The sequence below is a fragment of the Drosophila mauritiana genome, chromosome 2R (assembly GCF_004382145.1).
Source record: "Drosophila mauritiana strain mau12 chromosome 2R, ASM438214v1, whole genome shotgun sequence".
NCBI lineage: Eukaryota > Metazoa > Arthropoda > Insecta > Diptera > Drosophilidae > Drosophila > Drosophila mauritiana.
Window position 1 is genome coordinate 23,238,866 of NC_046668.1, and position 137,747 is coordinate 23,376,612.

Sequence of the window (137,747 nt, forward strand, 5' to 3'; positions counted from 1 at the left end):
GAGGAATTTCCGTTTAAAAATAAAACATCAGTACGACTGATGGATTTTAAGAACGAATTAAGAAATTTCGATCAAATGTGTAATACAGCTTAGAATCTTCAGAGAAGTGAGTTTAAATACCTCCATTGCTATATTGACAACAAGAGTGCCAACAAGCACTTGCTCCAAAACTCGATTCTTGTACGGGGTATCCACTGTAATCTAAATAGCACATTTACAATGGCCAATGCCACCTTTCAACCATTCGACTCCGCTGATCCAAGCGGCCTTTGTACCCATCGCACGAGCCAGAACTGAAATTTAGCTCCGTTGGCACTTTCTTTATCGTTGCCAAGCCCCAAAAAGCGGGGCCCAGGGGGCTGACCAGAACGAGCACAGTAAAAGAGCAAGCTGAATATATTTTCTAAGTAAAATTTATTTATTGTGTATAAATAATTCTCTTTTAGCTCTCGCACAAGCGCTATTAACGTTAGTAATTTACAGTTTGCTCTGCAGTCCTCGTTGTCGAACCAGGGACACACAGTCGGATATCCAGGTCACCTTTGGTGGGGTTTGGGACGATCCTCCCTACTCCCGCTGTAACCACTGGGTGTCCCTGGTCGGCTGCGAAGAGGAAATCAAACGAAACATAACGGCACAACTAGTTGGCTTAAACAATTACAATAACAATTGTGGAATATATAACTTTGCGTACAGGCTAAAAGTGAAGTGGTCCCGTCTCCACAAGCATAGCTCCCACTTCACTTACGTTCGTATTCGTAATTTAGTTAGAAATTAGATTTCTTGTACTTGTTGAACATTGTTTGCTTTAGTGTTGTGTTGCAGTTCCCATAGCTATCTATCCAATATATAAATACGAAAATCAATTGCAAAGAAGAGGGATATTCGGGCCGGTGCCACCGCTGCGCCAGGATGGATAATTTTTTGACTTGGGCGCAGTGGAGCCCCAACGGGTACAGAAGGAATGATTGGGATGGATGCGACTCGCTTCTGTGATTTTTGACTTTGGTTACCCTTAAACCCATAAGAGAGATGCAACTCAGAGGTTACAATTTTTACAAAAGAACGTTTGTTAATTTGTCGCTTAGGCGCTGCTTTATCCACTACTATATCTACCAGTTATTTATCATCCTCAGTTTTACATTTATACAATCCTCGTGCACACATACGATTCTCATATGTCTTGCTTAGCACCTCCTCAAGATACATATACATAATCATATACATACATAGATATAGATATTTGATACAGTTATAGTTAAAGTTAAAAAAAGACCTCACACTTTATAATAATGAGTGTAAAGACCCGCCCGCGACTATGGTATGAAGTTAACCCCGACCAGCTCGAAAGGAAGTGATAGTGTAGGTGTAGGAGTTGGAGGAAATAGAGGGTCGAGAAGGCCTTGAGTTGGCGGTCCTAGACGGGCCCAATATCACTTTGGTATCTGGCGGTCAGGTAGTTGGCCGCCTCTGTCATTTGTTCTAGGCACTGGTACAGACCGTTAAGATGCCTCCGGCAGCGCTTGGCCAGCTCCGTGGCCTTGTCCCCCGAGCCCTGCTTCGATTTGGCGACGTCTACAATGTCGCTGCCGTCGCTGCTTTGGGCGTTGTCGCTCTTGTTGCCATCGGACTCTAGCCCCGAGTCGTTTTCCTGCGATATGTCCGAGTCAGAGTCACTCATGTTGCTCACCGAGTTGGTGGACATCATCGAGGCGGTAGAGGTACGGCGCACATGACCCTTGACACTTCCGGAAGCGGTTGTGCTTGGACTGCCGCTGTTGAACTCAGTCTTGCTCTCGCTGGGATTGCAGCTCGAAGTGGAACTGGCACTGGCGTTGAGCTGCTGTTGAGAGTGCTGCTGCTCATCGTCCTCCTGGTTGGCGGTCCAAAGTAGATCTTTTTTCAGCGAGTTCAGCATGTTGTACAGATTGAACAGCTCGGATGCGCTGAGAAAGTCTTGGACATTTTTCGAATGCGCCGCTCCCCGCTTGCCGTGGGCACTGGAGGTCTGTGTCAGCTGGTTGGCGGTCGAGTCCTTGCCGGTGGCTGGGATGATATCAGTGCTGTCGCCGATCTGGGGATAAATTATGTAAAGTAGGAGCCATAAGTTGTTGGTTCCGGATCCGGATGGCTGATCGAACGGGGGGCTGGGGTTCTTGGGTTATGCGGTACCAACCTGTCGATCCATGAGCCTGCATGGCACCAGTATGGTGTCGTCCATAATGTTGACAGTCTTTACAAACTTCTCCATCACATTGACAATGCTGTCTTTGGAGAACTGCTGCTCATCGTGACGGGCGATGCGGCGCAGACAGTTTCTGAAAAACAGAACAATCGAAAGATGAGCTTGGGCCAGAGCACAATAAACCAGTAGAGCGTGTGCAGGGCAACCAGTTTGGATTGGACAATAGTCTGCGTGATTAGTGACTATGCCACATCACGCCAGACTGGACCAAGCGCTGGTCGTTCTACAGCGTCGTTAAGTCTGCGGCGATCAGACTTCCGCCACTCGAATCTTTCTTTGATGCTTTCGGCTGGAGATGGGTGCGCCTCCTGCTGGCCAACGTGGCATATGATATATATGAATTGGTTTCTATGCTAATCAGCGATTCGCTGGCGTTGTCGCAAATTCAATTTGTATAAAATAGAAAACCAGTTGGTGCTTTATACCTGACAGTGCTCGTGTGGCTCTTAAAACAAAGCGCAGACGGACGGACAGAAAGATTTCTATTTTGGTTTCCGAAGCCAATTTAACGCGTCCACGTGCTGTTGGGGGCCAGATGGTGGCGGGGTGCGAGGGTAAAGCCCGACTTTGCTCACAAGCTTTAAAGTAATGGTTATACAATCCTAGCTGGTCGCATTAACTTTAATTTCACGAAAAGATCGCGTAACATCGCCAGGTCAAGCCCCATAAAATTGCTTGAGCTCCCTCCATTAACCCGCCGGGAATGGAAGTTAGTTGCTGATATCTGGAGCTGGAGCGGCCAAAGTCTAGAGGCGGCTTGGCTTATCGTCGCTAGACGGTTCCCAGACGGAGCTGAAGTTGCGTATCTCCCGCACCTCCCATTTAATGCGGCCAGATTGCTCGGGACGGAACGACATGAGGGCAGCCAGTTGGGGGCCGCGTGATCGCAGCTAGTTGACAGAGTGAGCGCCGAGCGCACTGATAAATTTAGTTTCAGTGACTGCGCCATTTAAAGACCTCTACCCTACAGTTCTGTCCCTGGCCAGCGCCCGCCCCGATGCCATGGCAATCCAACTTAGAAAATCTAGATATCGATGACTGAAGTGTAACGCGCGGCAGGCCGGGGTGGGGGTGGCCACGCGAGTACTGCGTGCTCCGAGCTCTGCTGACCGACATCGTCTCACTGTGGTCTAGGGCCAGAATAAGATCAGATCTATAAAGGGTTGGCGCGGGTGTCAAGGTTTTTTCCACTGGCACGGCCAGATGTCGTGGACGTCGACGGAGGATTCCCAGCCACTCAAGCGAGTGACTAATTAAGCTAATTGCAGCGGGTTCCAATCATGGAAATCCGCGTAGGAATGCGAAAACAATTACCATCTTATCAACGCTTTTCGCTTAGACACTCGACCATAATTGATTGCCATCTCGTGGAAACCTGAGTAATCGCCTCTATTTATTTTAAATTATAGTTATTTTCTCGCCCTGACCACGACCCCTGCTTTGCTTAGCCAGTTAAGCCGGCCACACGCTAGTTCAACTTATCACTGCATTTTGAAAGGGGCGCTATTGACCTTTCCTTTCCATCGACTCCTCTGAACAGATCCCGAGAGCCCAAAAACGCCGGCTTCGGCAACACGCCACATGCTACCAGCCAATCGGCTAGGCAATAGGCACACCTGCTGGGTGTGCTACTCCTTGCCCGGTGTGGAAATTTGGTTAAGCCCCACCAGCGTCACGCGACATGCGCGCCAAGAAGGGCGGGGTAAGCAGCTGGAGAGGAAAGGTACCGCATACAACGCCGAAATCAGGCGACTTTTTCGCTCAGCGGCAGCTGAGGGCGGTGAAGGAGTGCTGAAGGGGTGGTGGTTCGGTGGGTGGCTGATGCCGAGCTGGCTTTATGTGGCAAGCGAATCAAACGCTTCTCTTCGCGCTCTCTCTTCGGTCCGTTTCGCCGATTTCTCTTCGCTGCCGAGTGGCGTGATGTTGCCCAGAAACTGTACAGCGGCCAGAGTCGCCTCCATCAGCTGAGCAAGATGAATGAATCGCTGGCGATGCTCTGCCTTCCCCTCCCTTCCCACCTTCCCTCGTGCAACCATGTTTAGTGGTATTTCTCGTATTTGCAATGTTGAGCAATGGCATATACATAGGCATACGCATACGCAGTCTTTGAACCGAGTTGACCAATATTTGGTTTACTTTGGCTTTGGCTGCGCGTCGACCTCCAGCATAATCGATTTTTGATACGCCCGCAAATTAGATATTCTACCTACTCGGTGGCCGGGTTGGCCGGATTGGCTCGGCCATCGGGCATAGAGCATTGGCGACCGTAAGTTGGCGCTCAAGGCGACACCTGCCTCAAAAAGTGACACACTGCCAGCGCAACGAGGTGAATCAGAGAATTTCTGCGATTTAAGCGGCCCAAGGAGGCGGGCAGCACTATCCGCGATGAGTAATGGCTATGGCCGATAACTGGGCTGGCGGACTGGTGTCAGTGGGCCGGAGGTGCGCACAGATAAGGCATCTTATCGCTTATCCCAAAGCTGTGATTTGCCTCCGCTGGCTCACTCGAAACATTTAGGCAAACAAACGGCGAAAAAACACTAACATACTTCTGTATAGGTGTACAATATATAGCCGATTGTGTCATATTAGCGCTGGCTTGGTTTTTTTTGTATTTGTTGTTGTATTTTTCTTTCGTGTTTGAATGGCCGTCCGTCCCCCTGTCCATCGAAAAATCGTACGATAAATTTCTTGTATCTCGTTTTTCGTTCGGCGGTGGCGGTGCAAACGAAAGAGAAAACGCTCGCGGGGTGCGGTTTGGATTCAATTTGAGAGGCGAGTAAATGGACGGAAGAGAGCGATTCGGATGGGTTGGTGGAGAAGGCGGTGCGGGGCTTGGGTGATGGATCGGGAGCGGGAACAGGGGGGATCAATTTAGCATCACTTGGGCAAATTGAACTTAAACGCCTTAACTAGCGGACTCGGATTCCGACTTACCGACTTGTCTCCAGCTTGGTGAGGTCCGTGTATCCACTCATGATGACTTCTGTGTATTCCTGATGACTATGAACTGCTGCTGCAGGAAATATGTGGTTCGAGAAATTTTCTTTGGCCGCACCAACACTCGCGCACTTTCACTCGCGTTTGGAATCGGAGTATTCCTGACTGGGATTACGAAATCGGCACAGGTGACTGGGCTGGCTTCAGCTCGGTTGCAGTGCAGGTCTGGCCTGGATTGGTTTGGATTCGAAGTAGGAGTAGCTGCTGCCCCGGCGGAACTGCTGTGTCTAGTGCGCTGCCTCCAAGAAGTCGCGGCTGTTTTATGCCAAAAATTTACATGTACTCGATTAGACCCCGACTTTGGTTTGGCTTTGGCCGTCGATCTAGTCCGAACCAATTAAATATGGGAATTCTAAGCAGTCTGCACGCGCACCGAGTTCAATTTAATTTCAGTTTCTGTTTCAACACGAGCAGTCAGCGAGAAGAATTTTGAAAAAATTACAGAGAGGGGAGCATTGCCAGTTGCTTTTATAGTACGGGCCGAGTCAGGGCTGCAGAGGCTCCGATAGAACTATCGATTACTCAGCTCGGGGCAATCGATGTAAACATCAGCTGTCATGTTCAATGTGGCAGCACCGGCCAACGCCGTTAATTTATTAGCTAATTTGAAAATGCTTGAATTTAAAAATAAATTAGGATAAGCGGCAAAATATTCAACATTGTGTTGTGTTTTTTTTAGTTTTGCACCAAATTATCAATATAGATTGTTGTAACATAACTTGGCCAAAAAATAGAGAGTGCCATTTGATGTTCCTTTTATTACTACTAAAGTACATTCAACAATTGCTAGAGAGTACATATGTAAATTGCACTGAGATTAGAGAACCGCCCAAGGTGTATCGTCCATTATTGCGAATCAATGCTCTTCCCAGAACCACCTTTGCAACCACCCGGAAGCGCACGACTGTTAGGACCGCTCGTGTCGCAGGACACTGTCCACTGACTCCACAATCCCTTCGGACCACGCCACGTCCTTTACTGTATTCTCGCAGAGTGTCCCAAGTAGACACCGTTTCCGATGGACGTCTGTGCGCATGGCCGACTCGAGTCCAAAGTCCAGCGCGGTACCGTTAGTTCGAGCATTTCTTAGCATGCAAATTTAAGTGGTCTTCAGTCCCTTAATAACATTTCGTTTTCGCCTAGAGCTGCACTTTAGATTTAAATTTCGTTCCTTTTTGTGACCTAAGAAACGAAGAGGCGTTAAGGACAGTTGGAAGTAAATCTTCTAGAAGCTTACAAAATGCCTGAAGTACGAAAAGACTCAATTTATTCCGGCTGATCCCTGCGGCCCACAGCATTTTTGGAATCCTTCGCACGCACAGGTACATTTCCCGAACTTGCTTACGGGTCAATGCGTCGAGCATGTTCAGCTCGGGGTCCCAAAAAAAGGGAATAACTCCCCGCCCTAAGTGCTCCGCCAGGTCGTGGAACATCTGTTGGATTTAACTTAGAGTTAATTTGGCCATTCGTCGACATACTGAAGTCACTTCATGCTTACATCGGGTAAAATGAATGAGAGCGGATTCTGCCAGTAGGAGTTTGGTTCCTGTATAATTTTCCAAAGAAATAAAGTTTTAATGTAATAACTCTTGCAATTGCCCAAGTTGGTCTTCACATCGCGAAATTTTTTCATAAACCTAATTGCATTCCGGCAATTCTCGTGCACACCCTGCAGCATTAATTTCTCTACGGCGTAAAATGAGGAGCGAAAGGAGATGGTGCTGGTTTCAGTTAGGGTTTTCAGAGGCTTGGGAATCGCCTCCCAGTAAGAAGTGTTTAAGTACTCCAGTTGCTTCGTGGGCAAGACGTTCTGTTCGGCCGCCAAACGGATGGCAGGTACGAAGTCGACAGAGTACTCATAATCACCGTACACGTAGATGGTGTGGGCCGGCCCACAGGTTCTATATTTGAGATGGGACACGGCGCCGGGAACCAGCTCCACGCGATCTGATATCCGGTTGAGTGCTTGGCTAAACAAGCTCTGAAGCCAAGAACGAAGCCTGTCCACGACGAGAAAGTTTTGCGCATCCACGAGTCGACCCTGAATCAGTTCCCGAATTCTCTGGAAATCCTCGCGGGGATCATCCTTAAGGAGCTCTAACACGCGCGTCATATCGAGTAGTACGTTGCCCGGAATTTTCGGATCTCGCGTCACGGCGATGCTTTTGTAGTACGGAAATTCCAACTTAAATACCAAATCGAATTCGTTGGGCTTCGCGATCTTTAACCTATCCCCGACACTGCCTGCGGAATTTAAGCTACGCGGTTAGTAATGAATGAGAAACCCGGGCGCGTAGGGATCGCGATGGAAACGAATACGGATAAATGAGAAACGCGGCGCGGATGGATCGCGATGGAAACGAATACGAATGACTGAGAAACGCGGCGCGGAGGAATCGCGGTGGAAACGAATACGAAGCGCGGATACACGAATACGACCGGACTTTTTTTTATCTTTATATATCGGAAATGGGATGGAGTTACGTGAACTTGCCGCCTAAGGAGGCGAGAATCAGGAACTGCTGGCCAAACATACAAACCTTCCAAACTGTACGCAGCGATGAGGGTGTCCAGCTGTGCACTCTCCTTTCTCAGTATTCCAAAGATTTTTGATTTCAGTGCTTTGAAGTGCTTACCATATCTTTGGCCCTCGTCCTTCGGAATGTCAATATACTTCTTTTTGCATACATAGAGCTTTTTTTCCACAAATTTTTCAAGATTTCTATGCTCCTCCATTTTTTCTTCTTCAATATTATTTGATGAATGAATCACAAGATATCATGAAGATGCGGTTCGCCGCTAATCGAAAGCACTCGGAATCTTTTATACAATCGATTAAATACTAAAAAAATTGCATTTTTACTTTAGGTGTAAACGAACTAATTAAACTTGTATATTAAATACGGTTACCTATTTTAAGTTTCCGACTTGACACAGCATAAGATGCATTACCCAGTTCTTCGTTAGTAATTAAGCGCTCAGTAAAAATACCAAGCGCATAATTCACCGCTCAATTTCCATGAAAAAAAAACAATAATTTTATCATCACAAAAACACCGCTCTTTAAGCGCATTTTAATAGGCAAAACATATCGCGGTTCATCGCTATTTATTCACTATATATATTGAAAGAGGGGACATTTGGCATTTACATCGCTGTTTAGCGGTTTTTCATGAGCTATTTTACTTTTTTCATCAGTTATTTATTACTATACATTTATTTGACTTATTATTTATATTATACATAGGATTTAAATTCAAGAATACATATAGAATTCCAGAGCCTTGGACGTCTTGTTGTCCTACGTAGTTAGGGCCAGCATCTTTTCAGTTAAGTTTGGAATATGGGTAACCTTAAAGTAAAATATTAATTTACCTTAAAGTAAAATATATTAGGATAATACAATTAAACTTAAACGATCGCTTCTGTGAGTAATAATTGACGCTGCTTGTAAAATGAATACATACCCGTCATAATTAATGAATTCAATTCCAAAATACTTACCATTTTCTTAAAAACTAGCACTCAATTAAAATCGCTTATGCTTCTCACAAAAATCTAGTCGCAAGTGATCCTCGTTGTTTTTCAAAAGCCGATAAATTGTGGAACTGCATTGACCATTGTCGATCGAACCAATATATTAAAGTCTTTTAAGCATTTGAAGAACTATTAATGCGAAAATAGTTGCGGGATAGTATTGGGGATATTAAAACGAGGGATGTGGATATTTTGAATTTGATCACCGTCTGTCTTTAATCTGAATTCACAATGAAATGCAACAGGTCTTTTAAAATGAGCATTTAAGGGCATGAGAACTAACAAGTCACATTCAACCAAATTCCCTTACGATTCCATTAAGAAACGAAGCATGAGTTTCACGTTTGTACAAAATCATTTCGGCCAAACTAAAGGTGTTTTATTCAGACGATAAACAGTACTATCAATATGGAGTTCCTCGACTAGCGAGGTCGGACTGCTTAGTGACCCGCGGTGGCGGCCTTGGCAGCGATCTCGTCCTCCTTAGCATGCAGGGCGATGAGCTCCTGCTTCTTGGTGGCGATACGCTCCTCGCGGCGCTTGCGGGCCTCGCGCACCTTCTGTCGGCGAGCCTCGGCCTGATCAGCCAGCATCTTGCTGCGCTGCTTCTCAGCCTTCTTCTTGTGGATGTACTCCATGAGGACGCGCTTGTTCTTGAACACGTTACCCTTGCACTTCATGTACAGGTCGTGGTACAGGTGCCTGTCAATCTTCTTGCTGTCGCGGTACTTCTTCAACAGGCGGCGCAGAACTCGCTGGCGCTGCATCCACAGCAGCTTGGTAGGCATGCGGGCGTTCGCAGTACCCTTGCGCTTTCCGAATCCGCAGTGACGTCCCTTGCGGCGGGCCTCGGTGTTTTTGCGCACACGGTAACGGGAGTGGACCACGACGGGCTTCTTGATGATCAGACCATCCTTGATAAGCTTGCGAATGTTCTGACCTGGAATGGGATAACAACACAGTTAGCTGGGCTGTCTATTCGACCATTTAGTCCATTTCTACTCACGCGAGTTTGTGTTAGCGATCTCGTTGATTTCATTGGGGTCCAACCAGACCTTCTTCTTGCCGCATCGCAGCACGGAGGCTGCGAGCCTCTTCTGGAGCTTTAGAGAACTGCAAAGGAGGGTAACTTTGTTAGTCCATCATTTCGAAAGTAGCGTGCTGGGATGCGCCTATCAGCTTGTGTGTGTGTGCATGAGCGGCGCATGTTCGGTTATTTCACAACTGCCGGAAAACAGAATGGCACTTGTCCGACCGGCAGCCGCATCATACGGCACGCGTTCGCCCGCACACTTTGCAAACATTTAGACGCCGCGAGCGCAACTTTTCGCTCATATTTACGAACGCAAATCTACCTCATGCTGTCGACCTCGTCGTGGCTGGGAAAGAAAGAAAAATTTGACAGCCGGAAGTCAGCACCATTTTCTGAAGGTTGCTATCGATACATCGATAACGGTCTCGGGGGTCTGGCAACGCCTCGGGGATGTACTAGTTTGAGCGGAGTGGCAAGATTTATTTTAAAAAATTATTAAATAACAAATACTTTGTGCGGTTTCCAGCACTGTGCATATGCAAAATCCGGCCATATTTATATTGTTCGAATTCAGTTAGAGCCATTAAGTAACGAAGCTTGGTATATTTTATTTATCTATCTGCGGTCACACTAAATTGGCTAAGAAAAACAAAAACAACTTTTTATCCCAGTTGCAGCTGATCAGACTGCAATTTCTGCAATGCAGCACACGCTTATTCGCTGCTTGGGCATGGCCCGGATATCCCTGACTCGTTTGCAGCCCAGACCCACAGTGGCAGCCTCCAGGGGACAGGAAGCTGGCTCCATCACCACCTCCATCTCGAAGACAACACAACCGGTCAGTCGGTCTTTCGCCTCGCTGCCGCAGGAGCAAGACAAGAAGGATCAGAATGCCAGAGAAAGCCTCAACCGCCTGCCTCGCCTAATGGACTTTCCGGAGATCGTGTGGCCATCGGCGCTGAACTCGTTGAAGAATTGGATCACCATACAGTTCATAATTCGACCCTACTTCGACAGCGAGTTTCAACTCAAGGACTTCATATACGGCGCCAAGCAAGCGCTGCAGGTGCGTCAAGGTCCGGCTATCACGAAGTGTAATGATTGTTAATCCCTCATAGGTAGTATCCTCAAAACTAATGGGCGGCGACCTAGACTCCCTGGACAATCTTGTCTCTCCCGAGGCGATCGCAGAGCTTAGGCCGGTAATCCAGAAACTGTCAATGACGCAACGGAGGCAGCTGGAAATCAGGGAGAGCGACATATACCTCAGCTTTCCCTATCAGGTAGGTATTATGTTTGACGATGCAAACGACAAGCTGCAGAAGCGTTTCGTAGAGATCACCATGGTGTTTCACGTAATGCGTGGTCTATCCGAGATGCGGGAACGCGGCGAGGAAATACCCTGGAACATGGGGTAAGTTTGGACTGCCACTGCCCGAAAGCTAAGCTCCTCCTCATACCCATTTGTTGCAGGACCCTTCCCGAGTACCAGGACAAGGTTTTCATCTGCAACTACCGTTTTGTGAAAGAGTTCACCGCTGGGCACCAATCGGACTGGACCGTAAATGTGGCCAACCAGTTTAGGGCCATCGACCTTATTAACGAGACCAAATAACATCGGCCCATGGCTATCACCACCCGCACTGTTCGCCGACTCATAGCATATATTGGCGTAAGCCGCCGCCTTCGTTGGAATAAAAGTTTCGTTTTCCGCATTTAAGTATAAAAAACTAAAATCTTTACTGTGGATCTCTGGTTTAAATTAGGTTCATGTGAAATGAGTGCATTTGGCTGCAGATGCTGGACGAGCAAAGCGCTCAGTGTCCCTCGTGCTTTGCTCTGTAGATGCCTTGGGGATCGTACTTGTTCAGGAGCAGCTTCCATTCGCCGGCTTTGTTGGCACGAAGGTAGTTGATTACCTTCTGTGAGTTTTTGCGTTGGACTTCCGTGCACTTTGAGCAGTCGGAATGCAGGGCGTCGGGTAGAAGACGCTTCAGTTCACGGCCCTCTGCTGTGCATGGGCCCTTGTCCATCAGGCACTTGAGATAATTACCCAACACTCGGTTGTTGGTCAGAACTTCATCCACGTTGACACCGTCGTACTTGTTGGTGTAGGTTTTTTCAGGGGCGGCGGCCGCAAGACCGACAATAACACAGAACACTAGAGCTAGTGGGGCTTTCATCTTGGAGGATTATCTGGAAAGGCAGGTGAAAAATTCGAATTATTAAAGGTAAGCCACGAAACACACGTCCTAAAAGGAGGGATTTTTGGTTTCCGGGTAAGCGGATAATAAGAAGGCGTCAGTCAGTCTCGACTTTTCTGTGTTTTCGACGCATGTCGAAGAATCATCCAAAGCGGTTAGTGGTCTGCCCACTAGCTCATGCATTATTTATGGCCCTTGGCATATATATCGCATATGCATACTAATTGGCGGTCGTTTGGATTTAATATTTTTGAAAAGATTTCACAATTTCACCGACACCAAGTAGTCTTAGCAGCTTTCGACTTCTTTGCGTCCAATATGGGAATCCGTGCTAGCCCGTGGCCAGCTTTTTGGTTTTCGCAATCCTTGATCCATGAGGTGCAGCACCCTCATTTCCTCGGGAGCTCGGCCTAACCAGGGCGAACTAAACACGGCTTGAACAATGGCTTACTCACTTCTCTTCCGGTGGTTTTCGGTGGCCCGGGTGCAGTTGTGGTACGATCAAAGGCGCAACTCGAATTGCGAGCAGTTAGCCCGCTGGCCTCGCTTTTATACCAGGAGCTTTAGCGGCTCGTACACTGAGCGCAATGGTCAGCTCTCTGGCGTCCGGAGCTTTAGCAGGCAGGGAGCAGGCGGCGGGTTTGGCCAAGTCGCGGCACAGCGTAGACCCAAAGCAGGCAAACCGAACCGGATTTTCGATGACTGACTTAAGGTTTTTTCAGCCGAATTTCGGCAAGTGGTCCGAGGCTCGGGCCAGCGGTTCAAAGGGTGGAATGAAATGGGAGTTTTATCACAGATTTATCTCTCAGACCCTGGTCGTTTGTTTACCCGTTCACGTACGAAATTCATAGGAAAAGCATTGACGTACGTGAAAATTGAAATTTACATGTTGATTTTGCCAGTTGGTTTTAGTGGCTCCGAGACTCGCAGCTGCTGAATCGGCTCGGATCAGCTTGGAGTTGGGTTTCCAACTCTTTCCCGACATAACGAGCGCATTTGGTAGTGCTAGAGTTGTTGTCGCTGTGTTGTAATCACTTTTATGCATTTCCATTTCCCTTTTAATTATCTTTGGCGTCATGAATCGCACGCACCAGTCTAGACTGAACCAGATTTCGAAAGCTCATCGGTCGGGGCGAGAGTTATTGGGTTTTGCTTTGGCGCAGCCCCACCGATTCCAACTGGTCTGCCTTAGTAATCGGGATTTACCCCTGCCCAGGTGGACAATTCGGACAGCTTGCTGGGGGTTTTTAGGCGACAACCATTGGCGGTCGTCCGCACTTGGAACTGATCTCGCTAATGGAGCGCGGTGCAGCCCGAAATTACTAGTATGGTGGGGCAAACAATAATTGGCCATAAAGCCAAAATACACTTCATACCCTCGTATAATTATGAGCGTTTTACGACTCTGACGCAGGCGATTCTACTGATTGGCTGGCTCGGTGGATCAGCTCCGCTCCGTCTGGTCTTGGAGGTCAATAAATCACCAGCGCTGACTCTTCACCTGTGACATAACTCTCGTGCCAATTAAACAAACAACTTTCAGCTTGTCCGCGGCGATTAGCATTTAAATTGGGGCATCCTTAGCCCCGAGCACTGGGGGTTCGTATTGATTTATGCAAATCGCGAGCGCTCGATCGGAAAGGAAAAAACCTCCCGGACGCCGTGCGCGGAGGAGGGCTTAACGGGTCCAACAGGTCCAAGGTGCCGAGGGGCCAAGGGTGTCTTACCTTGAAGTCGGACAGGGCATCAGCACTGAAGCCAGGGAAGATCATGCGACATGTGCAAAAGTTCAGGTTCAGGAAGGAGAAGGAGAAGTAAGCAAGGCAAACAAAAGTAAACAAACCGCAAAATCCACAACAACGGCGGCTCAGAGGCTGAAGAAATACTAACAATAAAAAGTAAATGCACAGATTGTATAAAACGCAAAATAAATCTTCGGTACGTGCCCAAGTTTCCAGTGTCACGCCGCACGGCACAAGAGGCGGGGCGAATCAAACAGAGCCGCGACCTCAAACTGCCTGGTTGGCGACGAAGGCGGAGGCGGCAGAGGAGCGCTTGGACCTGGCCGTCTGACTGGCTGACAGATAAGGTGAAATGAGGCACATTCAATTTTCCACTTAATCGTATATTACGTAACGGCGGACTACTGATAGTTCATCAGTAGCGACACCTCTACCCTAAATCTAAATCTTGCATACATATATACACGGGTCCAGTCTAGAAAGTAGATCACTATTTGACTGCCACGTCGGGGGAAGCACTAGTGGCCTGGAACTTGGTCTCTAGAGCGGTGACCGTGCCCATATCGCCACATAACTTCCGGAAGAGGCCCACATATCCGAGGTCGCCGCAGGCCACTCGAATTGCCTTTAGGACACTCCACAAGGCCAGCACCAGAAAAAGAACCATGCAATACGGTTGTACGTGTTGCACAATGTTGACGTTGATCCACATCAGGGAGGTCACGAAACCGGGCAGCTGTCCCATTTCCTGAGTGGGAGAGAGAGAGAGTAATCATATGCACTCCTCTTGCAGCGGCAAAGTACTTACGAACTCATACCAAAAGCTGGGAATCATCATGTTGCTAAACCGACTTAGGCGTGAGCTAAACCTCCTGAGATCCGGAATAGGAATGTTGGACTGGAAGCGGTATTTCTCCGTAACCGGAATTCCAGTGACCGGCTCCAGCAAAATGTACGGCTCGTGATCCTTCGCGTTGGGTGTATATCCTTCGTAGTGCTGGCTCCAGTTGTAGCTGCTTCCGTAAAAGTGTGGCATCGAAAACGCAGAGGGGGCGTCATCTTTTGGGGGTAAGAATGTGTTCGATTTACCTAAGGAAACCTGTCGTTTTAAGGACGCAGAACCGTACTTATCACACACTGGGATACGTCGAACATTCCGTCGGGTAGCTTGACACCGTAGCTTGTGTCCAGGCAGCCGGGAGGCTTTTGATGTGACTGAAGCAGAGTGTAGCGGAAGGTATCAAGGCCGTTGTAGCGCTCCTGGCGCTGGTAGGTCAGCGGAAGGACCCGGCAGGACTCGATAGCCACTATGTTCAGCGGCGTATCCGGCTGGACAAAGGGCGGAAAGAGAGAGTTGTCCAGCGCTCCGGACACGTTAAAGGGGCAAGAGTTGGAGTCGTACTGACGGGTGTGCGGAAGTTGTTCCCGGATGATCACCTCGCCATTAAGGGTCTCGATGCGGAAAAAGTTTTCAATGCCGCGCTTAGGGCCGATGTTGACCGTGTAAACCTCTTCCTTCTCCTTGAGAGCCTGCGGGAAAAATCTTAGCGGGGAACCAACAAGGAAGTCTCCAGGATAGACAAGGGACTTACGTTGTATAGAACAGCGACGTTGGGTCTTATGTTCGAGATCCTGGAGAGCGTTTGCAGCAGGGGACGCGTGAACTCCCAAAGGAAGTAGTATACGCTATCTGTAACAAATATATCCTCCATCATGAGCGCTGCATCAAAACCAAAGGCTGCAAGTGGCGCCGTATGCTTGACCTTCGTCGCTGCGCCCAGGATAACGTTGTTTGTGGAGGTAATGGTCCAGTTAAGGACGTCGGGTGCCACGCTCTCCTCCGGGAGGAATTCCACTACGCGGTATCGGTGCTTGCGATACCTAACGTTTGTCTCGTTGCGATCTAAGATGTCGTTGAACCCCACGATTCTGTACACAATGGGGCCGATCTCCTTTACCTTAAGCCTGTTATCACGACCGCTGCGGAACTCCTCGGCGTTGGTCACGTTGAACACATAGTTTTTCAGTTTCCCGAATGGCGAGTTTATCCAACTGTCCATGGTGGGCATTTCCTGGCGGAAGCGTATATGTTCCCTAGCTACCAAGATGCGATAGTCCACACCACAAGACAACACGAAGAGGAATACATTGAGGCCCGCAAGGATCAGGCAGAGCAATATTTTCACCCACTGAACCGACTTCATTATTTACTAATAGTGGCTTTGACGGAATCCAGAGACGGGAGTAAATCGCGTCCGATCGAGGGAAAACACGCGATCCGTTTGAGTTGAATTCTAAATGCTTTCGGCAATGGCCGTGCAATCACTTATCACCAGCCACCGCCTTCCATTTGCTCCTCTTGTTTCATTTGAATCAAAATGGAATGAAAACAAATTTTATAAAATCAAATAGCAGAAAGGTTATCACCAAAGCAGCGAGTGCTGACTGGGAATAACAGTGATAACGACGGACCTCTGACCCGAGCATAGAAAATAGCCATAACGCAGATTGTCCATTGGATTGAGGGTAACTACTGAACAGCCTCCAGAGATGCCCCTCTTCCCGGGTGGACCTCACCGGGATAGCACTGACCTTGATCGGGAGCAGGTGTGGATGACCAACCATGGAACAGGCGACTCTGCCTGCCCTGCGGTTTTGGCAAAGGCGAGCTTATCAGGCACAGACAGATCACTCTGCTCTTATCAGTGCCGCGGGCAACCAAACGTGCAACGAAACAAATGACTCGCCATTAACGTCTGGCTTTGGCTGGTCTGTCTGATCCTCCCTGAGCTCGGAATCTCGTATTTATAGCTCATATAGCCATTAGTATGCTTCAGAATCCGGTCTGGTCCATCTACGAAGTGCGATGTGAAAATCGAAAGTGAAAATACTATAAAATAAATATAAAGGTCAAAGTGAAAAAACTATAAAATTAATATAAAGGTCAATGGTGCCCTAATTTTAGGTAGTAAACATTAATCATTTAATGTGACATGTTATAAACTATGAAAAAGATGTAGCATCCATGGCCATTCATTCATTCATGACCATTTCTTTAAGAAAGGAAATTACAGGAGATTTCATTATACTAGCATTTTAGTGGGGTTGATTTGGTTATATATATATATAAATATTTATATGTTTTCCTATTTAAATGTTGCAGTACAAGTTTGAAACCAATTTATATTATTGTAGTACTTTCCCTTGTTTGAAATTTCTTGGTATTGCATACTTTTGGGATTGTGCACGAAATTCATAACTAAGGCCACCTTAAATTGTAGTTTTTAACTATTAATAAAAATGTCCCTTTTTAAAATATATTGAATACTAATTTTGGAAATGTATTTCTTCTCATGTAAAAATATAAATGTATCCGATAAATTCTCGATCAGACTCCATCAAAAGATACGCACACAATGAGGTGAATTATAATATAACTGAGTTATATAACAGCCAATTAACCATTTATACGCAGTTACGTGCTTTTCAAAAATTGTCAAAGGCACAGCTTGTATATGGATTGCAGAAGATTACGGCCAATCTCTAATTAAAATAATATCGTTTATTGTACACATTAATGAATATAAATTGTACATTATATCGATAGTTATGTATTTATAGAATATAAATTTCATGTGCGGAACATGCCCAGCATTTGGTCTTATAAAGCACATTTGTATTCGAGGACGGAACTGCTTTATTTGAGAAACGTTTCGAGTTTTGTGACTTGATTGGACATTCAATTTCATTTCAAGGGCTTAAGAAAGCAAGAACGGGATCGATTGCTGTTTTGGTATAACAAATATTGTCTAAGTCGAAGCTTTGAGCCTTTAAGCGATCACGACTGTTTCGTTGGACTACACATCAAAATTTTTATAACGCTTACTTACACAGATAACCTACATACAATACAATAGATACAGATACACATACAAATACATACAAGTCTTCCCAGCTCCATTTCTTTTAAACTACATAGAGGCACATTCCTCCGCGGGGATGGGGGGTTTGGGATTAACATAGGGAGGTCGGATTGGGAATCGTTATAGGGATTGGGGATGGATGTGGAAGTGGGCAGGTCCCAGTTACTAGCTACGGCTTATACTACTACGAAGTCACCCGAAGATACTCGTACTGCGACCAGACAGCGACTAGAGCGCCTAGTATCTGGCGGGTTGGTTATCCTTGTTCTGCTTCTTGTTCATGTCCACCTGGGCGGTGGCCAGATAGTTGGACCCCTCCAGGTGCAGGGTGCTTTGCCGGTGCGAGTTGCGGATCAGGCAGAAGGTCGACAGCAGTAGTAGGATCACACCAAGCGTGCATAGACCAACGATTAGCGCCACGCGGATCTTAGGTGGCACTTGCTCCGCAAAGCGCATCAGGTCGGTGACCTCGTCGGGAAGGTTGTCGATGCCCTCCTCGAACCAAAGGATGGGAAAGATGATGTCCGGGAAGTTGGCTACCTGCTTGATGTCAAACACTTGGCTAACGGCCAAATTGATCTGGATACGGGCGCGCACTCTCAACGTAGTTCCCATTTTCTGCGAAAAAATGTCGTAAGTGTACGCCTGGGAGATAGATGATTTTATTGCGTCTTACAGGTTGAACGTCGAAGAAAAACTGATGCTTTTCCTTCACAGGTGGCGAAATACCTTCTACTTGCGTCCTCAGGCTTTCATCGGCCAGGTAGAAATGCGGGAAGCTTAGCATGATGGGAGAGTCTGCAGATAGCTTTACTTTTGAGTTTGATCGCTAATGGTATCCCATATTCATTCTCACCGTATTGACACAACGACACGTTGAAAAGTCCGTTGGGGGAGCATGATGGCTTGCCTGCGGGGCAGAAGCACATGTTGTCCGGGTGGCTGTCCACATCGGCGAAGACCCACTCTGGTGGTGTGAACCGGTATCCGGGCACCTCGTTGGAAGTCATTACTTCTTTCTCAAACACCAAGGGCAGGAGGCGGCAAAGATCTTTGTCGTAAACATGCAGGATGCGATCGTGGTCAATGTGCGGTGGGAAGATGGAGCCATCGGTTCCCGCCAAAGTGTTGCATGCGTCGGTGGTCCAATGGGGTAGATGGGTGCGACCATTGAAGTTGTCAATGATGCCGTATCTCCTAATGTCGTCGACACCTGTGTTCACAGTTACTCGGTCGGAGGAGGTGCCGTTCTTGCCGTACAGCAGGCCAAACTCCTCGTAGGGCAGCTTTTGCTCCTTGGGCACGACATCCTTCGCCAGCTTGAGCAGCGGATCCTCGTAGCCCCAAAGCAACTGACCCACGGACACCTGAACGAATGGCTTGATCTTCAGTATGTCCATGATACTGGCCATGGCTAGACGCAGGAATCTGAACCAAGAAATTCAGGGTTAATAATGGGGACACTTTTGAGTGGAGCTGTACTTACCGGGCCGCGTGCTTGCTCTGCGAGGTGGCGCTCAACATGGGAATGTTGGGTACAATAACCACGTCGTCTTCGGGCCCCACCGACAGATCTTCGCGGAACGAGTAGATCTTGCGAAGATTGTAGCTCAGCGTGCCATTGTCATTCTCTACGATGTTCACCTTCTCCCAGGTCTCGCTGCAGATGAGGTAATGGATTGAGCCAGATGGCTTTCATGCTACCAATTGTGATCTTTTACCTGTAAACGTAGGGTCCCACCTCATCGACAATGGCCTTGGAGCCGTTGCTGAGGAAGTCGTCCGCATTGGTTACGTTGTAGATGTACAGACTGATTCTGGGCTCCACTGGGGGCTTGGCCCACCATCCGAAGGTTTTGGCGCCGGGACGCAGGGCCACCATTCGGTCCACGACCGCATCGATCAGCACGGTGAATTCACAGGCCACCACAATGCCGCCAATTATCAGCGCCGCCGCGACGACAATCGTAATCCCTGGAAAACCAATGCGAATTGTTTAGCAATTGTTCACCGATTGCATAAATTACTGGATAAGTGGGTTGAGTCATTTGATATTAGGTGGGGAAACGTGAACTGCGTATTGCCTTTAATCGGAACTCATATTTGAGTTGGCACTCGACCGAAAACGCTCGATTGCAATGTTTGGGATGGAACATCAATATTTATAGATCGCCGATCGAGCTTTGCGAATGATTCACTGACCCTTTGACCTTTAACTCCCAGTTCTACAGTCTCCCATTATCTATAAATACGGCCAATTAGTATGGATCGAATAACTAGTCTTGTTAAAACTAACCGGATTTTGATATCCCTGCCAAGAGAACTTCGGAAATAAGAAAATTGCGGATAAGGGAATGCTCGGTAAAATAGGAAGTCATCATCTTATAACTATGTACTCTGTGATAGATAATAGCATTTTGCTCAGATACCAGTCTAACCAGTCGAGTAAACAGGAACTATAATTTCGGTTCAAAACAAGAACGTGGCACGTGGAGTTATGACACCTATGCGATAGCTTAATAAATAGCCAGCTCTGAGTACCTGTGAATCCACTCGCAATGCATTGTGGATAGGTTGTTTGATTGGCTTATTACGATAACAATCTGGAAGTCTATATGGTAATTTCTTGCATGGGAATGCTGCCGGCAATGGTGGGGGTGATTTGGAATTAACCTCCAGGTCTTATCTAAATGGAATACTTACACCATTTTCGCAGATAGGTGCTGGAGAGTTTGGTGCAAAACTTGTGTTTCGGCCCGTTCATGTTGACCAAGTCGGTTTTGGCGTTGGGTGTGGTGGAGAGCGAGGAGCGATCCGCCTGGCAGTTGTTAACTAAAATGCAAAATAAAATTATACATAAGGCATATCGCGTTGTTTTACAGAGACCTAGAGATACACGGACACACTAGCCGTAATACCGGTTAAATTGTAGTCTCAGCTCGTTAATCTATAATTGCCAGTGGCAGCCAGACAAACAGGAATTCAATACAGCATCTTGATCACTGCGTTCTGAATGACATTGGGCCTAGGCCATCGCATCGCGATCATGACTCTCAGATGGCGATCAATCTTTTCGTTTTGCCCAGTCTTTCCATGTGCAACCGCCGTATTTTAAAGAGAATCCGAGGCCCACAGACCCAAGACACGTTTTGGGGCGTGTTAGCCTTGTGCTGTTTTGACATCGCTTTGTCAATATGCGGGCTTTTGGCCGAAATCGTATTAACAGCAGCACAAAAGCCAACAAAACCAATCCGGCAGTCCAACCCAACGGCGCACTGACTCCAGAACCTTCGAGTCAGCGAACTTTGTTCCAGCAGTCGAGTGCGCCCTTCCTGACAGAGGCGGACCTTGCGCCATTAAGCGCTTTTTAATGGGCCAACAGGCTCGGTCTGCGCTGAGGTCAACCTGTGAGCTACCTTGACCGAGGCCAGGGCTGCGCAAGCGCGAAACACATGAGATACATGTATCTCTCGTTCGTAAACCGAGACATTTTTATTATTGACGATTCCAGCCACAGCGCTGTTCGCCATTATTCATATTTATAAGCGAAGCCGAAAAAACCATGCAAATGAAGCGACATGACGCCAAATGGATTTCGGCAAATAGCCCGCATGCCATTTGCAGGCGTTGCACGGCCGTAGACAATAGAAACACTTTAATTGCGATCTGATCGAGCGGTCCCTTGACGTTCGATTCAGATCCTCCAAAGTGCATACAAACGGCCGTTTACCGATGCTATATGGGATCCACGAAGTCCAGATGGAGTTATGTGGCTCGTACGCTCCACGAGTCGCCGATAATAGGGGTCTGATTTCTGATTCTTGGAGGCTGGCGAAAATGGCCAGTGATTTAACGATTTCTCCACTGTTTTAGCTAAAAGCGCTAAACTTTGCACTTTGAGTTCGCTCTAGCCTATCAACGCACACAGCCACGAAGTTTTATTATTTGCCGAGTTTACTGCGCTTTCCGAGCACCACAAGGTCGCACTTCTCCGCTTCTGGCTCTGCCCTCGCCCGCCGAACTCGAGCTGGGCTTAAATATTTGTGCTGTTGTTTTCGACTGGCTATTGGATCCACCATTGTTGGCATCGCCGCTAATGTTGCCGATGCCGATACCGATGCCCATTGAATACTAATTAACCAATAATTATTTCACCTCAAATGAATTTTCGGCGACACTGGTCGGTCAGGCCATTAATCAGTGATTTCAATTTCGGATTTGGCTACCCATGCCTTCAGCTGTTTGCCTCTTTGCCTGCTAATTGGGTTCTGCGTTCACGCCCCACTGGGCTGCTTTGTTCCGAAAGGTGACTGCAGCCGTGCAGCCTGCTCACTGCTCGGAATCAGTACCAGTCGGGCCCAAATGTTTACACAGACCGCGGACTCAGCGTTGCCAAGTGTTTACCCAGAACTTGAGCGACTCTTATCAGCGTCAAGCTCGCCGCGAAGTATGCAAATGCGTGAAACGGGAAACCCTAGACCCAACAACACCTTTCCATAACAATAGCGCCTCTCGGCATTCCGTCCAAATGCGATTTCTGATGTAATGGTTTGTTTTATTTTTGATTTCACTTGCTGTGGCTGTTCAATTAGCAGCTGCTGGCTTCCAGTTGCTGCGGCTAACGCAAATCGCCTGGCCAGAATCCAACTTCAATAGAAACTTACTTTCTAAACACACGTCTTGTATGAGCTGTGCCGAAAGCGATATAGCGGCGAAGCCATCCGCTCCTCGGCTTTGATCAGCTTGGTGGCGCAGAGATCGAGCTGAATCGTCTCATAATTTCACTGCGTTTCAGTGTTGCACAAATAAATACAAGCGGTAGTAGCTGTTTAGTGGAGGCAATTACCCTGACCCAAATTGTGAGACGCTACCCTTGCGGAGGGTATTACATTCAGAGTCGCACTCCTACAAGTCACTGTCAACCAAGATGTCTGTACTATTTCTTGCCTCTGAAGGGAAAAATATGGGTGTCTTTTGAAAGACACTTTTACAACCCACCCAACTAGATTTTCCACATGTTTTCAATCAAAGCTCCAAGCAATTCCCTAACACAGCTGTATAGAGTAGTTAAAACTTCGGACAGACCCCTCTTTCTATGATCCCGCTGATTATGGACGCTGTGGCACTGACCGTCCAAAAAAGTATGCCAGCGGATGACAATTCACTTGTCGTTTTGTCGTGCCGTGCTGCATTTGATAATACGCAACGAAATGGGTTTTACATTTAGGCCTTAAACCATGTTGGCGTCGTCGTCAATGGCGTGACAGACATGTGCGGACTGAAGTGGTTCATCTTGGACTTTCAGTGGGTCAGTTCCGCTGTGGGAGAGGCAGGGGACTTCGGAGTGCGAAGCGTGGCTTGCGATGGCTTTCTCAGTGAAATGTGCCAACAGCTGGCTAAGACAAAGCCACCCAATTGTCACCTCAATTAGATGACCAACTGGGCACAGCGGCAGGGCAAACCGACCTGATGACGGAGATGGCCCAAAGCTCTTTGCTGCTGCAACCTTCACATAATCGTCTTCGTTATGTGGTCAAAAGCTGGCTGGCCGTTCATTTATTTACAAGTATTTATCTTAGGGTTTCTGGCCTGCGCATGCTTAATTTCGGATCTCGCGTCTTGTAAATGTGTGTTTGGCGTTGCTTTTTATTTGATTTCGCTGTGAGTCGCTGCTTCGTGGCAGCCCGAGTGAAGTGCAGAGCGAAATTTCACTTTTTCCACACAAGTAATCATAAAACTATGCACGTACATCAAATGCGCTTTTGGCAGGGCCGCAGACAGCGTTTAGACGCGGAGGCAGCACAGAAACCGAAGCAGAAATAAAAACACAAACACTGAAAAATCATAGCCCCCAAGCATATTCAATGATTTTCCGCTTTTGTAGCGCTGCTAAGCGAACTCGCTGTCGAAGTGGTTTCATTTTGGCTGACTGGGCAAGGTCTTGCTTAACCAGCGCTCTGATTGGAGTCGAAGCTGATGACTGGGATGCGGCTCGCACTGCTGCCCCAACCAACACTCTCTTACTGCCACTGGTGCCTCGTATCTGGTGCGGCAGGTTTGATTCGGGCTGGACGGGCTGGACAGGCTGGAAACCACAGGCATTTCCAAACAGCCATGCCAACTCACTCACTCACACTGTTTTTGACGGTAACTCGGACTTGCGGCGGTCCGATGTGCAAGCCAAGATTCTTGGGCCCGGGCTATAACGTGGAAGGTAATCGTTGATCGGTGAGCAGGTAACGTTAAGCAACAACCGCCGGTAAAAATCGTTAACGACTCGAACGCTCGCAGTGCCGTCGAGTAACTGAAGTCGCCGTCTTCAAGTGGCCCCCCAACGTAAGATCGTAAGATGTTCAGGCGGCGAAAGCTCGGCTTCGCGTTGCGACAAAGCACAACTGGAAAACCTGATAAACAGGTAGGCGAAACCCCCAGCCCGGCAGGTGGGTAGCAAAGCAAAAGCGAGAGTGAGCAAGCGGGAGCTTTTGGGTTTTGCTAGTGCAACGCATGCGATCAAAGCTCGAGCGGATCGGCATCGGGCGAGGCGGTCCATGCGGTTGCCAATGTTTGGACCAGGCTGATAAAACGAGTTTGTTGCCTTGCCTTGCATTGAAGTCTTTCGTTTTGTTGCGTTGCGCGTTTCGTTTTATGCTGCTAACTCCAAAAATATCACTGATTGCCACACCAACACTCGTCCACTCGCGGATTATGATATCTGTCGTTAGTGCTCCTCTCGCGGTTGTGGTAGTTGTGGCAGGTGACTCACGGGGTGGTTACCAAACTCAGCACAATAACCACATCCACGAGCGACGACAGGTTGCAGTACGCAGAATGTATGCAAAGTTGACAGCTTCAGCTATCGCAAATTATTGTTATTGCCGATGGAGCTTTTTGCCTGCATTGCGAAAGGTTTCTTTGCTGCCTGCCCAGAATCAAGATCTCGCCAATGCGAAGTTTGGGATATGCGCGATTTAGCTGTGAAAAAACCTGGCTTCAGAAACTTGCTGTATTTAAATAATCAATCAACAAGGGGAAATCAATGAAGCTAATGCGATTCACTGAATTGCCCAGGTTTTCTTTTCAGAGACGGACTTCTTAGTAAACAGCTGGAGAAATTCCGTCTGGTGAATCGTTTCTGCTGCATTAAAAAATTGTAGAACAGTCCGTCCGTCATTAACTGGGATTTGCTAAATAAACAAGTGAGCTGTTTCCCCATACAAATTTTAAAATCTAATATTATAGGAATGCTGTGTCATTAATGCACGGAAAATACAACGGACACATAGAAAAATCTAAAGTTCACCCTGAAAATATAGTGTACTTTCAGTTGCATGGCGGTGGCGCATCTGGTTGCCTTATATGTGACACAACATGATCCAATATGAGCCTTAACTCTTGGGCAATCGTCATACACAAATATGAATATCATTCTACATTTCTTTGTAATACATACATAGAAGGTAGGCCAAGACAATATCGCCCCAATGCTTGTGACATTCCACGCCAAGTCCAACCACACATAATCACCTTAATGGAGACCCGTATCCGAGGCTTGACTCCGCGGTGACTTTGCATGCCAATAAGGCTAACCGGGTTGCATGCGACCTTTCTGTTTATGTAAACTGTCGTACAAAGTGGCGCATTTGTTGCTGTAAATGATGCAATAAATAATAACAAAAGCACCGCGAAAACAACAACGGTGTACGCATATGCTAATTCAGCTCCCGTGGCGTGTCATCAATTGCCTCCCCCACTCAGTCACAAAAGTCTTAAATCTATAATGATTCCATTTCTGACTTACTATGCAGAATGTCATCCAACTGCATGGCCAACGATCAGAGTTCCATCAAGAGTTCCGGAGTTCCAAAGGGTTTGGAGCACTTTCCCAACTGTTTGGCTTCAGTACAGAGTAGTGGTGTTCTGATATTCGATTGTGTTTGTGACCTGTTTGGCACTTTACTGCCTGGCAACCGGGTTGATAAGCCAGCTCCCTCGGGTGATAAGATTCCTGTAGGCGGTCGCAGGGAAGTGGGCACTAGCCGATAATAGCCGGCACGAGCAAACATCTGTCGAGGGCGGCTTAAGCGAGGCCCTAAAACAAGTTTAAGTAACTCATTTAGCCCCTTGAGCTGTCAGCCGGACTTGAACACCGCACAAAAAACTGCTCCGTCGAGAGTGCGCAGGTAAATATTTCAGGCAGGTCTGCGAAATTGAGGGGCCATTAGCTAGCACGGCAGATTGAGAGATTGAATACCCGTGCGCGTCAACCGATCCGAGGAAAACAAAAAGTTCAGAGGGGCTATCGCATTGTGCTGATCCGAAACCCGATGAAGTCGGCAATAGGCAGGCATTTCGGGAAAGGGACGTTTTGAATTGATAAAGCTAAGCTCATTTACACTTGGGGTTCAATAACACGGCTCCGGCGGGGGTATTTGCGATCTTCCGGCCTTTCTGCCAGCTCAATAATCCAAGAAGGGGCGTGATCAGCCAGTTTAAATACGTCCTCGTCTCAAAATTACGAACGAAAGCAAGGTATGAGAGCATATTCAGCATCTGTGTATTCTGTGTATCGTCGGAGTTCTCAGAGTGCATTTCCCCGCCGTTAATTACTTGGGTAATCCAAATGCAGGCCCATTGAAGGTGAAGGGGACCTAAAGTACTTAAGTGATAATTAAATTGTTTTGGCGACAGTGCACACCTAAAAATAGCCGATAATAATAATTTGTAAATATTTGCATCTGCATGCACTAATAAAAAATCAAAACGAAAACAAAACATTGAGTGGTTTATTTACACTTTTTAAAGGAAATCTATGAAGCCCCCCGATTCTGAGCCTCCTCCCTAACTGATCCAGTCTGATTCCATAATAATGATGCGCAGACGAAGCTGGAGCGGAACGAGCAGCTGGAGGGTTGCTACATCTTCTCTATTGCCCCGAGTGGATTCTTTGTTTTGACGATTTGCTTTGCACTTTGTCTCGCGGGTACGCACAAAGCTGCTACGTAGTAAACAAGGGATCCCGATTTCTTGATTTCTCGACAGCGCAGTCGGCGCCAGCTCCGTCCAGCGGTAATCTGCAATCATAGCTGACCGCATGCCCGGTTATCAGTGCGGCGGCAGCGGCGTCGACCTAGGCAGCGACGGCAACGGCGACGGCAAAGAATGAGGAAAGAGGAGCGACTGCTCTGCTGGCATTGCTCAGTTCAGTTGCCCAGCTCGAACTGATTCCGTCCGATTCCGACGTCGTAGTAATAACTTGTTTGGTCGGCAGTACGCACAGTCCAGTCCAGCGGAGAACCAGTCCCAGTTCCAGGCCCGCTCTCTAATCCCAGCGCAGATCGGATCGCCGCGAAACGGGCCAAATCTAATCGGTTCCTGTAAAATCCCAAATAAGAAGACTTTACTCGTTGAGTTTTTGTAAGAAACTGGTTTTATTTGGAAATATCTTCGGTTTAGATAGGTGACATGAGAATCGCATCTTAAAGTAAATGGCCTACGCAGAGGCCTAAGTAAATAGTCCCCGCCTTATCGAGGTCCCACGCTCGGGCACATCTGCCTATCTTGAGCGGCGAGGACCTTATCTGTGGTCTCCCACTAAGGGACTATTTTAGGAGGCGGGGAACGATCTCAAGTGACTGACTCATGTAGTGTGCACTTAAATTACATGTTTTTGAGCAATGCACCCATGTCGCCTTAGATAACAAAATCCTAAATATAATTTATCGCTCTCGATTCATTTACATAAGATATGAACGGAGCCCAAAATTGTAAGTCTTTAAATATATTCGTGTTCATGTGTGAACAGTTCCGTAAGGTTCTCGGCCAGATAGTGCGTGGGCCGGCCCGAGTATGTAGCTAATAGCTAATCGCAGCAAAGCAAAAATTTGCAAGTGGATCAACCGGTGGCAGTGGGCCAAACTCGTACTCCGTGCGCAGATAATCAAATTCCGCAAGGCAGTCCGTCTTTAATTGCTGCTTTTGACTGGAAGTGGCGGCGGAAGCTAGTCCGCGCTAGATTCGTGCACTAGCATCTGGGCAGGAAAACTGCAGTACGGTTGTAAAACCTGATATTGCTCCAGCTCTAACTCTAGCTCCAACTCTACGCTCCAGCTGCAGCTGGAATTAAAACAACAACAGACCAGCCAGTGCGATCGAGCCCACAAAAGAGACGGCGACAAAACAAAGAAGCGGGCGAACAAAGAACGCGCAGCAACAAAAGAACGAAGGAACACAGAGGCACAGGCACACCAGCACTGATACAGACAGCAGATACAAAACGAGTCTGTCGCACAGATACATCTCATAGGTGGGGTGCATCCAGCAGGAGCATCTATCGGTAGGGGAGCGAAACGAGACCCGAAAAAACCCAATAAACACGACTGTGTTCAGCCAGCGTTAACGCGACGAAATTGTTAATTAAGACGCCAAATGTTTGGCAGACTTCGAAAGTGCGGAGCACTGAACAGCGAGTAAACAACGAGAAAGAGAGTGGCAGAGAACGCCAGATAAGCGCGTGTGGGTGCAGTTCGTCTCCGAGAGAGTGGTTCCGATTCCAACGGAGCGCGCACGTTTGTGTTGCCCACCGAAAATCAGCTGGTGCCCAAAGCTCATTCCAAGTGCACGCTGATCGTGACCGCGCTCTCTGCAAGCGCTCTCCAGCTCAGTGCCACCCACTCACCCCCTTTCTATCGCCACGCATCACGTTATCAGCCAATGCCTCTTTTCTGCAACTGAATCGAAGAGGAGGAGCGCAGAGGGAAGTACGAACCATTTGCGATCTCGAGAGGTCGACAAGTAAGTTAGAGCAGAGTAAAACCATACCATCCTTAGATCAGACCCTAAGATATCATAGTAGAAGCAATCACGGCCCAGGACTCAAAATTGTTTCAAGATTTCGTTTGACCACCGATTTAAGATAGCCCTCGGTTGATCTCGAAGGTTCCAGAAAGCAGAGAAGAGTGCCTCGGACTTTTTTCAGATTGGTCCTATCTTATTTGAAAACAGCTAGTTCCACTATCAATTTAATCGTTTCGCCCGACCGTTCAACCAATTATTTCAATCCCGTTCACATTCGAGTTCAAGATCGAGCGCATTATTGGAAAATTTCAACGCCCGGGGAGCGCCTTATCGGATGCCGTTGACCCGATTTCAGAGTTGGCGAATCGAACTAAATCTCAACTCTATACATATAGTGCACATACTGATACGTGTTGTTTCCATTTAATAATGAATTAATGCCTAGTAAGTATGTGCCAAGCTTATGTACGCAGGAGCTGCTGATAAGACTAGAACACATACGGTTGAACTTTGAATTCAGCACGGGCAGATCCACAAGCTCCGGAGCAACCAAGGCTCTCGGAATCGAAACCCCGATTAGTTCGTGGAAACATCTGTAAGCGCATGGTTAAAAATCTGTCCGGTGCGTTAAAAATGGTTTAAAATTTGCACAACGAGCCAAGAAATTTATTTAGGGTCTTCAACGTATTAACTATTAGGTGTGAATTATAGCAACTTAAAAGGAGAGGTGCTCAGGAGTCGACAGTGTTCTTATGTGTTCAATGAACCCCGAGTTCCTAGGCTAATATATAGCCCAGCCTGATAAGCTTAGTTATGCCAAACGATTCCTGGGTTGAGCCACGTGTTCCGCATTTATAAAGATAACCCACTATATAAATTTAATATTAATGAACAAGATTTTGAATTCCAGCTAAGTTACATGTTGCTCGTGTTTACTTTCTGAAACGGGGACAACATCTGTATAGCATAACGACATTTACGACATTTACTACTCCCATTTCAGCGTGCAGCGACAGACTATCTGAAAACAATGTCACATACCAAAGATGCAGAGATGCCCATGCCAGCTCGGCAGGAATCTGATCGTACAGCGGCCCCATCCGTTCCTAAATCCCTCACTCTGAACTCCACACGGAGTGGGGTGGGCACGGGAAACTTCGGGGGATACGGCATGACGAACGGGGCCGAGAAACCTTCTGTGCTGCACATGATAATGGAAGCCTTGGGTCTGCGCAATCAGGCTCAAAACCGCGAGCCAACATCCAAGGATATTGGAACGCTGATAAGTGAGTAGAGCACTCCCGGCAAGCGCGACATGCTTGATTAATGCGGTTCACTTTTTTCAGTGCTAGGCGTAATGTTTTTGCTCTTTGTAATCAGCGTGACCGGATTCTTCGTAATGTGGTTCACCGAATATTACAACAACACCATTCTGGAGGTGAGTCTATCGTACATCCTGTGTATCGTGGTGTTCCTAATTTCAACTGATCTGCAGAACCTGATCCTGGCCGAGAACTCGGATACCGCTAATAGTTGGCTTAACCCCGATCCTAAGTACGACACTTTGCTAAAGGCTCACATTTTTCACTACCCCAACATCGATGACTACTTAGCAGGGCGGGCCGATAAAATAAAGGTCGTGGATGTGGGACCTCTCACCTACCAGGAACACACTGTTAAAGATGAAGTTTCCTTTAACAAAAATTTCACTGTTAGCTTCAGGGTAGGTCTCCAATCAATGTAATCAAACTACACGATTTAAAAATATGTTTTTCAGGACCGCAAGTCTTATAAGTTTCTCCCGGAAAAGTCGTCTATTGGGGAACACGAAGTGGTTAGGGTGCCCAATGTGCCCCTTATCTCTGCCGCCGGACCAGTTAAGCGCATGAAGGCTTTTGAACGCTTAGCTGTATCTACTTGGATCAAACAATTCAAGGAGCCTCTCTTTAAGGAGCTTACGGTTTCCGAATATCTCTGGGGTTATGAGGACAGCATTATCAAGTTGAAATCACTGGGCAGAGGCCGGCGACGATTTGGTCTTCTGATGAGCGTAAGTTGAGAAAGAAATTGGTTATTGGTTTGCTAATCAAAATATGTTATCCATTAGCGCAATGGGACTAGTGTGGATTCGGTCCAGCTTAACACAGGCGAGGACGACATCACCAAGTTCAGCATCATTACCCAGTTTAACGGCATGCCCCAGTTGGACTACTGGGAGGGCGATGAGTGCAATCGCATCGACGGCTCCGAGCCTTCTATGTTCTCACCGCATTTGCTGCAGGATCGCAGCACCGTTAATGTATTCCTCCAGGTGCTGTGCCGCAAGGTGCCGCTTCACTTCGAAAAAGAGGTTACCATCTACAACGACATTGATGTTCTGCGCTACCGGACGCCAATGGACGTATTCAGCCATCCCTCCAAAAATCCTGCGAACCAGTGCTATTGTCGCAACACTGAACTGTGCTTGCCCAGCGGAGTTATCAACGCCACCAAGTGCTACGGAGATGCGCCCATTTTTCCCTCGTTCCCACATTTCTTCACGGGCGATCCGGTGCTGTACCAAGACTTTGAGGGTATTGAACCAGACGCAGCAGTGCATCAAACCTATGCCGACATCCATCCTCGATTCGGTTTTCCAATTAGCGGCGCGTCCCGTGTCCAGATAAACATAATGCTGGACAAGACGCCGATATTGAGAAGTAAGCGCAAATACCAGATAACCTTCTTTTGGACAAATACTGTATGTACTGGTTTTTTTAGATCAGGGCGGTAGATTGAAGAACACTACCATCCTTCCTCTTATGTGGATCGAGATTACGTCGGGAGACTTTTCCGAGGAGGTGCTCCACACGCTGTACTTAAGCACCTTTGGTCTAAATGCCATTCAGCAAACTCTTAAATACGGCACCCTGCTCATATCGGTGACATCGTTCAGCCTGATCGTAGCCGGCGTCTATTACCTGAACAGCAGGCGGGAGGAGCAGCTCCAGGAGAGCAAGACGTCCGCTGAGCTGGAGGCACTGAACGGCGGTGAGAACATCATCGTTGTGCACCACATTGACATGCCCGTTCCACTGCCCGTTCAAGAGGGGGGCAACCATCAGGGAACGTAAAAGTGCCATTAGTTGTTTAGTTAAGGGCGGGTATGGGGAAAGTTCAAACTTAAATGAGATTTTCGAATTTGTCTGTATAATTATAGAATAGTTTGTAAACATAGAGTCGCCAGTTACCTTTAGTCTTTAGTCATCTGATGTATATATATGTAGAATCGTTCAATAAACTGTTCATTACCTATAACTCTTAATATTTATATGCTGTCCCTATAATAAATTCAATTGGCCACATTGCAACACTTATTTGCCCAAGGAAAGATGATGTTCATGTAGCAAATATTTTATTGTTAAGTTCTAAACAAAAACGAAATTCGTATATTAGTTGCGTGTTCAACATTTGATTTTCTGTTATGGTCTGTTGTTCTGTTTGAAAACCGTTTTAGTTGTTAAATGCATTAATTACATTGCATTGAGTAATTCTATGGGTTTTATATTAAGGTAGAAAAAATGTAGAAATCAGTTTTCTGTGGATTTAGTCTCTCTTTATTGGTGTTTGCGGGTTTCTGGATCTGAGAGTTAATACGTTTCTTGGTTGATGTGTGTGTTGTATTATTTTATTTGATTTCGTTGACTACTTAAACACGCAGCCATTCGAGGGATGCGAAAATTCTTGAGTGTTCATGTGTTTACAACATTGTTTAAGTTTTGTCGTTATAAAAATGTTGGTTTTTTTGTTTACGTTTTAATTTAAGTATGTATAATAGTTTATATAAAAAATAACAGAGAAATTATATAAAAGAAACATTAAATATAATCGTTTATTTTGCTCTTCATCATCATCACCTTCTTCCTGCGATTAAACTTTTTCTTCATCTAATAATTAACGCGTCAATTGCCAGAATCCTCTCCATCTAATGATTCATCCTGCACCGATGAGTCGTCGCCGCCACCGCCTCCTCCTGCACGCTTTGATGAAGGTGTACCCGTGAGCCGACTGGAGCTGAGACCAATGCCGCCGGTGCGTCTAGGAAGGGATAGACCATGACATATAATTAGTATTTTGGTTCAGGACGGTTTTTCTATGAGCGTGCAGTGCAGGGGCAACAGGTACACGAGTCCAAAAAGAGGTACGTTGGAGGGTTCACGACTAAGAACTTTTTTTAAGGAAGTTTGGAGAACTGCATAAATTTGCACGTTTGGTCTTTTCGTGAGTTCTGTTCCTAACATGCAAAGAGAACACATTGTTTTGGTTGCTGGGTTCGGTTGACATTCACTGGTTCTAAGGATCAGGGCGAACATCAGCACTTACAGCCTACGAGAAGGAAACGAAGCGAATCGAAACGAAACCTAATGCAGACCCTCACAATTCATAATGAGTGCGGCATCCTTTTTTGGCGAATATGCCTTGGCCTTTTCAGTCTCGGCCACTTGTATGGAGCTTGAACCAAAGATAAATTTCAAACAATAATCAAAATGCATCTCCAAGAGACACCTAAGGAACCCTCGTCATGATCATAGAAGAAATATGTTGGCACAGTCCAAGACTCACCGTAGTTTCGTTTTGAGTGAGTTAATCTCACGATTCATGGCTTCCTGCGATTCAATCATGTCCTCGCACTCACGCTGGTACTTCCGCTTCTGCGTCTTCTCCTTCTGCAATTCCTCTTCTGTCTCGTCCAAGTTGCGCTTGAGCAGTTTAATGCGGCTATTCAGCTATAAAAGCAAATACTCATCAGTAGGAATTCATATTATTGAGCCACTTTATTATTTACCTTATCCATTTGCTCCTTGTGCTGGTCGACATGTCTCCGTTCATCCTCGATGTTCATTGTAAGCTCCTTAATCTTCTTGTCCATCTTCCGATTGGCCTTTTGCTGCAACAGCCTCTCCTTGCCCTCATTCTCCAGCTGCTCTTCTAGGTTGGCGATCTTGGCCTCTAGCGTGGCGATTGTCGCCTTTACTTTAGTGCGCTGTGCTGTCTCGATTTCGGCAAGCTTAGCCTTCAGCTCCTTGTTTTGGCGTTCGAGCAGAGCGCGCCCGTTTTCGTTCTTCTGAGAGTTCGATTTTTCGTTCGCCAACTCAGTGGTCAGCTGCTCAATCTGCAGCTGCGCCTTGCGGCTGCGATCCAGCAGCACCTCGGAGTTGGACTGTTCCTCCTCCAACTCCTCCTCAAGAGTGGCAATGCGGGCTTCCAATCGGCGCTTTTCGTCGATCATTAAGGAGCCCTTGTTGGCATTGTTGGCAATTTCTTCGGCCAATTCGTCACGCTCCGTTTCAGCAGCACGTCGCGCCCTCTCTGAGCTGGCCAGATCTTCAGTCAGCTGTAATACTTCTGCCTCCAGGGCCTTGACCTTGCGCTCGGCCTCCTTGCTCAACGCCTGTAGCTCCTCCTTGGCGGCCTTTGCTTCCTCGGCGTCGCGCAGCGCGTCCTTGACTTGTGCTTGCAGCTTCTTCGCATGCTTCAACGCATCTTCCTTCACCTTGTTATGCATCTCCATGGTGGTTTCGATCTCTTTCAGGTCGCCCTCCAGTTTCTTTTTTGACGCCACAGCAGCCGTGCGCTGTTTACGTTCCTCGTCCAGTTCGGTCTCAAGATCCCGCAGTTGCTTGACAAGTCCGCGTCTTTTCTCCTCGGCACCCTCCTCCTTAGCTAGCAGGTCGCGTTCAAACTGGGAACGAAGGGCCTGCATGTTCACCTCTAGGCGCAATTTTGCGTCTTCGGTCAGCTGTAGGTCGTCCTCAAGTTCCTCGTTTTGTGCTTTCAGTTCAGCCAGCTGAGACTCCAGCGCCCGCTTCGCTTTCTCCAGTTCGTGGACGTTTTTATCGGCTGTACCCTGTGTGTTGGCCAAGTCATCGAGTTCATTTTGGAGGGTCTTTCGCTTGTTCTCAAGATCTTCAATTTTGTCAAAGGCTTCGTCTAGCTCGCGGGAAACCGAAAGCACCTTGGTCTCCTTCTCGCGGGCCTCTCGTTCTGCAGTATCACGCTCTTGGGCGATCTGTTCTGATATGGCTTTCTCCTCGGCAAGAATTTTGTCGAAGTTCTTTTGTTTTTTCTCCAATTCGAGCACCTGACCAAGGACATGCAAAATTTTGTATAAGAATTAGTTTATTTAAATCAGACAAAAACTCACCTTCGTACGTTGTGCTTCCAACTCAATGGTGGCATCTTCAAGCTCCGACTGTATCTTTTTTTTGCTTTTGTCGAGGCGGTCGTTTTGGGCAATAAGTTCCTTGACCTGCCGTTCTAATGCCTCGATATCCTTATTGAGCCGCTTCTTCCCCTCTTCCAGTTCCTTGGCCAGATCCGCATCTTCCTCGGCCTTCTTTTTAATTTCTTGCATTTGGGTGGTGACTTCTGCCAGTTTTCGTTCGTAATTACGTTTGGCTTCATCGTCCTCCTCAAGCTGTTCTTGTAGAGCCTCCTTCTCTGACTCGATCTGACGCAGCTTGGAGCTGAGACCCAACTTTTGTCGCGTTTCCTCTTCCAACAGCTGCTGGGCTTCAGTAAGCTGGGATTCCATGTTGCTTGCAGACTTTACGGCGGCCGAGGCCTTTAGTTCGGCTTCCTCCAGCTGGTTTGTTATGTTCTCGGCTTCCTGTTGCAGTTTTGTGCACTTCTCCTGAAGTTCCGAGCGGGCGCGTTCAATCTCAGCCAGTTTTACCTGTGCAAAACATAGGCATACATATAAGTTGTTTGTTATAGAAATATCATGTGCGATCAGCCACATATTTTTCGTGATTATTTACCTGCAATTCAGCAATCTGCGACTCTGCCTGCTTGCGTCGGCGGTCGTTTTCTTGCCGGGAGCTGTTGACGCTGCGAAGTTCAGTGGCCAAGTCGGCGTTCTCCGCCTCCAAGGTGCCCTTGGCTTTTTCAAGGACTGTTTTGGCTTTGCGCAGGTTCTCAAGCTGATCGTTGATGCTGTTGAGCTCCTGCGAGTGTTTGTGTCGCATGTCAGCCAAAACACCTTCGTGGTTAACAGTCTCCTCTTCGAGAGACTTTTTCAGGGTAGCCAACTCCTGCTCGCGTTTAGACCTCAACTCTTGCTGAGCTGTTTGTCAAAAAAAAAAAAAAAAGTTTAAATTAAATTTATCTTAATGATACGGATTTCTGAGAAAACATTTTTAAAATATTGATGCTTAGTCTTACCGGCTGTGGTGTCCAGCGAGTCCAACAACTCATTCTTGAGAGCCTCTAGTTCCTCGCTAAGGTCGCGTCTAACCTTCTCCGCCTTGGCACGGGCTGCCTTTTCGGCCTCTAGGTCCTCTTGGATCTCGGCCAGCTGCGACTCCAGCTCGCGCTGAGCCTTCTGTGCGGTGGCTTTCGTAGCCGATTCCTCGTCAATGCGCAACAGAGTCTGAGTAAGTTCTTCCTCGCGTTTGGCCAGTTGAGCCTGCATTTCATCTACTTGTACGCGCCGTTCGTTCAGCTGTTCCTTAAGATCAGCAACTTCGGTCTCTATCTTCCGCTTAGATCGATCAGACTCCTGTCGCTGCTGCTGATCCTTGTGCAAACGTTCCTCGAGCTCCGTGATTGTGGCTTCATGCTTGGCTTTCAGCTTGGCCAGGTGTTTAGCCTTTTCCTCCTCCTCAGCAAGTGTCTGGGACAGATCGTTAGCACGCTCCTCCAATAGCTTCTTTTCCTTCAGAAGCTTCTGGTTCTGGTCGTCAGTTAACGCAAGATCTTCTTCGTACTTTTTAATTTTAGCGTCGAGCTGCACTTTCTCCAATTGTAGTTTTTGGCGGGCGGCCTCTTCTTCTTCGAGTTGCTCTTCCAGATCTTGAATATTAAGCTCAAGTTTCTTTTTTTCGCCTCCAAGCGCGAGGACTCGTTCCTCTTCTTCTTCGATACGCGTCTCAAGCTCTTGCATCATATCCTCCAGTTCTTGTTTGCGTGCCATTAGTCGAGAGCGCGACTCCTCGGCCTCGGCGCAAAGTTCGATCTCGGCTTGAAGCTGCTCCGCTAGAGTGGTCTTCTCCACCAAAGCCTGCTGGTACTTGCGCTCGTACTCCTGCGTATTCTTTGCCAGTGTGTCAAGCTTCTCGCGTACCTGCTTCAGCTCATCCTCCTTCTGGACAAGCTTCTCTTCCTGCTTTGTAACTTCCAACAGGGGCTTGACCTTAGTATAGAGGCGCCACCACTGCCAGTTCCGGAGCTTAAGGTAGGCGGCACAATTCCGCTGGATGATTCGAATAGCGTTTAGTTGCTGCAAGCGCTTTTGGTAGTTGCGACGCGCAAGGAAGCCACGACAGAAGGCCTGGAAGTTAACGATAAGGTCGGATATCTTGAAATCACGCTCCTCCTCCAGGTGAGCGAGGACACCAGCGCGGAAGAAGATCTTCGACTGGCCCACTCGGTACAAGTTCGAGTCAAGCTCCAGCGCCTGAATCATCTTCTCGCAGGCCTTCTTGCCGTCCATGAATCCTTTGGGAATCACGTTGGGCGTAAGGAGTTCGTATCGTTGGCGGAACTCCTGGAAGGGAATGCGATTCGGGAAGCCCTGGCGGCAGATACGAATACCCTCGAGCACACCGTTGCAGCGCAACTGGTCAAGCACCAAGGGAGCATCGATCTTGCCGGCGCGCTTCTCGTGGTTCGGTATGATACAGCGCACAAAGTTCGGGTTCGTGTTGCGCAGAGTGTCCATCAACTTAGCCAGCTGCTCCTTGTACAGATGGGACACGGTGCGGAACATGCCCTTGCGGGTGCGGGCCCCGAACTGAGTATCAGTCAGGGCCTGCTGTGCCATGCCAACGATTTCAGCATCCTTCCAGATGTTCACCACGAACGGATCCTGGGAGCCCTGGAGGAGCGACACGATGTTCTCGTTTAATGGGTCCATGTTCTTCATCAGCCACTTGGCCGCCGAGTAGTCAACACGCCCGGCGTAATGCACTATTGCAAAGTCTGCGACTCCTCGAAAATCGGTCTTCATAAACTTGGGGTGCATAGAGTGGGCCGATACGAGTTTATCTACAAACGTCTTGTCAGTGGCTTTGGGGAACCAGCACTCCTCATCCAGGAGTGCCATGATGCCGCCGGGTTTATCGATCAGGTCGATGGTAGGCTGCAGGTCCAATCCAAAGTCGATGAACTTCCACTCAATACCCTCGCGCTGGTACTCTTCCTGCTCCAGGATAAACATGGTGTGGTTAAAGAGCTGCTGCAGTTTCTCGTTGGTGTAGTTTATACACAGCTGCTCAAAGGAGTTGAGTTCAAATATTTCAAAGCCCGCCATGTCGAGAATGCCAATAAAGGAAGCTCCTTGGCGCTTGGTGCGGTCCAGAGAACGGTTAATCCGGTTCACAAGCCACTTGAACATGCGCTCGTAACACGCCTTTGCAATGGCCTCCACGGCGAACTCCACCTGCTCCTTTGTTTGGGCCTTCGTAACAAAGTCACGACCCACTTTAATGCGTGGCGTCAGAAAAGCCCTGGTCATGTCTGTCACACTAAGTCCGAGCAGATGCGCAATCTTCTGGGCCACCGTGTTGTCTGGTAAAGTGGCCTGGTCGTTGTTGCGCTCCTGACGGAATTTCATGCTACCGAACAGTAGGACGGCGCTCACGATGCGAAATATCGAGTTGAAATCCTCTGATGTCATGCCCATGATGTTCATGGACTTAACCGTTGCCTGAAACTCGGCGTAGTCGTCCACGCCGGGTACAGGCAGGCTGCCATTGGAAAGGAATGCATACGACTTAACGTCATCCAGTATGAACTTCTCGCGCTGCTCCGGCGTGGCCCCCGCCAGCAACTGGTAGAATATATGGAATGTTCGTTCGTCCTTTGCTTGACGAATGGCACGCGACTTCTCCAGTAGATATGTTTCAATGTTGGCTCCCGAGATAAATCCCGAGGCATCGAAATTGATCCGTATGAATTTACCCTACAGTGGGCAAACGGAAATTGACATTCTGTTTTGTAAAACAAAGAAGCAAACAACTTACAAAACGCGAAGAGTTATCGTTTTTGACCGTCTTGGCGTTGCCAAAGGCCTCCAGAATGGGATTTGCCTGCAGCAGCTGTTGCTCCAGCTCGCCCTGTTTAGAGGATAGACAAGATTTTATTTATATTAGGTTTATACGTTTCACGATAGGGGGTTAGGGGTTAGCCACATATATTTACGAAAGCGGTCTTAACACAAGTACAGCAACATCACAAGCAACAGAAAGTATCTACAAAACTATTATTATTATTATCATGCAGGAAGGAGATAAAGCCAAGCATAACGAAGGACAATAAACACTGGACGATATCCTACAGCTTCTCACGATCAATGCCGGCGCCATGGCATTACCCGGTTTACCTCTTGACAGTTGGAATTAACTTCCACCATCTTCAATCCATTGACTACCTCGATCGTCTGATTCTGATTTTGGGCCATAATCTTGACCTTTATGTACTTGTTTGTGTTGACCGAGAAGTTCTGCAATTAGGTAGGAATGGGATTATGGGGTACGGGGTGGATATTCAAGGAATTCTTGATGGCCCTCATCGTTTACGCGCATTGACCTATCCAGCCTTAAAATCATGCTTAGACTTCGAAGTACATAGGTACAAATAAATCGAAAGCGTACGGCACGACAATTTACTACAAAATTATATTTAAAAGGATTTTTTGGACGTCAAGCATACTTTACCGCAAATGTCTCTTGATGACTACTCTAGAATTTCGTTGGCATATGTTGTACAATGGGGGAGCAGATCAAAGCAGAGCAGAGAGATGAGATTGAGTAGATGAGTGTTGACTTGGATGGGACAGCAACAAGGGAACCAAAACGAAGAGTTGGGAGAGTTCATTCGGAGAGGGTTAATTGTAATATTTCGGCCACATTTAAAGGATTAAGAAAGCAAAATAACCTTAAGAAACCAAGGATGTTGTTGGGATCAGAAATAGACAGTGGGTGGAAAGTAAGTTTAATTAAACAATGAATGGGGTTAAATAATTCGAGTTAATTTCGAAACACAAAGAGGGAAAACGTTTCAGGATTGTCAGTCCTCGAATACTTACAATGAGCACGGCGGGATGCGGCACCTGTCGGAGTTGGTGTCAATTGGTTGGAGGTGTTGAGGTTTGATTTGGTTGTTGGATATTTGGATTGATTGTGATATTTGGCAGCATTTTATACAAATTATATTTACAAATTTTTTAAACATATTGAGCAGAGTTGAGAGTGAAGACAACAACCAAAGTCCAATGTACAGGGTGAGTGTGCGTATATTTATAGGTGTGTTGTGTAGCATAGTGGAGTGTTTGTGTGTAGGACATGAAAATAAATAAGATCAATTATAAATAATAATTATATCAGAAGTAAATCAATTTAAATTTCGCCATCCTCAGCATCAAGCAAAAATATTTGATAAGAACTGAACTTCATGAAAAAAAAACGATATCATTTTTAAACAAATGCAAAGTTATATCAATGTTTGTTTTCGGGTTTTCTTATCGCTCCTCTTATCTTGACCTGATAAAGAGTGCCACTAAAACACACATTTTGTAATCAAACTAACGAAAATTACCTTTCGTTCAATTCAGTTCTACAGTAACTTGCTATACTATGATTCACTGCAGTCAATGCTATATGGTTTTATCGTCAGCGTCTATTTATGGAACTTAGAATCAGAGATAATACCACATAGACAATTTTTCCCCAAAATAAGTTATGAACTGCAGGGTATAAAGCGATATGCTGTGGAAGATCTCTGAATGGTTAAAATAAAAGGCTTGTAGATTTGTTTAATGTCTTAAGAAGCTTTTTAAGTATATTTGCAGCTTATCACGTTCACAGCAGAAAAGTAATCTCAACTTCGTCCGCAGCCTCAGCACCAGGCTCATATAAGGCAGTAAACAGATAAAACATAATTAAAAGTGTGTTTGGAGCTCAAGAACAGCTTGTTTGCTCTCGAAAGGATTGAGCAAGTCCGAAATACACTAAAAACGGCTTGTCCCCACAATTATGGATATGGCAACCCCAACAGTAGCAAATTGTACAGAGCAGCAATTGCTGCCCCAGAAATTTATCGAATGTCGCAATTTTTGCGATTTAATTTTAATTTTTATATCAATTGCCTTTCAATTTCACTTCTCACAATTTTTTTATGGTGTTTATTTTATTGCTGTAAACGACAAAATTTGTCAGCAACTATGGCTCTTGATTAATGAAGTGTGCTCCGGCTCCCGGGAACATATAAAAGCACATAAGCCAGCTGCCATGTCATCAGCCATCCACATATTAAAGCGTTACCCTCGGTCATCCACCATATGGGGTGCATCAGTTTAGCCCTCGGAATCTCTGAATTCAACTGAAGTTTATTCTAGTTCTTGAGGTCGTTATTGAGGAATATCTTGGTGATCGATTGGTGCTTTTACGACCTATATATGTATAAATAGCAATGTCAGCGGGTCTGATTACTCTTTAAAGCGTAGTACACTTAAAACTTGACTGATATTGCTAATTTTAAGCAGATATACTGAATATATACTGCAGACCCCACGAATAAGTTATAGATTCGAAAGGGGATTAAAGCCAATCTGCCGACAACAAACATATACATATGTGCTTATGTGAGCGTCGTGTATTTCCCGCTAACGTTGTTGGCCTCATTAATTACAATACCAAATAATAACAATTGTCTGGCTTGCGTGCAATTAATGTGAGTTTAATAAGCGCTTCCAGCCAAAAACCCATATGGGACTGTATTTCTCTGGCAGATATCACCACCCAATGGGGCATACAACTTTGCATTTGTTCGGATCTAGGGACTCATTTCTGTTTCTGCTCTTCTGTACTTACCGCACCCGAGCCCTTGGGCTTGGAAGCTGCCACATAGGCTAGAAATTGGATGACCTTCTTGGTGTTCTCCGTTTTGCCAGCACCCGATTCGCCAGTACACAAAATCGATTGGTCTTCGCGATCTGCAGAAAAAATGAAGGTGAAAGTGTGAGTAGGTAAGCAAGTGACACACTTCATATGCGGAATAATGCGGCTGACCAGCCAAAAATGTAATTAAAATGTTAAAAGCCCACCTCAGCTTGAATTTTCTGATGACCCAAATTTAAGCGAGCAAAAAAGAAGCCAAAGGCACAAAAAGTAAAACACAGAATGGTGGATGGGTGATAAATGAGACATACTACATAAAATGAAATCATCGCATCTAAATAACTATCAACCGATTTTCGCCAAGGCCTTAATGCTCAACTGATATTTTAATATTAAAAACAAAACAGTTGATTTCAGCCTGCATATCTGAAAGATACAAAAGACAACAGACACAGACACACAAAAGCAGTAAATTGCTTGTAGCTATTGGTATGGCGCCAATGATCCCATATAGAATACAGCGAACTAGATTCGCACTGCACCCCGGGATCACCACACCCCCCACCACAACTGACAGCCTCGTCATACGATCCAGCATTAAGCTAACCACAAATTCAGGCAGAGACGCGAGTCAGATATATGTATCTACGCTGAGACATGGAGCTCCAAACAACCAAACAGCTTCCATATCACGACCCCGTACCTATTTATTATTATGGGTAGAGCCAGTCACATATCTATACGTACACACAAGCTACATTCTATATCCGACCATACATGGGCCTAATTTTTGTATCTCCACACTTCATTTTATGGAAATTCTTTCATAGTTTTTGTGTCATTAATAAATTTAATGCTCAGAAGGCGAATTAAGAGTTTCTCAAATTATTACGCAGCAATTAAGGGGTATGCGAAATATGTGTCATTGATAGCCAATGCATTTTATGGCTCGAAGCTACGATCGATCATCATAAGTTTCATTCTACTTTTTCCACTTATTGAAGAGCTGCAAAAACATTTTATTTTGTATCACATAGCAGACTTCACTCCCAAAATAAACTTCTTTAAACAACTGAAAAAATACGGACAGGTAAAACATCTGCCCAGTATCGGACATTTCGCGATGGTTTAACTGCTATATATGTGCATGTAGGCATGCAGTTATACACTCGCAGTCAGGGCGTGTTCATTTTATCACGAATGCCATGAAAATTGGAACTTTGGAAGATTGGAAGTTTGAAGATTTGCGATTGTCTCGAGTCGGGGGAGCAGCTGGAGAATTACAGAAAGATAAATGTTTGTGACGTTTGTCCAGCTCCCCAATGCCCGGATAAGCTTGGAGCTGAATGCGGTGCGTGTTTCAGGGCAATGGAGTCGGAGGCGATGGGGTTGGGCTAAGTTTATTAAAGGCCAGTGAAATAAATCAAAGTAAATGCCACTCCCCAATGGCTTATACCGCGACTGGAATACCGCGAATATACAACCAAGAAAATGTGCATAAGCCGAAAATTAATAAGCGTGAAATATGGTGAGCCAGAGTGAGGTGTCGATTTGTTTAAACATTTTTACGACAACAACAAAAACATAGCTGATGATGGGGCAAACAAAGTTGCCTGCTGTCCAAGCGAAGCCGGGCTGAGTTTTAGATCCAAATATGGTAATGACACGTATACGCAATATTAGTTAACCAATCTCAAGCAGGGGAAACACAACACACACATGCAGGAACCTATAGATATGGCCGCAGTAAGATACGCCTGGCCTCGAGCTGGAGTCTCTGCTGCGCTGGAGCCAGCGCCGTGAGTCATCTCCCGGCGCGACGTTACGCTTGGAACGGACATGCAAACCATCGAAACTCAGTGAAGCCCGAACTAAAAAGCACAGAAGTGAAAAGGAAACCTGAAAAAATCACATTTGAAAATTCAATCCAAAAAAGGAAACCAGTTTGGGATTAGACAGTCATTCGGTGAAGAGCAGCACATTTGCAGATGATTCACAACATGTGTATGAATTCGAATGCTAATGCACCTCAATGGAGTTATATCTGCAAAGTGTGTCATGTATGGACCCCGCTTCAACGTTATTCCTGGAAATACCCTCTTCTTGTATACTTTTCCAATTCTTATCTAATCAGGTCTGAAAAACATTTTCGCTTGCTTATTCGGAGAATGGAATTTTGATAGCGACCAGAAATCGCGCACCAGAGAAAATAAGAAGGGCTGTTGATAATTCTGGCATTCCACATCCCATATGTGTGTGCAGCTGGATCGAAAAGGGAAAGTAAGTGCCGGATCGAGATACTTACCACCCAACATGTTTCTATAGGCACTATCCGTGATTGCAAATACATGCGGAGGCACTTCGTGTCGTTTTATGCCCTTGTACCGTTCCATTATCTTTTCGGTGTAGATCGGTAGTTTCTTGTACGGGTTGACCACAACGCAGAAAAGACCGGAATATGTCTGAAATAAAGAAATTGTTTAGTGTTTGTCCTAATTAACCCATCAATCGAGGGATTTATTGTTAGGCATTCTTAATGCTTGCTTATAATGAATGAAGGGCTTCTTTTAGGAGTATGATTGAAAACATGAGGTATTAAACAAAAATCGCGTCAGATAAAATCTTACGCCAATGTATTCCCATTCTTAAGGTTGATCATTTTCCAGCTATAAATGCTGTCCATTGGGCTGCAGTTAATCATAGTGATGCTTGGGCTAACGGCAGCTTTGGACACCGGCAACTGCTTTTTAGTGGCCTAGTTATTGTTACCCAAACGCTAACACGCTCGCATGTGTGTCCAAGTCAACGTGACATGTGCTTTAAAGTTGGCCAGCACCATAAGCAGCGAACGCATGTATCTGTATCTGCCGCTCCATCTGTATCCGAATCCGTTGGTGGTATCTATCGAGCGGCAGCCTACATAACTGCGACTGTGATTGGGACCGAGACTGCGGCGTGGGCACTAAGTATGCGGCTTTGCTATTTGTTGTACCATTTAAATACATATCCAGCCAAACATTAGATGCGAGTGCCGCGAGCTTCACGGCAGCGCGCAAGAGGGTATCAAAGGCGGCGGAGAAGTGTGGGCCAGCCCACACAGATCGAAATGGAAAGTACCGCTGGCAAAAATTGTAGTAGAGAAAATGCCCTCAACTCTTTGCACAGGTGAGGGTGAGGGTAATGAGGAGGGCGCCAGGAGGATGAATCACTTTTAGGCCCGCAATTAACAGTCAAAATCACGTCTTGCCAATCAGCCACCTTCCTCGTATGTGTGCGTGTGTTAGGCATCCAAAAATGGCATAAGAAATTGTTTTCTCAGTTTCTGCTGTTTCTGTTTTTGGCAACCGCTTAGAAGTGGCAGTGACTCGTGACGATGTTTGCTCCACTCGTCTTTGAATCACATCGGTTATGTTGGCTTGACTCACTGTCCTGGTGCATATTTCTACCGTCCACTTAAATCACTTAACCTGCCCTGATATAAAGCCTTATATGGTCACGAAAGATGAAATTTTGCAAGTTTAGCAAATGGCCGCAAGCCATTTAAATTACAGCGAGATTTGTTTGCATCTTGGAGTTTTGAAACAATTTAAAATTTGGCATACAAAAAATGTGAGATTGGAGAGAAACTTATATAAATTAAGCACTCAAGTTAGCCACCAAATATGTTAGTCGTTTAATGAGACAGCTTTTGGTAAGGGCCTTCAAGCCATGGTGCTCAAAGGACGTGTTGCAAGCAGAGCAAAGCAAACAGGGGCACGAGCCAACGAACGACAGACGGAGGTGTCGGTTTTGCCAATATCTGCGCACAAATTGCTTAGCTGATGCGGGAATCATATTTTATTTGCCACATGTCGTGCTTCATTTACATTCCTTATTTAAATCTGGCCAAGTGTCACTGCAACCCTACATTATTAAGTCATCCTGTCTAATTCTGCTGGTCAGTTCAATTAGTGCCCCTCACAGGTAGTCAGGACCGACTGGGAATTGAGACAGCAACAACAGCCAAGTTGCCAACGTCATCATCTCCTTGACGCTGCTGCGATGTCAAGTGCGATTCTTTCAGATGCCAACGCAGCCGCGCAAAAAGCACACGAAATACATTAGGTAATATTGAGACTGCTTTTGAGCAATTGCACCCAGTCACCCGGTGGACGTAAATCAATTAATTACAAAAACAACATGGGCAGAAGCAAATGTTTTGTGGAATACTTCAAACCCAATTTCATGTGCAATCGAGCGCATCAGAAGGAGATGTTTGACAAAATTACAAGACTAGACATTTTCCAATGGACTCTGTATATTCATAATTTTTGTATTCAACTTGTATTATATTGCTAGTAAAAAAATATTTAAAATTATCATTTCAATTTCAAAAAAGAATAATATGATTATGAACTATTTACGGTCACTAAATTGCATTTTCCGCCCATATCGAAATGTCTATACTTGTGTCGTTTTTGTTGCCGATTTTTCGATTTTCCGATTTTCTGAGGTGTTGCTGAAGTGTTGACAATTTGATTAGCATATGTGAGCAAAGCGCCATGGGTGTGCGTGGCCGTGCAAGATACATTCTTCTAGCCGACGCATATTAATTAGACTACAAGCTACCGTCAGCCGGCAGCTGCCAGACGAATTAATTTAAATGAAATTTAAAAATCGAATTAAATGTCAACAAATTATAATAATTATGCCGTTAAGTGCAGCCCCGCCTGCCGCTCCCTCGCCGCCTCAATACCCCACCGTTGTTCGTGCAACAAGTTAGCAACAATTGGCAAGAGAATTAAGTGGGACAGGCCGTGGTAAGAGCGACAAAGGGACGCAAGATGTGTGCGTGGCGTGGTTGTGTAAACAGTAAAGCGGCGCTCGAATTTAGCAACAAAAACGACAATGGCAAGTGCGCTGAAGCATGGCTGGCCCACAATGATATAAACAAATTTAAAGTAGTTCGCGCCCACATCAAAAACTGGCAGCAACAGCCATTAAATTAAAACGTGCAAGCGAGAGGGAGAAAGACTGCGATAAGTAGCAGGCGCAGTACATAAGGTATTTTAAAAGCGGCACATAATTTGTTATAACAATGAAAAAAGAAGTCGCAATGAACCTGCCTCAGGGCGGCGAATATTCGCCGAATCAACAGAGAATCAAGGCTAAGGGGGCGTGGCATAGACAAGCATCCAGAACTGAAGCCAAGTTCGGCAACATACCCTTGAAACATGTTGCTAGACTTTGCTTAGTGACGAAGGGTATCTTTGTATAACGATCGATAGCATAGGAAAATCTTAAATGAGCTGCATTTGTCATAGAGTTCAGGAAGTACGAGTCTACTTAAGTCAAGAAAAAAACTGATTTATATATTTAACGAGCAACTTACGGATGCTATTTATTTCCAATTAATTCAAAAATTGTTTAAGATGTTTTTATTAATCTACAAATCCAAAAAGACTTATAAACATTTACCAACTTTAGGAAACATAATTAACGCTTCAAATTTAACTTGTATGATAAGTTTTGTGAACAGATAAATCTTTATCAATTGAAGCCCGCCATTGCAGAAGTTAAATAAATGATATTTATAAGAGGAAAAATAAGAGGAACAGTCGCAAAGCAAAGCAGCTGGAATTTATGGAGTCGAATTTAAATGCGCCACTTGAAATTCGTTTCTCATCGAATCGAAAATGAACTTATTGCTGGCTTTCTACTCAGACCAAAGCGCTTTTGGCATGCCAATTAACAGCGGATATGCTTTGCGGGTGATCGGGTGAACAGAGGACGAAAGAGTGAGTTAATGTTTATAAATCATTCGGCCTGTGACGAATGCAGCAAAGGATTGAGTGATTGAGCTTTGGAGTCTTAAATATTTGCGATGCTTTTAAATAAATAGAAATGCGATGAGCCAAGACGCCTCTACAAAGTTATGCCTTTCAAAATTTTCAGTTTAGCGAAATCGATTGTGTGAAGGGGGGCGGTGTGTTTACTTAGTTTCATCATCATCGTCACATTGCCGGCAGCTGGCGCGGCGGAAACTTGGGGCAGCCAACACAAACATATAAGATAGGGAATATGTACTATAACTCGAGGTACTCACATAGATTAGGCCAGAGTAGTATCTGTCCTTGATGTTGTGCAAAACGGAGGCTTCGTTTAGGCACGTCAGCTCGGCCATGTCCTCGACTTTGTCGAACTTTGGCGGATTCATCTTCTGTATGTCGTCCCGCAGGATCATCACCCGCTTGCCGGTTTCGGCCAACTCCACTTCGACCTCGTCGCCATGCTCCCGCTTAATACTGGCGGCCACGAAGCCCTGTAAAAATAGTAAAAAAAAGAAAATAGAAAGAGTTATTCACGGTTGCCATCTCTGTTTCGTACGTTTCTCTTCTTCATCTCAGCGGGAAGGCGATAAACACAACAAGTGCAATGACGCCGCATGAGTCAAGCGCCAGAAAAAAACCACTCAGCCTCCGCTCTCTCGCTGCCAATTGAAATGCATAGGGAAGAACTGCACCCAATCAAGTGGCGCAGGCATACGGAACAAGAACCGACCCAGAACAACGGGAGGCAGATGCAACTGTCTGTCCGCTTGTCTGGTTCCTTCTCCCCGACCCGCGTACCTAGCAAGTTCAAGGCGCGGATTTTGGGGAAGCATCCCAGTTTTGATGTTGAACCGTTCGAAGCGCAGTACCCATAACTAAATCGGGCTACTAAATGGGCTTTACTTCCGATTCTTCTCCCAAACGTCTGCATCTAAGAATATGAAATTTAATCGAACACCAACAGAATAACATCTTCAATTAGAAGTCAAGTGAAACAACAACAAGGGGAAGCATGTTCACGCGACGCATTGGCATTAATCAAATCAGGGGCAACCCGTAACTCAGTCATTAAAGGGTGGAGTGGCGTGCCGCCGCTGCAAAACAGAAATGCATTAAGACCAACAACGGCCTGCCGATGCAGGGCAGAAGCATCTGTAATACATCCCAGCCCGGTTCGGGTCCATTAAGTTAAATACGCACACGCCCCAGCGATCAGTTTCGGAAAAACCAGAGTCGTGGTGGTTCTTGCCTTGCCTGTGTTATCTTTGCGCTTTTCCGGTACTGTTGATAAACAGCCATAAGAAAGTCGTTATTCTCGGGCATATATGGCGTATATGAAACCATTTAGAGCATGTAACGACTTCGTTTGAATACTCAGCTGGGTCCTACGGCAAATTATTCTCGCGGTGCGTTTACAGATTAGTCATTAGGTAAAGCATGTCTGCATGTATAGAGGCCTAAATTTTGAGTACTTTCGCTGTATCTAAATACATTTCCCAGGCGTCTGCCTGTTTTGTGGGCAGCCGCTGTCAGCCTGCAAAACATTTGCGCATAAAACGTTTGACAGTTTGGACAAACCATACACAGGGCTTGCGACAGTGGCGAAAGAAGCTAAAAGTTCGCCGAATCGGAAAATGACATAGCCGCTGCGACAGTTGGTGCGTGAATCACGATATTGGAATGCCCCACAAGAGCTGATTTGGAGTTATCGGTCCAGGGAAATTGGCCGAAGTTACCAAGCGAGGCAGCCGCGAGAGGCTGGGGCATATGAGGTCATCAGTCTCGGATTCTCGCTCAACGGCATCTCGGGCATTCCAGGCAATCGGTGAAGCGAAACCAAAGAAAATATATAAACAACACCTAGAAATAAAGCGAGCGCTAATGTTGCTGATGATCAGACAGGCGGGAATTAAAGTAAGAAAGTTGGAAAGGAGGGCATTCTAGAGCGGAGCCCCCGATTTGGGTTTGACCATTTTTGGGTGCCCAACCGCAACCTTGAACTTGCCAAGGTATCCGCCGAACAGCACGCATGAGAATATTGGTGATTTTGAGATATATCTGTGGCCATTATTTACTCTCTGGGAGCGTATGTTTTTCGCCAACTTCTTTTGTTTACACTATTCCGAAAATGTAAATATGAACAGAATAATGAATAGGTCCCCCCGGTCCCCACTTTTTTCCAGCACGATCCAAATGCGAACGATGGATGGGCCCATTACAAATTGTTACTCTTTTATTTTATTTCTTCGCTTAATCGATCAACGCATATGCATGTGTGGGGATGGATGTGGAGATGGAGAGGGTAAGAAGCGTATATTACACATACGTGATACGAGATACGAGGCGCAGGTTCGTTGACCGTAAACCGGACGGACGAGAGTCGAAAGCTGGCTACGTTTGTCATTGCCGTAACCGAAAAGAAAACACACACATCTCCGCCAGAACCCATCGCGGCAAGGCCCAGGGCGGGGGCGGGGAAGCGGAGTGGGAGTGGTCGCAAACAAAGTCCAAAGTGGTTTCGTTGGTTATAAATACGAGCAGCACACAGACAAGCTTGGAAGTATGAACCGCAGCATGTGTGGGTGAGCAGAGACCCCCTAATGATCGCCGTTCGTTACAATCGAATCGATTCTCTGGGCATGACGAAGGTTAAGCCGACTTCAATTTGGCTAACAATATAAAAAGTTTTCAGATTGGTCGCGGGAGTGAGGCATTCAGGAATGCCTGAACAAAGACAGCGGATAAGAAGAGCATTAGCGTCGAAGAAGAGAGAAAAAGAGAAGAAGTGTAAACACATTTTCCACCGTGTTTACGAATTCCAAATGATTAACTTTTAATTCCCTCGTTGGACAATAGAAAAGTAACAGCATTTAAATAGTTTCAAGATCGCAAATATACATTAACCTATTTTCATTACCCGAAACCTTCTATGTGCATATATCTAATCCCTACCAATAAACTGCTCTCTGTGCACTTGATACGATGAATCATCGCTGGTCAGCAAACAACATGAAACGAAATGTAGCCACGAACAAAAGGGCTCCTTGTGTATCCACCAGTAAATTACTGAATTTGGATATCACGTACGTGGACTGACGCCGCCATTATTCAGCGAATTCGCTTACATTTCGAAAAGCTGGAACAGTTGCTGGAAACGAAACGAGTGGAGTGTTGACACAATTGGCGAATACCCTTTTGGACGGGTCCGTTCCCGTTAAGACGTAGCTGTATCTGTGGACATTCCAGCGGAGCAACAGTTGCGCTATATGCAAATTTTTAACTATTCCCACCCGTCTCATGTGCCGTTCGTCAGTCGCTCCAGTCGCAAAGACTTTTTAGCCTTTAGACAGTCTGTGCCACCGTCCGACGGACCATTCATGACAATCGAGCGTTTCGTTATTTTCGTTTTATTTCTGGGTTTTATCTCTGCCGTTGTCTTTTTGTGAGATTCCATTGTAAAGTAAGTGCCTGTTTAAGTGATCGCGTAATTACACAAAAATGTGAAGTTGTTGGCTTTTGTTTTCGGTGCTGCTTTTATTATACGAAGTCACCAAAAGTGCTACCATTCTATGTACGGAATTATCTCTGGCAAATACAGCAATTACGGGCAGCCAGGGGAGAAAAGAGCGGTTGCTAATTTTATCTGTTTACGTTTTTTATGGTCTTGAAATTAAGTCGTTGGAATGCAGTTGAATGACACCTGAAAGAAAACGCTTCAAGCTAAAGAAGAGAATAACAAGCCACGCCGAAATTAGCAAAACAATCAGCTTGTTATCATATGGCTGGATCACTAGCAGTCGACCAAAGTTTTGAGATCGAATTTATAGGCCAAGAGTGGGCGCCCAAACTCTTTGGCACAATCTCGGCTCGTTTCTTTGCTGGCCTGGCTAAATGTGTGGTTGAGGGCCGAAAGCCCCACACAAGCAAGTCCACAATACAAATACCTAGCCACGTTGAAAACTTGTTTTGGCCCGCTCTTAGTGGGGCCATTCCTGCTTCCACTCTCCCTCGGAGGTGAGTCACTGAGTCGAAGAGCGTCTGCATGCAAATTGGTAGCAAATGGTCGCGGATTCGGCCAAGTAAGCCGTTAAATCTGGCACACTACTGCGGTGAGATTAATTCAGCATCAGCGCAGGAGAAATGAGTGATTCAGCATCGACGCCGACGGATGTTTACCCAAGTTTATCACCGCGGTGCGAATGTAATGAAAATTCAAAGAAGTTGGCCCTGTTCAAAATTAAAAATAAACGGATCGGCGAAGCGTGATTCATGACCAATCGATGAGTGAGCCGGATGGCTCGAAAAGGTGTTGGCTGATAAGGAGCCCAAAGCCGGGGACAAACACTGCGAAAATTGATTACAGCACGTACAGCTGGGGCTAAAATATTATTACGATGTGTCGAACAGAGTATGTTCTATTATAACCATTCACCGCGAAGTTTTACTTAGATATTAGATTTTCTTCGTTACATTTGACAATTTTTTACGCAAAAGAATATGAAAATTAAACGAAAATTAAGTACAAAATTTGGTAACTTAAAAAAAAAAAAAAACATAAGTGACTAACTTCGCGAAATAAACAGTGTTCTGATGTATCGAGTGTATTTTTATCTCAACTGTGGCAGTTCCTGTTGCATTTAGGCTATCTATAGGGTTTACCCAGGTAGTTCAGTGAATCGGGCGTGGCTTCCGCACTGAGTCAGCCGGGGTAGGAATCCCATGGCAGAGGTTGGTTCCAGCGCAGGAACAGGCTCTACAGGTAGGCAATACAGTTAAGTAGACTCACCTGGTTCTCGTGTGGCACCCACACCAGACGCTTCTGTGTCCACTCGGCCTGCGTGGCCGGATCGTTGAACTGGTTGCGCTCCACCGAGAGGTACTTGAGCTCCGGATCGTTGCGATCTACTTCCTCCGACATTTTGGCGGCGATCTGGCGGTCTCTAAATAATTCCTTGTCTGTCGGTAATCAGCGGCTTTCGGATAATGGATTTTGGATACTGGATATTCGCTTTTCGGATGCAACGCACTTTTCTGTCGGACAAAACAAATCGATGAGAACAATGAGTATGTTTCCTCGCTCCTCAGATACATTATTTCGCATTTATCTCGCGTTTGCGTTCTTTATCTCGGAAGTGCGGCACAAAACGGAGGCGGCGAGAACAGCGTGCGGCGAGAGTTTTAAAAGGGAGAGCGCGAAGGCGAAAGAAAGACGGAGGCAGACGGAGAGGAAAAAATATGGCCACACATTTTCATTTTCTTAAGCCAACGTCGCCGCTGAACGTAGAAGGAGGGGTGGTAAAGTAATTTAGCGGAAAAATAGCGTTACATAGCAATTAACCAGTTTGCATCTCCGAAAACTGCAGCTAAACACTATTAGAGCCCCTCCTTTTCACCAAATGCTCCTCCGATTTCGGATGTTTCAGTTTTCGGAGCAGGTACAAGCGGCTCTTTTCTTCCTCTTCGTCTTCTCTCGCTTTGCTTCCCACTTGGTTCGTTCTGCAACACCGACACACTGCACGGCTCACACACACACACAGAGATCGCACTGGGAGCCAAGGTTTCGCAAATTCGCATATTTCGCACACAAGTTTCGGTTTTTATGCTCCCATTTCCCCGCGTCAGCACAGCGTTTGTGCAAATGCAGCCAAATTCGGCCCTGCAGTTTCAGCGGGCGGCGTCCCGACGCCGGCGAAGAGGTCGCTGCATCCGCTGGATGCCTGTGCACATTTCCGATTTTTTTTGGAACCGTTTTCAATGCAAGCCAGGCGCTTTTCATTTGTTTGGCGACAGCTGCACCCACACACACTCACAAAGACTTCGACCGCAGTTCCTGAGCACGTCTTTTCGCTTTCCCCCTTTTTTTTTCACTGTTTTCGCCGCTTGCCGTTTTGCCGACCGAGTACTTTTCGAGTCCGATGGTAATCGATGCCTTCCGATTCCGTTCGGACATATCGATGCATCGATATGTTTTAGTACACAAGGCGGCCACGGCAGCGCTTTGAGCTCATCGAATTGTGAAGTTACTGATTAAGGTTTTACAGATGGATCGCATCTAGTTTTTGCTTTAAAGCATCATCCTCGAACATTTTTCAGGTCGCCCATTCCATCCCTCTATTATAGATTATCTTTTTAGCAAAGTATCGCAACAGCTTCCCCTGGTTCATGACCGCACTTATGATCGAAATCATCCCGGCTTCAAACCAAGCGGTATCGATTGGAATCGAGTACATCCAGAATAGAAATCAGATTAAATTATTTTGCCGGTTTCACTAAAAGTATTAAAAGTCTCAGTCATTCGCATGTTCGGATATAGCAAAGGAATCAACTCACTTTTCAGATTATAATATTGGTCAAATTGTTGCAACCTAAGTCTGGCGTATGTCGATCATACTTTTGACATATACGTAGATGTAGACATTTGCTAGCGTTGCCATCTGATTTCATTCTTCATTTAGTTGGACGCATCATCAAAATACCATAGCGCCTTTTTGTTTTTGGTGTTTTGCCGGGCCTCTCGTGCTGTCCTCTCTTCGAATCAGTTCTTGGTAAAACCAAACTTCAATAAACCGTTGTGCTGATGCGCGGACGTGCGGATACTTTCAGTTAATTTTGAATTTTTCGAGGAACGGTGAAGGTCCGCGCTTGAAGTCCCATTCAGTAAGTCCAATTCCGAGTATCACAGCCAGATGTGAGTGCTTGGCGCCAGTCGCAATTTAATTGAGATTAATAAAATATCTGGCGGGCTCCTTACGAACTGTTAATACTGGGGAAACGGACTTCAGTGAATCCAACTACGAGCAAGAACAAAGTTCCTTAAATGAAGTGCGACTTCTGGCAGCGTTCTTGAGATGCGCGCAGCATCCTTGGCAATGACGTCATTCGCCTGCTGACCAGTTTCTCTGTGCTCGTGTGTGTGTGGCGAGAGTGCGTATGCGTGTGTATGTGTCGAAATTAGAGCGCAATAGCGAATTCGATTTGCATTCGCCGAAGAATTAACTGCAAACGAACAGAATCGATTGTTGTTGTCGCGAGTGCTTTGTTAAGGATAAGACAAAGTCGCGACTAGTTCCGCCAAACTCTCACGTATTGTCTATGGTTTCTCGTTTCCAGGATCCTAAGTGAGAGCCTCCGAATAGGATTCATTGAATGGCAAACTAACGTGCAGCCAGGAATTATCGATTCAGGTAAGCCAGCCATCGTTTCTCCTTGAAGCAACTGGGTCAGACAGCGATGATAATTGCACGTGTAGTTCCTGGTTTTCCATTGAAATGTCGTGGTAAGATGAGCCACCCCATCTTCCCGAAACCTTCCAGCTTTATGCTGATAATGAATTTTTAATGTGCGCTGAGACTTCTAGTGGAAAAGAAGAACAAACCCACATAAATTAAACTTGCAAAATCTTCAAAGGACAGAGAAACGCTCCGGTGCTTCTATTCCGCTTTTTTGGGAAGCTGTAAATTATGAAAGACCAGACGAACGGTAGACAACAAGGTTTGCCCGTTCCCAAGGGATCCCGGGACAACATAATCAAAGGCTTTACTGCTGGGGCTGGAATAGGATGGGGCCCGTCCGGAAACCCTGCCGCAGACAGCTTTCCTGGCCCGGAGTCCCGTGACAGGGCACGTTCGACCTAATAAGCATACGTCGTTGAGTAAATGGGGGCCGTGGAACTTCGCATTTACGACTCCGCAGAGCTGTAAGTGCTTCCGGGCTCCCCCCGAGGGCAAGAATCGATTTTCGATGTTAATCGAGTTGAAAACCCCGCAAACTCTGCTGTGCTTGTGTCCTGTTCGAAAGGGAGTTTCACAATGCCCAGACATATAGGCCCTTAAAGTCAGTTCCAATTTCGCCTGGCCAGGATAGAAAAGAAGATCTCTGATAAGCTCCCCAGCGAACATACATATATTCTCTCTTTGTTTTTTGTTAGATTTGCTCATTCGCGTGGTCCACTCGCAAAGCTCTTGACTCCTCAGTCCACCATCAAAACTTGTTTTATTTTCACGTTTTGATGCTTCTGCTTGGGTTCCATTTGTTTGGAGATCGCTCTTCGCTCTCTCGTCATCTACTTATTTTCGCAAATTTACATAATATTGGAACGATTTTTGATGGCACTCGATTGTTGCCGTTCTTTCAGGGTGCTAATGGTCTGTGATATCATCAGCCAAACAACACATGTGTGCTAATATATTTACTTCTTGCTTTAATCACACCTCGTTACTGCGGTCTTAGTGACAGAGATGTAATGCACATGTGCAACTCATTCATGAACACTTTCAACAGCTGAGTATATTTACGTTGCCTGGTAACATGATTGGATATTAAAAACTCTGAGAACGTCCCCTGCGTATCTGACATTTCATAGCTCCAAGTGGGCCCCATTGAAGCTTGGCGGCATTGAAATGGCGCCAAGTTGTCGTTCGCTCGTTTGACGCCTCCTCTCCGACCTCCTGCTCCTGGGAAGGAAACTTATTTGACGCCACACGCACACAGCTGAGCTGGAGGGCAAAGGACACCGGCACGAAAACAAATAAATGCTCGAGGAGTAGTCAAAGGGCGAAGGACGCGGGGCGATAGCAATTGTCTGCGAAGGCAGCGAAGGGGATAACGAAACCTTGGCTTGATATGAGGATTCAGGATATGAACAAAAGTTGGCAGTTAATTCGTTTCGAAGCCGTTGGCCGCATTGAGGTCTCTCTCAGATCCTGGTGAAGGTCGCAGGATTCGTGGGAGGCACGATGAGTCATCAGTTCTTTAGTTAATGGCCCAAAATGGAGAGCAACAGCTCGGGGGAACGTCGTAAATTTCCCATTGCTAGCAGTTGTTGATTATGAAATTTTATTCTCTGCCCAATTAACTTGCGTCGAGCACGCGATGGCCCATATAGCCTCCCAAGCTCGCATAGATATATGCATAAAGACTGATGTTGCTCAGTTGGGTTTCGGATTGCGGTAGGTTGACTACGATTCGCTTTGTTTGTTTGACGGAATGGTGCATGTAGGCCTGGTTCCGGGACCTCCAAGCACTCCCAAAAATGAAAATCGATTTTGTTTGATGGACGCCAGGCATGAGAGAGGTCGTGCACTCCGTCGACAGAAGGCAATTTTAGTGGGGCTGATGAGTTTCTGTGTTGGTGGGGGTTTTCTTGATAGTTAATAGTTTTTATGATAGTTAAGCATATTGGAATATATATAATTTTTACTTCTTCAGAAAAAATTGGAACATTTTTAATTTGCTTTGTACATTTGTAGATTGTATTTTACCAAGCGAGGCTGACAATACATTAAACTTAATTGAAATATTGCACACAAATCCCTGGCTCCGTGGTGGCGCGTGATGTCATCATATCGAAGATGTATGTGGGAACCTTGAATCGAATTCTCCTCTCATCTATCGGCTGCCGCGATTATGACTCAGTTTTTCAATGCTATGTAAAGTGATTGAATCGGCTCCGTTTATTTTATGCTCCATTTATGCTCCGCGATCTTGAAATGTGCTTGTTTATTGGGTTAAATTGATGGATATTGGATTATGATTGAATTTCGTCGAAGGTAGCCTATTATTGCTAATAATATCCGAATCGTTTGGCATTGCATCTGCAGCATCCTCTATTCTAGTCTAGTGTTGGGTTCACTCAGCACGATGATTTGCTGTCTGGGTGAATCACATGAATGCCATTCGGGGTTTGAGGGAACCAGACAAACTAGAGCGGGTCGCAGTCTCCAGGACTTGACTTCAGAGCCGCTATGGGAGAATTTCGTGAATGAATCACGTTCTGTGGGATTTCGCTTTCTGGCTCAAGCTTTTCTTACAGCCTGTCGAGTGCACGGGAACAAGATGAGCGTGAGCGCGGCGCTGTGAAGGAGATTCCGGACTCAGTCCAAGAATGGGCACGAGGACGACGATGACGCGCAAAGACACTCACGAAAATGGAAAAACGCAAAAGGCGATAGACGCCTGTGAGCAACTAACAGCAGCTGCTTCTTCTTGTGGCATTGTCCTCTGCCGCCGAACCCATCCATGCCGGTGCCACCCAGGGGTGGTTTGGCTCAGTACTGCTCGGCGTCTGGCCCTGCTTACAGCATTACACGTTCCCGGAGCCGTGAGCCGTGAGCCGTGAGCCCCTGCTCTTGTTGCCACTCGCAAATCGTGGCTTCTATTTTTCGGGCAGTACATCCTGCAGACTGGCAGCCGGGGGGTTGGAAGTGGCATTCGCTTACTTTGTTATTTTATTATTTTGCTATTGCTGTCTTTATTCCGCTTTTGTTGTTGTGCCGTTGTCCCTTGTTGTTCTGTTTGGTTCTCGTGAGTCAAACTTTGAGCGAGAAAGACCCTCGGCTTGAGCAGATTTCTTGGCCACAGTGGTGGTCTGAAATATTGAGTAATTTCCTTACCAACTCCCTATTCGGCTGCTCCATGGGAATTCCATCTGCATTTCCGCCAATGGGCTATATAGCAAGATTTTCCGGTTGGAAAACAAGTGCCAATATTGGCGTTGGAGAACTATACACTTTTCGGTTTGCTTCAACTCCCCGCTGTACTGCAAGTACTATTTATTGCGGCATTCGTAAACCGCACGTGCTCCGTTCCAGATCCTGGAAGTGGTCCTAAATCGGCCGTCGAGCTGCGCCCACCCACTGTCAATTATTTCACTTTTCTGTAAACAAATAAAGCAAACAAAGCGAGGTACATAAAGTAAAAATTAATTTCCACACACAAATGGTTATTTGGCCTGGTATTTCTGAACAGTGAACCGAGCCATTTTCCACGCATCTCCTGCGTGCATCCTGCGGCGTTGATAATGTGGAAACCACCCCGTTAAGGCCTCATGGCAGTGCGTGCCCTTCGCCAGGACCCTTTGGCTCTCCTCTGTTGTGATAAATTTCAAAATTGCCCACATTGTCGTTGGACTTATTGGCCGCGTTTCGAGGGCGGCTTGGTTCCTGACCCGCTCCTTGGTTTCCTGCCCACATACTTGTCACCCCTTAGACTCGCATTGGACCGGGGAAAAGTCACATGACTTGCATTCTGGCCGTTAACATACTCGACACTCTCACACCTTCTAGACCCAAGTCCTCCTCTAAAGTGGATTGCGTGCCTTTGAAACCGTTTGTTTGTCGTTACTCTGAAGGGCTAACGGGTTGGCTTAAAGCGCAAATAATTTAGCCTTCGAGTAATCTAACTCTTTTGAATGGTTTTGGTACACGGCAAGATTTTGCCCTATTCCTCAAGTTTCCAATCAACCTTTGAGGAAGCTTTGTTAGAAGTGAAGTCCTTGTGCCCACCTCTCTATGGCCCATTCAGCTTGTCTTCCGCCGTCGCTATTACTTCCAGCATCGGCGACGAAAACCGCTTTGCGTTGGTGTGCTGTAAAAAGACGTATTTCGGATGCGGAACTTTTCACTTTCCTTGGGGGTGAAACTCGCCAGGAAGGCACACAGTAAAAAGCAGCCGAGAACTTGGAAGTTAACGCTAAATTTAAGATACACAAAAGCGCGCAACCGACCCCATAGCTCCCGAAGTACTGCGGGCACAGCTGTTTGCAGTCAAATTCATAAGTGCGCGACGGAGGTGAGATTTAGATATCCCGTTCTCCTTCTTTCCGTGAGCCTCCCGGCAATCCAGGCTGAATTGCATTTTCGATCAGTGACTGCAGACAGACGGAGCCTCGAACAAGGTGAACCACACGATTCGAATCCAGGTGCGGCAGCTGCTGACACAAGGTCAACGTAAAGCTTCTCCAGAATGCACGCCCTACGAATCCCACACAAGCAAGGAAGCATTGCAAAAAGCCTTTACTGGGTATTAGCGATAAGTGCTTGACAACGAATGCCAGAGTGACGGGACAACAAGGACGAAAATGTCCACGTTACAATGGAAAATCAATAGGCAGGGTCCAATGCCTGGCACTACGCAGTTTGAGTGGAGTGTCCCTGGCTGAATACCCCGCTGGTTTGTGTTGGCGCCGTGTCATGTCATCAAATGTCTCATGTTCGGGCTCCTGTTTTGCCACTTGACATGGTGTACTGGCTGCCGACCGCGTTTTTGTTGCAAATTAAAGACAGGTTATATACATTCTGCAAAATTGCTACTGCAAAGGTCCGCTGCTCGGCACTCTTTCCTGGAATCCATATGAACTTTTCATGTGACTGGCCGCAGAAAACTAGCCAGCTTCAGAAGAGTCCTGCCAAGATTTTTCCGGAAAATTGTCCGAGTTGCCAGCCAGCTCTATTGTTGCGTATTTGATTCTGGCTAATGGACTGGGTCACTGAAATTGTGTGTTATTGATTTATGGAAGGCACTTTGTACTAGCTGATTGAACTCGTGGTTGGGTTGTGGTTGAAATCAGAATGGAGAATTTCAAGCTCCCACTATGGGCATCTCAAACACTCAAATCTACGAGGTCCCCGAAGCGTTCCTCTGCACAGCTCAGCCTGAATTGTCGCCACTCAGGGAAGGGGATTTGTATTATGTGTGGTGTGCCACATTTCTAAGCGTCTGCTGTTGACATTTGCATGGGTTGTTCAAAATTTCAGCACAACCTGGATATTCACAAACACAAATGTCAGCTCCAATTAAAATGCCGTTTGTTTGTTTGTCCACTCTGAACGTCGAGTGCACCGTAATATTGAACTTCCTCTGCCACTGCCGCCCCCTCCCCCCACCCCCTCCAACCATTCAATCAGTTCAAGCAAAAAGTATGGCGCCAACCAATCGAGATAAGAGTCTGCATCTGCGCGGGCGTATTTCGCATCTGTAATTACAAGCACAGCCTTATTCGAAAACATTCCTTCGAAGACCCTTATTGACTGGTCTCTGTGGTGGTTAAGATAGAACGTGACCAATGGGCGCGGGAACGGGCTGACCTCAAAAATTATGAACTTTTCACACCTTGAATGACCTGCCTGATGGCGCACAGTTGACGGCCAGCGGACTCGTGGCTTTCCACGCATACCTGCAAAAATACGGAATTTATTGGCCTGGCCATTAATTAGCTAATTTATTTTATGATCCTGGAGCTTGATGGTTATAGTCATTCATTAGTGTATGAAACGGGACGCGAACTGGCTGATGCAAAACAGCACGCGTTCCAATATCGATGAGCGAACGGGGAGGTATGGCCAGGTAAAATGTAGCCGAGTTCGCTTTAAGCTTAGGGCTTCTAATCCATGACCACATCCTCCTGACATTGCTCGAGCGCACAATTGCATTTTCCGCTCATAAGCCTCCATTTCCTTTGGCGGCCTCTTTGTTCTAGCTGATTTTCGAATTTGGCCTCCTCTGTGGATAGTTGCCCCACGTGCAGTGAAGATTACGCTTGTTGACTTTGAGCGGATAGCTGAACGCGGCAAACTGGTTTACTTGCACCACACATATAGCACACTGGCAGACGTTGCAATTAGCCTGGCTCAAGTCGTGGCTAACGGTACCCCATTTTCCCCCGTCTCGCCCGGCACTTGGAGTTCATAACTATCAGTTTGTTGTGCCCAAAAATTTAATCGCATCAGGCACATGAGATTTAGCGTCGATAGTGTCGGCTCCAGTTATAGATTACCATGTGCAAGCTTGGTTGGTTGGTTTACTCAATTTTACAATTACAATTTGTTAAAATATGTATAAATACGTTGTTCAATCCATCTAAGGATCTATAGGATTGGATATAGGATATAGTATTTAGAGCCTCAAGAGAAATGCTCATTGCCGGTGTGATGCCTGCCTAACATGAGCGGTCAATTAGGAAGGACGACGACAGGCTTAAAACGACTTCATTACCATCAATCTTAATTAAAAATCATTGGAGCTGCTTACATATTCGCTAAGGAAGATGCCCTACCGGCGGTTCAGAACCCCTCCGCGGTACCCGCGATGATTTGTGATCCCCCACCGGACGAGGCTGCGCCACAACTTAAGTGGCCAGAGTTATGAGACGGCTTCCCGGCAAACTGGAAACAAGTCGCAGATAGAGACATACCCATAAAGTAGCTGCGATTCCAGCACTTGCGTCTCTATCTGCAGTGGGATATCTGTAACTGCTCGCAGCGCGTTTTGTATTTGCATCTCGGTTCAACTGGGTTTCCCAGACTTTCTTGCTCGATTCTGTGGCGTTTTGTGTTGAGCAAATTGTGGGCAATCATTGTCAATTTACAGTGCTCATACAGAATGACTTGGTGCCTGTACTTGGCGGACGGTAGAAATTGGTCAGCAGTGCGCCCTCGGGAGCATAGACCCTGCTGCTTGCCCCAAAGCGTCGTCTGTGGCAGCCAGTCTCTACTGCACCCGCATGCCTGTCAGCCTCTCAACAACTCACCAGTGCACCTTGAACTACAAGCAGTGGCGACGTCTCCGTCGACGGTTACTACTGCCAGAACATGCAGAGAAAAAAAATATGCAAAAATGGGCACGATATTCTACAAAATACAAGCTTAGTCCGGACCAGCAGCACCTGTACTTTTAGAATATATGTAAATGTTTTGAATTTTTTTGGTTACCAAAAAAGTGACATTACGATTTTATGTTTTTCTTTCGGTGTAGGATGACGGCTTCAAGCTTACAACATAGACAAACGCTTTCCTCTTTCTGTGAGACACTTATCCGAGCTGTGAGATCAGCTTGGGTTTTCGTGGCTCCGGGGGTCGTTCGCTTTATTTACCTTGTCTGAGAATTGGCGAGCCCTGCCTCTCACTTCTTTCTCCTCACCACTTAGTTCCAGTTTTTTATTTATATTTGTTGGGCAAAATTTGTATTTTTAGTGCGTCTGCCTTTCGGGGTTTGTTTGTTCGTGCGCTTTCTGAGCTCCTCCGTCGCTAAAACATTTATTGCTTTCATTTATTGCTATTTGCATTTATTTTTCGTGCGAAAATAATTCGAATTCCCAAATACTTTTTTTTGCTGATCCTCTAGAAAGAAGAATCCAAAAGCTGTGGACATCTATCTAGTGACTTGGTTGAGTGTCACCATGTTTTGCATTGCATTTGATTATTTGAGTGCGGCTCTACGCCTCAATAAAGACAATGGGTTGAGTGTTTTCCATTTTTCTCGGCTCTGACCTACTGAAAGGCAATCAGAGTGCGTGGATTTTTCACTTTGTGGAGAAGGTTGTCATAGCGAACATGGGGAACACAGCTTATCGCGTTTAACGCCCCGTATCACCGTACAGTACACCCTCCGACAAACGACTTCGACCGCAAGAACACCAACGACCCACTTCACCCACGCAGCGCAGAAGCACAGCTTTCCAGTGGAGAGCAGTTACAGGTCATTAGGTGCTCGCTCGCATCCATGGAAAGTTGTCAAACGATGTCATCAGCAATAGATGCCAAACATGGAGCGTCGGCAATTTCATTTCATTTAATGTTTAATGTCAAGTGTCTGACACACATTTTTTGCTCCCGCTACCCTGGCGTTCGTATCTCGCAGATCATCGGCGACGATGGCTGGCAAACCTTAATTAGAAATGCAGTGACTTCACCCGGACTGAATTATATAATTTCCCGCTCTAAAATTCCGACGCTGCAGGAAGGAACTGGGAGAGGAATGATAATTGGAATTCGCTAATTAGAACAGGCGCGGCCGAAGGAGTCCACTGTAGTGACTCCTGAACAGGAGCATCACCTGCAGTCCACTTCCATTGCTTTCGTGTTTGTTCTAATCGTGCTCTACATTGTCGTGTTTTCATTGTTGAACAAAATAGTTTTGCAAATTGCTTTTACTTCGTCTGGGTCACAGCATTCCATTTGCATTCGCTTGCAGCTGTGGATGTTCGAGAGGATATTTTTTGTCTGTAGAGCAGATAATAGCAATGCATTTTGCAATGTGAGTAATTTTCTATAAACCGGTATGGGAGTGAGTTCCTACAATAATTGTAGGAGAAGTGCTGTGGACTTTTATTAAGCCAAAATGCTGCGCTTATGAGCCCAACTTTATGCACAACATGGATTAGTATGTATCTGCTGACCTCATCGACGGAAGCGCAGCAAACCAGAACAGAAAACAGAGACACACATTAGACTAACTGCGAACGCGAACTAAATTGCTAGAAATTGAAAGTGACACTGAGAATCGCACGAGCTTAAATTTGCTGCAAATGGAAACATTCTTCTATTATAACAAATGGCCGGGTATTTGGGGCAGAGCCCCCTTTCAATTTAGTCGAACAGAGCAGCGTACTAAAACGAAGGAGTACTGGTAATAAGCAAGGAAAGATGGGACAAATTTTCTAGAGTAAACAATAGCGATGGTCTGAAGGGTCAAAATGCAAATTGCCAGTTAATTACCGACTGAAACGGGGAAGCCTGTTGGGACGAAAGGATCAAATAACAAATGAGCGCTTGGGTCAAAGTGGGCTAGCGGCCACCCTTGAAAGTGACAAATATGGACACTTTCTTGCTGGGCACTAAAAAAACTTAAAAACGCGGCTCAAAAGACGAGGAACATTCGGTAGACTTTTTGTTAATAGCACTTGTGTCCATCAAATTGAAGGCATCATGTCATCACTGGGCGGATGAGCAATGTTCGACCATAATTGATGGGCTGTCGAAACTTACTGCGGAGAGCTCAATAAACACTTGAGAATGGTGCTTATAAGCCACGAAGGCCGACTTGGGATCGAGGGCCAAGTTCTAGCGCTGAGATATGTAATGAGTGCAGCACGCGACGCGGCATCTAGGCCGGCCTGGCATTCACTTATGCATTGCATCCAAGAGCAGTTGAGTTTCCCTGTCTTCTGGGATGCGCGTAACCCGAGCCTCTCCGCTTGTCACTGAGGTGCTAATGGAGCCCTGGCAATGAATCGCGACGTGCCGACGCGGCATGCTGCGTTTCTCTGCTCCACTGAGCCGACTCTCGGCCACGGTGTGGAAGTACAGTTAGATGGTGTGTTTGCCACAACCGCAGTTTTGACTTACCGTGTCTAATAAAAGAGGTTGGAACCGCGGAGCTCCCTACCTAGAGCTTCCCTCGACCACCAGGGACTGTTGCTGTTTTGGTATCAATCCTTGATGGAACATTAACATCGTTATCTGGTTGGTGTTCAGAAGACAAAAGCAACCAGAGAATTTCATTGGATCACAAAATTATCATTCGGTAGCTGTGTAGTAAAACTAGTTCTATTCAATCTTTCTGCGGCTAGATCTACATCACGTACATTATTTATTCTCTGTATAGCCCCATTTCCATAATTACATATCCGAATTGCAAAGTAAGCGGCTGTTATATAGCTCGTTAATAGATGAACCCAACAAAAGTTCCGGCAGCAACCAAGGTCTGAGCAAAAGCGGGCATGACGTTTGCCATCTAAAATTTAAAAGAGATAAATTAAAATAGATAAATCGCTCCGCAATTCATACGGACTAAATTCAATGCAAAAAACAATACTATAGTATGTCTGTGTATATACCGGTAGAATATACATTGCTTGAGGCAATTAGGTTCTTATGGCTCAATTTCATATCTTATGAATTAATGCTGACAGATGATATTCTGATAATAGCTTTCGACTTGAATCAAGCAATATGTATCTGCACATATTGCGCAAAGGCAAGATTAGATTTGTTAAAGAGCGCCGAATGTGGCCTTGGCGTTGTATCCAATTTTGTATATGTTGGACTTACTTCAGAACGTATTGTTCAAGAATAGGCATAGCTTAAGATTGATTCCCCTCTTCTTGCTTCGTAAAATCGGAGTCCAGTCGACAAACCAGTTCAAGCTTACTTTTTCGTTATTCTTACGTTTTTGGCGGTATAAATTTAGGATCAGCACGTGGCTCGCTGGCTTCAAGAACGCCACACAGTACCGGTTTTGGTTTGTTTTCGCCTGTACAGTGCTCCGATGATGATGACGTAGTGCTGGGGCGCTCGAAGCACATATGGCTCACTCTCCAACGGCCCATGACCAATTTCGAAAAGATCGCAATCTGCGAGAGGTCAATGGGATTCCTTTCGAGGGGAACAATGTTATAGAAACCCAACTACAGAATCAGAAGAACACCATCAACGTGGCGAAATGTGTTTTGTCGGAAGCCTGCAAGGGAAAATGGCGTATTACATTGATGAATTCAATTAGTGCGTCTTCAAGAGCTTTGAGTGCCTTCTGTCTAGTGCTTTTACTTATCGTGCATAATTAAAAAGCAATTATACCGAAGTATTGTCAGATGTTCGGCTACGGCCATTATTAAGGCTTTGAAGAATTGCGTGAAATGGTCTCTCACGTATCGTTGCGAAATGCTTCGGACAAGTATTTCAACTAAATATAAAGAAAACCTTCAATGATCCGAAATGTCTCAAATGGTTACTTTTATTTTTATTTTGTTTCCATTATATTTTGATGCACAACATTTTGTACGCGTAATTTCCTTGTGGGGCACTGAAATTATAATTAATGACAATTTTATTAAGCATTACAAATTAATTAATTAGCAGCTTGTTTGTTTGCTTAATAGGGCTTTAATTAAAGATTTTCAACTTTACTCTAACATTTCGAAATGTTTATTTAGTTAAATCCAGTTAATATGCGTATAAATTTGTATATATTTTTGTGGGAAAACGGGTTTACTTTGAAATGGAAATTTATGAGCTCAATATTTGCATTGAATACTAAATAATGTTGATAATTCGAAACGAAGCAAGCCCTCTGGCTTTTGATTTCGGGCTAAGTCGAGTTTTCCAACACTTCGAAGGTAATGACATCAGTGAGGCAATCAAGGCGGTCAGCGCACCACATTCAGTCTCCCTGAACGGTGGCTAGCCAGGTGGCAATTAGTAAACTGCCCCGGCGACTTTTAAAACTGTTAACGTAACTACTTGGGCTCCCCAATCAAACACGGCGATCGATTGATCCATTAAATTAATTGAGTGGAATCGCTTTGCAAACAATGATGAGATGGGGCACACCGGCTGCCCATTGTCACGTGCCCTCGTGCAGACTGCATTCAATTTAATGGGCTCAACAACAGCCGCCGGTAGCCGGTCAAACCTGAGCGGACTGCTCCAGACGCCCTAATTGATGCAACATGCAAATGGGCATGGGCCTGCCAGGCGGAAAGTGGTGGGATGGGGGTGTGAAAACTTTGGACCAGACTTGCGCCATACGAGAGCGCTGTCGCAGCTGGGCAAACACAGGAGGTGCATGACAGGGGATGGGGTCAGTGGAATGAATCTGTGATGTCGGAGCTTTAAAATTTATTTGTATGTAACAAAAAGTTTTGTGCTGCTCAGCTTGTGATATTAAATAAATACAGTAACGATTTTAAATCAGATCCTTGCATACCGCTATTGTAGTCGGCAACCAGTGAACCCGCTGTTCGTAAGAATCTACGGATTATGACCAGACTCCTAAAGCACGTGTTTTTTCGATTACCTCTTAGTACTTTTGAGCTGGACACTTTAATTAAGTTAACAACTGTTTTTGTAATGCTGCGCTTGCAGCTAGAAACAGCTGAATGGTAATTTTCCTCTGTTTTTCTCGTTGGTTTCTTTTTGGACATGAAAAAGACCGACCGGCAAAACCAGCCGTTGGGTCTGTTACCGCGTTTTGGTCGTGCTTCGCTGGTTAACTGCTTTGCTTCGCTGCGTTGAAACGGCTTGGAAGCCACGAGCAGCGGGACGGACGGCAATCGGTGTAGGCACGGTCTCTCGAAAGCGTGGGAGGTTAAAGGTACAGTGTCACCTGTTGCTAAGATAGCCAGCAAGTAACAATAACGAACAGGCAATTATATAAAGCCAGATAATATTTGCACTGATATCTGGCATGACCGTTCAGATTGCATATGAGTTTTTAAAATATTCAATCGTCATTAGAGGAAAGCCGCGAGAGCGGCACGCAAACTGAACCATCAATTAAGTCACCTGTAAAATTGAACAGCAGTTATTGAGAAATAGCTTCAGCTAGGATTGCGGATAAGCATTTCATGCAATCGTTAAGTACTTTCAAACCGGAGTAAGACAGTTATTCAATCGGCTTTCAATTGAAAAGTAAAAAGTGGGAGCATGGCTGTATAAGCTGTAAGTATTATAAGTAATCATTAAATCCATATGACGGAAATGCTTTTAATTGATTTTGAGCAATTACTACAACTGAAAACTAAATTCCTCTATACTTAGTGTTCGACAAGTCCATTTTTTATAACCTTTTTTTAATTTGCTCAAAGCAAATGCTCACTTATTCTATTAATAAAGGAACCCCCTTGAAAGCTGTGTATATTGCGTACTCATTTTTTCCAGCCGCAAACTACAAGTTCGGTATACTTTCAAATCTAAAACTCTGCTTTGCTTTTGGCCCACTTATTTATAGTTTTATTCCCATGCTAATTTGGAGGCAACATCACGTTCGGATGGTGCTGGGAATAGTTTGCTGGTCGTTACTGGCTTTAATGGTTTTCTAATTAATTTTTGTTTACAAATATTTCAAGGCGAAGCCAAGATCATTGAACCCTTGCTTTTTGGGCGCTCGCTAGCCAACCGAAGTGAGAAATCTAATGTTGAAACGCTCGGACGCCAGATCATTGTAATGTCAAAGTCATAATGCACAATGCCCAATTGAGTTGATTGAAGCGCGGGTCGGGCCCTCATATAGTAATGGGAATCAGAATGCGAAGGAGGACGGGAGTGGTTAGTGCGGCTGCGGCATGAACAGGGACCATAATTCAAAAAAACTAGCTGAATCAATTTGGTGCAACCCAATGTTTTGTTGCACGACACGAGCAACGGCTCCAACTTGTTGCAGCTTTCTTAACCAAGAGGGTCAGAGTCAAAGTTCAATAAAATCCAATTAAACTACCGCAGGCTGCCCCTTCCTCTTCGCTGCTGCAGAACCCGCAGACCTTTCACCGCGCCCTGTTGCTCGTAAATCTTAATAAGCTAACCTGCAGGGGATTCCGGGAACTCGCAAGCCGAAGAGAATGTTGCAAGCCATGTGATTTAATATAAGGCCACGTGAACTTTCACTGACTTGTGTGTTCCGGACTCTCGACTCCCCTCCATGGGCAGATCAGATTCCGCCACCCGATTTCCGCACTGTCAGAGCGCTCAATTGAATTAATGCTGGGTGTCGGCTAGCGAGGAGGCTTCGGCGTTGTGCAACTATGCTGGACATTAATAAATAATTTTCTGCGATGCCTTCGCCAATTTGACGGGTCGGTCTTCGCGTCTGCTATTTTTAGCATATTAATTGCATGCGCAAAAACGGGCTAGCAGTGCGGTCGGTGACCAGAGGTCAATATGCCTTGAAATGTGGATCTCCATAAGTTGCTGCCTCCGGTCGCACCCCGCGACGCTTTTATGACAGTTGCTTCCGCTGTTGGCCGAAGGAATGCCAGTGTTCCGCAAGTGCCTCAAGTGGCAAGTGGTGCGTCACAGCAGAATTGTTCCACAGCCCAAACTGGTTACTCACTGGGAGCTCGCATAGGTGCAGCCGGAAGGAACAGATGCTGAGCATCCTCCCATCGGGATGGTGCTGTGTTGTCAATGTAGGCTCTTGCGCTCACTCCTCACAAGTTGTCTGAGCAATGAAGCCGCGTTGTTGAACACAAAGCAGGGACCAAGCAATTTCTATCTGCGGCTGCTCATGTATTATTTAAATTTTGACCCAGCCCACTTTAACTCCCGGCACTCGAAAGTTACTTGGCCCCGGCGAGGGCAGTGTCATCCCCTCGTCGAGTTTCGCTTCAAAACATATCACAATAACACATCATTTGTCAAGGCAACAAATGATGTTGCATGTAACCTTATCATCTCATATCCGCTGCAGACGGTTACGTTACGGGTCAGTGTGGGTGAGCAGCTGAAAGCCGGACACCTAGAGGCAAATGCTCTGGGTTCGTTATAGGAGCCACTTCGGTTGAAAACAACAGCACATTACCACGGTGAACTAGACGAAGTCAAGCTGTATTCATGCTGCCGTAAATGTGTATTCCACTCGTACTAACAGGAGCAGTGTGTCCGTGTCCTGAACACAATGCTTGCTAATGAATAAACATGGCGACCAGTCACTTCCGCTGCAGCAAACCTCTCTTCCTTCGCTCCTCTTCGTCCATAAATTAAATTACAAAGTTACGTATACGCCGTGTGTCCGCACGAAAACGTATACGCCGTGTGTCCGCACGAAACTTGCGCAAGCAAGCGACAAATTTATTGGGAATCCTTTCCATAGGGACAACATGCAGACGTATAGCATGTTACTCCCCAAATTGACAGCTCAGTGCTGGGTTCGGTGACATTGATGCCGCTAATGGGAGAAGCAAAACGGCGGGGGAGTTGTTTATTGCAGATTCTCCTACTAGCCGCTTAAATTTTTAATGTTTTTTTTTCGGACCAAAAAGAGTAAAGATTTTCAGAAAGCCAGCCGATCATGTGAACTTCCGTAATGTCTGGCTGCCAAAACCTATTGTCAGTAATTAAAAAGCACGCAGCTTGAAGGTTTTGATAATGAAAATCGAGTTTACCTTCTGGAGATTGCCCAAAATAACAATATTTTTAATTATTTTTATGTGCTTTAATTTTTAGATCCCACCTCTTTTGGGCACAAACTGGATTGACAAAAGTCAGAGTCCAATCACTACGAAGTACAATCAGCACGATGACATCAAATAGTTGTTTAATCAGTCTAGGCTGCCTACTGGTCCTTATTCAAACTCTAGCTCCAGCAAAGTCTGCGGAGCACTCAGTGTTCACCCACAAAAACGCGTCATCGGTCTTGGGTCAATTGGTTACCTCGAGTACCCTAGTATGGGAAAGCTATGACCCCAAGGATGCTACACAGTTGCAGTTCGCCGTGGAGGGCGGAAAGTACGTTACTGAGGATGAGCATTACCCCATGTACGTATGTCGTGTACCAATCGATGGTATCCAAGTGTCCGGCCATACCGAGAAAATCCTTCAGAGACACGTATGCCTTGCGGCCCACTATAAGCACGGAAAGTACGACAACTTCGATGTCCTTATGAACAAGGGTCACCTGGGGAAGGTTGGCTGGCGCCATTGGCGTAAGTTTGATGCTGGTGTTCCCGTCGGTGCAATACGCATTGGGGATGACTCTTACATTGGTCGCCATCGGGCCCCAAGTCAACCGAACAAGGACGGTGTCGTCACCCATTGGGGAGCAGACTTCAATCTGGGCCACTTGGAGCCGGTGGGTCTGGGAAAAATTAGGGTCATTGAAGCCGAACGTGAGAAGTACTACGACGATGGCGAAGTTTTAGTCGAAACAGAGCCCTTCCGATACGAGCTCAGGGACATCAAACTTGATCGCCTGCGCACTGATATTCAAGAGAACATGACTGAACTAGGTAAGTCTAATCAAATATAATTTGTTAGCTTTTTAATAACGTTAACTGATTTCGTAGTTACCAGGAAGCTTGAAAATCTGGAAGATAAATATAGTACAGTAGAGACGATTCTAAGCTATACCTTCAACTATAATCAATATTGGGGATCCCACGAGGGTGTTGCTCGTGGTCTACCCACAAAAATATTCGAAAAAGATGAGGCTGTTCCGGCTGAAATTAACTGGGCCTTAAAACACACCGAAAAACGATCGGAAAACAAGGCAGTGCACACGAAACTTTGGCCTGGAACAGCAATTAATGTTACGCTACGTGGCAATTATGTGACCCTGGAGGCGCCGTACAGTGGCAAGCTCTTTGCTTTCTATTACGGAAGCGATGAAAGTGTTTCCCGAAAGATCAGCGCAGAGGCAAGTGGTTTGAGCTTTTTGTAAAGCCATGTTCTAATGAATTTCAATCTACAGGTGCGAAAGAGCTACTTGAAGGAGGTGAAGCTGGAGTTCAGTCCCGTCTACTGGATTGAGAACGGTACTCTGGTTCCCACAACGACCACCACAACGACCACATCCACATCGACCACGACACATGCCACCACAACCAGCACCAACGAGCCGACGCCCATAAATGAGCCCCCGCTGGTCCATATGAAGGACAATGGTGTGCAGCATTCAGGTCCCGATACGCTGGAGAAGACCTTGCATGACTCCCCGTCCAGCAACGAATTAAATTCGCACGAGGCTCCAGAGAACATGTCCTCCGACCCGGGAAAGGATGTGGCGCTGGCAGGGTTCGGAGTCAATGCAGCGGGGTCAACATTTATTGCTGGGTCGACTTTATTAACGCTACTTTTAACACTTTTTTTGAGTCTGTAGATGAAATTGAGCTCTGGACTCAGTATAGCGTTTAATTGTTGTTGTTGTACCTGTTGTACCCGTCTTTGAGAGCGTCAGAGAGATGTAATAAGCAGATAGACATTGTAGGCATATATAAACCCCAAGAACCGGGAAAAAATTTGGTGTGAAAACGAAAAGCAAAAGTCGATATTTTTTATACTTGTCCCAAGGCTTCTTCTTTAACACGCATGCAAGCGAAGAGAATTTAAATGATCATTAAAATAAACGTAATACATTCCTAAACAGAACCCCTTACAAGCGGAAATAAATCAAAAGTATAATTAAAAATAAATATATTCATATTTTTATGTAGAAATATTTTACAAGTTTTTTTATTTGCAATGATTTAAACGCTTCTCATTTTTGTAGTTAGTAAGCAGCATTAATAGCAAGTAGAAAAAATATTAAACTTGAATTGACATTTGTTTAGGGATGGTATTATAGATCGCGCTCTCTAAAATGATGTATGTATAGTATATGTACATGTATGTCAAATATGTAAACCTATGTATAACATAAGTACGAGTATGCTATTTTTTAAGTCAAACACTCCAAATATGTAAAATAGATACGTTTTATTTGAACACTTTCATTTAAAATATGATTTGCGTTTATTTAAGGCTAATCTCTATCATAATTGATATGATTTCAATTAGAACTTCATTAAAGAAACAATGAATATATATAAATAAAAGGCTTGTAAATGAAAATCGAAACAAAATTGGTTTTCTTAAACACTAAATTTAAATTTTATGTTTTTGCTTTTAAAATCTAGTATTTACAAAATCTACGCTGACCAAATGCTGTCACTTCAAAACAGTTAATGATAAGTTTGTTACATTTCTAACGACCAATTTATACATCTTTATATTCAAAGGAGTAGCTAAATCGGGTTTCGAGACAGTACTTTATTAATGTCTTTTAAGCTCATAAAATATTCAGCGCACAATACCTCTATCATCATCAATACATTCGAATTCGCTCTTGGAGTCACACCTGCGCCTACCTTTTCAGCGCAATGTCATTGAAATTATAGTTGACACCTGGAAAATAAGCGAGTGCGAGGAAAAAAAGCACATAAACATATAAATTAAATTAACTAAAATGGGGCAGTGGCCGTCGGTCTGGTTCCAATAGATTTCGCATATTGATATGCCAAGCTGTCTGCTGGGCTTTCGTTAACAATGCAATTTGTGCTGAACTGCTCTGATAGTGTTATATCTGCCCAGCTTCTTTCGCTCGTTCTGCGCTGTTGGAATCTAGTTCCCAAAATCAGGTTGATAGCAACCTGGCAAAAAAGTGGTTTCGCATTAGAAACCCATGTATTGTCAGGCAAGCGATATTTTTAAAGCGTGACCACATGATGGCTATGAAACGGGTTTTGATTTGGATGGCAGGGCAATTGAACTATATCATTATAGCTTAGAGGACGTCTGTTCAACTCAGTATTCTATCATTGTAAGAGTACCTATTTATTTGGGCTTTTGCAGTGTAGACAAAGTCATTGTGCGATTACCCAATGATTTACCAACTGAAATGTGGGGAGGTTCAGTCCGCTTGAACCCAGAACTAGGGATGCCGGCATGTTAACCAACTCATCCTCGACTGTTGCTCTGGTCTGTTGACCAAATTTGATATGCATGGATTGGTTGAAGCAAACGCCGCCAGTACCGCTGGCCCCAACCTCCTATGTTGCAGTGCGCTGTCAGGTTTCCCTGCCAGTTGTCTGTAGTGGCGTGCAATCTGCTACATCCGCCGCTTCATCTGCCATCCGCTATATATCCTTCTTTTAGGCGTGACGCGGGGAAACCCCCACAGCGATTTGCTTTACTGACGTAGGCATATGAATGTGACCGCCCCTGCATTTTGTGCATTGCTCTTGCTGCACTAAGGGATCTGGGTATAACCGCGGATCTGGCTGTGCGTGGTGGTTATGTTTTAGCATTTTACGCTTCATAATATGGTATTTGGAAATTGCATAAACTTAGCTTCTGCGTGTGGGGTGCAGCAATATATCTTTTGGCATTACTTTCCGGCTTTTTGGTTATTTTATATTTTCGGAATTTTTACAGACAGGTCACTGCAACCCAATTCTAATCGGGAGTTCTTTTGGACTTTATTGAATTCCAATTTAATTTGTTTTATACGATGAAAAGGCTTGAGGCTAAAAAACAAATGTAATCAATGAAAATAATACAAATTTCTATTTTAAATAATCAAAAAGTAAATGTGATTGATAATGTATTTCCAGCCCATTGCTATTCGATAATCAGATTAAATGTATACATACACAGTAATTGCGAACACAAAAGCTAGAAAAACATTTCAACAAAGCCTAAGTGTGTTTTAATTATTATCATTAACTTAAATTGTGATTTTAAATATTCCAATAAAGAATTTTTGAAGCATATGTTTGTTTTAAGGTTTTTTATTCAAGTGTTAAGTTCTGGGATGGACAGTGGCCCCGCTGAGAGCGCCGACATATGGCCCACAGCTCAGGTTCGAATTAAGAGAAACCCAAAACTCTTAGATTGGTCCCCAAGCGACCAGCGCACTGTGGAATGAACTTGCAAAGTTGAAAGAAAAATGATTAGAAAACGGTTACGAGTAATTCCATTTATACCAAAAGCCGAAAAATCGTAGCAAAGCATAAAAAGCTTTGTAGCAGCCACTGTGCTGCCGGTTGGCCTGAATACACAGAGCTTGCCGAGAAGCAACAGAGCTCTGTCCTGCAGCGCCATGACGTCATTACCTACATAAGCATCCCACGAAACAGGACACTGCACACGCAACAGAGAGACTATAGAAGAGCAACAGTTGACGGCGCTCCGGTTTCGCTCCCGCGAGAGAGCTTATCCGGGGTGCCGCTCGGGTATATAAAGTCGAGGGTCCTGGCCAAGAGAAAGCAGTCGAGCAGACGACTTTGCGGCTAACGTTAGTGGTACGGCAGCTGGCGAACAGCAAACTCGCGTCCGTGTTTCCGTTACGGTTTGAATCGGTTTGGAAGTGGGTGCTGCAAAGGGCAATTCAATTTGTGAGGCAGTGCGAGTGCGGTCGATCCTTTTGTCGCGTTGCAAGCGAACGAAACTCACTTAACAGTTGAGCCGCCCCCAGGACGACATCCACGATGCAGGCGGTGCTCCAATCTGCGCACAGCAGCAGGCGGCTAATGCTGTTGCTCTCCATGCTGCTCAATGCCGTAAGTCCTGGGGATTATATTTTCAATTTTAAAAACTGTAGCGCTATCAACATTTTTCGGTCTTTGGGTTTCGTGGTCCGTGCTGCTGCCTTCTACTAAATTTATCTTTATGTGTTGACGTGTGGGCCGTGAATTTTGCCGAAATTCGGTTGAGGATTGCGTGTTTTCTCGACGAACGGAAATTGAAAACGCGATATAATCCTTAGAAATCTTTCATATTTATGAAAGCTAATTAAAGAGCTGACATACTTCTTCTTCTTGCATTTCTAACTGAAAGTGTAAGATGATTACATCTTACCATTGCCGAACAAAGTCTCCGCTTTCCATAAATTATGCTGTCAGAATACGCAAACTTGTCTACAGCTTCTGAGCTCTAGTGGCAACAAAACGAACAAATTATTTCCATTTTTCAAGGACCCCGTTTACCACGCAGTAATTAATATTGGTACAGCCACGCCCCATTCAGGCAATACTTTTCCGCGGATTGTTTTACTTTTGCAAGAGATACCTCTGCGGTTGCAACATCATCCTTCTGGTCAGGACGAGCACAACACGTTTACATTCATATTCATATTGCATTCTCACTTTTCCTTTTGGTGCATTCAACCATCTCTTGTGGAATAGCTGGCATTCCTTTTGTCCCTCACTGACATATGTATGTGACATTTCTTCATTTTTCATTTCCGCGGAACTTGGCATTTCCCAGAGAGCTTTTCATGATAACTGGCTGCAGAAAAGCAACATTTAACTACCTAATCAAACTGTTTTTCAAGCTATAACAAATAAAGAACTTTCATGTCAAGCATCTCTCCTCTGCTGTCTTTTACCAAACACAAATAATATTAAATAAAATATTGTTGTTGGCAGTCTTGGCACAAAAAAAAACCACGTGTTATTAAAGGCTTTGACGGTCAGGAGCGGAACTCTTAATTTTAGATAAAGTTAACATTTTAGTTCCTCAGATACTTAAATGTCCTTGCCATCACAAACATATCCACTACGTCAGTAAAAAGAGCAACGTCAGAGGAAACTGCAACGTCAATGACAACTATTGTACAACATGGTTCAATGTAAACTTGCTTATGATTTCGAAGTTGCATCGCTGCATCACAGACAATGAATCAGCTATTTAATGCATATCGATGCAAACAGTTGACGTAAAATATATGACGCCAATATGAAATGACAGAAACGCGTGAGTGTGCCTTAATCTGGCATCAGACTAGATATGTGCGATTTATAATATGACTCGTCATTGTCATATGCGCACACAATTTAACAAACAAGAAAATCAATAAATATAAAAAATCATCTTTTCCATGGATATCTTATACGCACCGGAAAAGGCGAAGTTTTGGTACTGTGCACTTTTTTCAGATGATAGATACAATATTGACATGGGCTCTTTTGGAAGTTAGCAAGGATTGAATTTTGTCTGAAAAGTTTCTGATTCTGCCTTTTAAGTAGCTAAGCAAATATTCAAGGCTTATTTTCATTCAATTAAGCTCGCACAGAAATGTATCATGCTTAGATTAAACGTTCATTTCATAATATTTAAAAATCATGTCATGTTTCCACTATTTGTAATTCCATGCCAACGCACTCCAGCCTCTTTTAAAATATACCATACAACCTTTTTATGGCCGATATCCATGTTATATTTTTACTTAAGAGAAAGAGCAAAGTATAACTTTAAGTAACTTCTGTTTGGTGTTCTATACAACACTCGACGAAATTAGACTTTTTCGGTTTGGTTGTCTCCGGTTGACCACCAATTGGATTTATTGCGTATACGCCTCCTTTGTGTATTTATTTTCGTGGTCAGTAATTGCCACATGCCCTCGGAACCATGATATGTACACTAAAGCTCTTCCACAGAGCTTGCCTACAAAGTGATTTGGAAAAAGTTACATGTGTGTTTCATTGCAAGGACCATTATTGTTAATTGAGGCATTTCCACGCAGTGGACACAATGAAAGTGAATGGAAACCATATGTGGGGCCAATAAAATTTCTGTAGTGTGGATACGAAAAAGAGGCAGAGCTACTAGCAGTGAAAAGATAAAAATACAATTTGGGTTCAACATTAAATATCGTTTAAAATATGTTCCTATCATAAAAGACAGTATTTTCAACAAAATCATTTTCCTGCTCGGAACACCTAAAACAATTTTATCGTATAAAATGCGGAATGCAGTACCTTTTCCCTACTTACAAATTTCCCTTCACAAATTTCATCCGCGCGTGGCTCAGGACTCCTTGTTCCAGCGTTTCAGACACTCTGAATTCCAGGCAAGGTCACAGCACTTAAGTTTTAATATTGTGCACAGTATTTATTTAGGTAAGAGAAAGGGCAAAAAATTACGCCATTGAAATGTGGGAAAACCAGGGGAGCAAGACTGCGATAATAAAATTTGCTTGCGGCTGGGCTTAGGCGCCATAAGCGCCTCAACAGGCATCATGGAAAAAAAATTAAATCAGAGAATGTTGTCCAGCTGGAGGGAAAGAAAACATTGCCCGGACTGATGGCACGCACTCCTTGTTGTGCATAATCTCACGCCCAATTAGGCAAGCAATCTGAGTCAATCGATTGGCATCGTCCACTTTTATTTGATATGTCCTGTCGCCTTTCCACTTGATTTACTTTGCGATTGTTTTAATTAGGTTCGCTCTTAATACTCATTGATTTCTTCCGTCCAGTTGAACTTCGATACAAATGAAAGAATGAATTGTAAGAATCAGAAATAAGGTACGAATTTAATTCCAACGCACAATGGTAAGCGAATTGCTACTATCAGTTTAATCGCCTGCTTAAGCGGAGGACTGACAGGGAGGATTCAACTGGGCTGGATTCACATTTAATAGCTCATAAGCCACAAATATTTTACAGCTCTTTCTGTTAAAGTATGCAAAATAAGGAAACAGCCCCCCAAATTGTTACGCAACACAGGCTGCCATAACTGGATTCCTCGGCTATAACAGCCCACGCAGCGCAACCGCCCCCACAATAGTGTTTTTACTTGTTTGTTTAGGAAATGCTGGTGACAAAAGCTTTTTCATGCGAACGCATTCTTTAAGTCACTTTGCACAGTTTGGTGTTGCATAGTTTTTAATTAATATTTCAAAAAATCGTAAAACATGAATAAGTGGTTTCCATTCGGTTTTATGGTCTTTTGCTTGCTTTTTCCAACGCACCACCTTAAAGAAATTAATTGATTTTTACTAAAATATATAGCGGTTTTGAAAATTTTCTGCATACTAATGTTTTACAGATTAATGAATTTTATATTTCTAAGGTCAAGAACTATGAATAATATTTGCTAGCAAGTAAGGCTATCAAGAGTAAAATCCAAACGAATCCAGTTGACTTAACAAACACCTTTAGGTTATTATTTCAAGTGCTAATAAGACAGAAAGGAGGGTAGGTGGCACATACTTGGGTCCTGCCTCTTTTAGAGGCTGTCAATTCCTGCATGAGATTAACGGACAGAGGCGCCGCCAGCCAGCACGTCCTGCAACGCATCCTGTGCGTGCCTTCTTCCGCCTCACATTCTCCAGCAGGCACATTATTAAGTGCGGAAACCCTGTGTATTGGCCCACCCTCGCCAGCCCGTCGGGACGGAAGACATCCACACACACACGCTCGCATACTCATCCCTCCCAGATAACGACCAGCCAGCTTAGAATTATTCTTTCAGTTGAGCAACCATTTGGCGAACAAACTGCTCCGGCCTGTCCTCGCCTGGCTTTGTGTACGTTTAGAAAAATATTATGAACTCAGCTCAGCCGCTCCAGTTTGTTGGCTGGCTACACAGACATGTATGAGCGTTCTGCTGTTTTACGCATTTAACCTGAAAGGCCGATAAGTCAATGCTTTGGGCCTACGGGTGTCCCTCGCGCTAAGACTTACCTTGGACCATTCGGGTTTTGGATTTCATCACTCTGGGTAGCCGTTCTTTTAGTAATGAACTCTTGTAAGTAGGCAACAATAAATGAAATACGTCACCCACGTGGTCCAAAAGGCCATGTAGTGTTTAGCTTTTCGAAAACGTATGAGCTCAAAATCCCCAAGAAATAAAACAGTGTCCTTCTGTTGGGAAGTCCAAGTGTCAACGCATTTTAAGGCCGATTAAGCTTACTTAATTGCGGCAATGAAGGGAGGGCAATACCCCATTCTTTGACAATCGATAAGCGTAAGAGAAAACTGAATGCAAAACCAATTCGAAATTGAAATTAAGACTATCCTGCTCTTTTCCAGGCTATTCAGCCACAATCCGTTATTGTGAGTGCTACTGATGATGTCGCCAATGTGTCGCCTTGCGAAATGGAGTCCCTTATAAATCAACTGATGAGCCCCAGCCCCGAGTACCAGCTTCACGTAAGTCACCTGCTGCTTCCCGTATTTATTCTTGATGTAAAGGATTTATTTGAGCCGTCGGAGGTAACATCTGCCCAGGCTTTGAATATAAATTGCTTTCCGCTATTCCATTCCGCAAATTCCCATTTACTCAGGCCTCCGCATTGCGCAATCAACTGAAAAACTTACTTCGGGAAAGACAGCTGGCCGTGGGCGAAGAACAGCCTTTGGGCGAGTACCCCGATTATCTGGAGGAGGACAAGCGTTCGGTGGCCGCTCTGGCTGCCCAAGGCCTCCTTAACGCTCCGAAGAGAAGCTTGGCCACTCTGGCTAAAAACGGGCAACTGCCCACGGCGGAGCCTGGCGAGGATTACGCCGACGCAGACTCCGGAGAGCCGAGTGAACAGAAGCGCTACATCGGTTCCCTGGCCAGGGCCGGCGGATTGATGACCTATGGAAAGCGCAACGTGGGCACCCTGGCCCGCGACTTCCAGCTGCCCATTCCCAACGGCAAGCGAAACATCGCAACTATGGCCCGTCTGCAGAGTGCTCCCTCTACCCACCGAGATCCAAAGCGCAATGTGGCCGCCGTCGCACGCTACAACTCGCAGCACGGTCAAATCCAGCGCGCTGGGGCCGAGAAACGTAACCTGGGAGCCCTGAAGTCCTCGCCGGTCCACGGAGTGCAGCAGAAGCGCGAGGATGAAGAGATGCTGTTGCCCGCGGCCGCCCCCGACTACGCCGATCCCATGCAGAGCTACTGGTGGTACCCCAGCTATGCCGGGTACGCCGACCTCGACTGGAACGATTATCGCCGGGCAGAGAAGCGATTCCTAGGTGAGTACTTGACCGGTTCCTGGGAGCGCACGAAATCTTGCAGGTAATCCCTCCGGAACAGGATTCTTTTTGCATACCTAACATTTACCAGCACCTGCACATTAGCTAGCATCCATGCGGCACCACCTTCTAGCACATTTTTGTACATAAGTTTGTATTATCATTCCAAAAAGACACATCCAAGGATCCCGAATTGTTCGGCATCGAGCATGGCAACGATGCCGCTGCTGCAGAGCCCGCAGACGAGGCGGAAATGGAGTCGGATGCGGAGGCCGGGAGCGAGCAGTCGCCATCGCCGCAGAAGCGTCACATAGGCGCCGTTTATCGCTCCGGATTCCTGCCCAGTTACCGCTACCTGCGCAGCCCTGGGGGCAGTGGTGGTTTTGGCGGGGCCGGGGGGCGTTTTAGTCGCTCGGGACGTGACGCCAGGCAATTTGTATGAGTAAATGGCGATGGTTCGATGTGTGCTGCTTAATTATGTTTTGTTTGTTTTCCTTGTTTCTTTTTTTTGTGGAAATTGTGATTACTTTTCGGTTCGAGTTTTAATAATTGGCTTCGGAGATTATTCTCCGTTCTTAGCTGTGCCTGCTCCTTTAAAGCGGCATGTTAGACGTCGTTGATGCTAAACTTACTGTTGTGATTTGTTGAATGCTTTGTGTTATTCCAGCGAGAAACCTCTCTGAGACATTCTTGTTTCACTTCCCACTTTTTATCCAGCCCACCAAATGTCTCTACAACAATAAAGCGTATTTCCGTTGGCATCCTAATGTAATATTTTCCATTCAAGCGGTGTTCGGAAATTGGATTTCCGAATACATTTCCCAATTTGTTTTGCACAGGATTTTACAAGCGGTCAATTTCCGGCACTTTGTTTGCTTTCTGATGGCTTCTCAAACAAGCGTATAGGTTATATTGCAAAAATTTAAGTAGTCTTAGGAAATTAAATAGGAGGTCATGTACTAAAAAGAAGATTAGAACATGTGCGCTAGCTTAGAGCGTGTAAACTCACGTCGAGTTCGTATTTGCGTTTCAGTCGAAAAGTATGCAACATACGAAGGGTTAGGATTTTACGCACTCACGAATGTTTTAAACATTTATGTAGAGAAATAGTAAAAAACCAAAATCTTCAAATCATCCTGGAAATCAGCTGTTCTAAACACTTTTATAAAAATTAATTTATAATAAATTATTATGTTTTGTTTGACTTAGTGGTGTTCTAACAATAGGTTTGCATTGGCATGTTTAAGCTCATTGGCATGATGGTTTTTTGTATCTTTGGTTTGTTTTGCTAAGTTCATTTTTCTACAACTTATTCTGTAGCGTAGCTGCGGCGGGAGTTTAATAAATGGACTGCATCGTGGACCTAGTAAATTGAGTGCAAGACTGTTTTTATTCTTCATTATCGTAGAACTCTTTTACAAAGCCTGCATTCAGAGAAGTAGTAATTCGAGCGGTTTCCTTGCCCTATACAGGCCGGGTACTTCCCCCAACACGAGCGACTGCGTCAACCCACCGCAGCCGTTTGTAAGCAGTGTTTCATACCTAACCAACCGATGATCAATTGGAGTGGTGCTGGCGTACGCGGTCGTCTGTCCAAGTACTATGTGGATCCCGAGTCCTCATTAGCGCGCTTGCCCAGCCTGTCCAGTAACTCGCTGCCATCAGGACGCCCTCCGCGCACGCTCCTGCGCTCAGGGGCTCCAGTCTATCCGCCCTTCCACACCTGGGGCACTCCGCCGCGTATCACAGCACTGCATCGACGGGAATTTCGACGCAACTCGGAAAATTATGAATACTAAATATCGACAATATACTCTTTATGCAAATAACGCGATACAGATTTCCTTAGTACAGAAGTCGGAAAATATACCTATACAGTGTAAATCCCCGAAATGTAATGTCACACACTACACCTGCGAACCTTGCGACTACTAAGTCTAGCGGGTAAACCGTAGAGCTGTAGGATCTGTATGGCTATTGCTATAACTATCAAATATATTTATGAAACTGAAGTAACTGATATCAGTGCAAAGCATAAACACGATATATATCAAAGCAAATCATATCCTCTGTATAATTTAAATTCTTAAAAGAAGTTTTGAAATAGTGCTAGTGTTGTACCTTGCAAGAACTAGAACTTCATAAAATAACTTTATCCTACATTGCTGACTAACTGATAACAGTTTAGATTGTTTTCCCTGGCGTCTTTTATGTGTAAATGACAATAACTGTTTCCACTAGGTAAAAGCTAAGAATTGCCATCAACGATCACTGATATATGAAAGCGTTAACAAACTGCGTCAAAGACAATAAAACTTGATGAAAACTAAAGAAATTCTCGATTTATAAATATAAATATAAATATATTATACTTTAATGTATTCCAGACAATAAAAAAAATATTGACAATAAAATATTGCGGGGTATTAAGTACTTCTTTATGAGTCATTTGGATTGATTTTAACTTTTTCAAATCATTGGAATAAAGCAAGATATCTAAGTCTCTGTGTGTAATAAAAAGTCTGATGTTGTCAATAATTAACTTAAACTATTATGAAAACCAAAGTATCTTAAAAATGAAAAGTTAATCAATTAATCAACCAAGTATTTACTTCGATTATATACAAAACCTATCAAAGCTCGTACTTGCGGTGAAGCTCTCAGAACAAAATAGAGCTGACAATTTGTGGCCACCAACTGGCGATTAAAGTTTCTGTATACAAATTACATATATCATATTAAATTAATGGAAATATATACACAAAAATTACCTGTTTGTTCCCATAATACAACATACACCTGTGTTTTAATAACATTTATTAGTTTTAACCCTTAACAGGCAGCGGGTTTCCCCTATTAAGTAAAATTTCAGCAAGATCCTTCCGTTCATACGCATTAACGTCGGGATTTTTTAAATTGAACTGCAACGTTTTCTTGATCCAAAGTAAGTACTGTTAAACGGTGACATTAAAAATTAAATATACATTTTTAGGATCTCTATTTTGGGAATTGATATAATATATTATTTTACTAATTACTAAAATTTACATCGCCCTTACAACGCCTAAAAGTACCATTTAATTGGTCGAATTTTCGGATACCCCGATGTACTAGGCTGAACAACATCTCAAAACTTAAGTAAATAAATTAAAATTGTTAATTTAGTATCATGTTCGTAATGCTTGCATGGAAACGTTCCCAGCCTTAATGCGCCCCTAAAAGCCATGTAATGCCCATGCAGTAAGCGAAGTAATCCTAAATTATAGCCAAGCCGATGTTTCCCATACTCACGTTTGGGGGTATAAATAGTTGCCTAAGATTTACATGTGCCTCTGCTGATAATTGAAATGCATAAAACTAACGCGAAAATGTAATGATTCTCAGTCGTACAGCGGACGTCGGCGATTCATTAGATCATGACCAGTACTTGGCCTGACCCTGTGCCGGCAGGGGGTGGCTGTAGGCAGAGGCCGGGTTCCCGTGAGCCGCTGCAGCGGCATAGTCATTGAGCTGGTGCTGGGCTACGTGGGCATTGTAGTTGGCGGCGGCGTGGTAGGCGGCCTGGGACCAGTTTGAGGGAGCCTCCAGCTTCGAGTAGTTGTCGCTGAGGTGTAGTGAGGGCGAGATCTTTGAGACGCTGTCGGCGGTGAGCTTGGAGAAGTCGTCAATGGTCAGCTTGGAATAGTCTGCCAAAAAAGAATAAAGGGAATAGGGGATTGATTAGTTGAGTCAGGGCTCATGGGTTCCCAAAAGAAATCTTCATGTATCTGTTGAATGTGTTATATGTTTTTAAGTCAACCCACCTTGATGGTAATAGTTTTGACTACCAAAGTGCCCCGGCTGAGCAAAGCCTCCGGGAAATCCGTGTTGAGCCGCACTTTGGACCAAATCGTAGCCACCCATCTGTGTGTGATGGTGTGCCGCTGCAGCAGCCGTTGCTGCGCTGTGGTGGGAGCTTGGTGCGTGTGCGGCGTGGTGAACACCGTCGTTCATCCCAGATCCAGTGGCAGTGGTTCCCGGCGCTGGACTGTAGCCCGCCATCGAGCCAACTCCCAAGGGGCCGTAGCCAAGTGGTGCTGTCGCCCCACTGAGCCCAACACCCACGCCCACATTGGAGCTTCCACTGTTCATGGGCGAAAGCCCGGAGCTCGAGCCGCCAGAATGCTTGCGAAGGCGTGCCCTGCGGTTCGAGAACCATACCTGGATACGGGCCTCGGTGAGGGCCGTGGTCTGGGCCAACTCTTCTCGGGTGTAGACGTCCGGGTATTGGGTGCGGGAAAAGGCTCGCTCGAGTGCCTCTAGTTGCTCGGCGGTGAAGGTGGTGCGGGAGCGACGCTGCTTGCGTTTCAGCGGAATCCCAGGCTCCGATTCCGTGTCACTTATATCTGAGTCTCGCCCTGAAAAGATGTGAAAAGGAATTCGGATATTTATTAAAACTAAAACTACTAAAATTATGAACGCCTCGTAGGAAGCCATACAATTCTCCACGCCCATTGGTTCCCCCGAAACTAAATTGAATTCGGCGGTTTGATCTCCAGATTCAACGAATAGGGCCACCGACGTGGATCGCTGGCGATCGTGTACCCCCAGATTGTCCCGTGGTCCATCTCCATGTGAATGGGAGTCGACGTTCACTGCGCGCCATTGCATATTAATTGAGACGTCAGGGAGCGCAACAAATCTGTCAAAGCCGCCGACGATCCCACAGAAGGGACCAATGCGGCAAGACGGGCTCTTTAGATCCAGCGGGTTGGGATCGGAGGGTGGGGCGTTGCCGCAGGCAGCTCGTAAAATTCATAGCATTGACAAGTGACACAATATATCACATTACACAAGAAGATGATCGGCAAGTTGTCAGCGGCCATGGAGGAGTGCGCCAATTAAGTTCGGCGTCTGTTTACGAAAGGGAAATGGGGAAAGCCGTCGTCATCGGCAATCGGGCTTGAAGCGCGGCGTGTGGCAGAGCGGTCTCACGGCCGTGCCATATTATTTTGAGAGCTCATTACACAATAAACTGCGTTTTCGAGGCGGGGCTCAGTTGCAGCCCTACATGCCTAGGATCAAAGCGGAGAAGCGACCTCCTTTACTGGAATTATTCAACAAGATCACAAGCTCATTTTTCAAAATAGGAATCAGAAAATCCCGACTTCGCTGTGACTGTTCTGGTTGTTTTCCGGCGGTAAAGCGGAAGCGTTCATTGTCCTGAGTATATTCAAGAATTCCTGTGGCTGCTACCAATCGAGGTGTTTGGTTGACACTAATCTTTTCCGGTCTGTTAACTGAAATTATACATTTATCCACCAATAAAATAACTTCCTGTTCTATTCACCTGTGCTATTAATTTTCGTTTGTTTTTTAGTTACCGGAATTATAACATTTAAATCACTAGATCTATCAGCAATAATAATACCTTTTTTATTCATTCTGAGAAGAATCAAAATCGGATTGGCGAAAACTTCGTTTTCAAGCCTAAACTGTAAAAAATCTTTCGGCACGATTATAAGCTTTGTTGACGAACTGGCCACACCCATAATCCTCTTGGACAAAACCTCAGAAAAATCTCGGCGCGCGGAACGCCCACTGTTTAGTTCGGCATGAGGTCCAATAAAGAAATCGAAAAGTTCACATGCGTATTAAATTTAAACGAATGGATATGAATGATAAAATACAGAAGTCGGACTATTAATCTTTCAACACACGAAACAATAAAACTTAATTATACGAAATAAGGGGTCGGGCTTGTGGAGATGCAGAAGCCGTGGATGGATGCCAGGGCAAGAAGACAAAGCAAAGCTGCTAAGGGAAATAACACCGAGAAAGGTGGAAGGCAGAAAAATCAATTAGTTTTTAAATGTTAAACATTTTATTAATTTGTTGCTACTTGCCCATTAAAAGTGCCCGTATGCAAAAGGGAGCCGCCAGCACTGGCGATCCGGGGGGAAACAGTCCAGTACCGTTGAAGACAAAGCCTTTTTATTTTGGCACCAACACCGACAAAGGCTGGGCACCACTTTGGCTACTGTGGAGCTGAAGCTCTTTGACTTTTGGGCTTTCTTTTCGGTGACTGGTCGACGCGGAAAACCGTTTGGGGCACTGGGCTTTGATAAATTGCTGTGGTTTCGTAATCCGAGCAGGTATTCCATCATTTTTGACGACGTTTAGGTTGTGTTTTCAAACAGCAGGTAGTACACGCACTTCAGGAACCAGGCCTTCTGTAGAATAGTTCAAATTGCTAGCGGTCATTTTCCCTACTCTTTTCTATGCGTATTTATTTTTGGAGCCCAATCACCTTTCATGGGGAATCGCTGCACAGTCTTTATCGCAGTAAAGGCAAAGATCAATCTGCCCAGTTCCTTTTCTCTTTTTCGGATAGATATGCGGAGGAGAGTGAAATGCCAGCACTGTCATCAATCAAGCACCCTGACACTGACCCCTGATTTAAAATGGTGCATCTAATGCATAGCAAAGCGTTATGTTATATGACCTGCAATTGAAAAGTCCGGTGGGAGGGGAGAGGTGCCCCACGCTAGGCTGTCAGATGTCAGTTGGAGTCCGTTGGAGACGAGCGTTCTCTGTCGCCGAGCCACGATATCTTGACTTTAAGGCCTCGGACCATGCGACATTGACTTGGGCTCGGCCGAGGGGTAACCCACCCGACTCAACTTAGCTCATTTTTGTTGGGCCGATTCCGGCGAATGTTATTTCTTAAGCCTTAAGATTTGTGTCTTAAGATTCATGTCAGCAAAAGGATTACAGGAGCTTTAAAAGTAAGGAAGATTATGTGCTCTGAGTTTACCATTCGCTGCGTCGCGCACAAAGGATGGAATGTGGCGCAACACAGCTTTATTGAAAACATATACATAGATTCTGATTGAGAGGAAAATACAATAACTCATTTTTAATAAAATTATAACCGCAACGAAACTGGTTTTAATGATACAAGATTATGTGAAACTTACAAAAAAACATTTAAAATGTTTTTGTAAAAATAATATTTTTTTAATGACGTTTCCTTTAAGGTTATTCACTTAAAATTTGTAAAACATATTTAAACGCACGATGTCTTTTAAAGTTATAAATGGCTCCTAAATATCAAAAATACTACATTTACCGAAATACACTAACCGATGCAGTCACAGTATACATTATTGAAACGGTGATCGGACATATGTGGCTACTAGCTACCCTACGTAAGTTAATACTTCTTTTAACAGCAAAAGACATTTATTCAAGTAGCACCTCCATGGTAAACCGAGCCAACGCTTTTACAATCTTTTATATACTATGTTCGAATTCAAATGACTACCCACTGATGTCCATTTAAACTAATTTACAAAGTCGGAGGGGCTGCTAAACCATGGAACTACCACATGGGTCTCATCCCAAGCTTCGTCATAACCATAATCCGAAGGCAGGGAAACGAAATCATGGAAATCGAAGAAGTTCAACAACTGATCAGAATTAAATGAAACTAATTTAAATAACAATGCATACAAACAGGTGATCAAAACAAAATCCCACAGGGAAGAACGAAAGAGAAGAAGCGAAAGAAACAGAGAGCCGTAGAGGAAGCGGGACAGAGAAGCCGCTTAAAGTGTGATAATACGTTAATAAAATATTTTGTAACTCATCAACACGAACTACGGGCTCGGGGGCGCAACAGTGCACCGAGGCGGCGGAAAACATACGAGAGTCGGACCGAGAGGATCCGGGCCACAATGAGATCAAACAGAACGCTCCAGGACACCCTGGTGGGCATTAAAGATGCCGCTCGAGATCGGTGCATTTGAAGTCAAACCGATGCTTTTGTTACGTTGACACTTTTTTCGGGCATGAACGATTTTAATGGGTTTTCGAGTTGAACAAATGAGCCAACCACTGGATCTTCGGGCCATATGTGTGAGATAGGGTCAGCTCCGAATACGACGGCGGTGCTGCGGGTTAGAGACCGCACAAGCAAGGATAGGGCATTTTTGCGCAATCACTGCCGAGTTACTGAGCTGAGTCGCCTCCCTCGCCGCGCAGTCATTTGTCATGTGACACTGCAGGATGCTCCTCTACTGTGCCGTGCTCCCTCTGACATCCCGTTGCGAATCATTAGAGGAGGTGTGAACTCCCATAACAGGATCCTTGGGCGGCGTCCGTTTGTCTTCGTCCTTTGGCCATTGCCATTTTGTATTGCTGCTTTTTGCAAATAATTGAACCTGTTTGTGTTTGGACTCGTCCAGGATCAGCCCATGCATGGTAGCCTCATTGTCTGGTCCGGATCTTTGGGTTGGGGGAATATTTGGTAAATATCGTTGTTCATTCCCACGGCGGTGACTCTTGATGCCATTGTCCGGCCACTAATTGCCACAAGTGTTCTGCTCGGCTTTTCTTCTTTCGCCGTTGACTCCTTGTCGGTGTTTTGCCATTTGGGCTCATTGTTTTGCCTCACTTTCTTTCTTTGAGTGGGTCGGTTCGCCCTCTGATCGCACTAAATAAAACAAATCGCACGCGTATTTATCAGTCAGGGTTTTGGGCTCCGAATCAGCTTGGCTATTGTCAGGCTGATAAGCGGAGGCGGTCCAAGCGCTTGGCGGTGTGTTTGTTGTGTTTAAAACGGGGCGTGGGGACTAATGTTTATCAAGCTGGTGAATTCTAGGAAGCGTAGAGGTACGTAGTCTAAGTAATGACCATTGGTCGCCTCTTCTTTGGGAAAGCCGGACTTAAATTAATTCAACTTAGCATGATTACCACTGTTATCACTGTTTCTTATGAAATAATACGATATAAATTGGTTTTTATCTAAGGATTTCCATTGACATCTCTCGACCGCTATGAATGGGCTTAATAACAATTGTAGTTGACACATTTGCTATTTCATCAAAAAGTATAGCACCACATTGTCACCTAACTTTTTTCAGCAGCCACTACACAATTTCTCTTTTTTTTTATTTGCTTAATTTAGCTATTATTGGGTATTTTATATATTTCCATCGATTTTTCGGTATTTGTGAGATCAAAGCGTGCCGCCGGTGAACACTGTCAGCGACACTACGGCTTTGTGGCCGGGGAAGCTCCAGACTCCGTATGGGTCTGGGAAAGAGACTGCGACTAGGGAAAGGGTGACGCGGACGTGGGCCAGAGTCACTTGTATAAATTGTTCAAAAACCAAATCAAACGAAATTATACGTGAAACAAAAGATAAAGAAACATATTTAATAATGCATAATTTTATTTTGAGTCTGCAGGTGAGGGCCAGGAAACATTCAGTCGCCGGTGAAGAAGGCGTTGATTACAGGCAACGGCACCGACTTCGTTATCCCAGGTCCCAGATCCCAAAGATCTGGCCAGTTGCACTTTGGATGTGTCTTTGCCCAGTCCTTTCGATTGGAGTTGTGATTGTGAGCTGGATGCTACTTCTCCCTGCCCGCCTATAATAAAGGTCCGCGGCACTGCGATGGAGATGGACTTGAGACCGGGGACCGGTTGGGGTCGAGGAATCAATGATGATGGGAGGGCGTGTGCTTATTATACGCTTCGACAACATAATGATAACCCTTATGGCACGGTTGTGTTGATTATGTTTAGTTCTTTTTTTATGTTGGATGATTCCGGCCACATTTAAATAACACTGACATACAGGTGCTTCTCGGTGAAGTATTTATCAATTCAAATTCGGAATTCATTTTATCTCGCTTTGGCATTTATCCTGTGGATAATTTTCGCATATAGATATACAAACAAATAGAATACAAACAACATAGTACATCAATTTTCTTCAAGGCCACACATTTACAGTATTTTTAATTTTCAGCTTGCAGGCATTCAGAAGGACAAGGTCTTTAAGGTTCCCCTCTAGGCTATTGTGAGGCGTGGTTACTGTTTCTGTCGTGACACTACGAGGTAAGAAAAAGTATGCTTTCCAGATCAACAAATGAGAATATGGGAGTACTTTAATGTAGTTCGAAATTCAGCCCTATATGAAAATTAGTATTTTAGCGCTGAAGGTATCTAATGATTCCACGAGGCTTCATTACAACAAATAGTTTTGCCCAATTTCCCAAACGCATAAGCTATTTGGCTACCATGCTCCCTGGCTGATCGACCACCTCTTTGACCCAGCCGGTCGTTTATCGAATGACTATGCATTTATAGCCTGATTATTGGCTCCAATCATGGGACTGGGGAGGAAAGGGGAACTACGAAATCTCTCTCAAGGCAGTGAAACCAGGGTTATTAGCTGGGACCAGGTTGCGGCGATCGAATCTTGGAACTTGTGTACTTCTGATTCTAAGGTGTCATCATCTACACCTATTTCTGTTGTGTATGGCTAAAAAGTGATCGAGATCGTTATCGTATGGTCAGCCAGATCCATTGTAGTCTTTTCTTTCCCACTCCGAGCGGCTTTTATTTCAGTTTAAGTCGCTAGTGCTAAGACGATCAAAGCCAAGGTGCCGACACCAGTTTCTTGATTTGAGCTACAAATGATTTGATGATGATTTTCAAAAATTATCAAATAAATGATCGGTGATTTTCACAGCAAGATGCCGGTCCCTGTTCCCAAATTCGTAAGACCGTCTATCGCCCTAATCGTCTATCGTACTAATCTGAATTTCCTTACCTCCAAGAATTCCGTTTATAGTATAGTCCTTCCGACCATCTTCGCTGCCGCGATCGTTTCCCCGCAATAAGCGACTGATCGACGATGTTGATGGTGGATCCGCAAAGCCCTCCTGCATCATCGAAAGAATAGAAAGTTATTCGATTATTCGGTTATTCCCTTGTGTTAGGTCTAAATAGTATTGACAACGGCTTAGGGGAACATAAATTATCCAATTTCAATTTAGATTAGGTAAGCCTGATAAGAAATGTTGGGCGCTACTGTTGAGCACCTAAAAAATTTCCATCTCCCATTGTGGACTTGGGGCCTGCCACTTGAAAGCTCTGTCGCCGGACTGCCTTGTGTTTCTTGCAGCCGTCACTCCTTCCCCACGTTCTTTGATGGTAATCCAATTAGAGGAGTATCAAAACGGGAGATGGCCCATGCATTAGAGTTTACCTTTGTCTCTGTGCTCTACCTACGATTGTGTCGCGTGCTTTCTTAGAAGACTATACAATTGCAGATATTGTGAAGAATCGAGAATTTCGACGTATTGCAAGCGTTAATATGATGCAAGCCGACTGAAGCTTTCGGCTTCAACTGCCAAGAAAAAGAGGCTTTAGTTTCCCCAAACCAAAATTCGGAGGTGAGCATACAAGTATTGACGCTTTTAAGGCAGTTACATCCTGTTTGATTCCCATAGTTATGAACTGACAGTTTTTATTAAACGCTCCAATCGCTGCACACGAAGCGCGACTGTGCGAGGTACCGTCGTGTCGGGCAGCCGGACTCATAGGTGGAAGTTCAGTGACCCAGCGGCGGAGAACTAGGCTCGTCTGCCCGGTGTCCAGGTGTCAGCCATGCCTCAAATGGAGTGGCATGTGCCGCAAACATTTTCATGATTAATAATATTATTTTTCCACTAACGAAATTATCGCGGAGTGGAGACCTATCTCCGTCTCTCTAAGCTGCGGTTAATTCCCCGGCTAACAAAGGTGGCATAACTGGCACCTCATAGACAAGACCAGACAAGATATGACGCCAGGCTCGGAAACAGAAACTGACATTTTGTCCAGTCTGGAGTGTATGCTGGGAGTGCGGCCGCCGTCCGGCTGGCTAACTGGTCTTGGTCTGCTGGCTACTGGCTCCTATTTCTATTGAATGTGTCATGAAAACAACAACAGAAAAATGTTTTGATTTTCAACTGGGTTGCGTTACTTGCGTTGGGTCTCCGGCTGGGGCCTACCAGTTGTTCGGCTGGAATGTGTGACGGCTTATCTCGGCGCAACTGACAACTGGATCCCAATCCCAATCCCGATCTCGATCTCGGTCGAGCCCCCGACTGTGAGACACATTTTTTGCATCCGCCCGGGTTGTGGCTTACAATTTCAATTGAAATTTAATTAATTAGATGACAGTTGGATTGACACTTGACTGCGCTTTATACTTGACCAATTCGTGTTGCGTTTTTTGACTATATTTTGTTTGAGCTCTTTCTAGTTTTTTAGTTTGACTGACTGATGCGCTCTGTTTTTTTAATAATTAAATTTCTTGGAATCAGGAACTTTGTCAGCGGGACATTTGATTATATTTGGTGACTGAACTTTTCATCAAGGAACGAACCTTGAGGAATTGAAAGAGAAGACGAAGTTAAGAGCGCATGTACATGAAGTCCCGATCGTTGATAAGTCGCGAGTGGTAGGCATAGGGAGGGGTAATCGCGGTCAGGTATGAAATCAAGACACAAGAGCTGCCTAAAGCGTATTCTAATTAAGCGTGATGCTCACCTGGAGGCAGTTTTTACGCCTACTGCCACGCCAAAGCGAGCGCAAACAATGTAAGGCCTATAACACCGAAAACAATCAAAATCGCGATCTAACGGTTCTGTTATTTTGAGATCATACAAAACCGGCAATGTGATTGCATATTTTTGTCATTAATAAAATTTTAAACGCAGTTTTTAATTTATTATTTTAATAAAAAAAATAAGGAGATAGCAAGCTAAAAAACTTTGTTTTTCAATCTACTTTTGCAAATTAAACCATTTTATATTTTTTTCTGTGCATATTACACAGTGCGCATCTTTTGGATGTGGAATTAAGTGATGCCGACTCTGATCTATAGTCCGATCGTATCGATACTCGCCCGAATCCTATCGCCCCATAAAGTGTGGCTAATTGCGGTTTCAAATAAAGAGCGGGACGCCAATAATAAAGAGAGCCGCCAAAAGAGGCTGGCGCATGAATACACTAGTGCTTGTATTAATCCTAAACCCTACACTCCCTCCACCGTCGAAAAGTTTTGCCGAAAGGGAAAATCAACTTCAAGACAGCCGTCATCCGTCCATGCAGGCGTGAATCGGTGGAGCTGGTCTGGCTAGTAGGCAGCATGCCGAAAGCTTTGGCCAGACTGTTGGTCTTGGTGAATGAGCCATATTGGCGTAGGTTCAGTAATGAGCTGAAACACAATTTCCCCGTTGGACTTTTGCCACACAAGAGGTGTGGGGAAGTGGGCTCATCTTTTAGGTTGAACGCGAATTTGAAGCAAAATAATATCGCTGTATTGGCAAAGGTGACTAGGTTTGTGAGCCGGCACATTAAAACAAGGAGTATGTCGTTAGCTTAAAACATCAGCATAATTATACATTTTGTTAATCCAATGGACGGAACGAACTCATATGCCATTTTTATGTTTTGATGTAGGACCGATTCTTCCACGCCTCAAAACCGGAAGTTTGAAGCGAAGTCCCGAAGGCGAAGAAACATATAAATATATACTCTTATAGCACCTTTTGGCCTCAAGGACAAAACACAAACGATGCCGACAAGGAACACGACAGCAGCAGAGTCTTTATGGTTTAATTGATTTCTTAACGGTTTGGGTGGCAAGCGAAAATTTGTCGTCGCCGTTGTTCAACAAAATTGTCAATGAGCGGGCAAGTTCAAACTGAGTCCTTGGGCAGTTTGGGCCATCTGTGCAGCTAGTCAGCCGACATATGCAAAAGGCCAGTAGGTGTCATAGGCAACGTGCCATAACAAAGCCAGCGGGCGGTACGAAACTGCCACGTGACTTTTCGGAAAACGGAAGTAAACTGATTCGCATTCGGAGCGTATTTTGACCCTCTTCTATCTGGACATAATGGCATGCGGTTAGGGCTACCGGTAGGTCCAGCAAATCCTCGCATCCTTTGTTTTGGCACATTTTATTGCTTCCTGCAGCCTTGCAGGTGCATCTGGGTACTTACCTTTATCAGCTTTTCGCGTATTTCCCAGCTGAATATGCTCGGGTTTTCCTTTCGCAACTCATCGATTCGCGTTTCAATTTCGGGAGAGGTCACCTTGGGCTTAGATCCACCTATTACGCCCGGTCTAATAGAGCCCGTCTCCTGGTATCGGTTCAGAATCTTCGATACGCAGCCATGAGACACGCGGAGCTGGCGCGATATTACACAGGGCCGCACTCCACTGGCCGCCATTTCCACGATCTTCAGTCGAATGTGATTGGGCAACGGTCGTCCATTGATAAAGACGCCCCCAAGCTGATTTACCCGGCCTTGTCCTGTGGGCAAGTTAGATCAATTGACATAAGCACTGATGAGTCAAGGGTTCAATTATATGCCTTCAAATGGCTATTTTTTTATTTCTAAAATGTAAACAAGTCTAGGTCTCGCATTATTTCAAGGGTAAGTTCTTTGAAATACACAGTAAAAATGATATGATATATGTTGAAATTACTTACCTTGAAAGGGATACCCTGCGAAAAGGGGCCGCAACGAGTTGGCGCTGGACATATCCATGGTCCGAATGCACAGAGCTTATAGCAACCTAGAATCTAAGCGACGCTGCACTCCAAAAACTTTCTTTATTTTCGGTAGCTTAGTTCATCCGAGTCGATACCATTGCACAATTAAATTTGAAATGGGCTATTATCAGTAGACTGTCGTTCCTTGTGGGAAATCACTTAAAGCTGGCCCAAAGGATCCACTTCATCACTACGACGGGCGGCTCCCGATTCCGACGGTACTTTGCAACTCTCAGCCCGGTGGTGAGAAGCGGGATTTTTCTTGGAATTACGCGCGCCTCAGCGATCAAACGGCACGAGACTTGCAAAGCAACTAAAGAGAAGCGCGAGCATAAATTAACGAGGGCCGGCCGGTCCGGGCGATGACGACGACTACTCCGCAGACGGGCGAACAATGAGATCGCTCCACAAACTGGTTTTCGCGCCGAACAACCACCGCCAGATGGAGACGCAGATGGAGATGCTGGCAGGAGGGAGAGCGAGAGCAGCTTTCGCGCCCGCCCTTTCGGTGGTTGATGCCTGCTCGAGCGCCACGACCAGGCACAATATGGCACCGATCAAAGCCTCACAGTCGAGCGGAGAGAGAGAGAGCCGGTAGTGAGCTGACCGCGCTTTAATCGGGGAATTGCCACGCCTCGGAAGACGTGATTGGCTGAGCTGGTTCAGGGCGGATCTGGGCTCAGCTCGCCCGACATTTGATATTGCATCGCATCCATAATCCATCCGCACATCAACCCCCCTGACGACACTCGCCTGATCACTCTGTGAATGCAGCTGTCCCCGAGTATTGTGGGAATTGTATGACTTTTATTTCATCGCTGGCAGCCAATTAAACCGTGAAGGCTGCAGGGAGCACAGGACACATGCCGAGGACCACGACCAAGCCCAATCGCAAACTCAAGTCCAGCACCTCATCCCAGTACCAATCGTTCCGGTTTTGTTACTTTCAGCACCCACAGTTCCATGTCGTGTGCTTCCAATATATGTATGTTTATCCCATTTTGCAGTCTGCACCCTCCTTTAGCTTCTGGCTAGTTAGGTTAGTTCTTTGACAGCAATGTTTATGGGGCCTCGGTTTCCTTTAGCTTCCTGGCTTATCCTCCCTTTTTTCCAGTGCTTTCATAAGATTCTGCATTTGATTAATTGAATGGAATGGGATGTAATTTAATGATGACCCCTTGCTGATTAGCTTTAATATGATTCACTGGTTGTGATGCATTCGTGAGTGCAGGATAACAAAGCTTAGATACTGTGTACATGCAAAAGCCTGACAGGTAAGCACATCCACAACATTTTTCTACCCGAACCACGAAAGTCAATTACCAATATACAAACACAAAAATCAATCAACAGCTATTAACAGCAAAGAAATTCACACCTGGTACAGTCTGAACGGTCTGCAGTTTTGAGAAATTGAAAAACCAACGAACAAAAGCGAAAACAGCGAAAGGACGTCATCATAATGTAGAGAATTAAGCGTGAAGTTTACGCATATTAAGGATACGCACATGCCGCCTGCATCTGGCATCAGGGCGAGAAAGGGACAGGGAAGGGACGCAGCCTAAAAATGGCCGCTCGTCGTCCTGTTTGGTTCGCATTGGAGTATATTTGTGAAAGCCGGTCGCATGCAAATTTCTGATCTACAATAATATTACTAGATGCTGCGGCCCGAAACCGAATTGAGCAGAATGAGCTGGCAGGCTGAAGAAATATGCAAGGACTCTCCAAAGAAGGATCTTTCTGCTAAGCCGACCCTGCGATAATGAGCATAAAAATCGATGCTAATGAAGCGTTGTGCAAGGATCCCGTATGCACAGCCACTTGAGTGCACCGGTACGCCTCATCAACATCGGCAATAGAACTTGCAATGCAAATGAGCCAAACAGGACGTCCTAGGACAAGGCATAATTTGATTGCGTCTCCGCCTGTTTCCGTCCTCAGAGCGAAACCACAAGTAGAGGGCCATGATAAACATAACAAATTATCTAATATGCGTATTGACAGTTTTCAATTATCGGAGTTCCTCAAGCGTGGCAACGACAGCATTTAAACTTTTGATACGAGACAAACGCAGCCATTTGGGTTCTCCAATATATGTAAAGTTTCGTTTTTCGTGCGTCACTTTCCGAATTCAAGAACTGGGAAATCAAATTCAATAATCAACAATTAAAATGCCGCGGGAGCAATATGTCGACTAATTTATAAAAGGATGCCCTCATAAAACCAATTTATTATACAATATTAAAGTGCTGAAGAATGACTACAGCTGACACTCTTTGCGACTCTTTCAAGTTAATTTTTCGTCATCGAAACCTTCAATTAACGTTTTATAAACGAGTTTTAAACAAACTACTATAGTTGTAAAACTGTATCTGTATACGGGAAAATGTCTCCTCATTGCCACTCTATTGATGGGCTTTTATGAATGCCGTAAACTGAAAGCCAAATTCTAAGGATCGTTTTCCCTGAATCGGAGCACATGTTGGACACACTTCACAACCGTGATTTACAGGAGGCTGTAAATTTTGTCGCCAGCAGGGAATGCATAAAACTTGTCCTACATATCCATTATAAGAGGCTGTTAAAGGCTAGTGTGAGTACAGTCAAATTCATTCAAACTCACGAGGTTGTAAACCACTTTGAAATCTCGTAAGCAAACAGGCGGACGCTTACGAGTTTTTCAAATTATTATGCTCTCGTATGAATAGGTGGCGACTTCCTAGAATGGCCCAGTAGCATCTGGCGATTGCTGGGGCCAAGCAATACCAAATCCCAATCGGGTGACTAAATTTCCCAGCCTACTGCTCGCCACTTGCTGTGCTACCGTCCACTGCGGCACCCCGTTGATGTGACACCTTCGTCGTCCTTGAACTGCCGCTGCGTCTTCCGAGTCCTAGGCAGGGTCCGGTGGGACCAACGACGACGTTTGTTTGCCTTGCAAATTTAGCATACAGGAGTTAAATTTGTTTATGCGTGCGTGTTTGTACCTAATTTTCACTTGTCCTTCTCCTTGACCTGGCCCAGATGGATGAGCGATCCGTCATATGCGATTGTTCAATATTTGTGGGATCGCCAGTCTGTTTGTTGTGCCTTCCGTTTGGTCACTGGCTACTGACGTTTTTTAACATTGTGTCGAATTTCAGAGTTCCTCCGCATCTGTTGACAGTTTTCTAACGGAGTTTTGATGGATCAGTTAGCGGAACCTCATTGTACGGCAGGACCCAAGTGGGTGAATTTAAACACTAAAGTTCCAGGAACGATTGGTAAAGATTGCGAGAAGTCCTTAAGAGACACTTTCGTCGAGATGGATAGGAAACCGTTTTATTTGCATGAAAAAAATTCGTTTTAAAAGTCTTGTGGTCGCAGAAAGCCTCATAAAGCCAACTTTAAGCAGTGCAAGAAAGACATCCCCAGACGACTTTGATGGATCCGACAGTCAGGGAAGGTTTAGCGTGTTTCGCTTAAATGAAGTACCAAAAAGTCAATTTATTTGCAATTAAATTGTGAAACCGAACTGCATGGAACCCAGCCTTGGCATTTGCATTGTCCAGCAACAGTTGAAAGCCAAAAGAGATACTCCGCTCGCTCGCACTCTAGCTGCGTCCCTTTCCCAGTTGCAAGTGCGTGGCAGCGGCATGAGCTTTGATCTTGCCCGTTCACACGCATGGCCTTTCCACTCCATCCCCATGCCGCGCCCCACTCATCGCCGCCGCCCATAAGCATCACACTTGCGCACTAGGGCGCTCCAACGTGGGCCAACTCGGGACTGCGACTGGGCTATATGTCATTGTAACATAAAAGTTCAATTTTAATTGCCGCGCTTGACGTGCTCAAGGTATTTGGCCTGGCATTTTTACGATCACTTTGGCAAATGTGCGCTTCAAAGCCATTTCAGCCAGCAGCCCGCCGAACTCGAGGCTTGAAGCGCACGGATCTCAAACCGACTTTTGTCGGCCACTTTGTCCAGTCACTGGAGGCTTCGCAGACTTGGCAGACATGCTCATCCTCATCCTCATCTGTCCTCGGAAACTCTGTGTCAAGTCGTAAAAAAACATCAGCATCAGCGTCAGCCCAAGTTGTCGTGGTCGCTGTCGAGCATGGATTTTACATATGTTCATTTGTTTATATGACTGAGCTTTGGGGCCGGCTCAGATTGCCACTCAACTTAAGCGATTGCAAATCCGTAACTCATTTCACTTATTTTGTGTGTTTGTTCGTTAACTGCTCACGCAAAATTCAAAGTGCCCTCACCGATTCATAGTATTTCCCTCTGAAAATATTTTCCCACACTATGGCTAGAATAGCAAGAATACCCAATCTATTGGTAAATGTATTTTGATTGTGCGGCTTAATTTCATCCGGTGCATTCTGCCTATTTTTTGCATTAAATACATAAATTAAAATCTCGCCCGAAGGGAAAACCTCCAGCGGCATTTGCTACAAGCAAACTGCTGACACATGAATCCTCCTCTCTACTATCCGGACTGGGATCTTCTGGCCCTGCCCCAATCCCAACGCTGCGCGGAAACTGCAGACTGCGTGTCGTCTCCCACATTGAGGGCGAGCTCTTGGCAGGGAGCAATTTGTTTGCGGCAATGTCCATTCCGCTTAGCGTCCAAAGGCTGAGGGCGTTCTTCGGCGAGCAGTTCGTTATAATTTATTTAATGGCTCGCTGACCCCGACGGAGTCCCCGCACCAGCTGTTGAGTAATTTGCTAAACATGCAACTGCCAATCGACGGCGCAGGACTGGGCAGGTTTTCGTAAATTTATGGGCCGAGAGTATAGTATTGTCTGGGTGTTTATCGCTTAGCATTGGCACTAAAGCTGACTTATAGGCTGCCGAATGTGTTTTTAAACAGTGCATGGTAAATCAAAGATCTGTAGCTTCGACCGCCGACTGTCAATTTCCGGCGAAAATCGCATGAAGTCCTGGAAGATAACTAAATTACCGCAAACTCAACGACCACAGGCGTCATAATTGCGGTGTGTCTGACGGGGAGCTGCGTGGGCGAACCTGTGACTATGACGCTCAAGGACGTGAGCAAGCAAGGACACCTGCGCATACTAACAAACCATTAACACCCGAACCGCAAACTGCCATGCTGCTGGTGGTGCATCAACTAACGCGACTACCTGTTAACGGCGGTAGGTCCTGCTCGTACACGGGGATCTTCCACTTTTTGTCGCATGATTAGGGGCCATTACAAATCGTAAGTGTTACGCTCCGTCTCTGTCCACCGGGCGACTCTGCGTCTGGACTTGGCCAGACCGAAACTGCCGGTGGTCGCTGCGACATGGCTTTGTCCGGTCCTAGTTTTGTTTCCTGGCTTACGGACTTGTCCAGCCGAATAGACTTGTCAAACTGTGCCAATGATCGATTTGACACGCCAACTCAGTCGACTTCTGGCTGCCTATATCCTGCGCTGGCGTCGCCAATCGCTTTAGCAGCGCTTTCTGCCCTAAACGGACAAACAGTGATGCGAGTTTCTACCGGCAATCCGGAAGATACGCATATCTCCATAGGGTTGCAGGCGTCGCCGTAATAGCCAGAAAAGGTGTTGCCAAATTATGCTAATAAAATTAGTCTTTCAAATGTTACATAGAGATACGACTATTTTGTGGGTTTTATATGAGCGAGAAAATTACCATAAAGCCATAATAATGATAATGAAGATGAAGATACCTAATGTGTTAATCGACCTTATGACGCTTATTGCGAATTGATTTGGGCGCCTACTAAAAGCAGTAAACTACATATTTCCAACATTTTAAAACTGAATAGAGTTTTAATAGAGAATTTAAAGAGGCAATAGTATGGCTTTAACGAAAATAAGCACATTTATTATTTGACGAATATCTTTTTAAAGAAAAGGGGCTCTTACAGAAATACTTTTCTAATATAAAAGCAACATTTATCACGATTTCGAACAATATAACCGTTGGCTTATCTGGACGGCGGCATCTGCAAAACCTGTTCAATAAAGCCTTGGCTTCCAGGAACTTAACATCAATTAAATGCGAAAATGGCGCAACAAATCGAAATCTAATTAAATCAACGGAAGATAACATGCAGCTCAATTCTCCACACTCCCCGAAAAGAAAACTTCCGCACAAAGCCGCTGCAATTCGACCTGGAAAGCTTGGCACGGGACATTACACTCGGCTTAACGGGAATTGAACTTGATGCCACAATTATGGTCTCGGAGATTTGGACGCAGCTATCCCCCTTTGACATGTGCCGACTGTCGAATCGATTCAGCTGCAAATAATTGAAAATCACGCAGGCCAATTGTCACTTTCGGAAAAATCAACAAAATTGAAATTGTATCAAATCGATTTTGAGATGCAACTGGAACTGAAGACTCCAAACGAAATACAAGAAATGCGTTTTTAATTAAAGGTAGAACTGTAAGCACGAATCGTAGTATTCAGTGCAGCTCTGTAAGCCTCTGGAGAATTATTTATATTTCATTCTCACATAGAACTGAAGACGTTAAAATCGAAAATTGGTGGCTGGCTCAGCGCATAACTAAAATGCATTTCAAATGCATTTATATTTTCTATGGTAAATAAATCAAGGCGGGAAAGCAGTGGCATGGAAAAGAGAAATTCTTGCCTTTCTTGATTATTTATGTTTTCTGGATGCAGCTCATAAGTATAGCTCAGCTCGTCATCTGTGTCATCGTCAAAGGATTGATTGCGTGTTGTGATTATTTGGTGTACAATCTTGGGGGATTTCTTTCTTGTGGTATCTTGGGCATGCCTCTATGCTTATATTTCAATGTCAAATTAGTTATAAACGTGGAGTGATAAAAAATGAATTAGTTTTCCACCCGGACACGCAGCTACGGCTGAAGAGACCTGGAATTGATTTGGATCGAAAATGCATTTGTTCCGAAACGGTCTCCCACCACAAGAATTGGTAGATCATGACGGCCGATTTGTATCAGACAGATAAGTATAATCATTGACAACACACCTCTCGCGGCTATGCAGGTGTTAAACGAATTTTATGGCTTGACGCCATACACGTTCAAATGGACGTAAAGAAACTTCGTCAAAGAATCCTTATAAGAGGACGAACGGAGTGATAATCAGGGATCGAGCTGAAATTAACAGCAATGCGATAACCAGGGGCGCTTTGCCGTGGCAATTAAGGTGGATTCTATCTTCATCTCTATCATCTTTTCTTTCGCTGCATTCTTGGGTTTCAAAGAATCCGTACATTTCAGCGACTGTGACCGAATTTCAAACGCATTATTTACGATGAAACGCCGACGCGGGCTGTTAAAATTCACACATTGATGGTGGTGGTCCAGCTCAGCCGTTTGGGTGTCCTCCCCTAACTCAGCTCACTCCACTCCACTACTCTGTTCACACTTTCGCCGACAAAGCGCCGCAAACGGAGCCGCGCGGACCGAAAGGGAAACCACAGATCATGCACATAATGGCATTCTTTGTGCCGCCAACCGAAGTCAAGCGGTCCTTGGGTCCTGGGTCTAAGACATCCTTTGCCGTGTCATCCCGGAGGTGCGTGTGTCCGCCCGCACATCCCTTCTGATTGGCTGCCACATCCTTCGGGCAATCTCCGCAATTAGTCGTTTGTCTTCTCGAGTCCACCAAATGGCACTCCGCTTGTGGGCAGGTCTCCGATCACACATTATTAATTCGTTTTTAACCGTTCCGAAGGAGTGATATATTTGTACATATTACTCTTCTCACCTTGCCATCCAACTGCCCGAGCTGTTCTTCCGATCCTCCTCCAAGTAGCCCCCTTAATTAATCATCTCCCGGTTCTGGTTGTTCGGGATTTCAGTTTGGAGTCAGTTGGAGGCTTTGTGCGCCAAGCCGCCCCTTTGCGGTAACATTTGGTGTGTAAACAGATGTGGCTGAGTTTTAATTTAGTTTATTTATTCCACCGCTTCGCGCTTTTTGTTTCTGTGCCAGATGTTGTTGTTGCCTGAGGTGACTGTGTGTTAAGCTGACTTTTGTGTGTTAGTGGTTATTTTTCAGACGTATTTATTGAACGCGCTTAGAAAATCATTAGCCCAGTATTTTGAAGAGCTCTTCATTATACACTAGTAAAAGGCGTTTATGAAAAAGTGTGCAGTTCTTTTGTAGCAGTATTAATACGGGAAAGCTTTATTGGAGTTGCCTGTCACAGGCCTCCGCTTGAGAAATGAAATTGAATTCCCAAGCATTTTAAAGCCATCACTCAAGTCAATTCCTTCGCTTGCAGTCAGAACTTCGCCCCCCGGTTCACAAATGAGTTTTCCAACTTGGGCTAAGCCCCGCAATGCACAGTTCCACTCCCAGGCGAATACATTGCCTTTGGGCAATGTTGAGCAATGGCTTAGAGAAATGTTTCAAGAAACCAATAAAAATGCCGCAGTCAAGGGGTGAAAAGAATTTTCTTATTTGGCGTCGGTTCTGCGTTTGTATCTACCACATAAGTTCTTATTTACAAAATTTAGTCCTGGTCAACGGAGACGGAACGGAGCTGAAACAGAGGCCGAACACTTGCCATTTGAATGCTCAATAGATTTAGATTCATCATTCGCACTGACGTACAATCCATATCGGAATCTGCATCTAAGGCAGTGTCGGCATCGCACAGTAGCAGTTTCAGTTGTCAAATGATTTGAGCGATTGCCTTGCGGCGGAGCCACACAGAGCGTAACGGCCAGCCAAACAATAGACCAACAATTATTGCCAAATAGCACATACTCACCGTCGCACCCACGCCAAAAGTATCTCACAGATACATTATTTGTCGCTGGACGAGTATCTCGACAATCGCCTGCTCCAAAACCAGGGGCCACAAACTTTTTCTGCATTGTTCGCGTACACAGCCTTGCCTTGGATATGATGCCGCATAATTTCAATGCTCGCGCACGCGGCGTATACGCAACATGGTCAAAACGCCTTTGATATAGACCGCCAGCTCATATGCTTAGTTCAAAAATTAACCGAAAGTCATGCACTCGGAAATGGAGTTTACATTTCCTCTTCCTTTTTATCTGTGCGAAAATGTTTTACCCAGCTTCCCACTCAGCCACACACATTAAAGGCCGTTCCCATTCTCTTTTTGTCTTTATGTATATAAATTTAAGAGTTGTTTTGCAGATGGGGCTCTTCTAATTAGCTTTTGCACACAGTGCCTGTTAAGTAGAGTCAGTAATTGAATCACAACTTCGGAATAAGCCTTTAATGAAGCGTTTCACCGAGTTAAGCCATTAGAGTCTAAATATGACTGTCTTTAAATTGGAATTCCAATTGAAAACAACTATATAATCAATCGCGTTCACTTGTTTGAAAAGTGAAATCCTGCCACAGACTTTGCCAGACACGCGTATCTCAGCCCCACGCCTTTCTCCATTTACCCAAGGCCATTGGTTTGGCGAGGGCGGCTTTCAGACAAAATAAAATGCAAGTTAAATGCGTTTTATAGACCGTCTGTTGAGGTCTTAGAAATCTTTTGCATCCTTTATTTATTTGCCGATTCATTCAAGGTTTTTCTACGGGAACTGTAATGGAAATTTATTTTCCATTATTTTGCATCGCAGCAAATATACAGTTTCAGCAAAACAGTTTGTATGTGGCGGCGCTGGAAATAGTGCTCACAATTTAATTAGGATATTCGCAATCAGCTTGCCAACAGGGCAGCTCACCCACCTAAAGCCTATGATTTTCGTCCCAAAGCATAACTTCAAATCAAGCGCATATTAAATAAACAATCATAATGGAGTACCACAGACTGAGCCCACTCGAAATTTTCTAAATCTCACATCCGTCAGGGAGGGATACTAAACCGAATTCAGTTCGGTTTAATGGAGGCGGAGCTAAAGAAATTACAGTCATGCCATGGAGTCTCTCTCGTTTCTGGTTCGACGGCACTGGTCTCGCTCTCACGGCCAGGCTGAGCAGCTGATCCGCTCTAACCACCGGTACCGATCGCAGCCTCTCGCTCTTGCATCGCCTGGCTGCCGGCCTGCAATTCCACCCTCGCCCGCACTGCTTCTTCACTGAACAAAACTAGTTTCTTGGCTCTGAGAATCTCACGGATTCGTTTTAGTCTTGCGGCTGACCGTTTCAAAATCAGTTTCGAGCTGTCAAGCAACCGAGCAGCATCATCATTCACTGCGCACTCGCAACAGCAGATACACACTCCGAGAATAATCTAGCATTTCTAACAGTCGGGCCTCGCGAAGATTAATCTGAAACGTAGAAGTAAAAGTGTTGACAAAACTCCGAATAACTCTCAAAAGGATTACCGCAAGGAAATGGCTGTTTCGGCTCTCAACATGACACCCTACTTTGCCGGATATCCCTTTCAAGGTAAGCACTGACAGATAGATAGCAGATCACAACGACCATTACCAATTACCACAATTACTGGTACAAAACGCCAGATTCAGACGCAGAAAAGTGCTGGCTCATCATTTGGGGCAGCGCTTTCGCCCGCTGTTTTCAAACGAGGGATCATTACCCGTTCGGCAGCATGATCAGCTTTTTGACTTATTGATTGTAATCGGCAACTAGCCCGGACAGGCCAGACCCAATGGCCATACTCAGACCCAGAGAAAAGTCAGCCGCTTCGAACCCCAGCTTAAGGTGCGGACTTTGCAGACTTTTTGGCGCGACCGTCTTGCCAGCTCATGTCTCGACTCATGCCACGGCGGCTTCGTGTCGCTGGGCTTTGATCTTGAATCGACTCAATGTCTGTGTTGGAGCTCGGGGTCTTGTGTATCACGTAGCTCAGTAACGTCAGCGCCCCAAACATCAGACCCTGCACAGGGACCGGGATTTCATTTCTCTTTGCGGCTGTTTTGGGGCCGCCTTTTCATATACACACACTTGTATTAGCCGGCGCAGCTGGGCATCTGCTGCTCTTATGGATTATTAGTTTGATTTGATTGCAAAAGCCGGCCCGAGATGCAGCTATGTGCGCAGCCTCGTCCCCTGGCGAGATTGGTATTTTTCCCCACCACCGCATACCATTCGTCTGCAAGAGGCTTACTATTTTCTCAAAAAGGCCTACGCAAATGACCAATTTGCGTTTTGTTATGTCTACAAATGGCTATGGTATCGTTTGTGCCAATCTTCAACAAAAGATCGTGCCAATTGATCCTGCGGCTTATCCTGATTAGTACAGTTCAGTTCGTAAGCAATTGAAGTGGTCAATGCCGTCTAACTAGATTACTTGCTTCCGCTCAATGGAGCAAGGAAAAAAGTTAATTAAAAGATCGTTCCGAAAACAAGACCACACAACTAACGTACTTAAGATATTGTAATAGGATCAGACTTCCATGGACGTACTTACGAACAAATGCTGACTTGCAAATGTACTCATGCCTGTTTCTTTCATTTTTCTAGGACAAGGTCGTGTCAACCAGTTGGGCGGCGTCTTCATCAACGGTCGTCCGTTGCCCAATCACATCCGTCGCCAAATCGTGGAGATGGCAGCCGCTGGGGTTCGTCCCTGTGTCATCTCCCGCCAGCTGCGCGTCTCTCATGGCTGCGTCTCAAAGATTCTTAACCGCTTCCAGGAGACTGGCTCCATTCGGCCCGGAGTGATCGGTGGCAGCAAGCCCCGAGTAGCCACGCCAGACATTGAGTCCAGAATCGAGGAACTTAAACAGTCGCAGCCCGGTATTTTTAGTTGGGAAATCCGCGCCAAGCTAATCGAAGCTGGAGTCTGCGACAAGCAAAATGCTCCGTCGGTGAGCTCTATTTCGCGTCTTCTGCGAGGATCCTCCGGATCGGGGACCTCCCACAGCATCGACGGCATCCTCGGCGGAGGCGCTGGTTCTGCGGGAAGCGAGGATGAGAGCGAGGACGATGCCGAGCCCAGTGTGCAGCTAAAAAGGAAGCAAAGGCGTTCCCGGACCACATTCTCCAACGACCAGATCGACGCCCTGGAGCGCATTTTCGCCCGTACACAGTACCCGGATGTCTACACCCGGGAGGAGTTAGCCCAGAGCACGGGATTGACCGAGGCCCGTGTCCAAGTTTGGTTCTCCAATCGCCGTGCCCGTCTGCGCAAGCAACTGAACACCCAGCAGGTGCCTAGCTTTGCCCCCACATCTACTTCCTATGGCGCAACTCCCACCACTAGTGCCGCCCCTGCTCCAAACATGGGCATGAGCCTGTACGGTTCACAGAACTGGCCATCATCCGGAGCCTATGAAAATCATGCTGCCTATGGTGGATCGATTGCATCCATGTCCCCCGCCAGCAGCACCTCGGGTACCAGCTCTGCCGCACACAGTCCCGTACAGACGCAAGCGCAGCAGCCAGGAAGTGGAAGCGAGTTTATGACCTCCACTTACGGCGTGGGATCGAGCAATGCTACCTACCCATCGGCTGCCTATTCCATGCCGCAGACTCCTGCAACATCCGCGGAGCAGCTGAGATCCCAGTTTGCATCAGCCGCCGCTTCGGGCTCTCACCACCCGTCCACGTGGGACAGCTACAACTTTGCGGGTTCCTTTTTCCCTCCCGCTGCTGCCGCAGGCAACCACATTAGCGGCTACCATCATCAGGTTGAGCAGAAGAGCTCAATGATGACCACTGCACCAACCTATCCATACTTTGGATTTTGAGACGATCTCTGCTTGTTCCTAATCTTTTGGATCGTTTGAAAACTTTAACAGTACTTTAACGTTGCTACTCGATTAAGACCTACATTTAACACCTCTAAGACTGTTTAAAAATATTTAAATTAGTATTTTAATACAAATGTTAGTTTTAGGTTAAGGAGCGATTATCAAAATAATAAAAGTAAACATTTAAATAAAAACCAACGATTAGTTTTATTTGTGAGAACTAAAATATACCTATATAATTTAAAAATCAAGAAAAATTTGAGCATTGCGTTTCTGTATACCCAGAAAAAAATACAAGTACGAATAGCTTTATTAGCTCGTTAAACATAATGATATCTCTCTAATTCAATTCTTTACCTTTTCAATGTTTATAAGTTCGTTTTTTCTACATAATCCTTAAACGTTGAGTTTAATTTGTAAAATGTAGTTGTACGGTGAATTCAATTAATTCTGAATGGATGTTATATCCAATCATATAAATTCGCACAATATACTCAAGCCGCTTACACTCCATTAAATTAATAATATTTCTAGACCACACACACATTACCAGTTTTTGTCATGTTCCTGTGGCAACCTAACAGGTTAACAAGACCATCCGAGTAATCCCTCAAAATAGTTTAGAAACGTTTCTTTAAATTGTCAAAGTGTACATTAACAACCATCGTCTTCAAATCTCTGTATCTGGATGAAGACCGGGATCTGGATGAGGGCGCTCTTTAGGTATATTCAAACAAAAACTGGCTCATGATCTGACCATTAAACAATTAGAGACAAAAACGGCAAACACGTACTGCGGATTTGATAATACAAAAATAATTAAGGATTGGTGAATGGTTTGGGACACACCACACACATCGCAGCAAAATAGAGTAATTGACAAGGTAGATGCGCAAAGTATGAGCAGTGGAATCGGGCGACCACCAACGTCACTGAATCGTGACTTTCAAGATGCCGCCAAATGTGGGCCTGTCCGAAGATGATAGGACCCGAAAAGGCAGCCAAGTGCACACAGAAATGAACAAAGCCATTGACAATATGACAGCGAGGGAGGGCAGGACTCATACTTATATCAGGCTTCTCCCCATGCACTAGTTACGGACGATCGGGATCTTGGGTGGTGTTGCTGGTAGGTACAGCTGTAGTTAGGACGGACCTCGACGATCGGTGTCTTTCTTCAGGACCTTTCCGCTGCTCCCAATTATGTGTGCTCAGCGGGCGTCGCACTTACCACCTAGAATGAAAACGTTCCCTGGCGGTCAGAGTGCCCAAATGAAAACATCAATTAGCTCCTATAGTCGAACATCGCCAGTTCGAGGATCTGGAAGTAGGATCGTCCTACGATGAGAACAGGTTCGGACTTTTACAAGGGCGATAATGTGTGTCAACTGTGACAATCATAATTGATCGCACATTTCGTCCTGGGGACGTCTTTCCTGCCTGTTTCCACTTTGTCGATCCCACTCCATACAGTAGCCTGCGTCTTCGTTTGTTCTGCCCCGTCTCCTATTCTGGGCTAGATTCTGGGCCCACCAACATGGCTATTTTTATACAAATTTAATTTGTGTGGCCAGCCGAGAGCTAAGATACAATTGACCAGACTGTTGAAAGGTACTCCCGACAGAAAAAAAGACCAATGATTTATGCGTTTTCGATACAGAAGAGCAGTTACTTTCAGACTTCCTGTGTGGCCAACATGACTAAAGGCGTACCTCCGGTAGCTGAATCCACTCCAATGATTGATGGTCAAAATCAGCTTCGCGAATGATATTGCACGGACTCAGTTTGACTCGCTTATCAGACAAGTTGGGTTGGCATCTTTATGGTCTGGGAGTTATATCTCATTACTAAATCATCATTAACCATCTCTAACCAAGGCTGTGATTGCCAAAATACTTGTACCCAATCGAAAATGCAACCGATAAATGCTTTCAGTGAGCAGCATTAAAAGCATCCACATCCCAAGTGATGACGTTTGGAAATTGTTCGCTTATTTTTCACACACAATTCCCAACCGCACGCCAAAAATTATTTATAGTTTATTCATTAAAAATTATTATCGTATTAAATGCCCAGGCAAGGAGCAACAACAACCATTTATGCTCATGTTCATGGGAGCGGTAAGCACCAAGCGTTGATAAAACATTAAAACCAATCTGATAAGAAACGCTTTAAATTCCGTTACGTAACGCAAATTTAGAGCGTGTCTGTGTGGATTCTGAGCGCCCTGTGGTATAAAGGGCTTCGAACAACATTTTGATGCGGTAAGTCCACCCCGAAAGGGTTTCCTCATGCAACCGAGCAATTACGAATGAATTTTTGATCGATTCGCTCCAAAAATTTGATAAGCCGTGTTTGAGTTGCGCGTGTGAGCTTTAAATCAACCCGCAATATTCTTGACTTTGCAGGTGGTGCGACATCGCTTATTTAAATAAGTCCATTGATGACAGGTTAATCATGATCAACAGTAGGATTGAAAACCTTGTTACCTCCTTTAAAAGAGTTCCTATTAGCTTTCTAGAATATCTTACAATGTCTTTATATACTACTAAAAGCCACTGCATCGCACTTTTTGAGCCAGGGGCGACGCTTAAGACTAGAATCCACCATCGATGACGTAGATGTAGAAGCGGCAGCCGCAACTAAATAACATTATAATTCAATAAGGAACCCGCAGACCGGGAGGAGCCTCGAAGATCGCCTAAGTAATGGCAATGCAGCTGCGAGTTGGTTTCGATACCGATGGCGAGTCGGGCCAATAGCACCATCGAGGAAGCAGCAGCAGCCAGGCTGTCTGCACCGTCTAGAGAGCAAATTGTTGTTATTGCCGCCGATGTTGGCCAGCAATTGCAGAAATCATCAGAGGGGCTTGCAACGTGTAATTTCCATCTCCGATGGCGGCAGTTGGAAGAAAGGTCGCAGCGGGGTGGGAACGGTGGAGCCGTCGGCTATCTTCTTTGAGGTCGGCAGTCGCCGTTTTAAGCAAGCGTAAAAATATGCTCAAACGTCAGTCGACGAATTTGAAAATGTGAATCGCAAAAATGTGATTACTATGGGGTATATTGATTATTTATTAAGGAAGGCTTTTGGATGATCATCGAAGGGCGATCAATAATCTGGTCCTGCTGCAATGGCTTGATCAGGTTGCACAAATTGAATGTTATTTTACAAAATGCGCGCACGTAGTTAGTATACGTGCCGTGTTCAATTGCAGAAGACGACTAAGTCCTGACCCAGGAGATGGGGGGATCGGGTGGAGTAGGGTAGAGAGGGCACAAGGCAGGCTTGGCATAGCGCGCGAAGATTCTTTGATCATTTTACGCTGATTTACCGGCACACACAGTCACTGACACCCGATGATCTTTAGCATATTTTACGCTCAACTTGTGATCAAACCGTAACTTTGGTGTCGTACCTGCTCGAGGAAGCGGCCACCAGGGCGGATGAGTCACGGAACTTTCGGCTGCAGCATTCATCTGGTAACTAGCCAGTCGACTCTGATATATTTGCATACTCGCATAGCTTGGGAAAGTTGCCGATGAAGTCGGATTAGTTTGTGAGCTGGAGACTAAGATGGAAATGTTTTGCGATACATCTTGCGGCTGGTGTGTGTATGTGCCATTTCTGTACATATTTTATTATTTTATCTTTATTACCATTGTTAATTTGAACGCTGGCAAAGTTATTTTCTGTTATTCTCTGACTAGCTCGGCTGTTTTCTTGCTTTGATCTTTCGCCGGCCCGCCAACTGGGATTTGTAATTGTAACTTTAGCCGTATTGTAGTCTTGTCGAGACTGACTTGAACACTTTCGAGTTGTTTCGCTTACAGTTTTCTTCACCTGCTTTTCCATTGGTAAATGGCGAGGCGAGCGTTTCTTATTATTCTAATTGTTGGTATTTTCTACTATTTGAGAAGGTGCTTGTATATGCAAAGCTCAATCTGTATCTTAAGCAAAGGTTAAAGTCTAGCAACAGCCAATTTATTTGCAAAATATTGTGTTTAATAAGGAACGACTTACTCACTGATTTAGGAAAAACACTGGGAAAAAGAAAACTCCCTGAATGTGTAGAAAAAGAAATTTCCACGGATGGCAGAGCTGCAACCCCCTCTTTTCACTGCATATGCAGTCTATACAAACAACCCAATCATTTAAATGAATTATATTTCGCGCCATTGAAAGTGATTCCCTTGGCAGGAAGAAAAGGGCGAATGAAAACAGTATGTGAAGGGATGTAGAAAACGCCATCGGAAAACTGAAAAAGCATCCAGGCCAACGAGCGGGGCAGGGGATGTTGTTGGATGTGTGGAACAGCAGCACCACCATCGCTGCCAACTGCTAGCTGATAGGCGCGCAAATTGGCGTGAAGCGTGCAGAAATCACGGAAAAAGGACAAAGACGGGAACATTATTTTTCAACAAATCTAAAATGAAACATTTTTTGACACTTTTTTTGCTGCCATTCTCACCCTAGCAGCTGCCATGCGCTGATCCTGGCCATGCAGCGCGGCAACGCCAACGGAAGTTCCATGGAGGCCGTGCGTTCACGTGTCAGAACAGGACGAGTTGACGGGAGCGGGCTGCAGCTTGCTCAGAGGATTATTTTCACGCATATTTCGAAATGCTCGGTGGATGTTTGCTCTCGGCGGTTATAAACGCTTGGTGTGTCCGAGCTCACGCTTGAATTGAATGTTGAGGGTTAAACATCCCATACTTCTTTTTCCCATCAATTAGTATTGCAACTATCCTGGCAAAACGTCGTGAAGTTGGAGGCATTTCCTTCCTGAGGAAAGCTAATTTATCTGTGGATAAACGAGTATGTGCAATACCCCAAAAAAAGTTATTGCTTTTAGGCCAAAGCAATTAACTGTTTCCTTTTTAAATCCCTGTAAAATTCTCTTCTGGATTGGGTGGCTCACCATTGATCATTTGACCAAAAGAAAACTGGTAATGAAACGGTAAAGAATAATTCCCCATGACCAAGTGGAATTTGTTTCGCCCAAGTAGGTGATACGAAGAAGTCGTTGGAGTGGGACCTCCTTTTCTCTGGATTTTCTATAGCAGATTCGCATCCAAGATTGCGCATGGAAATAAGCCTAAGCTGAAAATCCAATATAAACTAATAAATATTTTCAAAACCATGCCAAATGCCTTATGGGTTCAAGTATAAAAGAGAGATATTGATCTTAGCAGGTTTTCTGACTCCGCATGCGCAAGAAATTGTGTCAGTGGAAAAGCAAATCCTTTCTGGGCCAACCTGACTTCTGGCCATGTAGGCGTTTACTCGTCTTAGCACCCTATCGGGCAACTAATCCGCATTCATTCGGGTCCAAGGCAGACGATCGGGATCAGTGCCGGTCTCCGTCGGCTTTTTGGTCGTCTGAATCTGTATGATGAGTTCATCTGCTCACCCTCCTACGGCTCTTGAACTTGGTCCCCTTTAAATGCTGTTGCTTTTGTCGCTGACTTTACCGCTTCGGCGGTCTCCTACGAGGATGTGTAACAAGTGTACAAGGATAATCCGCTGCACACGCGCAACTCACGAACTCAACATTTCCTAAGGCTTTCGGTCGCTCCTTACCCTCTTCTTTTCCCACACGCTCGGTCAAATAAATAAATTGTAATCTGCTTTTGTGTTTGATTTCAATCAAAATGCAGCCACGCCCACGTTGCCTTCAGCACAGGTCTTGTTCCCTTGACTCGCTCCGCATTCTTTTCTTTTTCATCTCTGCGGTCTCATCGAATTCAGGTGCAAAAGTTCCAACATAATCTTGGCCTGCGGCTGAGCTAACTCAACGTTTGACAACATGCCGTTTTCTTGTCGTTTTTCGCCAGCTTGTTTTTGTCCGTTGATCGCGCTGATCTATATAATCGGATATTCGGATTTATATACTTGCCCTGACTTCGGAAGAATTTTAGAGTGCTCGGCAGGGAGGACCTAGGAAGGTCTTGAAAATATTTTGATGGATTTTGATTTTGCGACAATTTATGGATTAACTTTGTGATCAGCTTAAACGATTTGTGTTCTTGTGAATGAACTGGTTAGCTTTTGGAAACTCGCAGAAAATTTAAAACATTTACTGTGACTATATTGAAGGATGTCCAGCAGCACAGAGAAGCGCATGAGCTTAATCGGTGTATACATTTAAGAGCGCAAAGATCGTATACAAGGCTTTAAAGAGTCGAAAAGGCTTAGCTGAATTGCCGTTAGTTTTGTCTTTGTAGTTAAGCCGACAAATCAACGCCATGCTTGCCAAGTTGTTTTTTTATCAGCGACCAATCGACGTGGTCGCAATCTCCATCCACAGGCCCAACGCACAGAAAACGGCTCTGAAAAAGACCGCCCCAAGTGATATCCGACCTATGAATCACTCGCACCAACAAGTAACATATTCATGAGACAAGGACCGGAATGAATCCTTCCTTAGGCTAGCACAGGCAGACTTCCAAGTCAGCTGGCCTGTGGGTCTGGGCTGATCCCCCGAAAGAGGAAGTAGTTGTGGAATCTAAGTTTATGGCAACACCAAATCGAGATTAGGAAAATTTTGAAAACGGGGACTTTACTATTTTTGCCATTTTTAAATCGGGTGCCGTGAGCAACAGGGAAATACAGGGATGATAAACAAACATGGCAGGCAGTCAGGAAAACTCTCCATTTTGTCGCAACATCCCACTGGCGTTTTTTTGTCACCCTATGGCTAATGAATGGTGAAAAAAATTAAAATATTAAAATAACATTGTTCATAGCCTCTCTTTCTTTTTGCAGCCCAAAGACTTACTTAATCCTTAAACGGCGTTGGTTCTGTGATTGGATTTAACTTCACACGTCGTGGGAGGGTATATGGGAACGATATCATTGTTTCCCCAATTAGTTCCGATTGGGAGAGCGAAATCTGGCAGGATTCGGGGACCATAAGGAGGATCGTCAATAGCTGTAGCGGCTATGATGATTTCCATTGTGTTAGTCATTTACAGCAGATCAGCGGCGGCCCCGGTGATCGCATTGTGCACTCGCCTAAGTTTGAGCCATAAACGAGATAAAGGAGAATATCGAAGCCACATCTGCCGGCTGCAAAATTGGTTTCGCCTCAATGGCATTTCCACCTACTAGCCACATTAGCACGGTGCATTACTTGTGTCGTGCGCCCATTTATTAATGACCTGCAGCCAGACCAGGAAAAATATTCTGGACGAAAGACATAAGCGATTTTGATCGGTAACTGACATTCATGCAGTAAGGATTACGGCACGCTTAACACTAACGACCACAGTTCTTCTTCTTCAACATTATTTAAATCTTACATATTTTACATTTTAAATTTTTTATGTGCTGCGTCCTAACAAAAGAGCAACTTACTCTCAGTTTCAGTCTAGCTCCCTCGTGCAAAGGGCTGCGGTACGTAAATACCTACTGGAAGAAAAACTCGCTGTCCGTTATATTTTTTATTTTACCCTCCCTGCGGCCGCCCTACAACAATATAATAATTTTATCATGAATGCTTAGTGCAACGCCCACCACGAGCACGCCCCTCTTGCCCAAAGCTCAGAAAAAACACAACGCGGCCGTGCCTCCAATCTCGGAAGAGGGAGCCAGGCTCGTACGTGCTGTCATCGATCGCGATCTTGAAACCAGGGAAGCATGACTATGAAGATGAGGGAAGTCCGAGAAGCGAAGCCCGTCTGGTGATAAAACTGCAACAGTTGGGAAGGAAAGCCATGCAAACCACTGGTGCAAGCCCAAACGTGATTACAGACTTTCAGTTTATAAACATCGAGTGGGTCTAAACCCAGTGAATCTCTGAATCTGCTCCTGGTCCAGGCTTTAGCGGCCCTCCTGTTGCGTTGCAATTACAGCGCGTGCAGCCAACGCCTGGCCCTGCCTTCCTTGGCAGAATGCTGCCCCTGCAGCTTACTTGTGCGGCACATGATGAATTCTTATTAGCTGTCCCTGGCCGCGGCAACTTCAACCGATCGGCTTCCTCATAACTTGCACTCTATTTCTCTTGCTTTTGCTCCTCGCCTTCGGTGGGATCAAAATTTGTATCCACTCTCACTGTGCTGCCTGGCTGTCTGCCCTGGTCACCTCAAGGTGCAGCAAGATATCAGTTGGCGGGGATCAAACCATTTTCTGCATTTCTATACAATACCTAAGGCACAGACGTCGCCAATCGAAGACTAAGAGAATCGGCATTATTTCAAATACATTTTTTATTATACATTTAACATATTTTTTTATTAAGGCCAGTGTAGTGTAAAATGGTCAGCTGACGATAATTTCCCGAAAGATTGTTCTATTTTTCCATTTAAATTCGGAATTTTATTAGAAGTTCAACGAGATATGCCATTTCATATATGCACCGAAAAAGTAAACATTTTCTAATACAATTTTTTAAAAGTCACTAAAATAAAATACATTACATTTAATACAGTTGGTTCATCAATTAAGCGTTTGCACTTTAATCACTAGTTAAGGTCCACACCTTTCCCATTTACCTGAATGGTAATTTGGTCAGTTTGTACGCTGTCATCTGACTCCCTCTCCCGATGTGCCGCAGAGGCTCCTCCTCGCCTGGGAAGTGAGCGCAAGGATATTTCGTCGCTCTCACGCCTCATGAATCGTCTCCGCATCCTGGCAAAGTCGAAACTTTCACGCTGCCGTTGCCGGGACTGGGCATGGGCGGCGTCTGTCAGGTGCTGCAAGGCCTGCGACGAGTTCGAGCGCTGCATCTGGGCGACATCGCTATGGAGCTGCGGCTGACCTAGGCTAGATACCGGCACAGAGGGCTGGCGTTGGCGACCCCCAAAGCATCCAGTTGAGTAGCGCCCATCCGCTGATCGCGATCGCCGGTGGCGAGCCGACTCTTGCGCACTAAGAAGTTGCTTAATGGAGACAGTATTTGATTACATATCTCGTCAATAATTAAATTATTTTTCACTTTATTACCTGCTGCATTTCATCCTTGCGCAGGCGGCGCAGTCCCTGTTGCTCCTCGAGCTTGTTGCTCATTAGGCTCACCCAATCACGAGCTTGTCTAAGCGATAGGGAGCTCTGAGATCGCTCGGGTATTCGACGCGGGAAAAGCATTTCGCGGGCTCCCACAACACAACCGCTGTCGAGGACAAATACTCGCGGAAAGTCTACTACAAAGTCGCGGCTTCGAATAAGATCCACCCCGGCACTAGGCCTAGTTTGCGCTGCTCCAGCCACAGGCCCTGCAGATTCGTCCCGTGCCTCAACCAGTGCCAGTCCCTGTGGGGGATCAGGCTGATATTCCAGAATACTTTCCTCGCTGCCTAAAAACTGTAAAATAAAAAACCATCTAGGTTTGGTTCGGCTCCAAGACATAAAGAGCGGTTCTACGTTAAAAAAGCGGCTTATTTAGGTAAATTCTCAAAATTCAATATGTTTATTGGGGTTGTTCTTTAAAATGTTTGAGTCCATAATATGTTGGCATGGTCTTGTTTCAAAGTTTTTGAAAAGGCAAATAACAAATTCAAGAAACATGAATCTAGAATGCAAACTACTCGCGATACCTTCAAAAACTCAAAACGTGTAACAGCACATCTAAAAAAGGTTATAAAACGAATATTAATAATTTCTATATGATCTATAATATGTATGATCTAAAATAGGTTATAAATGGAATATAAATAATTTATGTATGAGCTATAAAAACAATTCAAAAATAAATGCAATCAAACGAATTAAGCAATAATAATGTAAGTACATAAAAATGTTTTAATCTTTATTAAATATAAAAAACTAAAGCAAATACTTTGGCACCTTTAATATTACAGTAGTCATTGATTCACAATATGCGCTGGCTGCGATTTGTGTAGCCTTCTATGGGTGACTAGCAACACAGTCGTTGATCCCGCTATATTTATTGCATTTGCCATTACTCTTTCTACAGCTTTAAGATATAGTCACTGTTTATAATTGTATTGGTATTGAATTTCAGTGTATTGAATTTAAGTGTTCATACTCGAAGGTAATTTCCTTTGCTTACTTTTATCGACAATTGTTAGTCTTATAGAACTTAAACATATGCTTAAACCCTTTGTGATTTTTAAGTGTATTCATGATTCCGCTTTTAAGTTAAACTTCTAACGGTATTTTATATTGTTGCTTAAATACATGTAAATGTGCGTGGGGCTTATGTAAAAAATTAAAATGGAAGTCTTTGTATCAGCTTTTTTAAGTACACTGCTCTTAAATGAGTTTATTTACACATGAGTGAATGCTCTTTTCTTTTTCGTTACTCTTAATTGGTATCATAACTTATAATTAAATAAAACGAAGAATACGTTAAACTTCAGTCAACTGCTTGATCTTGCTACACTATGTCCGTTTGTAAGGGTATTGAAAAATATAGGCTCCACATTTGCAAAACCTATGAACCTAATCTGTACCAAAATGCATATTGACTACGTACAGACTTACATTTTAAAATAATAAAAAATACGATTAGGCTGAATATAACATTGGACTCAACGGACGGGTTTGCGCCAATTTGACTATACAAATTCCGATGCAAGGGTCTCACTAAAGGAATATGAATATTGGTCTGGTGGTATAGCTGACTATTGAATACACGCGTTTTTATGTACAGATTAGGCTGTACTTTGTACCTAAGCCTTGTTCGTGGGTAGTTGGCGATATTTTAGACGTCGGTCACCTGATGACTGGCAGTGATAGCGTGCGGCATTGTAGCGGGAGCAGAGTTACGTCTGCCGCGCTCCGATGCCGCCTGCTGCGGGTGGGGTTGATACGCAAGTGGCGCTAGCTGCTGCTGGACACTACTGCTAGGACTACGACTACTCTGAAAATAGTGACTAGGAGCGAAACTACTAATGTTGCTGGCCTGGAGCGGCTGCAAAGGCTGCGGCCCCTGCGGCACGGCCACCACAATGACGGGCACCTCCTCTATGGAGGCGATTGGCGCTGTATGCTGTGGACTCGGGGTTTGATAGATTTGGTCACCCACCACATATCCATAGAACTTCAGGACGTCGAGCTTACACATGGGACACGTTCGATGCTCTATAAGCCACGGATCTATGCAGTTTTTATGGAATTCGTGCCTAAAATTAAGAAGTACAAAAGTATTTCTTGGAAGCTTGCAGAACTGGATTCTTACTTGCACGGCAATATCCGTATGGTGTCCGTGGGCTTGTAGGCTTCGATGCATATAGCACAGCAGTCGCTATCCAAGTCCTTTTCATCACTGATTTTTCCGGTTTTTGTTGGAATCTTCATGATAGCCTTTTTGGTAACAGAGCAGAGATTGCGCTACATCGGCAAAGGATGGTTTAAGTTATGTATATGATTATCAAGAGATGGCTTACCGATTGTTGGTCCTTTGCCTGCATGTAACGGAACCTCTGAATATAGTAGAAGATGAGCCAAACCAGAGAGATAATCATCAAAACAATAAATGAAATCGACACAAACAGCACTGATGTTCTAAAATATAAATGGAAAAACAGGTAATTATTTAACTTAAGTTCAGAATGTAACAAAACTAAGACTGAAGCTTTAAATAGAAGTCTTTACAAATTGTCGAAACGGATTAAGATCCAAAGACTCGCTGTTCGAAGGACTACTTTTCAAACTCTAATAGGTAAAATACCTGCCTTACCGACGTATTGCGGTAAAGCAGTTTTTTCTTGGCCTGCCTGTACTAATGGGTTAGGCAGAGTAACAGACAAAGGGGACGTAGCTCAGTGGTAGAGCGCTCGCTTCGCATGTGAGAAGTCCCGGGTTCAAACCCCGGCGTCTCCATCTGAACAAGTTTATTTTTGTTATTATTTGCTTTTTACATTAAATATTTGAGTAACATTATGTACAATTTTAGAACAGACTGCAAGATTTGGTAAAGGGAATTGAATGCACTGAATTACCGGCGTTCTTTTGTGCAGTCAGGGTCAGAATCAAATCAGAAACCAAATATCAGAAGTGCTTAACATTAAGTTACTTTACATATTGGCAGTTGCATAAAAATCAGAAACCATATATCAGAAGGTTAAGGTAGGAACAGTTACATTTTGGGGTATTATTATGTACAATTTTAGAACAGGTTGCCAGACTTGACAAGAGGAATAAAATGCATTGCATTACCACGTTCTTTTAAGCAGTTAGGTTTAGGATCAAATCAGAAACCAAATATCAGAAGTGCTCAAAGTAACAGTTACATTACATTTTGGCAGAATTATTATGTAAAATTTTAGAACAGGCTGCAAGATTTGACAAAGGGAATAGAATGCACTGCATTGCCGGTGTTCTATTAAGCAGTCAGGACCCGGATGAAATCAGAAATGTAACGAAACGGTTACATTACATCTTGATGTTATATTTTAGAACAGGTTGCAAGTTTTGATAAAAGAAATTGAATACACTGCTTTGCCGGCGTTCTATTAAGCAGTATAAGCGAAAGTGGTTCTGATTCTAGTTGACAATTGGTCACCAAACAACCGCAAGGGGACGTAGCTCAGTGGTAGAGCGCTCGCTTCGCATGTGAGAAGTCCCGGGTTCAAACCCCGGCGTCTCCAGCAGAGTTTTCAATATCTTATTTTAAGTTTTTTTGGACTAAGTTTCCAAAGATAGTTGGATTAAAACGTCCTCAGAAAACCAAATATATTGCAAGTCTACCGAAATAATTGAGTATTGGAAAGTACTTTTTTGGACAATTATATTATTCGCACGTTCAAGAATTACTCTGATAATAATGGGGTTCTATGGGGACGTAGCTCAGTGGTAGAGCGCTCGCTTCGCATGTGAGAAGTCCCGGGTTCAAACCCCGGCGTCTCCATTATCGGGAGGATTTTTTTACTTTTGAATGTTAAGGGATGGGGGACTCACCTATTTAAGCTGCTAACGGTGCGAACACCTCGTCTTCCCTCGATGATCGAAATAGTTACATTATAGCCCTTATCAAGAGTCATAGCCAGGTCTTGTCCAATGTTCTGATAAGTTATAACGGCGGCTATGTTTCCTGGGAAAAAGATACTTTTTAATGAGCAGGCTGACTACTATAACGGCTCAAGCTCACTTGTTTTGCCCTTGATCTGCATCTTCTCCAGCTGCATTACTTGCTTGTCGTTGTAAATAATAACACCGGCAGCATTTTGCTGGTAGACATGTTTAACTTTTTCCTCAAAGGTGCAGCGTCCCCGTCGGACCAATGCAATCCATGTCTCCCCTTTATCTGGTATGGGTGCTCCTAGGGTTCCTCGGATGTACGGTGTGCACGCGTAATCGTCACTAAAGTTGTCCGTGGCGGTGATGTGAATTAACCGTCCCGTTACGTTCAACACCTTGCCCTCCCCGTAACGGGCCTGTTCTTGGGCGAATTCCATGTTGCACAGCATGTTACCGTGCTCTACATATGACCAGTTAAGGAAGGCGTAGTTATAGACGTCCACGGCAATACGATCTTCCATGCCGGAGAAGCTGTGAGTGCTGTTGCCTGGTCGAAAGTATCGCTCCAAATCCTGATTTGCGATGGACATGGCCGCCACTAAGGTAGTGGTCGTTGCAGGGGAAGTGAGAGGCGGGAGTCCCCCGAACAGCAAAACAAGGCAAGCCAGTAGGAGCGTTTTCCGTAAATACATTACGTAGAAGTATAGCAGTTGTTTTCTATTTTAATAAGACTGTGGCATTCGCTTCTTAGCGTTGGGATTCGACAACTGAAACGAGAGTCAAAGTGAGTTTAGCTAAATTATTAGAATTTTGAAGCCATCGGGCGACACAATTTATTAAAACCATAAGTACGGTTAGTAAGGTATGAACACTCATTTCAGTCATTTCTCCTAAGTCTAGTCTATCCTAATACATTAGTACACATAAAGGAAGTCCGGCTGAAAGCCCGAGCAGCTATAGCCGATAATTATTGTAGCATAAGTTTAAAATTGTTGTCTACAATGTACAAAAAAATAAATAAATAAAAACTTCCAGGTTTTTCATTTTTGGTTTCGAATTAACGCTACGAATCATATGAACCATACCAGGTGAAATATTTAAACAAGAAAATAAAAAATTATATTTGCGTTTATATGTTGTCGTTTTGTGGGCGAGAAAAGACGCGAATATAAATATAAGCGTTGGTCGTTGTTTTCTTTCTTGGAAAATCTTAAATAAAGAAAAATAACAAATTTAAAGACGTATTTTTCCATTTGGGTGAATATACAATCGGATTCCTTATTTTTATTCCCGATACTCGTAGAGTAAAAGGTATACTAGATACGTCGAAAAGTATGTAACAGGTAAAGGGACGCGTTTCCGACCAAAAATTCTTGATCAAAATCGATATCCGAGTCGATCTGGCCCTGTTTGTCCGTCCATCTGTCAGTCTTTCTGGACGCGTACACATTTCGCGTACTGACTTCCACTTGCTAAGTAACAGGTATATTTTTAAGACTATGGCTAAAACATAATTATTCAAAATACCTTTCGACAAAATACATTTACATATATTAATAGTAAAACTGGTTTATTTATACAAACGGATATAAATACTGCCGATATGAATATTAAACATTCAGTTGATTCATTTTCTTAGTAAACGTGATTTGCAAAAACGTGCCTCGATCAACAATAATTCAGGTATAGTTTCTTGCTTGGGGCGTGTGTCCGAGTACACTAGAGTGTCTGCATAGTGTGTATTTAAATTTGTTTACTGAATGACAAAAACCTTAAAAATTAACTGCTGAAATTTATGATTTGAATGATTTATTCTTTAGACAGTCACGTGATTATTACTTTTCTTAATGGTCACAATATGTTTCAAGAAAAGTTCCGGTCTTCTACGAGATGGGGCACTTCACTAAGCGAACGGCATTGAAATTTTAACTGCCAAGTCAATTCTATCCGGAACAAGCTTCTAGTAAAATACTTCTGGCAGTGCTAGAATGGAGGTAGACCACAAGACACGGCCATAAAAATATTAACACCCGGTACTTGGGCGGTATTCCCCCAGACACGTTTTCGGAGCGGTGTCGCGCGCGTAGGGTATATATACCGTTGCGATGCACTGCCGAGTTGTTATTATTCTTCTAGTGTTTGTCGTATGACCCCCTGAGTGCGCCAGAGAGGGTTAAGGAACATGTGCACTGCAGCGCCGGCAACGGCGTCATAAATCTTTACACACCTTCCACGTGCTGTCCACCCACTAACGACACGCCACACCCCATGAACCCCTTCTCTGGCGGTCGGAAGCAGGCTAGAATCGGCTTTTCCATGCGTCCATTCATTCATTCTTGTCATTAGCCCCTCGAATGTCAGCAGTGTAAAAACGTGATTTCCGCTATTCCGCTTCTGGGACTGTTTGAGTGTAATTGTTTAGCCAACTCTGGTTGTTCGGTGCTCTGTTCGATACTGGACTTGAGCAAAGCCTCAAAGAAAATAAATCTTATATAGCAAGTCGTTTTTATTTGATTAGAGAGGGATCGACTTGGCTTCGAGATAAGGACGAAAGATCGCAAGACTAGAATACAAAATCCTGATATTGAATGAGGAAGAAGCACGTTCTTTTCTGTGCCTCACTCATATAAAAGCATCGCTTTCCAAATATGAGCGATGTTGAAGAAATTAACGCAGCAGTTATTTGCCACCAATTCCCTTTGTAAAGGATTTGCTCTGCAACTACACTGTTTCTAGTCCTTTAGTCGAAATGGACTTTTTAATTTTTGGGAGGACCCAACTTTAATTTTTAGCTATATTTTAATTTGTATTAATTATTTGTAAACATTTTTTTATGTTGCTCCCTTCATCTTCCCAAATACAACCGGTGTATCCAAATTTCCAAATCACGGAAGGCAATGATAAGACTTGAAGCCTGAAACACTGGTTAGACGCTAATAAGCTGTGCATTTTTGCTAATGCTACGTATTTATATAGTCCTATATTTTATTTATTATTATTATATTATTATTAATATTTAATTTATTTATAGCAAAGTGTGTTGATTTCAATGAGTTGGCTCACCATCAATTTTATAATTCCTGGACTTGTTGCAAACATGTTATTTCCACCACAATCGACGGAGTATCCATCCGCCTTATCACCGTCATTAGACGACAGGAACACACGTCAGAATTTTAAGAGTTCAGCATTTGGTGATTAGTGAGCGGTCCCTTTAGAGCAACCCATCTCCAACCCCACCCTATTTGGCCATGTCAACGTGCTTGCGATTTGCGTGCCGAGATTGCTAAACAATATTGATTTGTACAGTACGGCGAGGTATTTATTCATCGTCAGTATGAAGCCCCACTTGGACATTATGCCTGCCCTGTACCATCTCGTCTAATATTAAACATGTCGCAGTTTTATTCAATTAGTGGGAAGAATTGGTTTTTATTTGATGTCATTTTTATCCATATCAAATTCTACGCACTCGTGCTATCGGTGTCTCCCCCTCGCTACGTTATTTGCTTTTTCTCTGGGCTCGCACCATTCTCGCTTGGCTTCGCGATTTCTGTTCAATCATTTAAATCAAAATGATTCACATTTCATTTTGTCAGACAAAGCGGAATAATATATTTATTCAGCTTTGCTATGCTCCTTCTCAAATGCAAATTGAAGTCTTGCCAGCAATTAATAAGCAAGGTGAGTAGGTCCAACTTTTGAACTACTCAGCTTCCTGGTTCTGCCCTCGCCATTCGATTGGAAAGTAAAAATTGTGTTCATACAAACATTGAAGTTTATCAAAATATTAAAGCTGATTTAAGGGCTGGCATACTGTCTTAATCACAACTGCGCTCGAAATAAATCATTTTAAGTTTGGTATATTGCTGCATTTTAAAAAAAAACAAAAAATGCAAAAAATAACGTGCTGATCTAGGGCCGGGGAATGGCAAGGTTAATGTTTTGCCCAGCACAGGGCCATCGTCGATCGCTCACCACTTAAGGAAGCAGTTGTCGTGGAATACTATGGCATAAATACAAGTGCGCGGGACAGCTATCTCGGTCTCGCCTAAAAATTTGTCGCCTTAATTAACGACGCCCTGGGAAGTGAGGATCCGGCACAGACAGCGCCGAAGACAACGACCCAAGAAAATATAACATTGCTTGTCTTTGCATGCAATTGCATCTCCTGCAGCGCAGTGATTAAGAATGGGGCTCCGAAATAACGCCCTCCTGGAGTCTGTCTATGTTGGGGACTGGGGTTAAGTGAATCGTGCATTGAATTTCTTGTGGGAGTGGTGCGGGATTTTATGAACGGGATGAAATGGTGAAAAAATTAAAAACATTAAAAGTAATATTAAACGAATTCAGACTAAACATCTAAATTTGACCGTTTAAAAATATTTGGGTAGTTACCAAGCATGGAGAAAATAATATCCCAGACATATTTGCTATGCTTTAAATATTGGTCGCTGCAATTAAATCTTATCTTATCGGTCAAGCGAAACCGGGCGTTTAAATAATGAATTAAAAGAATTAATAAAGCTCTGCGCTTATAAATAAATAACTTAAAATGACAATGAAGGGACTCCGTTCGGATTTCGTCTATTTCACACGCATTAGATTCAGTAGATTGAAGCAAGTCTAAACTGGCCCCAGCTGTGCAAATGCGGAGATAACTGACTGACAGACCCAATGACTGACAGAAAAAGATCTTTGCAAGTGCCTCTTACCAGTTAACGGCACTTGATATTTAATTAATTTCCCCGCTTCCTCCCCCCTCGCTTCAAGAGATTACCAGAACGCGTTTCTAATTGGTTTAATAAATAAGGTGACGTAAAATTGGTCATTCATACATTTCCACATTTATTTACATTGCCCGTTTTCATGCCAGAGCTCGACAGTTCTAGTACATCTGGACTAGTAGGAATCTGACTTACTGCAGTTATCATCGAAATTGTTTAAGTAGATGACTAATTTTATCGTTTTTATAAATATATGCGCAATGTGCCAGTAAAGGTATAACTTATCGCTCGGGGGCTCGAACTCTTAAGCCTTTCCTTTTCTCTCTTTTCGTCCGTGTAAGTCTATTCGAGTCCAGAATTTAATTATAGAAGGGTAAATTCAAATAAAGAAAAAGTTTATTAAATGAACAACTTAATACTTTTATACATACTTGGTATGTACTGTTTAAAAATTAATAACGCCTAAGTGAACTGCATTTTCCAATGATAAACTTTCTATCCATATCTGGAATATATATTTTTTGTAGATACCTCATACATGGATGATGGTACATAAAATTCGAAAATTTGGGCAAAAATTAATTTTACAAAGTTGCTATGTACTTGTTTTCATCTCTGAATATTTAAAAATCAACTTGTTATGCCCACGAACATAATCAGCAGATACAACACATAGATATTTTTCTTTATAAAGAAAAATTGCAACACACACTATTTATATGAAGTCGTTCACAAATTTACTAGACCCTATCCCCTGTCTTGGCTTCGTCTACTGAATATTTAATATCTTTAGATTCTCATATAATTTCCATTGGAGTACATTGGCCCGAAAACCAAACACTTGTGAAGAAAGTGTTGCTTGAAAAACAACCTTGTATTGAAACAATGATATCTAAGACAATTAAATGGATCCGTCGAATTGGCGTTGACTAATTGGGAGAGCGGCTTGTATAATTACAGCGCAATTGCTTTTACTATTGGTTCATGTTGACGCTGCTGCGATAAGGACTGATAAGGTGGTATCGGGAACGCAAGCCGAAAGAACTGCATTTTTACTTTATCCATCTTCCTTCTTCTGCTATGCAAACGCCTTACTCAACCTCTTCCACCCTTTATTATGTTTCTGTTTCCTCTATGATGAAAACATCCACTCCAGATGTCGGTAAAAAGCATTATTTCGAAGTGACCCAATTAAGGAAGATGTTGGAGAGAGGACCCGCAACCGCCAGGCCTATCCCCTTTATGTATTTAGCGGCTTTAGACCAGTGCTCCGAATTGGCTTTTAAAACGAAAGTGTCTGTGCCCCAGCTATTGCAACAATCTTGGTGCAGTTATAGCATACGCATTTCTTTGAATTTTTTAAATTTTCATTTGATTCCCAGCTGTATCCGTCCGGATATACATATGTATGTACAAGTGATAAAGTTTTTTGCTGGAAATAGAAAAACCGGAGACAAAAAAACAAACAATGACAACAACAACCATTATTGGCTTAATGGGAGCTTGAGTTTTGGTTGAAATTGCGGATTGAAAAGAACGCGCATGCGCTGGTCTTTTCACCAACCATCGCGTACATTTGTTTTCGTTAACATTCAAAGGTTGGAAACATCTGGCATGACTCTTGCAGGATGATAATATAAGCAGTATTAAGGAGTAGTCAACCGCTATAGTTCAGTCCCAAACTACACATCCCCAGCTCAGCAATCGGTTGTTGGACCCAACCTCTCCTGGGCAGAGTGGAAACATGCTCTGATACCGCTGGTCGTTCGTTCTATTGATTTTTCCCAGGCTCATTGTTACCGTTGACAGATTTACTCATTTTCTATGCTGATTCATTTAATTGTTTATTATGTATAGAAAAATTTCGACCATTAAATTTCATGAAGAGAAAGATTTGGACTGGACTCAACAATTAAAATAGGAAATTAGGAAGTTGTTTGATAGATAACCTGTTGCACAAATTATCAGTTACTCATCGATCTTTTTTAGATAAATACACTTGGCATTTATTATTGGCTTCAAGTTAGCAGACATTTCACTTTGCGAAAATCTTAAACGCTTATTGAACAACTTTTTTCAAACAGTCTGCTCTTACAAAGAAATAAAAAACTTTTTCTGTCATCGTCAGATATTGAGCTATTCTTTTTAAACAAATAAACTCACCTGACAATTAAATGTGGAAGGAAGAGCTTTTTATAGAAAAACTAAAACTCCACAGCTGTTTTTACACCCTCACACACGAACAACATACACATGTAAGAAAACAGAAGATACATCTTCGCTATAGCAGTATTGAAATATATCTGCATTTCTTAATTTTCTCGTCGCATTTTCGTAATATATTTTGTTGTAGCTACCTTATCTATTTTGCTTTTGTTATGCGAACGCGATTGAAATATATGTATTCAGATATGTGTATTCTTTTAATAGACTGCCCCTGTATCTCCACGACACTGGCTGAAACGCAGTTTTCAAAAGATATTACTTTGTCAGGCTACAGCTGAGATGGTTGCGGCACAATTATTCATTGACTAAACAACTGACTAACGAGTCAAAAATGCACTTAGTACAGATTCGCGATACGCGCCACTCGGAGCGTCAATATAGCAGTCGGATATCCGATTCGATGCAGGTACGGAAAAAGACTGATTCAGCGCAGTGAAAAAATAAGAGCGCTGCCTGCTGTTCAAACAGTGACAATTCCATTCCAATTCGATTCGAAAGGCAAACTAGATCCCGGCCGTTTCACCTTCACCTCAGTGGAATACAGTGGAAACGGAACAATTTCGCATCTGTCTAAAATGTACAAAGAGAACAAGAGAATTTTGAATCATTCTCAATTGAAACTAAAATTCGAAGTGGAACCGAATACAAACTTGATATGGTTCGTGACTCTGCTATCAATAAAGTGAAAAAGAAAGAAGAAGCAAAGCGAAAATCGCAAAATAAAAAAGGTACGAACAGGAAAAATATTGAATTGTTACTCGAAATCATTACTTGAAAGCACTACAATTAAAGTTTAAAATATTTGGTTCATCAGAATTAAAACCGATTTTAACCCAAACTTCTTTTCTTTATGTTTTATGTATATTGTTGTTTTGTATATATTGTCAATTTAATTTTGTTAAACGAAATATTCACAATGTGGTCTGATATATTTGGCGACAAGTTCACTGCAAAGTCATTTCGAAACTCCATTTTTAGACCCTTACATAAAATAAAAATGTGAATTAATCTTAATAAAACATAACATATAGTACTAAGGATTTGCTTTGGCGCCAGTGTTTGAGTAAGTTATCTGTTTTGACTGCCTTTCAAGTTCAATGACCGAAAGTAAAGAGAAGCAGCAATAACGAAATTGATGATGCATTAGCCGAAGAAAGCAGCGCGATAGAGATAAAGTTTGCACCGAGCAGACTCCGACCCATATGTTTTAGATTGCTCGCAATCTGACTCAGCAGCTACATTAAAAATATATTTCAACACGTCACAACTTAAGTTAATGCGGCTTATTAATATATATATGTAAATATATCAATTAATATATTAATCAAATTGCTTTTTATTCCGAGGAGAGACCTCGCGCCGTTAGACGTCCAATGCAAAATGTCCTGCGGCATTGGACCTGGAGTACTAATATAGACTTTATAACTGGATACGGGGAAATCCAGTTTCTTCAATTTATTAATTCAGTTCATTTCAGCGCGCCAGCTAACTATGACAGGCAGTATCTTTTAAATGAGTTTAGTGCGCCATCTTTTGCTTGACTTCAATAAAAAAGTTCGACACGGTGCACCATCTATTGGTGAATGATATGTATATTATACACAAGTAAAATAGCACATGTAAAATTTAAAGTGTAAAAAGATATGTAGGGTAATTTATTTTAAATGACACTATAAAGTTTAGGTTACAGACGTTCCTCTTTAGAACTCTTATAACAGCTTCCATAATTTTAATTCGTCAGGTGATTGATTATTCTTAAACTTAAATATGATCGCCACATTTAACATTTGGAGAAGATAATTATATATTCCACATTTTTTTCGCTCAATAATAAGGTAAGGATTTAGAAGCACTAGTTTTCCGAGGTATAGTTGAATTTCGTTGAGGAACCACAAAAAAATTTTCCATTATATCAATTGGCTTGTAACGCATAAAACAGAAATGACTCGAAAAAATTAGAAATTAGAGAGGTGTAAATCGATTAATATTTATAAATATAATAAAATCCACTTCCTTGGCCCATTCAAAATATTGCTTTAGTTTTCCAATAAAAACTGTTTATAAAAGAAAAACATTTTGTTTAATAACTTGTACTATTTATTGTAATGTATACGTTTTAATTTTATTTTACTTACATACGTTTCTGTTGAAATATTTAATATTAAAATATTTTGAGCTTAAAAAGTATTAACACTATGCCCGGGAACGTGTCACTTTTATGCCTCTTTATAGGTTGGTTGTTGCTTATTATACAAATGAGATTACGAAACGGGTAAATCTGCAGGATTCCATTATTTGCTGCGATTTACAAAGCTGCATTTAGGAATAACTACGAACTTGCCTGTTGGGCAAGGGGAACGTGCACAACTATGAATGAGGAATATTGGTGCAAATGTTTTCTATACAAATACGAATTGTCTACGAGAACACTTAATTATACTAAAAATTTTTTCAATTTGCTTTGTTAAATAACATAAAAATTTTGGTACAGTCATCGGCTTTGTATCCGTCGATACTTCTAGTTGTATTGGGTTTGCCCTCAACTTGCTTCCAAACTTTTTGTTAGCTTGGATATTATCATATATATATACACTTGCTCTTCTTTATAGCATCCTATCATTTTGATTACAATCCTTTCGACACTAAAATTATATATTAATACAGGGTGTTTAAAGTTTGTTTCACGTATTGCCTCAAATGCTTTGTAAGCTTTGTCATATTTGATTATTTAACTTAAATCATTTAAAAAATATAAATGAATATAAATGATTGGAAATAGGAACTAAAAGCACCAGTAAATAATTTACTTAAAGAAAAAAACATCTAGTCCTCACAAAAGTTATTCCTTTGGGGTTACTTAATTTAAAGAAAACATTAACTAATAGTAGACATATTGCATTCGAGTTCACTTTAAGTCCTTAACGGTGGCAACGCGTTGCTTATGGGACAAGGGGCAGGAACGCCTGCTGTCGGCGTGTCGATCTGCGCTTGGATCTGGCGCTTGGCCCGGAAGCGTTTCAGCTTTCTTCTGGCCATGAACAGGTCTGGCTTAAAGCTGAGCTCACGGCATGCCATTCGGTGAAGGGCGGGTCGCGAAGGCAGGGACGGCGGGGTCGGGTTTATTTCCTGGTCCAGCTCAAAAGGGGGGAAGTAAATTGGATTGGCGTTGGCAGCCCCAGCTGCCCAATCCCGCCACAAGTTTCAATCATGCCCGGTCCCACCGTTGGATGGCGTAAGTGGTGGGCCTGTCGCGCTTATCTCCCGACGGTGCTCCAGCGAGAGCGGTAGTCCAGGACCTGAATAGTCTTCGTCTACGGAGGAGGATTGCTTCGATCCAACAGACTTGCAGTCCTCATCCATGCTCACGCCAAGATGGTGCATAGCTGCAGCTGCATGATGGCGCTCTGCCGGCGGCAAAAGGTTTAACATGCTCAGAGGGAGACCGGGAAAGCCGCCCGAAAAATCTGGGTAGAAGCCCTGTGGGTTGAAGGGATTGAATAGGGCATTTGGGGCACTCAGTAAATCGGGCTCTGAACTGTTACTACGCGGTCCTCCTGGGGGACCCAGGGGAAGTCCCAGATCCAAGTCTAACTGTCCCATAGGCCCCAGTTCACCAGGATGCTGCATTGGCCCACTGCCGGAGGTCGGTCCTCCGCCTTGGGCATTGGCAGACCCACCCGAACCGTTGCTGCTCATAGAGTTCTTGTCCTTTTCCTTCTCCTTGCGCTCCTTGCTCTTCTCATTCTTCGTGGAACCACCGCTACCTCCGCCGATGCCCATTTGCAGCATTTCTATCGGTGGTCCACTGATGCAGTCCTTTCGCAGCTGCTCCAGTTTTAAACTCTTTCCGTATTTTCCCCGGACGTACATCAGTAGAGAATTGTAGGGGATACCGAAAATCCGCGACGCCTGCGACGTGGTCATCTTTTTGTTCCAAACGTGCTGAAGTGCCTCCGTCAGTTCTGTGTTAGTCCATGAGCGCGGAGGACCGCCGCGTGGGGCTGAATGCTGTCCCTTTGGTCGCGGCACTGCAAAAAAGGATCATTCGGATATAGTAAATGCTTCTCAAAGCCACAAGCCCAACCTATCGCTTAGCGATAACGTTTCAATCTCTTGTCTCAGATACTGCCTAGAACAATTTTCTGAAAAGTCACCCATTGTCTGGGATCTGCATAGCGATGCAGCATGCTTTGGGCTCGTACACACCTTGAAACTTGTCTTTGTGTGGCACCTATTCTTGAGGCGAGCTATCATTCGGCACATCCAAAGAAATAAGAACGCTGTGGAGGTTCCCATCCTGGCCTTCCCCGCATCGATTGGCTTCCCTCTGTATGTAAATATGAAGCAAGCTGGGTCTGCGGGGGTCATATGCGCCGCAAAAACTCAATTTAGATCCTGAGATATCGGCTTGCACCGGCAATAAGTCCAACAAATGCACAGGTACTTTCCCTTAAGGCCCTCAAAGCGGGAGTGGGTATTTGCACCATGTGGGGAAGTAAATAAGTAAGTTATTCATACCCTAATTCACTGGTTGCTTTGGCTTGAGCCTGGCTCGTCTGCTGAGGCAGGGTCATAAGGTAATGAGCTTTTGATTCTGGTTAAACACCGAAAGCCGAACTCCAACTATCAAGTTAATGAAGCCGGCCTAATGAAGTTTCACTAGACAAAAACGTAAACGAAATTTGAATTTGGTACAAATCGGAAATCACGTTTCACAGACTGGCCCAAAACAACCGACGAGTAAACAAATGAATGTGAACAAATCAGTTAATCACACCCACACGATTGAGGGCCACAGACCACGAGTGAATTGCATCGAACTTGTAAGTGTATAGCTCCACGTCTCCCGATTTGTATCATTCGAGAAACAGGTTTTGCAGACTTGCAATATAGAATATCGTGCTATACGCTAAATTTGGTTTTTTTGCCGGCTTACATTGCTAAATTCGAGTTTGTAAATCGACGTCATTCAGCATGCCTGAAGATGTAGATTAGATAAGAAATAACAAATCTGCTCTGGATGTTCTTCAACCTGACGTGCCTAGCATATGATCACGACTCTTTCATTCTTATTCCTTCATTTGAAGGGTCCTATTAATATGTTCTTGAAGACCAGAAAATTAAGCAATTAGATTTGGCGGTTTTGTTCTTTTTTTTCGTTATTAACTGGTGCTTGAAAAGATAAACACCGTCCTACATGCCTGCGACACAAATGTATATAAAAAGCGATAAAAATATGGGGCTGTATATCGAATTTACTTTCTCGCCTCTTCCATTTGTCAATCAAAAAAATCGACGCGTACGTTTTAACGTTTTGCCTAGGTGCACATATTGCCTCATTCAAGAAAAAGAAAAAGAAACAAACAAACCATTTGTCGACCGATTCAACGATTGCTTCGGCGCACAGGAAAACCGCAGAAACAAATTTGCCGCCTCACATGACCGCTTGAGTGATCGCTGATCGCATCTGGAACGGTCCGAGATGGGAGGCTTGATGTGCACTCGTAGCGGTCTTATAAGGGGTAACTGTTCGAAAGGAAGTGCGCAAGCAATTCAATACAAATCCAGAGTTAGTTGCATTCGTAAAAAAATAGGGATAATATAATCAGCTAAACTTTAGTTTTGCCGTTCACAAAACTGCTTATCTTTCTATTTGCTCTTCAATTACCCTCAATCGATGCCTAACCGAAGTGTTTTCTTTGTACCTAGAGCGCAACTACGTGATCAAAAGTGCAGCATATCAAATGCAAAAGGTACAAAGGTAGAGAACCAGGAATGAACTCTGCTACCCCAGCGCGAGATCAATCAGTCAGGTGTGAAGTATTGCAGCCAGACACGGAACAGATCGGCCTACAAGCTCGACTGCCTCAACGTGATCGACGCCAATCATGCCGAAATGATTTTAAACATTTCCAGCGGTAGAGAGGTGTTGGCCGTTGACTGGGGTCCGGGTTGTCTTTCGGGTTAATTAGTTGTTTGCTGGGCTTGGCGAAAGTTTGTTCAGTGCACTTATTTTGTAGGGTACGTGTACTTACTTTTCTTTTTAAGAAACGGAGGCGGCCCGCCAGGCATGTCCCTTGGATCGCTCATTTCCATTAACGGGTTATAAAGCTTGCCGGGATCGATTCCGGGTGGAAAGAGTCCAAGTGGTGAGTCGAGACCAAACACTGTCGGCAAAAATATTATTGGTAAATATTGATTTTTTCACTGTTACAAAAATAATAACTGTATAAATAGCAAACTGCACTCGTCTTATACAACAGTCACTGCATTGGGTAATTTAAGCATAAGCGACACATTTTCCAGCTCACTGAAGCTGATTAGCCACCAAGACAATGGACGCAAACACACTCCGACAAACAGTACCTACGGATTGTATACAATGGCACATCGTTATTCTATTAATATTTTACGCTTGGAGTGCACTCCTCCACATGAGTGAAACAATTGGTAAGCTGATGAGCCAAGAAGGGGGATGAGGATAACTAAGGAATGATTCCGCAAAGACTCTTTACCTAGCTGGGAGGTAACGCATAATATTGACATTGTGCTGACTGATTTTATAAGTCGCGCCGCGGATTTCAAGACGCGAAGAAGCGCCACATAACAGACGAGCTAACATGCAGACAGAAGGGGGCGAAAACAATGCTCAAGCATATGAATAAGGGGACGTATCCGTTTCTGTTTCTGAGGATGTGTTGTATCTGCAGCATAATGACACAAATAACGAGCGCTCATTGTTTGACTCTGTTTTCTGAAGTAGACATTACAACACGCGGCGTATGCGTAATGTGGGTTTTTTACTTTAAACTTTTTTGACGGTGCGCAAAATTAGTGGATTTCCCTTTGAAATCCTGAAGGATCTCAAGCAGATTGACTTTACAGCCCATCCCACATGTCAGAAGCTATTAGTTGAATGATTTTCACGCCAGATATGATGAAAAAATCACATTATTCGTATGAAAGCATACGGTGGTATATCTCTTGCACGACCGTCTGGCAGACGAGATATTGAGCCATGTTGAGTAGAACAAAATTTGAAAGGTAAGTAGAAAATACATGAAACAAAAATATCAACAGTTCCAAAAAACAGATACTGATTTTGCAAGAACCACTTAAATATCCTTTAAATGAGTTTGATATGTTTAAAGATTTAAATTAAACCAAAAAATAATAATAATAATTCACACTACAGGGTGTTATGTAGGCGACCACTGGTTTGCTAAAAATACATTGGAGTTCTGCGGCTTAGCGTATCTTTCGCCGGTTGTCTCATTGCCTGCAGCCTGTTTATGCAGTAGTTAGCGATTTGCTTGAATACGACGAGACTTTGGTGCGCTTTAGTCACCCGTACTCGTTTTCGTATTCGCTTTTCTGATATGTTGGCTGAAATTTTTGTCGCATTAAAAGGTATTGCGCTTCCTGCCTGACTTCCACTTCGCGATTTCGTACAATTTTTCATATTTTTGTGCCTTAATTTATTTTATATCCTGTGTGCGCGCGTCTCGCCTGCATTCAGGCGCCCTCTGTCTCCCCAGGTGAAGGTCCTGGTCCTTGGGTTTCTCCCCTGCTTGGCATGGGCCTCCCCAAACGGATATTATTAATATGAATATCGCGCGACTTATATGCAAAAGTCGTGTGGAAGGACCAAGGTAAGGAAAGCCCAACCACGAGACGTCGCCACGTATTTTTATTTATGCTGGCGACGATGCCAAAGTTGTTTGCCAAAAGGTTTAAGTTGTGCGCGCTTTGGCATACTTTAAACACAACACATTACCGGAAAGGGCATAAAGCAGACAGCGAATATTCCGTTGTGGAGAAGTGCTGTCTTCTGCTCGGCAGCCAAGTAACTTAAAAGTCATTTGGCTAAATGTTGGCTGACAGTTTAAACTCAACCCGCTCCGAAAATCACATATTGAAGAGACACAACATAAATTGTTTGCGCTTTCTGCACGCAAGGGCGGAAGCTAACCCAACCCGTCCATATTTTTAACCTTTGCACCTCCACTTGTGTTTGTTTCGCTCGACTCCAAGTCACATGAATGTAAAAATCATATAAAACGCAATTGAATTTACTTCGGCTGCAGTTCCTCCCGGGTCTTAACCGCAAAGGCATTCCCATTGCCCCTTCCCTAGCTCCCCAGACGTTGTTGTCAGTAGAGAACGGACTGGGAGTCGCTAAACTGTCAAATTATTAGGAACTTATACGATTGCTTTTCCATATTTCTTATGAGCTGTCAACAGGGGAAACATTTTGTGACTTAATTACTAAAAAATAAAACAGCGGAGTGATAGGAGTCCTTTTTTCAGAAACTCTTAAAGCATTGCACCGTTTCAAAGGTGTTATGCTCGCTATGGAGTTCTTCACGGGTCATACCAGCAGCAACAGGAGCCTGAGAGGCCATAATGTGCTTAGGGGCTTTTGCAACAGTCTTGCGTGGCAATGAAAGAGCACTTCTCCAAGGATACTCGTCACTTGGCGACACTTTGATGTCGCGCTAAGACCACATGTTGCATTTCAGAGTGGCGAAAAGTGCAGACATGTCGAAGGGACTCTCCGTGAGAGTTTATTATTTTTGCACGTGACCAGATTGAAGAAGATTTCTCTTATTAAAGCTGTAGCTGGGCATATGCTTTTATCCAGGTAGATAACCCAGTGACCTCTGGGCCCAATGAGCTTAAGTTACAAAAAGATACTCACTATGTGGCGGAGTCAGCGTCATCGCGGAGGACATGCCAGGAAAGGGCAGTGGTGATGGCGGATGCGGGGGTCCATCCGGTGCATTGAAGGGACCTTGCAGACTCATCGGCGATGCCGGGCCAAACTCCTTTCCAAACTCCTTACCAAGCTCCTTACTCAGTCGATTCATACTCTCCTCAAGTCTTTCGTGCGCAGCCTGTCCAGGACATCCGTTTCCTGGACCACTGTTGCCCGGATGGCCTCCGTTATGTCCTCCGAACGGGGGCATCCCCATTGGCCCCAGCAAATTGCTCGCGAAGGCGTTGTGGTCGCGCCCATCACGGGGATCCCGTGGCTCACGCTGATGCATCGCAGCAGCTGCCGCGGCAGCCGCCAAAGACATCTCCATCTGGTGCTCCATATGATGGAAGGGATGCTCCCCAGATCCAGCAGCCGCCACGGCAGCAGCCGCAGCTGCGTGCATCTGTGCCTCTAGAGCTTCCATGTGGCAGGGCGGGCTGTCTGGTAGACCAGGAGGCCGAAGTCCGGGCGGAGGGAAAGTAAGCAGTCCGTTGTTGCCCCCAGAACAGCTAGTAGGCGTGTGGATGGCCGTGGGGTTCGGATTAGCGTTTAGTTGGCGGATGTCCTTCAGAGACAGCATTATGCGCTGGTTGTTGTCCTGTAGCTTGCTGCTGTTGTTGTTATTGGACTCACAGTCTGCCGAGCTAGAGGCGCCAGAAATACCTTCCTTGCCTTTGTTAGTGGTGCAGAGGTCCTCGGGCCCGTCACTGAGGCAGGGAGAAGGGTTGGGAGACATGGCTGCCGCATTTGCAGCAGCCGCTGCAGCCTGACGCCTCAGCTCGTTGGTCGTATGAATAAGCTCTTCAATGTCTTGCTCCTCTTCCTCTTCATGATCCTGATCGTCGTCGTCATCATCGTCAAGCTCGAGTTGATGGTGATTCTCGTTGAGGCTGCGTGGTTGATCGGATCCTTCTTGTTTCATGGACTTTTGCTCCTTAGCCTTTTCGACCAACTTTTTTGCTGGCGACGAACTAATTTGTTCAGCTTCACCTTGGCCGTGATCTCGATCAGGAGTCTCCTCCTGATCTCTTTCCGCTCGCTCCATAAGCTCGTGCTTGATCACAGTTTGCAAGGATTCTGCATCGGTTTTGTTTAGGGTAAAGTCGTGCGGCACATCACCGGAACGGCGCCGCGGTCGCGCTTGCTTACGTCGTGGCATAGGTGAACTGCCTCCCAGCTCCTGATCACTCTCCAAGTCGCGGTCGCACTCCTGCTCTCGTTTTCGTCGCACACCTAGAGCAGCAATGGCACTTGAAGCGTTGCCAAACAGTCGGGGAGACGGCATCAAAAGCTTTCCACCCTTAGAGGGTCGGACCATCGTCGGACACTCGTCCTCAAAGCTAGAGGACAGCATGGAGGTGTCCAACATCCCGAAATCATCAGGAGAAGCGGCCGGTGTGGGAGTGTGTTCTGGGACAGAGCTCTCCACCAAGCCTCGGACTTGAAGCGACTCACCGGCCTGGATGAGTGTCTGGAGTCGCTGCTGGGGCACGCTGATCTCTCCGCGGTACATAAAGTCTACAATGGCCTGCACTACCCAACCCCGGAAATCCTTGAGCACTATTACGGGGTGCTTGCAGGGAGTCTCCGCAAAGACGCGCTGGAAGAAGGGCGAACAGGCGGAGAGCACCATTTTGTGAGCCCGGATCGAAGTCTCCGCGCAGACCAGTGTCACGTCCACCAGCGTTTTGGTCTTTAGCAGTGCATCGAATGCCCGCAGGATGTGGTTCTGGTGGTTGTTCCAGCGCAGGCTGTAGTGATCCTGTGGGGCCGAAGGTACAGCTAGTGCACCTTCTGAGGGTGGTGTGGCAGGCAGACTGTTCTCTGGAGTAGCAGCTTCCGTTACCGCCGATGCCGATTGACTCATGTTCAAGGGCAGAGGTGGTGGCGTAGGCGGGGTCGTTGGAGGCGTAGAGTGCATTGGGGCGTGATCACTGGTCGGAGTCTTGGCTAAAAGCTGTAGCTGCACTGACAAAGGCAGCGGTAGTTCTAGCGGCAGAGGCTGATTTACAGGCGCCGCCTGACAAGCGAAGTCGGTCATGGAGAGCTTCGTCGATTGGCGATGTTTAATCAACTCCTGGTGGGCGTCCTTTAACATGCCCCGTTCCAGTCACGTGCAGCGTGCTTCAATTCTCTGGGAAAAGAACATGCGGAAGAAGGAAAGAGAGAACGGTTTAGGCGAGAGACGAGTAAGCATAGCTTAAGGATAATACCAGGCGTAATGTATTCGTATTCATGACATATGCTGTAAGGCACATTTGAAGTGTGTACAGTGTGATAATATGTTAATGAGTCGCGGCATATATCATTTTTCCAGCTGTGGAGACAGTGAATGGCAAAAAAGAGCATGAAGCTGTAGCAATCACAGTTGCTACGTGTTGTGTCGCGTATCCT

At 44.7% G+C, this 137,747-nt stretch overlaps 15 protein-coding genes and 3 non-coding genes across 27 annotated transcripts; 8 read left to right on the plus strand and 10 right to left on the minus strand.

Annotated features, from left to right (window-relative positions):
- Positions 1-395: 395 nt before the first annotated feature.
- LOC117137811 (dentin sialophosphoprotein) lies at positions 396-5,693 on the minus strand. Its single transcript, XM_033299490.1, has 3 exons — positions 5,183-5,693; positions 2,177-2,318; positions 396-2,074 (listed from the first exon to the last, which is right to left on the minus strand). Exons 1-3 carry the CDS (start codon positions 5,221-5,223, stop codon positions 1,418-1,420), a joined length of 840 nt encoding a protein of 279 aa, XP_033155381.1. The 5' UTR covers positions 5,224-5,693; the 3' UTR covers positions 396-1,417.
- A 290-nt stretch (positions 5,694-5,983) lies between these two features.
- Positions 5,984-7,997, minus strand: LOC117137810. Its single transcript, XM_033299489.1, has 3 exons — positions 6,744-7,997; positions 6,483-6,678; positions 5,984-6,427 (listed from the first exon to the last, which is right to left on the minus strand). The coding sequence occupies exons 1-3, from the start codon at positions 7,356-7,358 to the stop codon at positions 6,345-6,347; spliced, it is 894 nt and encodes a 297-aa protein (XP_033155380.1). The 5' UTR covers positions 7,359-7,997; the 3' UTR covers positions 5,984-6,344.
- Positions 7,998-9,114: 1,117 nt separating this feature from the next.
- Positions 9,115-10,247, minus strand: LOC117137813 (60S ribosomal protein L19). The gene is made up of 3 exons (XM_033299492.1): positions 10,138-10,247; positions 9,789-9,895; positions 9,115-9,722 (listed from the first exon to the last, which is right to left on the minus strand). The coding sequence occupies exons 1-3, from the start codon at positions 10,140-10,142 to the stop codon at positions 9,223-9,225; spliced, it is 612 nt and encodes a 203-aa protein (XP_033155383.1). The 5' UTR covers positions 10,143-10,247; the 3' UTR covers positions 9,115-9,222.
- A 152-nt stretch (positions 10,248-10,399) lies between these two features.
- On the plus strand, positions 10,400-11,545 carry LOC117137812 (m-AAA protease-interacting protein 1, mitochondrial). The gene is made up of 4 exons (XM_033299491.1): positions 10,400-10,415; positions 10,487-10,881; positions 10,934-11,229; positions 11,289-11,545. Exons 2-4 carry the CDS (start codon positions 10,516-10,518, stop codon positions 11,428-11,430), a joined length of 804 nt encoding a protein of 267 aa, XP_033155382.1. The 5' UTR covers positions 10,400-10,415; positions 10,487-10,515; the 3' UTR covers positions 11,431-11,545.
- On the minus strand, positions 11,531-12,578 carry LOC117137814 (ejaculatory bulb-specific protein 3). The gene is made up of 2 exons (XM_033299493.1): positions 12,475-12,578; positions 11,531-12,011 (listed from the first exon to the last, which is right to left on the minus strand). Exon 2 carries the CDS (start codon positions 11,996-11,998, stop codon positions 11,633-11,635), a length of 366 nt encoding a protein of 121 aa, XP_033155384.1. The 5' UTR covers positions 11,999-12,011; positions 12,475-12,578; the 3' UTR covers positions 11,531-11,632.
- Positions 12,579-14,128: 1,550 nt separating this feature from the next.
- Positions 14,129-16,064, minus strand: LOC117137809 (scavenger receptor class B member 1). The gene is made up of 4 exons (XM_033299488.1): positions 15,354-16,064; positions 14,889-15,291; positions 14,570-14,820; positions 14,129-14,509 (listed from the first exon to the last, which is right to left on the minus strand). The coding sequence occupies exons 1-4, from the start codon at positions 15,963-15,965 to the stop codon at positions 14,252-14,254; spliced, it is 1,524 nt and encodes a 507-aa protein (XP_033155379.1). The 5' UTR covers positions 15,966-16,064; the 3' UTR covers positions 14,129-14,251.
- Positions 16,065-17,303: 1,239 nt separating this feature from the next.
- On the minus strand, positions 17,304-25,573 carry LOC117137808 (lysosome membrane protein 2). 2 transcript variants are annotated; one of them, XM_033299486.1, is made up of 7 exons: positions 25,483-25,573; positions 20,388-20,516; positions 19,406-19,658; positions 19,171-19,344; positions 18,541-19,112; positions 18,361-18,482; positions 17,304-18,302 (listed from the first exon to the last, which is right to left on the minus strand). In XM_033299486.1, exons 1-7 carry the CDS (start codon positions 25,505-25,507, stop codon positions 17,922-17,924), a joined length of 1,656 nt encoding a protein of 551 aa, XP_033155377.1. In that variant the 5' UTR covers positions 25,508-25,573; the 3' UTR covers positions 17,304-17,921. The 2 variants fall into 2 exon arrangements, with proteins under 2 accessions (XP_033155377.1, XP_033155378.1); XM_033299487.1 differs by lacking the exon at positions 25,483-25,573 and adding an exon at positions 23,819-23,994.
- Positions 25,574-26,587: 1,014 nt separating this feature from the next.
- LOC117137807 (scavenger receptor class B member 1) lies at positions 26,588-31,775 on the plus strand. Of its 4 annotated transcripts, none has more exons than XM_033299482.1 (7): positions 26,588-27,098; positions 29,482-29,764; positions 29,825-29,916; positions 29,974-30,201; positions 30,256-30,528; positions 30,586-31,177; positions 31,239-31,591. In XM_033299482.1, the coding sequence occupies exons 2-7, from the start codon at positions 29,509-29,511 to the stop codon at positions 31,589-31,591; spliced, it is 1,794 nt and encodes a 597-aa protein (XP_033155373.1). In that variant the 5' UTR covers positions 26,588-27,098; positions 29,482-29,508. The 4 variants fall into 4 exon arrangements, with proteins under 4 accessions (XP_033155373.1, XP_033155372.1, XP_033155374.1 ...); XM_033299481.1 differs by lacking the exon at positions 26,588-27,098 and adding an exon at positions 27,408-28,475; XM_033299483.1 differs by lacking the exon at positions 26,588-27,098 and adding an exon at positions 28,914-29,100.
- A 276-nt stretch (positions 31,776-32,051) lies between these two features.
- LOC117137805 (myosin heavy chain, non-muscle) lies at positions 32,052-53,082 on the minus strand. The gene is made up of 13 exons (XM_033299480.1): positions 52,977-53,082; positions 51,953-52,197; positions 47,442-47,657; positions 43,662-43,818; positions 41,330-41,451; positions 39,547-39,570; positions 38,483-38,575; positions 35,682-38,421; positions 35,279-35,583; positions 34,663-35,193; positions 33,304-34,599; positions 33,081-33,244; positions 32,052-32,555 (listed from the first exon to the last, which is right to left on the minus strand). Exons 2-13 carry the CDS (start codon positions 52,082-52,084, stop codon positions 32,420-32,422), a joined length of 5,916 nt encoding a protein of 1,971 aa, XP_033155371.1. The 5' UTR covers positions 52,085-52,197; positions 52,977-53,082; the 3' UTR covers positions 32,052-32,419.
- A 614-nt stretch (positions 53,083-53,696) lies between these two features.
- Positions 53,697-71,398, plus strand: LOC117136404 (protein unzipped). Its single transcript, XM_033297300.1, has 5 exons — positions 53,697-53,823; positions 54,277-54,350; positions 69,660-70,441; positions 70,499-70,848; positions 70,903-71,398. The coding sequence occupies exons 3-5, from the start codon at positions 69,733-69,735 to the stop codon at positions 71,308-71,310; spliced, it is 1,467 nt and encodes a 488-aa protein (XP_033153191.1). The 5' UTR covers positions 53,697-53,823; positions 54,277-54,350; positions 69,660-69,732; the 3' UTR covers positions 71,311-71,398.
- Positions 71,399-74,251: 2,853 nt separating this feature from the next.
- LOC117137011 (neuropeptide-like 1) lies at positions 74,252-82,503 on the plus strand. 3 transcript variants are annotated; one of them, XM_033298200.1, is made up of 5 exons: positions 74,252-74,530; positions 78,788-78,907; positions 79,042-79,723; positions 79,897-80,159; positions 81,196-82,503. In XM_033298200.1, exons 1-5 carry the CDS (start codon positions 74,459-74,461, stop codon positions 81,520-81,522), a joined length of 1,464 nt encoding a protein of 487 aa, XP_033154091.1. In that variant the 5' UTR covers positions 74,252-74,458; the 3' UTR covers positions 81,523-82,503. The 3 variants fall into 3 exon arrangements, with proteins under 3 accessions (XP_033154091.1, XP_033154092.1, XP_033154093.1); XM_033298201.1 differs by having other exon boundaries at positions 79,897-80,165; positions 81,196-81,282; XM_033298202.1 differs by lacking the exon at positions 79,897-80,159 and having other exon boundaries at positions 81,196-81,346.
- Positions 82,504-82,523: 20 nt separating this feature from the next.
- On the minus strand, positions 82,524-94,473 carry LOC117137013 (protein gooseberry-neuro). The gene is made up of 5 exons (XM_033298203.1): positions 94,047-94,473; positions 93,553-93,866; positions 90,330-90,441; positions 83,527-84,120; positions 82,524-83,409 (listed from the first exon to the last, which is right to left on the minus strand). Exons 1-5 carry the CDS (start codon positions 94,102-94,104, stop codon positions 83,138-83,140), a joined length of 1,350 nt encoding a protein of 449 aa, XP_033154094.1. The 5' UTR covers positions 94,105-94,473; the 3' UTR covers positions 82,524-83,137.
- Positions 94,474-104,222: 9,749 nt separating this feature from the next.
- LOC117137672 (protein gooseberry) lies at positions 104,223-106,886 on the plus strand. The gene is made up of 2 exons (XM_033299231.1): positions 104,223-104,448; positions 105,487-106,886. The coding sequence occupies exons 1-2, from the start codon at positions 104,394-104,396 to the stop codon at positions 106,713-106,715; spliced, it is 1,284 nt and encodes a 427-aa protein (XP_033155122.1). The 5' UTR covers positions 104,223-104,393; the 3' UTR covers positions 106,716-106,886.
- Positions 106,887-114,980: 8,094 nt separating this feature from the next.
- LOC117137148 (protein goliath) lies at positions 114,981-127,027 on the minus strand. 4 transcript variants are annotated; one of them, XM_033298452.1, is made up of 9 exons: positions 126,724-127,027; positions 126,530-126,584; positions 119,770-120,406; positions 119,580-119,712; positions 118,067-118,184; positions 117,859-118,010; positions 117,706-117,802; positions 115,662-116,018; positions 115,181-115,597 (listed from the first exon to the last, which is right to left on the minus strand). In XM_033298452.1, exons 3-9 carry the CDS (start codon positions 120,329-120,331, stop codon positions 115,181-115,183), a joined length of 1,836 nt encoding a protein of 611 aa, XP_033154343.1. In that variant the 5' UTR covers positions 120,332-120,406; positions 126,530-126,584; positions 126,724-127,027. The 4 variants fall into 4 exon arrangements, with proteins under 4 accessions (XP_033154346.1, XP_033154343.1, XP_033154345.1 ...); XM_033298454.1 differs by lacking the exon at positions 126,530-126,584; XM_033298453.1 differs by lacking the exons at positions 126,530-126,584; positions 126,724-127,027 and adding an exon at positions 122,703-123,982.
- Positions 118,431-118,502, plus strand: Trnaa-cgc. Its single transcript has one exon. It is a non-coding gene; the product is annotated as a tRNA-Ala (tRNA).
- Trnaa-cgc lies at positions 119,198-119,269 on the plus strand. The gene has a single exon. It is a non-coding gene; the product is annotated as a tRNA-Ala (tRNA).
- Positions 119,458-119,529, plus strand: Trnaa-cgc. Its single transcript has one exon. It is a non-coding gene; the product is annotated as a tRNA-Ala (tRNA).
- A 1,658-nt stretch (positions 127,028-128,685) lies between the features above and the next one.
- Positions 128,686-137,451, minus strand: LOC117138688 (protein jim lovell). The gene is made up of 3 exons (XM_033300945.1): positions 135,294-137,451; positions 132,628-132,759; positions 128,686-130,620 (listed from the first exon to the last, which is right to left on the minus strand). Exons 1-3 carry the CDS (start codon positions 137,449-137,451, stop codon positions 129,794-129,796), a joined length of 3,117 nt encoding a protein of 1,038 aa, XP_033156836.1. The 3' UTR covers positions 128,686-129,793.
- Positions 137,452-137,747: the final 296 nt, after the last annotated feature.

Excerpts from the sequence above, each read along its gene's own strand:
- LOC117137013 (XM_033298203.1), bottom strand. The coding sequence starts at position 94,104 with ATGGATATGTCCAGCGCCAACTCGTTGCGGCCCCTTTTCGCAGGGTAT. Across the intron at positions 90,442-93,552 it reads TACGCGAAAAGCTGATAAAG|GAGGGCTTTGCGGATCCACC; the intron begins GTAAGTACCCAG and ends TCGATGATGCAG. Across the intron at positions 84,121-90,329 it reads TATAAACGGAATTCTTGGAG|GGCGAGACTCAGATATAAGT; the intron begins GTAAGGAAATTC and ends ACATCTTTTCAG.
- LOC117137813 (XM_033299492.1), bottom strand. Across the intron at positions 9,723-9,788 it reads GATCGCTAACACAAACTCGC|GTCAGAACATTCGCAAGCTT; the intron begins GTGAGTAGAAAT and ends ATCCCATTCCAG.
- LOC117137807 (XM_033299482.1), top strand. The coding sequence starts at position 29,509 with ATGTCACATACCAAAGATGCAGAGATGCCCATGCCAGCTCGGCAGGAA. Across the intron at positions 30,529-30,585 it reads GATTTGGTCTTCTGATGAGC|CGCAATGGGACTAGTGTGGA; the intron begins GTAAGTTGAGAA and ends GTTATCCATTAG. Across the intron at positions 31,178-31,238 it reads CAAGACGCCGATATTGAGAA|ATCAGGGCGGTAGATTGAAG; the intron begins GTAAGCGCAAAT and ends TGGTTTTTTTAG.
- LOC117137809 (XM_033299488.1), bottom strand. The coding sequence starts at position 15,965 with ATGAAGTCGGTTCAGTGGGTGAAAATATTGCTCTGCCTGATCCTTGCG. Across the intron at positions 14,821-14,888 it reads CGTATCCCAGTGTGTGATAA|ATGACGCCCCCTCTGCGTTT; the intron begins GTACGGTTCTGC and ends TACCCCCAAAAG. Across the intron at positions 14,510-14,569 it reads CCAGCTTTTGGTATGAGTTC|GAAATGGGACAGCTGCCCGG; the intron begins GTAAGTACTTTG and ends TCTCCCACTCAG.
- LOC117137808 (XM_033299486.1), bottom strand. The coding sequence starts at position 25,507 with ATGCAGTTGGATGACATTCTGCATA. Across the intron at positions 19,345-19,405 it reads GTGGGACCCTACGTTTACAG|CGAGACCTGGGAGAAGGTGA; the intron begins GTAAAAGATCAC and ends CCTCATCTGCAG. Across the intron at positions 18,303-18,360 it reads TTTTCTTCGACGTTCAACCT|AAAATGGGAACTACGTTGAG; the intron begins GTAAGACGCAAT and ends ATTTTTTCGCAG.
- LOC117137672 (XM_033299231.1), top strand. The coding sequence starts at position 104,394 with ATGGCTGTTTCGGCTCTCAACATGACACCCTACTTTGCCGGATATCCC. Across the intron at positions 104,449-105,486 it reads TGCCGGATATCCCTTTCAAG|GACAAGGTCGTGTCAACCAG; the intron begins GTAAGCACTGAC and ends TCATTTTTCTAG.
- LOC117137810 (XM_033299489.1), bottom strand. The coding sequence starts at position 7,358 with ATGACGCGCGTGTTAGAGCTCCTTAAGGATGATCCCCGCGAGGATTTC. Across the intron at positions 6,679-6,743 it reads TCTCATTCATTTTACCCGAT|ATGTTCCACGACCTGGCGGA; the intron begins GTAAGCATGAAG and ends TAAATCCAACAG. Across the intron at positions 6,428-6,482 it reads TTTCGTACTTCAGGCATTTT|GTCACAAAAAGGAACGAAAT; the intron begins GTAAGCTTCTAG and ends TTCGTTTCTTAG.
- LOC117137148 (XM_033298455.1), bottom strand. The coding sequence starts at position 120,331 with ATGTATTTACGGAAAACGCTCCTACTGGCTTGCCTTGTTTTGCTGTTC. Across the intron at positions 117,803-117,858 it reads ATACGGATATTGCCGTGCAA|GCACGAATTCCATAAAAACT; the intron begins GTAAGAATCCAG and ends TCTTAATTTTAG. Across the intron at positions 115,598-115,661 it reads GCAAGGATGAAATGCAGCAG|CAACTTCTTAGTGCGCAAGA; the intron begins GTAATAAAGTGA and ends GTCTCCATTAAG.
- LOC117137814 (XM_033299493.1), bottom strand. The coding sequence starts at position 11,998 with ATGAAAGCCCCACTAGCTCTAGTGTTCTGTGTTATTGTCGGTCTTGCG.
- LOC117136404 (XM_033297300.1), top strand. The coding sequence starts at position 69,733 with ATGACATCAAATAGTTGTTTAATCAGTCTAGGCTGCCTACTGGTCCTT. Across the intron at positions 70,442-70,498 it reads AGAGAACATGACTGAACTAG|TTACCAGGAAGCTTGAAAAT; the intron begins GTAAGTCTAATC and ends CTGATTTCGTAG. Across the intron at positions 70,849-70,902 it reads CCCGAAAGATCAGCGCAGAG|GTGCGAAAGAGCTACTTGAA; the intron begins GCAAGTGGTTTG and ends TTCAATCTACAG.
- LOC117138688 (XM_033300945.1), bottom strand. The coding sequence starts at position 137,451 with ATGTTAAAGGACGCCCACCAGGAGTTGATTAAACATCGCCAATCGACG. Across the intron at positions 132,760-135,293 it reads GACGCTGACTCCGCCACATA|TGTTTGGTCTCGACTCACCA; the intron begins GTGAGTATCTTT and ends TTTTGCCGACAG. Across the intron at positions 130,621-132,627 it reads TCCGTTTCTTAAAAAGAAAA|TGCCGCGACCAAAGGGACAG; the intron begins GTAAGTACACGT and ends CCTTTTTTGCAG.
- LOC117137011 (XM_033298200.1), top strand. The coding sequence starts at position 74,459 with ATGCAGGCGGTGCTCCAATCTGCGCACAGCAGCAGGCGGCTAATGCTG. Across the intron at positions 78,908-79,041 it reads GCCCCGAGTACCAGCTTCAC|GCCTCCGCATTGCGCAATCA; the intron begins GTAAGTCACCTG and ends CCATTTACTCAG. Across the intron at positions 80,160-81,195 it reads GACGTGACGCCAGGCAATTT|GCCGGGTACTTCCCCCAACA; the intron begins GTATGAGTAAAT and ends TGCCCTATACAG.
- LOC117137812 (XM_033299491.1), top strand. The coding sequence starts at position 10,516 with ATGCAGCACACGCTTATTCGCTGCTTGGGCATGGCCCGGATATCCCTG. Across the intron at positions 10,882-10,933 it reads GCGCCAAGCAAGCGCTGCAG|GTAGTATCCTCAAAACTAAT; the intron begins GTGCGTCAAGGT and ends AATCCCTCATAG. Across the intron at positions 11,230-11,288 it reads GAAATACCCTGGAACATGGG|GACCCTTCCCGAGTACCAGG; the intron begins GTAAGTTTGGAC and ends CATTTGTTGCAG.
- LOC117137811 (XM_033299490.1), bottom strand. The coding sequence starts at position 5,223 with ATGAGTGGATACACGGACCTCACCAAGCTGGAGACAAGTCG. Across the intron at positions 2,319-5,182 it reads ACCAAGCTGGAGACAAGTCG|AAACTGTCTGCGCCGCATCG; the intron begins GTAAGTCGGAAT and ends TCTGTTTTTCAG. Across the intron at positions 2,075-2,176 it reads GCAGGCTCATGGATCGACAG|ATCGGCGACAGCACTGATAT; the intron begins GTTGGTACCGCA and ends ATTTATCCCCAG.
- LOC117137805 (XM_033299480.1), bottom strand. The coding sequence starts at position 52,084 with ATGTCGGAGGAAGTAGATCGCAACGATCCGGAGCTCAAGTACCTCTCG. Across the intron at positions 34,600-34,662 it reads TGGAAGCACAACGTACGAAG|GTGCTCGAATTGGAGAAAAA; the intron begins GTGAGTTTTTGT and ends GTCCTTGGTCAG. Across the intron at positions 32,556-33,080 it reads TCACTCAAAACGAAACTACG|ACGCACCGGCGGCATTGGTC; the intron begins GTGAGTCTTGGA and ends ATCCCTTCCTAG.